Below are 114,760 nucleotides of genomic sequence, written 5' to 3'. Positions count from 1 at the left end.
GGACATAGTGGGACAATAACAGAAAGAGAGAGACACCTTTTAGTTTTTTCAGGGAGAAACATTATAGATGCTCAATCATTTATATTCTTAATTATCTGAGGCAAAACCATTAAGGGTTACGGAACCAAGGTGGGTAAATGGAGTCATGATATAGAGTGGACTGGCTCAAGGCGATGAAAAGCCTACTGCTGTTCCTGTGTTTCGATAACCTTCCTGTTATAGGGGTGTAGGATTCTCCCCACTTGGCTTTAGATAGCTCTGCAGCCGTTGTCGAATGAATAGTATAGAGCTAGCTGAGCCAGTGGTGGGAAACTTACCAATGCTGGGCACTGCACACCTTTAATTCGTTAAAGTGCTAGACTACCTTGGAGCATACTTGGGGTGACAATGTCTTGGCAATTGCCAATCTGCACCAAGTTTCTCTGGGTTTGTTTAATTTGTTTTTTTTTCCGAACAGGGAAAGATAATGTCCCCCATCACATAGAATCATACAGCACAGAAGGAGGCCATTCAGCCCATAATGCGTGTGCCAGACACTGAGCAAATAGAAACCTACATTTTTGGCAATTCACAAAGGTGCAAGTTGCAAAAGACACCCAGTACTTCATTTCCCCAGTAGCTTAGTTTGAAGCCTGGATCAGACACCTGGCTGCTCATTAACAAAAAACTTTCCTTTGTTCAAGTAACAAAATGGGAAGTGAAATCATTGTCAATAATAACGCTAAATGTTATTGAGGAAGATATCTTGCATTCTGAACTGCTGATGATGGGCAGCCTGAAGTGGATAGCATGGTGTTATGAAAACCCCACATGCCAAATGGGAAATATTAATTTCATTGATTGGAACTTTGCCTGAGACTTTTACTCGAAATTGTTACAAATAACCTTTTAAAAAGAACAGCCAGCTGCCAATATGGCCACAAACAATTGCATCTGAAACACCAAAGGATTAGACTAGAGACAAACCTGATTGACTCAGCCTAGCCAGAACAATGGGATGCTCTCTGATTCAATTACCCTATTAATATGGTCGTCAAGAGCCATCGACACCCATTGACTTTGAAAGAGCCAACTCACCCCACCAAGGATGTCTGGACAGCCTAAGAGGAGAGCCTTGAATTTCAGAGAAAATACCAGAAAATTCTCATTAAAACACAAACAGGTGGTCATTTCATGTGACTACTTTTGCAACACTGGGAGATTGTGAGTTGTGACTCAGAAAGCAGAAAGACAGAAACTGAAAGCCATCAAGGGAAGAGCTCTCTCTCTCCAGTAAAGATCCAGAGAAGCCTCAGCTGCACCTGGTATAGCCAAGTCTACAGACCCCTACAACTAACAACCAGGATACAAGCAAGTCTGCAACCATGCACGAGGCCCAATGAGGACTTCAGGACTACTATTTCAACTAAGATCTCTGGGACTACTGAACTGTACTCAAATTCCATTTATTACAAACTCTACTCCAACCACTCAGCTCTGTTTTTCCTTCTGTAATCTATTTGTGCGTGTGTTTGTGGCTTTTTTGTGAATGTGGGTGTGGATGCATCACGTATTTTAGTAATTATAACTTGTTTAGAGTGATAAGGTTAATAAACTTATATCTTTCTTGTTTAAACTCAAGAAAACCTATCTGGTTCATTTGCAATTATATTAGAGGAAAAGGAGCAAGCCCTCACTGAGGTGGTAAGTTCAATCACTATGTTAAACAAGGATAAGCCCTGTTGCAATCAGACCAGAGAAGGGGCGAAAGGGGAGCTTGAGACCCCTTCCTCACCTGGTCATAACAATGCCATCATAGTTGGGGAAGTGCTGGCCTTACTGCTAACTGTTCCCATTCATGGTTACCATAGTATGTTGAGGGAAGGGGTTAGGGAGGAGAAAGGAGAACAGTGTCACAATGTGGTTTTCCTTGATAGAGAACTGAAAAGGAAAGAAAGACTTACATTTCTACAGCGCCTTTCATGGCCTCAGCATGCCCCAGAGTGCTTTACAGTCAATGAAGTATTTTTGAAGTGTCGTCACTGTTGTAATGTAGGAAATGTCACAGACAATTTTCACACACCAACTCCCACACACAGCAATGTGATAAAGATCAGGTAATCTATTTCAATGGCGTTGATTGAGGGATAAATATTGGCCAGAACACCAGGGATAACTGCCCTACTGTTTTTCAAAGTCGTACTGTGGGATCTTTTACTTCCACCTAAGAGGGAAAGTCAGACAAGCCCGAAGAAAGACACGTCGATAAGGGAGGGTTGTGCTCCACGTTAATGAGCACAGAATCACCTAAAAAGCAAAGCACAACCGGCATGTGGATTGGAGGTGAGGTAGGACTTAATGGCGGGACTCATAGGGAGGTTGGTTAAATACAAATTACAGGCATAAAATCAATCGCAGTCACTTACAGCAGTGCGGTCTCCAGGTGTGATTGAAGGCAGAATTATCCAGTTATCTCCACCGTGGCCAGGAATAGTGTGTTGCTGTATGCTGTAACATAGACCGTTTACTGTGAGTCCTGCCCCACCTCCAGCTCATTGGGTAAGACAGTGGTGTCAATGGACCCTCTGAAGACTTAACAGACCTCATGTACCCAACTAATCCTTTGACGAGGATGAACTCTGAGACCATCTCTCGGCATCTGATTTATTGATCAAAGCACGTGGGTATGCCCTCCTCCCCTCCAGCACCAATATTCCATTTTCTAACCAACAGTATGATAGTAATAGTTATAGCAATCACATCACCCAATAACATAAGCTGAAGCAATTGAGAAATAACCCTATACACAACATTTTATAATTTACAGTTAGACAGAGCTTAGCTTCAACCACGAAGAGTTTTCGACTCTTAAACTTTCCCAAGGCAGGCAGTACTTTAAGGGGTTAATAAGGGGTGACGGAGACATAAGCAGACGTTGTGAATCTTTGGAATTCTCTACTCCAGCGGGTTGTGAATGCTCAGTCGTTGAGTATATCCAGGCCTGAAATTGTTGATTTTTGGACAGTAAGGATGTGAAAGCTTTGAAGAGGGAGCGGAAAAGATTTACGAGAATGGTTCCAGGGATGAGGGAATTCAGTTACAGGGATAGATAGGAGAAGCTGGGGTTGTTCTCCTTAGAGAAGGTTGAGAGAAGATTTAATAGAGATGCTCAAAATTATGAGGGGTCTAGACAGAGTAGATAGAGAGAAACTGTTTCCATTGGCAGAAGGGTCGAGAACCAGAGGACACCAATTTAAAGTGATCGACTAAAGAAAATCAAAGGTGACATGAGGAAACTTTTTTTTTACAAAGCCAGTGGTTGCGATCTGGAAAGCACTGCCAGAGAGTGTAGTGGAGGCAGATTCAACCATGGCTTTCAAAAGGGAATTGGATAAGCATCTGAATGGAAAAAAATTTCAGGGCCACAGGGAAAGGGTGGGCTGGTGGGACTAGCTGAATTTCTCTTGCAGAGAGCCGACATGGGCTCAGTGGGCCAAATGGCCTCCTTCTGTGCTGTAACCATTCTATGATTCTAAGGTATATGGGGATAGGGCGGGAAAGTGGAGTTGAGATAGATCAGCCATGATCTTAACGAAATGGCAGAGCAAGCTCAAGGGGTTGTATGGCCTACTGCAGCTCCTATTTCTTATGTCCTTATACATCGAAAGTATGAGGCACCAGATGTAGTTTATCTTTAGAATGAGAGACAGGGGCAAGTTAACATGAATGATTTATGGAACATTGTACTCTATATTCTCCCTTTTAAATACTTTATATACAGTTGTTGTTTTGAACACTAAAGACATTGGAGAACACAAAAAGGAGAATAACAATCTACATTTTTTTAAAGTTTCAATTCAATGGCTACATATGTTGGCAAGTAGGGGTATCATCCTCCTCACAGTAACAAATTAATTGGCATTTTATCCCAGAAGAAACATCAGGCATATGCAGTATAGATGGAGACAAGGCCACAAGGGGATCAGTATTAATTTTCGAGATTTTCTTGTGCCAGCCTTGGACCTCCCAGCTGTATCTGCTTCCCTTCCCAAAACTGCTGTTTATAAAATGCATTTCTATTTACAGTCACACAAATTTTGGAAAACTCAGCTATAAACCATGAATGTATTTGAGTATTGCTGAAAATAGAGACATGTTGTCGGAACTTTTTGTCTTGCACTCATCAGGACAATCTACAAGAATACCAATGTAAGGGAAAACGGCGACTTTATACTGTATGAGAAGAGAGTGCTGATTGGTTGGCAAGTGAACGCTGATTGATAGAGGCGTTGCCATGGAGAATGCACCAGTTTATGGTGACTGACAGTTAACTGCCAAGCTTTGTTTGAAATTTAAACCAGGCAGCTTGACTCTGATTGGTCAAGGCATTGCCCTGAGGAATCAACCATTGAATGGCTGTCACTTATTTTGTTTAGCTGGAATAGGTGCAATGTTTGTACATGTTCTTTCTGTCTGCAAAGAAAAGGGCCCTGCATATTAATATATGTAGCTTCCAGTACGTGAAAATGTGCCACACTGCAAGCCCTACTGACAATCTTAAATTGGTTGTCAGCGTAATTCTTAGCACACTGAGGATTATTTAGCAAATGTTGTCCAATTGCGGAATCACATCTAATGTTGGACACTGTGTTTTGAGTTTTGCAAGCACGGGCTGGTTGGGTACGGCCTGTACCTTGCCTGTTTTGAACAGCGGAAGAGACATGTTGTTTCCCTCTAGGCCCAGCCCTCGCAAACGTCTTTGTTGGGTTCCATGAGAAACGTGTCTTTGAGGGAATGACACCTAACCTCCTACCTCTTGCATATTTCCGACTTGTAGATGATATATTTGCTATATTTGAATCTGCAGCTGCATGCAGTAATTTCCTTACACGTCTTAATGGGCTCCATCCTGCGCTCAAATATATCTTTGAAATGGAGCAGTCAAATGAGCTCCCTTTCCTTGACATACTAGTTGACAAATCTGCTGAGGGGTTCTCTACCATGGTCTACCGCAAACCCACCTTCACTGGCCAATACAGTTCCACGCATTATAAGATTGGCCTTATTGGCAACTGCGTAAATAGGACCTGAGCCATTTGCTTACCATGTAAGATTGATGCTGAAATAGGGCAAATAAAGACATCCTGCATGACAATGGCTACTCTGATCAGATCATTTCTTGCTGTATATTGCACAAAATTGTGAACGGGCCTCAGGTCATCATTTTCGGCTCTGAAAAGTGCCCAGTCTACCTCAAAACTGCCTGGAAGGGTAATGTATCCCAAATATTTGAGCAACAGGTGAAGCTAGCTGTTTCACGCTGCTACTATGCAGTAGCAACACGTGTGGTGTTCGCCACTAACAGGATGCTGATGTTGAGCCAAAAAGACGTCCTACCTATCACACAAGTGAGTAATGTGATATATGAATTTCAATGCCAGTGTGATGCTAGTTGTATAGGCCATACGTCCCAAAGACTGGCAGATCGTATCAAACAACATGTCCCTCTGGCTGTTCGCAACGGGCAAGGTACAGGCCGTACCCAACCAGCCCGTGCTTGCAAAACTCAAAACACAAGTGTCCAACATTAGATGTGATTCAACGATTGGACAACATTTGCTACATAATCCTCAGTGTTCTAAAAATTACGCTGACAACCAATTTATGATTGTCAGTTGGGCTCGCAGTGTGGCGCATTTGCACGCACTGGAAGCTACATATATTAATACGCAGGGCTATGTTCTTTGGAGACAGAAAGAACATGTACAAACATTGGGCGGTGCAGTGGTTAGCACCGCAGCCTCACCGCTCCAGTGATCCAGGTTCGATTCTGGGTACTGCCTGTGCAGAGTTTGCAAGTTCTCCCTGTAACCACGTGGGTTTCCACTGGGTGCTCCAGTTACCTCCCACAGCCAATGACTTGTAGGTTGATAGGTAAATTGGCCATTTGTAAATTGCCCCGAGTGTAGGTAGGTGGTAGGAGGATTGAGGGAAGGTGGGGATGTGGTAGGGAACATGGGATTAATGTAGGATTAGTAGAAATGGGTGGTTGATGGTCGGCACAGACACGGTGGCCGAAGGGCCTGTTTCAGTGCTGTATCTCTTTATGACTCTATTGCACTGTTGCAGCTAAGCAAAATAAGTGACAGCCATTCATTGGTTGATTCCTCAGGGCAATGCCTTGACCAATCAGAGTCAAGCTGCCTGGTTTAAATTTCAAACAAAGCTTGGCAGTTAACTGTCAGTCACTGTAAACTGGTTCATTCTCCATGGCAACGCCTCTACCAATCAGCGTTCACTTGCCAACCAATCAGCACTCTCTTCTCATACAGTATAAAGTCGTTGTTTTCCCTGACATCAACCGCGGTGACTGCAACAACTACCGTGGAACCTCCCTGCTCAGCATAGTGGGGAAAGTCTTCACTCAAGTCATTTTAATCAGACTCCAGAAGCTGGCTGAGCGTGTCTACCCTGAGGCACAGTGTGGCTTTCGAGCAGAGAGATCCACCATTGACATGCTGTTCTCCCTTCGCCAGTTACAGGAGAAATGCCGCGAACAACAGATGCCCCTCTACGTTGCTTTCATAGATCATCCCAAAGCCTTTGACCTCGTCAGCAGACGTGGTCTCTTCAGACTACTAGCAAAGATCGGATGTCCACCAAAGCTACTAAGTATCATCACCTCATTCCATGACAATATGAAAGGCACAATTCAGCATAACGGTGCCTCATCAGACCCCTTTCCTATCCAGAGTGGCGTGAAACAGGGCTGTGTTCTCACACCTACACTGTTTGGGATCTTCTTCTCCCTGCTGCTGTCACATGCGTTCAAGTCTTCAGAAGAAGGAATTTTCCTCCACACAAGATCAGATGGCAGGTTGTTCAACCTTGCCCATCTAAGATCGAGGACCAAAGTACGGAAAGTCCTCATCAGGGAACTCCTCTTTGCTGACGATGCTGCATTAACATCTCACACAGAAGAGTGTCTGCAGAGACTCATCGACAGGATTGCGGCTGCCTGCAACGAATTTAGCCTAATCATCAGCCTCAAGAAAACGAACATCATGGGACAAGATATCAGAAATGCTCCATCGATCAATATCTGCGATCACACTCTGGAAGTGGTTCAAGAGTTCACCTACCTAGGCTCAACTATCACCAGTAACCTGTCTCTCGATGCAGAAATCAACAAGCGCATGGGAAAGGGGTCTGCTGCTATGGCCAAGAGAGTGTGGGAAAATGGCGCACTGACACAAAAGTCCAAGTGTATCAAGCCTATGTCCTCAGTACCTTGCTCTACGGCAGCGAGGCCTGGACAACGTATGTCAGCCAAGAACGACGTCTCAATTCATTCCATCTTCGCTGCCTCCAGAGAATCCTTGGCATCAGGTGGCAGGACCGTATCTCCAATGCAGAAGTCCACGAGGCGGCCAACATCCCCAGCATATACACCCTACTGAGCCAGCGGTGCTTGAGATGGCTTGGCCATGTGAGCCACATGGATGATGGCAGGATCCCCAAGTAAACATTGTACAGCGAGCTCGTCACTGGTATCAGACCCACCGGCCGCCCAAGATGTCTGCAGATGCAACATAAAGTCCTGTGACATTGACCACAAGTCGTGGGAGTCAGTTGCCAGTGATCGCCAGAGCTGGCGGACAGCCGTAAAGGCGGGGCTAAAGAGTTGAAGAGACTTGGCTGTTGGCAAGAAAAAAAGACAGAAGGGCAAGGAGAGAGCCAACTGTGTAACAGCCCCGACAACCAATTTTATCTGCAGCGCCCGTGGAAGAGTCTGTCACTCTAGAATTGGACTTTATCGCCACTCCAGGCGCTGCTTCACAAACCACTGACCACCTCTAGGTGCTTACCCATTGTCTCTCGAGACAAGGAGGCCAAAGAAGAAGAATGTATTCTTGTGGGTTGTCCTGATGAGTGCAAGACAAAAAGCTTCGACCAAATGTCTCTATTTTCAGCAATACTCAAGTTCTGTACTATCAAACGACTATTAATGTATTCTGATTTTCAGAGTATTGACTAAACTGTGATGATTAACCCTTAGATTAAAGGCCTGCTCAGGCCGCGAAAAAGAACCCGACTCGAACCCAACCAATCCACAGCGGACCCGAGCCTGAACCGGCCCGAGTTCCTCCAATTTCACTCTGAGCCCGACCCGACCCCACTCAACCTGCCCCGACCCGGCCATACCTTTGCTTACCTTCCGACTGGGAAGCTCCACGAAGCTGCAGCGCATGCGTGATGACATCATAGTGACGTCACTTGCTCACTGCACAGACTCAGTTTCGTCCTGGACTTCCAGCTTGGGTAAGTTTTTTTTTTTATTTTTCATACTTACCGGCAGAGCACTTACCCTGTAGGTCCGGCCCGACCCAGCCCAAAAGCCGGTCCCGGAAGAGGGGCCCAACCCGACACATGTCGTCGGGTCCCATCGGGTAGCAGGCCTTTACCTTAGATTGCTGACATTGTCTCACACGCATGCGCATATATGAGTCTACAGCACAGAAACAGGCCATTTGGCCCAACGGGTCTGTGTTGGTGTTAATGCTCCACACGAGCCTCCTCCCACCGGTACTTCATCTCGCCCTACCAGAATATCTTTCTGTTCCTTTCTCCCTCATGTACTTACCTAGCTTCCCCATAAATTCATTTGCTTTAACTACTCCCTATGGTAGTGAGTTCCACATTCTCGCCCCTCTTTGGATAAAGAAGTCTTTTGGATGAGATGTTAAACCTGTCTGCCCTCTCAGGTGGACGTAAGGGATCCCATGACGCTGTTTTGAAGAGCAGGGGAGTTCTCCCCAGTGTCCTGGGGCAATATTTACCCATTAACCAGCAACACGAAAACATCACTTACCTGGTCATTCTCACATTGCTGTTTGTGAGGCTGTGTACCGATAGGCTGCTGCGTTTCATAAATTACAACAGTGACTACACTTCAGAAAGGACTTAATTGACTGCCAAGCACGTTGAGATGCCTTGAGGTGGTGAAAGGTGCTGTGTAAATACAAGATTGTTTTTGTATATTTGAAAAGGAAAATTTGCAGGGCGACGTTTTAACAGCAGGAGAGAGAGGGGAGTAATTGAATTGCGCTTTCAAATAGCTGGAACATGCACGATGGGCCGAAAGGCTTCCTTCTGTGCTGTATGATTCAACGAGTCATTTAAAATATTCCTTTTCCGTTTCGTCGGCAATGTAGCTGTGCACTTTGGAGACAGTGCCAAAAGTTGAGACGGGGGAGGAAGGGCCCGTCCAGCAGGAAACTGCTCCTGGGCCGAGTCTATGTGGAAGGAGGCTGAAGTCAGGTGATTTGCTGACCCTGTGTACAAGTCCATAAAGCAGCCCGGGAGAGAGACAGACAGAGACATGATCTGCTTGAGGTGGAAGTAAGCTGCTAATCCCATTTTAGTTCCCCTGGAAAGCGTTGCGATTTGTAAGTAGCGATCAGCTTTATGCGGATTGTGTCACACAGAAATTGACACATTGTTTGATTGCTACAGTGTATCTTGTTGCATTGTATCCATTCTGACTGGGATCCCTTTTCAACATGCAGCTATCAAATTAAGTGGATCTTCTTATTTTGACCGTGATAGTTTTTTAAAATTGCATTCGTCTCCCTTTCAGCTCTGGGAGCCAAGTTTTATTTCAAAAGGATGTATCGACCTTTAGGTTGAGAGAGGGGATTTTGGCCTAGACACTAAATTGAAAGCAAAACAGAAACCGACGCATCAAATTCAGTGGCTCTCGGAGGAAGATAAATGTCAGATAACAGATGTACTTTTTGTATCACCATTTATGCATTTAGTCTTGATTAAAACGAAGGTGAATCAACCAAGGTGCGTAATGTGAACTGCAACCCAATGTTACTAATACTTTATGATCGTTAAAGAGTGATGTGTATTATAAGGCAGTGCGGTTTTCATAGGGTCAGTTAGGTTCAAAATCACATACTTCTGGTGTTCTGAGAACTGTTTTGTGCTTTTAAGTAATACACATATGTAAGTAAGATTTTCAGCTTGGTGGAGGTTTGAAAATTTGAAGTGTTAGTGTATGTATGTTTGTGAGTGTATATTTGTCTGTATCTGTCAGTCCATACAATTATTTATGTCAGTATATCTGTCTGCATATGTGTGTGTATATATATTTGAAACTACACGTGTAGACACAATAACTTGTATTTATATGGTGCTTTTAATATAGAAAAATGTCCTAGGCTACTTTACAGAGGCATAAATTAAAAATTGAACTCTGTGCCAAAGGAGGAGAAATTAGTAGGGGCAATCAAAAACTTCACCAACAAGGTGGGTTTTAAGGAGGGTTTTAAAGCGGCAGAGGGGGGGTGGAGGGATTTAGGGAGGGAATTCCCTTGTGCCTGGGTGCCTAAAGGCATGACCAGATATGGTAAGGCTGGTGTGGGAGTTGGAGGAACAGAATTTGGGGAGAACTGTCGTGCTGGGGATGGCGGGGTGGTTGGTGTGAGAGGTGTGTGGGTGGAGGCTGCGGAGGGTTTGAAAATTTTAGGTTTGAGGCATTGGGGATCTGGGAACCAATGTAACATCAGCGAGAACAGGGATGGCGGATGAGCGTGAATTGATGTGGGATTGGAAGCAAGGCTCATGGTTTTGGCTGAGATGAGGTTTGTGGAGAAAGGGAAGCCATCGCTCGGGAGCAATGGAATAGTCAAGTCTGGAGATGATCCAGCATATTTGAGGTATCAGAGGCAGGTCGGCTGTGGTTGGGCTGGAGGCACCCAAAGATATGGGAGTGGAAATGGCAGTATTTGTGATGGAAAAGATATGGGTGTTTGGCTCAATTCTGGAGTGTCTGTAATTGGTAGCAAAGGTGTGGAGGTGGTCGTGGGGGCCAAAGGTGTTGTCTTTGATATTCCCAGTCTTTGAAGGAAATTGTGGCTCATGTCGGACCGGATGTCAGGTAAGCAGTCTGGCAGTTCGGAGTGTCGCAGTGTACTGATTGAAGCTGACACCATGTCTCTGAATGATGTCATGGGGTGATAAGTAGATCAGGAAGGAGAACTCCAGAGGTAATAGCCTGGGGCAGGAAGAAAATCCATTGCAGCCTATTCCCCCCCCCCCCCCCCCCAGTGTGCTGGCCAATGGAGGAGAGATGTTGGAGAGGGATGGTGTGGTCAATCGCATCAACGGCTGTAGGGAAAGATAATGTGCCACATTCACAGAGGATGTTATTTGTGACATTGGTCGGGCTGTTTCAGTGCCTTTGCAGGCGTGAAATACTGATTGGAGAGATTCAAACACTGGGTTGCAGGAAAGATGGGTTTGGATTTAGGAGATGCAACATGTTTAAGGACTTGGAGGATGGATTGTTTGAGGGGGGAGTTTTGAAAGGGAGGGGACAATACCTGGGAGTAGGGAGCAATCTAATCATAGAATGGTTACAGCACAGAAGGAGGCCATTCAGCCCATAGTGTCTGTGCCAGCTCTCTGCAAGAGCAACTTGCTTAGTCCCACTCCCACTGGTGAGGGTGCCCAGAAGGGATGTTGGGTGGTTAGCAGGAATGGAGTCAAGAGAGCAAAGGTGGGTCTCATGGACAAGATTAGCTGAGAGAGGGGAGGTGGGAGAGAAACTAGGATTCAGGGCTCAGGCAGGAGTGAGCCGGTGGGGTGGTTTGGCTTGCTGGGAAAGGGAGAAGCATTAAAGGCAGCTGAAAGGATCGTCTCAGTCTTAATAACAAAGTAGTCCATGAGCTCCTCACGCTTGTTGATGAGGGTAGGTGGGCTGGGGAGAAGGGTTTAAGGAGACTGTTGGTAGTGGAAAACAAAATGTGGAGTTATCTTTGCTTTCCAGGATCTCTGTGGAATATTGGGCAATTTTGGCAGTGGACAGTGAGGTCCATTAGTCCCTCATCTAATTCAACCAGATCATGGTGATGGATAGTTAAGCCAGTTGAGTGCCAGTTTTGCTGAAGTCTGTGCTCCTTGGACTTGAGGACGCCAAGATGGGGGGGACAAACTGGGATGGGAGAGAGTAAAGGTTTTGCTGGGGACAAGGGCATCAAAGATAGAGGTGAGGGAATGATTGAGCAAATCACTAGCTGCAGAAGTATTGTGGTTAATGGAAAGCCAAAGGGTAGGCAGTTTGGAATTTGAAAGTACAGTTGTCAGTGACTTAGGGTAGAGTTGTTTTTCCAGGAGTGGATGCAGAAGGATGTGAGGTATGTAAGTGATGAAGATTACAAGGAAGTGATCTGGGATGTCCTTGTCAGCAATTGAGGCCACAGGGGATGGCAGTGAATATGACTCAGAGTTTATATGGAGGGATGGGGTCAGGGAGAGGGCAGTGGATTCATAGGAGAGAGGGTACAGAAAGCTGAGATGGAGATTGAAATCGCTGAGGATGGCCTGTTGCTCGATAAAGAGGATGTCTTGGAAAGAAGCTCTGGGTGAAGCTTGGGGATCAGGATTTTAAAGGAGAGGCGAGAGGGGTTGAACTTTGGTACATCCTCAAAGTAGGGGAAAACAATGTTGGAGAGATCAAGCAATGCCATGATAATGACCAGACCGCCACTGTGGTAGTCTGGGTGTGGCAGGTGGTGAAAGGCCCAGTCAGCCAGAGAAACTTTGGTAAGTGGCAGGGTATCGCCAAGTCGCTAATTGGATAGCTTTTTCAAAGAACCGGCATAATCGTGGTGGGCTGAATGGCCTGCTTCTGTGCTGTATGTTTCTCTGAAGTTTCAGTGTATGAGAAAGTGTTCCCACTGCCGATCACAATCTAATGACTTGTGCTGGCAAGCGAGAGTTGCAGACGCTGAATGTGGGCAGAATGGGGCATTGTTCACTAATCCTTGTTCGTGAATCCTTGTTCACTAAATTCCAATTATAAGGCAAAGAAACTAGCCAAACAGGTTTCATAGGTTTAAAGAAAAAAGGTTGAATTTTATTAAGCTTAAACTCTAATTCGGTTAATGCTTACGGATACGCGACGTGCCCACGCTAGCATGCATATGCGATACAGACTTGCAGATAGAGACAGAAAAGAGCAGAAGAAATAAAGTGGAAAAGTTTGAGGCAATATTTTTTTAATTTTTATTTTAGAGATACAGCACTGAAACAGGCCCTTTGGCCCACCGAGTCTGTGCTGACCATCAACCACCCATTTTTGTACTAATCCAACATTAATCCCATATTCCCTACCACATCCCCACAATTCTCCTACCACCTACCTACACTAGGGGCAATTTACAATGGCCAATTTACCTGTCAACCTGCAAGTCTTTGGCTGTGGGAGGAAACCGGAGCGCCTGGCGGAAACCCATGCGGTCACAGGGAGAAATTGCAAACTCCACACAGACAGTACCCAGAATCGAACTCAGGTCTCTGGAGCTGTGAGGCTGCGATGCTAGCCACTGCACCACTTTGCCGCCCAAAGTGGAAAAGTTTGAGGCAATATCTGAAGATGATTTTGGTTACTGTTCTTTGAGCTCACTGTAAAGTCCTTGATAGGTAGGTCTTGCTTTTCATTGGGACCCAGTATTCTTCTTAAACCTTATTCGATGTAGAAGACTTTTCTCTCTTGCAGTTAATGTGGCCTCAGTGGGTCCAGAGGCTTGTGAGAAAGAGAGGGGAGCAGACTGGAGACGTCTTCTCACTCCAGGAGCAGAACAGTCTTTTCTCAGTTCAAACTCTTTGTACAATTCAGAAAAACCCAGATTGCCAAGCAGATTAGTCATGTGACTAGCTGGTCTGACCACGACTGTTTATGGATTCTCTTGTCTTAGCCGACCCTGGAATGTCTCTTCTTACACACAATACCTGGTGCTCAAAGTCCATTGTGGGTTAAATTGGAGCAGGGAATAGCCCCTTTGTCCCTCCAAGCACTGTATGCTAGTATGCAAATGTTTTTTCCAGCCACGGCTGATCTGTTTAGCAAGTCATTTCCACGCTCCAGCAACAGTTTCAAATCAGTGTTCATATGACAAAATTAAGATGCCTCATTCTTGGCAGGTGGGGGGTCTGCATGACACGTGCAAATTACCCACTCCCAACTCAGGAAGCTAATAAAGAAAAATAACAATACAGGACTCTTTCAAGGCCTTGTAATTGGAACTGTAAATCCTTTAACGAGGACCTATTGGAAGGCAAGTTTGGTGACAGAAGCTGTGGTAATTTTAGCTCCAATAGCGTATGTTAAAGCTGAATTCATGGAAAGTTGTGTCACCACCACAATTTCACTTTCCTAATTCTATGCAGATGACTGTATGGTATCAGGGCGTCATCACAGATAGTACAGTTACTTGGTCTTGGGAATACAGTAACAGACCAGTAGCTGTGTTCAGGTTAATGGGGTGCGACTCTGTTCAGCGTTACAGCTTCACTGCCTTAGCCGGCTTCAGCTTTTAATTTTCTTGAGCATCTCTGTTTTTAATCCTCCACCATTGATGGTGTTGCTTTCAGTTGCCTAGGCTCTAAGCCCTGTAATTCTGTCCCTGCACTTCTCCGCCTCTAACCTCACCTTCCTCCTTTACGACAATCCTTAAAACCTACTTCTCTGACCAAGCTTTTGGTCACCTGAACTTAGCTCCTTATGTGGTTTGGTGTCAGATTTTGTTTTGAAATGCCTTGAGATGTTTATTACATGAAAGGTGCGAAATAATGTAAGTTGTAATGTAACATAACATAACTCACAGTTTACAGTATCACCATCTCGCAGCCACAGCTGGGTTCTGTTGATTTACATTTCTCAGTCAGTTCAACAATTGTGGGGAAGACCAAAACTGGGGATCATAATATAAGATAGTCACTAATAAATCTAATAGGGAATTCAAAAGACACATACTTACCCAGAGGGTGGTTAAAATGTGCAACTTGCCACTGCAAGGTATAGTCGAGGTGAATAGTACAGATGCATTTAAGTGGAAGCTGCATAAACACATGCGGGAGAAAGGAATCGAAGATTATGCTGATAGGATTAAAAAGAGGGATGGGAGAATGCTCGTGTGGAGCAAAACCACTGGCATGGACCAGTTGGGCTGAATAGCCTGTTTCTGTACAGTACGTTCTATGTAATATGGCATCACTGGCAAGGTCAGCATTTATTGTCCATCCTGAGTTGTCCTTGAGAGGATGGTGATGGGTCTCCTTCTTCAACTGCTACAAAGAATGGACTGTAGCAGTTTGATACGACCAAGTGACTTGCGAGGCCACTTCAAAGGGCAGTTAAGAGTCAAACACATTGGTGTGGGACTCAATTCGTATATATGCCTAGACTGGGTAAGGACAGGAAATTTCCTTCCTTTTTTAAAAACAAAAGAACGACTCCTATGACCTGACTTTTATTTGAATGCAAGTAGTAATAAATAAACAATCTGCTGTTCTCTGTGAAATAAATTGACCTGGAAGTTGGCAGTGCTGGAACAACGTAGATGGGCACTGTTTCTATTCCAGACTGCAGAAGGAACAGTTTATGCAAATCAGGAGTGTCCAAAAGTTATGGGTAAAGGGGTTATGTTTGTCCTCCCGTTTGAATTTTATGCCGCTAGAAGTTTGGAAAAAGCCACAAAATCAAAGTTGGTTTTTGGTGGATAAATCCTAAAAGAACAAACTTTCATTTATAAAGTGCCTTTCATGACCTCAGGGTGCACCAGAGTGCTCTACAGACAATGATGTACTTTTGAAGGATAGTCGCAGTTGGAATGTTGAAAAATATGGCAGCCAATCTGCACACAGCAAACTCCCTCAAACAGCGATGTGGTAATGACCAGATTTTTTTTTAATGTTTGTTAGTTGAGGGATAAATATTGGTGAAGACACTGGGGATAACTTGCCTGCTCCTCCTCTTCGAAATAGTGCCCTAAGATCTTCTACATCCATCTTTCGAGGGTAGACAGGGCCTCAGTTTAACATATCATTCAAAGGATTGATCTGTTCTAATATCGAGATCCGTTTGAGCCAGAATCCTGAGATGTATGACAACATTATTCCTACATTGCAACCATGACTAAAGTTCAATAGTACTTCATTGGCTATAAAGTCATTTGGGGCATCATGAGGTTATGAAAGGCGCTATATAAATGTAAGTTTTTTTTCTTTCTGCTATTGTGATTCCTAGTAAGATGGGGGCTTTGTAGAAAGTTATTCACTAATTCCATGGACAGTAAAACACTGACTGATGGCAATAGGATTGTTAACCGTGAATAACTGAGTGTTCTAAGACTACAACTTGTGTGGAGTGAGGCAATAGGAAGTTTGTTGCTGTTTGTTTTGTCAGTTTGTGATAGGCTGTTGAGGCAGTGCGGCAATAACTGTTGTGAAATGGCGCATCTGATCTACATTTAAGATCCAAATGACCCTCAAGACTAAAAACAATCCATTGATGTTTTCTGTATAAATGATGGCTTGGTTTTTTTTTAAACGCAAGCAAAGACTTGTTTTTTTAACCCAAGTAAAGGATTCATGCGACCTCCTGAAGCATGAGATTGTGTTGCAACTTTTATTGATGCTGGGCTCTCAGTGCAGTGTGACCGAAGATGCGTGAAACATTATCACTGTGCATACATCAGCCGCCAGTAAAAGAAGTACAATTACAGTTTTTTACCAAATTCGTGTCAAGGGTTGCCACCACCACCACTCACGGGCGTATGATCACTTACACTTTACTATAGCATCATGTTGCACAAGTTTCCATCTCTAGACGCAACCTTGGTCTTTATGAACTAAAACCAGCCAGCAGTACTATTCTAGATTTAACAGTTAGGTAAATACATATTGCACTTCTTTATATTTTGTCTATTCATGTTTTTGCGTGTCAACCTTTTCCAGTATAAATTGCCATGTCCATTTTTATAATGGAAATTGTTGATGTAAACTTGTTGCACTTTAATTATGTTCTCCGACCAGTGGTGCTGATGTAGCATCACAACTTTGTACTTTTGAGCTCCTCCAGACAAATGTTTGTAATTCTAATGAATTCTACTTTTTTGTTTCCCAAGATGCTGTAAGTTCTGGCAAAGTAAAATATAATTTTTTTAAAAAGGACATATTGTAGAGTTTTTAAAGTAGGGACTGAATTATGTCTGCATATCCTGAACCAATTATCCTCACCCTCTATCCAGCATTTCTTGTTTTTATTATCCTCAACCTCTTATCCCTCCACCTGAAGCCTACTCTTGATCTTCACTCAATGCCATGGGCAATTGACTAGTATGCAATTTAAAGGGCTGCATAGGGCATGCTCTTCCTGTTCACATACCTTAGCCTGCTGTTGTTTTGAATCAACATTGGTCATTGTAAATTGCTGTGTCAACATTTCCATGTTCAATTTTATTATGTCAACTGTCACAATCTAGTTAGGCTTTGGCAACTAGATGGCTCCGAAGGCTGTCTCCCATCTCTCGGCATCGTGTGTATTTAAATAAAACTTTATATCTCAGCTGACCATTGACAACACCACGTACAATGTACTTGTATGAAAATTTTACACCTGTTACTTACACGCTTCTGGGAGTTTAATGTTATCTGTTCTGTTGCATTAAAAATACAGGCTATTGTGAGCACATGCTCTTTTTGGACTTGGTAGTGGTTGACTCTGCCATGTGAATGGGCCACTGAAGTTTTACTGATGCAATGACCAACTTTGCATAGGCTACAGCTCAAACCTGGGACTGCCTCTCTGGCCTGCTACACTGCAGAGGATGATCCTTTAAGTTAATATCTCCCTGGCATTTTGTAACTCTTTCCTGGAAAATCTATTTGTCCTACTAGCTCTCTGTTTCCCTTTCATAACTTCTAATTTTTATTTTGTTAGTTCGTGGGATGTGGGTGTCGCTGGCTACGCCAGCATTTGTTGCCCATCCTTAATTGCCCTTGGGAAGGTGGTGAGCTACGTTCTTGAACTGCTGAACATTTTAATCAGTTTGGTACATTTCAGAGGACAGTTAAGAGTCAACCACATTGCTGTGGGGCTGGAGTCACATGTAGGTCAGACCAGGTAAGGATGACAGATTTCCTTCCCCGAAAGGACAATAGTGAACCAGATGGGTTCAGGAAGTAGACAATGGTTTCATGGTCACCATTAGACTAACTTTTTTTTTTCCCTTGAAATTCAAATTTCACCATCTGTTGTGGTGGGATTTGAACCCATGTCCCCAGAGCATTAGTCTGGGCTCTGGATTACTTGTCCAGTGACATTACCACCATGTCACCACCTCCCCTATGATCCTTTCATTTGGGCCATTTTTTCAGACATTCCCTGGCCTTAGCAAGTTCTGCAAAGCATCCTGCATTCCCTGACCCCAAGCATTACTAAGATAGGCTTCTGCATGAAAGGAATATTTATCATTTATACAGAGCCTCACCCTATCTCTTAAACACCTCCAAAGGGCTTCACTTGCCATGAATTGCAGCTGCGGCAAGATCCCACATGCTTTGTTTTGGTGGTGGTGTTTTGAGGGAGGAATGTAGATTAGATTATGATTAGATTAGATTAGAGATACAGCACTGAAACAGGCCCTTCGGCCCACCGAGTCCGCGCCGAACATCAACCACCCATTTATACTAATCCTACACTAATCCCATATTCCTACCAAACATCCCCACCTGTCCCTACACTTCCCTACCACCTACCTATACTAGTGACAATTTATAATGGCCAATTTACCTATCAACCTGCAAGTCTTTTGGCTCTGGACTCTGGAAGAATTCTCTGCTCTTCAGATTAAGTCATCAGATCTTCCGTGTCTGCCTGCATTATAGGTGCAAGCAGGCATGGGTCAAAGGCTGGTACTTTTGAAATAATGGTATCTTTTCATGGAGTGTACCCCTAATGTATGTGCTGAAGCCCTGGAGTGGGTCTTGGAACCTACAATCCACTGATTCAGAGGCAAGAGTGCAACCTGGTAGGGCCAGGGGTGCTTCTATAAATGCAAGCTGTTTTTGATTCAAAGTTGGACATGGCATTTTCCATAGGAATTGCTGGATGGAAAAAAAAAGGTCCATTTAGTCCACCTTCCACCATTCTGATAGTTGCATCATACAATGATAATAGAGTTTTTGACTGACCATAGTAATCAATCTGTTATTAATTGTTCAACAACAGACCCATTCACGAAATGAGAAAAAGTCCCCCATTGATGAAGAGCTTTGGGAACCATAGGTGCAAAGTCACCTGTACCGCCCAAGCAAGCTGTATTTACCATATGCTTATGTCTTGAGTTACTCATGTACTGTACTCCAAGATATTAGGTGGTGCTACATCACTCTTTTTAAGCTCTGTTGTGTTCATGTTGGATTCCATCTTCATTGCTGTTGGCATCTTGTGCCTACTATGTAACGTCAACTCCCTGTCACAATCAGCTGACTGGCACCTCTCGATTACTGTACTGTTCGTGTGTTGCGTGCTCACAAACCCTGGGAAACCATGGGTCACTAATGTGGAGGACACCTTTCATGCTTTTCAACTTAAAGTACTTGCTGAGGACATTGCCTGCAGCTGGATACAGTTCCCCAGGAGCCACCGGGCTTTGTCACCCCTCTGCTCCCATCACCCTAGGCCAGGGCTAAGTGTGCCAGTTATTGCTGCTGTAGATTTGGTAACTAATTTTCACACTGTGAATTGAACAGTGCAACCTTCTGATAGCATGGTTCACAACTACACTAAATGCCTTGATCCACAAGGCCAAACATTTGAGTTGAAGGAATGAATTCAGCAAAGGCCAGTGTGTGTGTTCCTGTTTTTGCTTTTGCAAGAGTCCTTGAACTATGTGTGAAAGGCAGATGGAATTTTATTTTGTTTTCATCCAAAAATTACATTGAAGGGGACTGTTGAACGGTCTTCGCTGTCAACAGCCAATCACTTGCTGTTTACCCCGCTGTTTGCCTACGTAAGCTACTGGAGGTCATGTCACCATGATTAGTTCAGGCCAGTGATTGCAGCACAAGATAGCACAACAGCGGTTATGGAGTGGATGCATGACGAGCCCTGAAATAAAAGTTTATTTATATTAAAAATGAAAAGGACTTGCATTTGTGCAGTGGTCCAAAGCATGTTATCATCTTTAGGATGTGGGTGTGACTGGCAAGGCCAGCATTTATTCCCATCCCTAGTTGCCCTTGAGAAGATGGAGGTGAGCTGCCTTAAATTGCTGCAGTGTATGTGTTGAAGATGCCCCCATACTTCGGAGCCAAAAAAATGATTTTCAATGTATAGTTAATCTTGTATCAGAAAACCTGGCAGCTAATTTGCAACAGCAAGATCCCACAAACAGCAAATGAATGATTAGTTAATCCGTTTTGTTGGTGTTGGTGGCGGGCTGAATGTTGGTTAAGACACTGGGAGAATTTTGAATCGTGCTATGGGGTCATCTTGCATCCACTTGAACAGCCAGAGCCTCGCTTTAATGTGACACTTCTGACAGTGGAACACACCCTTAGTACTGCACTGAAGTGTTAGCCTAGATTAAGTGATCAAGTCTCTGGAGTGAGGTTTAAACCAACTTTATTCAGTTTCAATTAAATCTGGCAAAAAAATAAACTATGACACTTGGCATGGAGACAATTTACAAATGCTATTTTTATCCTGTGATAGCGATGTGTTGGAAGGAATCCTAATGTGGTGCTCACTTGCCAATAGGAGTGGGTTGTAGACATTTAAAAAAAAAAAATGCTTTCCATAGAATGTGCAGCACAGGGACATTTGGCCAAGCTGGTCTTTTCTGGTGTTTATGCTGCACACGAGCCTGCTCCCAACCTCCTTTATCTCAGTCTATCACTATATCCTTCTATTTCTTTCTCCTTCATTTGTTTCTCTAGCTTCCCCTTAAATGCATCTATGTTATTCGCCCCAACTACTCCATGTGCTAGTGAATTCCACATTCTCACCGCTCTCTGGGTAAAGAAGTTTCTCCTGAAATCACTATTGGATTTATTGTTGACTGTCTTATACTTTTGGCCCCTAGTTCTGGTCTCTGCTACAAGTGGAAACATCATCTCGACGTTAACCCTATCAAACCCTTTTGTGATCTATTAAGAACGTACAGTCTTCTCTGTTTTTCTGTCTAAGCAAAACAAACATGACTAAAATTTTTGGCATTTTTATCTGCTGTATAATTCAGCACTTTCTCTTCCCACCCTGTCCACTGCTCTTTTAAGGAGGTTTTGTGGGGGAATGAAAGATAGAGAGTGAATTTATAGCCATCTGTAGCCATCCTCTCAGTTTCTCCATTCCTGCCTATTCGGCATTTGGTTTCCTGGCCCATCTCTTCCTGCAGCTGTCATGTGGGTCCAAATGTCTTGGCTAACTCCAGTCGTTTGTCTACCAGGAAGTGGTTCTCTTCATGTTTACAGGGGTTGGCTTCCTTCTTCATGGGTGCCAGCCATTGTGAAATCGGCCTTTGGGGCACAATTAATGTTGTTCTTTTCTCCTATGAATCGTGAGGTGGGACCATTGGAAAGTACACAGAAGTTCACTTCAGCAATTTCTACATGGAAAGAAAGGAAAACCTTGTCCTTTAAACAGCATATTCTTGTCTCTGAGACACCTCAAAGTGCTATTTGTACTTTAATAAGGTCAGTGACCTTTGTGCAGGCAAACACAGAAGTCATTCTGTGCACAGCAAGAGCCCAGAAATAGCAATGAGCTGAAGACCAGTTGGTGTGCTTTTGATGGTGGTGGTTCAGGGAAGAATGTTGGCCAAAGTCCTATGTGACCTTTGACATTCACTTGCATCTCTTGGAACAGGCAATCTGGGTTTTAACGTCTCACCCGAAGGCCGGCATCTCCCATAATGCTGCACTGTAGCATCAGCCCCCGATAACGTGCTCAAATCCTGGAGCATGACTTTAAATCACAGCCTTCTGACTCGTAGGTGACTGCGCTCACTGAGACAAACTGATGCCAGCTGGACTGAGGCCAACCTGTAGCATATTGGGATAGATTAGCATACCCTCTGTGCAAATGTAAACTCTTCAGTCTCTTTCAATTTCCAAATGATCCTTTTGAGCCTGACCTACTCCTTCCTGGTACCTTGTAACCTATATCAAACCATAGTCAAGGCGATGAGAAACAGGAGCGTAGAATTATACCGGGCCTTAGAGGGTTAAATTTTGGGGACAGGCTGCATAAGCTTGCCTCATATCCCATGGAGTATAGAAGATTGAACGTGATCTGATTGAGGTGTTTAAAAATGTTAAAAGAATTCAATAGGGTAGATATACAGAAATTATTTCCTCACGGGGAATCAAGAATTTAAAATCTGAGCTAGATCATGTGGAGTGAGATTAGGAAGCACTTTTCATCTCAAGGGTTGGGGAAATCTGGATCTCTCTCCATCAAAAGGCTGTGAATGCTCAGGGTGGGGTGGGGGGTGCAACTAAAATTTTCAAGACTGAGATAGATGGTGTTTAATCGGTAAGGCTATCGAGGGATATCCATCATGTGCAGCTAAATAGAGTTCAGATGCGGATCAGCATGATCTCATTGGATGGCTGTATAGGCAAAAGGGGTTGAATCATCTGCTCCCATTCATACGTGTGAAGTGCTTTGAAACTTCTCTATCTTGAATTTATTTTATCGAGTCTTACAATGCTAAAGGGTTAAAAGGCTACGTACTGTATTATTTTATATCTATTAGTTGGATTTAAATATCTGATCGGCACACCTGTCAATCCCAAACGGTCTTGATTTGCTTTGTGCTGCATTTGTTCTGTTTGATGAGTCGGCATTCTGCTGCCAGCGTTTTTCAGCATTCTGGCCTGTCACTTATTGCTGATGGCCAGTGGTGAACTGGCAATTGTTCAAGCACTTCATTCCGTAATTAATTGTGCCTTTGGCACTGGGCCTGGATTCTGGTGGGCGGAAAGTTTAACTCTAAGAGAGAGCCAGCTGCGCACGGAATTGTGCTTCTCTCTGCTTAATTCTGCTTGTATTGATTGAAACCAGTTCCTGATTTAGGCTGGACATGGAGGTTTTAGTGTGAGAGCTGTTTTGTCTGTGTCCCAATTTTTTTGATTTTTGCTTTGCAGTCTTTTTGTTTTTTTTCTTTCCGCATTTGTCTTCTCCTGAAGCTGCTAACTCCAAACTAGGAAACAATTTCACAGCAACAACAACAACTTGCATTTATGTCATGACTTGGACTTGTATAACATCCCGAGGCACTTCACAGGAGCGCTATCAGACAAAATTTGACGCAAAGCCGCATAAAGAGATATTTGACAGGTGACCAAAAGCTTGGTCAAAGAGGTAGGTTTTAAGGACCGTCTTAACGAAGAGGCGAGAGAGGCGGAGAGGTTTCTGAAGGAAATCCCAGAGCTTAGGGCCTGGACAATGAAAGGCAGGGCTGCAAATAGCGGAGTGAAGGAAATCGGGGATGCACAAGAGGCCAGAATTGAGAGAAACGCAGAAATCCCAGAGGATTGAGGGGTGAGGCCATGGAGGGATTTGAAAATAAAGATCAGCATTTTAGATTTGGTGCTTTGCTGGACTGGGAGCCAGTGGAGGTGAGGAAGCACAGAGTTTAGTTTTAGTTTAGAGATACAGCACTGAAACAGGCCCTTCAGCCCACCGAGTCTGTGCCGACCATCAACCACCCATTTATACTAATCCTACACTAATCTCATATTCCTACCACCTCCCCACCTGTCCCTATATTTCCCTACCACCGACCTATACTAGGGGCAATTTATAATGGCCAATTTACCTACCAACCTGCAAGTCTTTTGGCTTGTGGGAGGAAACCGGAGCACCCGGAGGAAACCCACGCAGACACAGGGAGAACTTGCAAACTCCACACAGGCAGTGCCCAGAATTGAACCCGGGTCGCTGGAGCTGTGAGGCAGCGGTGCTAACCACTGCGCCACTGGGATTATAGGAGTTAGGACATCCCTCTTCTCTCCTCTCATTAATTCTGTGTTAGCTTTGATAGTGATCATCGGCAGGCTATTTGACCGGTATGGGGGTTAATTGCAGACAATCTGATCCTGGTCTCCCTCAAAGACTAGACATGCGCATTGTCCAGCAGGGAATCCCTGGATAGTAATCAGAAATGAGAAGCTTGGCTCTTTTCTCCTTTTACTCCCCAAGCGGTGCTGAAAACATTTGTAGTTGTCTCGGTCCTTAGCCAACTCCGCATAGACCAGCACTGAAGGCAAGACTCTCCCAAGTTATAAAAACAAGAAATGCTGGAACCACTCAGCAGGTCTGGCAGCATCTGTGGAAAGAGAAGCAGAGTTAACGTTTCGGATCCGTGACCCTTCTTCAGAACCAAGTTACCAAGTCTCCCAAGTTACGTTGTCCAGTGTTCCACCACTTAGAATGATACAATAATACAGCAGAGAGCAGGTTATTTGGCCCATCAAGTCTGTGCTGTCTCTTTCAAAGAGCATTGCAGTTAGTCCCACTCCTCTGCTTCTTTCCCCCATATCCCTGCAACGTTTTTCCCCCTTCAAGTATTTATCCAATTCCCTTTTGAAGGCTACGATTGAACCTGTATCCAGCACCCTATCAGACAGTGCCTTCCAAATCCTAACCACTTGTGTAAAAATATTTTTTCCTCACGTCGCCTCTGGTTCTTTTGCCAATCATCTTAAATCTGTGCCCCCGGGTTATTGACTCTTCAGCCATTGGAAACAGGTTCTCTTTATTTACTCTATCCAAACCCTTCATGATTTTAAACACTTCTATCAAATTTCCTCTTAGCCTTCTCTGCTCTAAGGAGAGCAACCCCAGCTTCTCAGTTCTATCCATATAACTCTAATCCCTCATCCCTGGAACCATTCTAGTAAATCTCTTCTGTACCCTCTCTAAAGCCTTCACATTCTTCCTAAAGTTTGGTTCCCAGAATTGGACACAATACTCTAGCTGGGGCTGAACTCTTGTTTTATATAGGTTTAGCATAACTTCCTGGCATTTGTACTCTATATCTCTATTTATAAAGCCCAGGATCTCATGTTTTATTAACTGTTTTGTCCTGCCACCTTCAGAGATTTGCGCACCAAAATCCCGGGCCTTTCTGTCCTTGCACCCACTTTAAAATTGTACCATTTAGCTTGTATTCTCTCTCCCCAATTCTACCTATCTTTTCTGCATTGAATTTCATCTTCTGTGTGTCTGCCCATTCCACCACCTATCTCTTTCTTCTTGAAGTTTATTGCCATCTTCCTCACTGTTTACAACATTTCCAGGTTTTGCACCATTCTATGCACTTTGGTGAAAATAATCCTTTTTTCCAATAACTGACTTTGGTTAGGGTGACTGGTTAATTGTTCTTTTTAAAACCTGATTTCTTTGGACAGGATCGAGTCAAGATGAGGTTTGTTTCGTCTGTGGTGAGATTTGCGGATTACAGTAACTCGAGCACCACCGTGCATGAGAATTCGACCATGCCCACGGACACAAGCTCCACAGCCTCGGTGCCATGGTGGATCTCCGCGGGAACCACTGACACAGCAACCAACATTACCCAACCACACCAATGCCTCTTGGTACTATATGAAGACATTGGTGAATCACGGTAAAGTGTTTCTCCTTTTGTTACTGGTCTTCCATTTTTATACTGACTGGGCGATGACTTGGATGATAAAAGGCTATGAGGAAATGTCATGGGTCGGGGGCTGGAATTAATCAGGTAGCTGTTACAAAGAGCCACCACAAGCATGATGGGCCATATGGCCCATTCTGTGCTGTATTAAGGGATATGGGATAGGGTGGGAAAGTTAGTTTAGTTTAGAGATACAGCACTGAAACAGGCCCTTTGGCCCACTGAGTCTGTGCCCACCATCAACCACCCATTTATACTAATCCTACACTAATCCCATATTCCTACCACATCCCCACCTGTCCCTACATTTCCCTACCACCTACCTATACTAGCGGCAATTTATAATGGCCAATTTACCTACCAACCTGCAAGTCTTTTGGCTTGTGGGAGGAAACCGGAGCACCCGGGGAAAACCCACGCAGACACAGGGAGAACTTGCAAACTCCACACAGGCAGTACCCAGAATTGAACCTGGGTCGCTGGAGCTGTGAGGCTGCGGTGCTAACCACTGCGCCACTGTGCCGCCCTAATGTTCTTGAAGATCTTATTAAATGGCAGAGCAGGCTCGAGGGGCCATGTAGCCTACTTCTACTTCTGCTCCTAATTCTTATGTTCTTATTGTTCTTTTCGCTCTTGGACTAGCACATTAAGGCAATGGGGAAATCAGCCAGGGCTCCTGCTAATGAGTTCTATCTAGTGACTCTTGCAGAATACAGGCACGTGAACATCCACCATTTACAGGATTGGAATTGAGTCCAGCTGTGTAAGGATAAGCACATTTTGATGATTAAATAGAATAAGACACATTTTTTTAAAAAGGATTTTCATTTATCTAGCGCCTTTCTTGAGCTCAGGACTTCCAAAAAGTGCTTTACAGCCAATTAATTACTTTTAAAGAGTAGTCACTGTGTGATTTGGGAAATGTGGCAGCTAGTTCGCACAAAGCAAGCTCCAACGAACAGCAATGTGATCATGTGGATTAGATATTGGTTGGCACACTGAGGAGAACTCCCCTGCTCTTCTTCAAAATAGTGCCATGGGATATTTTATGTCCACCTGCGAAGGCAGGCAGGGCATTAGAAAGACAGTACAGCACTCCCTCAGCACTGCCTTGGAACATCCGCCTAGATTATAAAGAATTATATAAGTGGATGAGCTAGAGTACTGTTGGGTTAAATAAGGTTGAAAGACACTTCAGACGGACACACACATAGACTAGCCAGACTCTTCAGCACAGCAGTGGGAAGTGTAAGAATTTTTTTTATGTTCATTTGTGGGATGTGGCCTACGCTGGCAGACCAGTGTCTATTGCCTATCCCATGGGATGTGCATTTCTGAATGGACTTGAGGCTGGGTAGAGAATAAGTTCCTTTTGAGATGAGGGTTGGAAGAGATGAGGGGTTAAAGGTTACAGAGAATCAGAATTAGCACTCGTGCATGGGGGAACATTCAGAGTGTAATAAAGCTAAACAGACATTAATGGAGATGTGGACTAAATGATGGTGACTGGCTTAACCACTGGATAAGCTGACATATGGGCTGTATGTACACACAAATTCATGACTTATTGGAGCCAGTAATTAACCCTACAATTACAGGCTACACTGCTATACATCAGAAACTTTGTACAGTCTGACCCCGGACTATTGTGAGCAATGGAGAGAAGCCTGAATGTGTTTTTTATATGTTTTATTGATCAGACATCTCTATATTTCCTGGTCCTTGAACCTGCATTGGGATGATGGATAGTGAGTAACCTTAAAAACCTATTGAGTTGTGACGTCCTTCCTGGTGTTGGAGGTGGCATGCTCAGTGGTAGGTGGAGAGGAGAGTGTTACATTCACTCTTGGGGCTAAGAGACAACATGGTAGGGGAGAGGGGCACACAGATTGTTCACTGTACTAATTGCAGAACTTACACAAAGGAAAACATTAACCTCTAGAGGGCTTGACAGGGTAGGTCCTGAGAAGCTGTTTCCCCTGACTGGAGCGTCTTGAACTAGGGAGCATAGTCACAGGGTAAGGAGGCGACCATTTAGGACTGAATTGAGGAGAAATTACTTCACTGAGAATTGTGAATCCCAGGAGACCAGGGAATTCCCTACACCAGGGGGCTGTGGATGTTGGATGCTCCGTTCTTGAATATATTCAAGACTGAGAGCTATAGGTTTCTGGACACTATGGGAATCGAGGGATGTGGGGATAAGGCAGGTAAGTTGAGTTGATGTAGAAGTTCAGCCATGATCTTACTGAATGGCGGAGGGGTCAAATGGCCGCCTTCTGCTCCTATTTCTTGTCCCACCAATATAGTATCTCACTGAAAATTTGAACACAAGAAAATACATTGAAAGAACCTCATTTTAAGGTTCAACAACATCCTCAGTTGTTTACAAGACCCAATTGTAAGCAACTCCCAGGGGTATCACAGGATGTTGACCAGGGGCCAATTGCCTAGCGCGGGTTCATTTTGGGCCAATTATAGCACCTTTACTGCTACCTCCCCACACCCCCCACCCCTGCCAACGCCCCCGCACTGAGACCAGCTGACTCCGTACAGAACAAGTAACTCATCTGAGGCTCTTTTGGTCTTTGGTGCTCAGTACTGTGTCTTGGCTGCATTTCTCAGCTGAGCTATTCTGGGTGGTGGTAGGGACAAGGTGGGGGTGTGGTGATGCCAATGCATTCATCTTAGTGGGCAGCTGTTTAATAAAACCAGCCCGTGGGAAGCCTGGTGGGCTAATTGAATTGTACTGAACATGATTGTTTCTCCAAACTCAATTTCCTTTAATGGATATTAGAATTGATTTGTGTTGTAATAGCCCAGGAGACCAGGGAAAACCATGCTGAATTGCAATGCTCAAACGTTGCCTTTATGTTTTGCTTCTTAGAAACTGAATTTAGAAGCTTAACTATTATTAACACAGAAAAATCAGTTGTTTGCTGGTGAATGTACACTTGATCAGCAGACTTGATTTTAATTCTTCATCTGGTCTACATTGATTTACACAATCTCCCACCCGGCCGTCTCTCCTAAAGACTCTCATTTATGGTGTTGCGAGCAGCCCCTTCCCAATCGTCACACGGGAGTCCAAACAGTGAATTTTAGCTTGCTGTTCAACCACACAGGGCATCCGTATTCCTGTCCCCACCCCAACATACAAACTCTCTGACTGTGGGCGTGATGTATGCTGATAAGCAGTGAATCCAGAACTGATTGCTTTTCTTCTTCCCACTTGGGTCGGGAGGGAGCATAGAGATCCGCTAAGACGGACCAGAGAACAAATCTGTTACTGCTTGCGTGTGTGCGTGTTAGTTATACTACTGTATGGGGCCTAGCTCTACACTGTACGCTATTCCGTCTTCCCAACCAAAAGGTTCTGATGAGCAAACAAATTCAAGCTGACTGTTGGAGGAGTCGTCTTTTGGATGAGAAGTTAAACTGAGGCCCCGTCTTCCCCCTCCGGTAACCGTAAAAGATCCATGGACCAGATGAATTCTCCCCAGTGTCCTGGTATTTATCCCTCAACCAACATCATGAAAAATGCAGCTTTATTGCCCATTATCTTATTGCTGATTATGGGAGCTTGTGTGCAAATTGGCTGCTGCGTTTGCTACATTACATTGAATGACTACACTTAAAAGTATTTTATTGGCTGTAAAGCACCTTGGGACATTCTGAGGCTGTGAAAGACGCTATATAAATGCAAGATCATTCTTTCTTTAATATAGTGGATGCTGAGAAAATGCTATATCCACGTATCAATCCTAGAATGGTTACAGCGGAGAAGGAAGCCATATGGCCGTTTGTGTCTGTGCAAGAGCAACTTGGCGAGTTTCACTTCCCTGCCCTCTCTCTTTAGTCCTGCACATTTTTTCTCTTCACATAATTATCCAATTCCCTTTGAAAGCCACAATTGAATCCGCCTCCACCACACTCTCAGGCAGTGCATTCCAGATCCTAACCACTCAGTGTAAAAAAAAAAAAAAAAATGTCCTCATGTCACCTTTGGTTCTTTTGCCAATCACCTTAAATTGGTGTCCTCTGGTTCTCGACCCTTTCGCCACTGGGAACAGTTTCTCCCTGTCTGTGCGGACCCCTCGTGATTTTGAACACCTCTATCCCCTCAACCTTCTCTTCTCTAAGGAGAACAACCCCAGCTTCTCCAATCTATTCATGTATCTGAACTTCCTCATTCCTGGAACCATTCCCGTAAATCTTTTTTGCACCCTTTCCAGTGTCTTCACGTCCTTTCTAAAGTGTGGTGCCCAGACTTGGACACAATACTCCAGTTGAGGCTGAGCCAGTGTTTTATAAAGGATGATCATAACTTACTTGCTTTTGTACTCTACGCCTCCATTTGTAAAGTTCAGGATCCTGTATGCCTTTTTAACCAATTTCTCAACCTGCCCTTCCACCTTCAACGATTTGTGCACATATGCCCCCAGGTCCCGCTGCACCTGCAGCCCCTTTAGAAATGTATCCTTTATTTTATATTGCCTCTCATTCTTCCTACAAAAATGTTTCACTTCACATCTTTCTGCATTAAATTTCATCCATTGCACCAGACTGTCTATGTCCTCTTGTAGTCTATCACTATCCTCCTCACAGTTCACAATACTCACAAGTTTTGTATCATCAGCAAATTATGCACTGTACATCCAAGTCTAGGTCATTAATATATATCAAGAAAAGCAGTGGTCCCAGTACCAAACCCTGCGGAACCCCACTGTATGCCCTCCTCCAGTCTGAAAAACAACCGTTCACAACTGCTGTCTATTCCCTGTCATTCAGTCAATTTTGTATTCATGCTACCACTGTCCCTTTTATTCCATAGGCTTCAACTTTGCTGGCAAGCCTGTTTGTGGGACTTTCTCAAATGTCTTTTGGAAGTCCATGTGTATCGCATCAATCGCATTATCCTCATCAACCCTCTGTTATGCTCCCCTGAACGAATTTAAAAAAAAAGTCCACATTTTGGCAGGGGCTCAGTTAATGAGTGTAACTGGATGTTTCTTCACAGGAGTAGGCCATTCAGCCCCTCAAGCCTGTTCTGTCATTCAGTCAGATAATGGCTGTTAACAATGGTTTCATTTTACTAAAGTATGACTAAACTAGAATCATAGAAAGTTTACAGCACAGAAAGAGGCCACTTGGCTCATCGTGTCTGTGCCGGCTGAAAAACGCTCCACCCATTCTAATCCCACCTTCCAGCATTTGGTCTGTAGCCGTGCAGATTACGGCACTTGAGGTGCATATCCAGACTCCTTTTCAATGAGTTGAGTGTTTCTGCCTCAGTTATCCTTTCAGGCAGTGAATTCCAGACCCCCACCACCCTCTGGGTGAAAAAACATTTCCTCATCTCCCCTCTAATCTTTCTACCAACCGCTTTAAATCTATGCCCTCTAGTCACTGACCTCTCTGCTAATGTAAATAGGCCCTTCTCCTCAAAACGTTGTGCATTTCAATGAGATCTCCCCTCAGCCTTCTCTGTTCCAAGGAGATCAACTCCAGCTTATCCAATCTTTCCTCATAGCTGCATTTTTCCAGTCCTCGTAAATCTTCTCTGTACCCACTCTCGTGCAATTACGTCCTTTCTGTAATGAGGTGATCAGAACTGCACACAGTACTCAAGTTATGGCCTAACCAATGATTTATACAGTTAAAGAGGTTAGTTTTTTTTTCTCTTTCTGCTGTTCTCAAATCCTTCCCTATTTCTGTAACCTCCTCCAGCCCTGCAACACTGCAATATCTACACTCCTCCAATTTTGCCCCTTGTATATCCCCAGTTTCCTTTGCCCCACCATTGCCAGCTGTGCCTTCAGCTCCTTGGATTCCAAGTGCTGGAATTTCCTCCCGAAACCTCTGCACCTCTTCTACCTCGCTTTCCTCTTTTAAGACACTTCTTAAAATAGTCTTCTCGAACCAAGCTTTTGGTCACCTGCCCTAATATCTCATGTAGTTCGGTGTCAAATTTTATTTGCTAATGCTCCTATGCTGTGCCGTGGGACGTTTTACTACTTTAAAGATGCTATATAAATGCTAATTGTTGTAAAGTTATGTGCTTGCCAGGGTTTCACGTATTTCTAACGGACATTTTTTCCCCCCTCTCCTAACAGAGTTCGATTCTGGGACGTCTTCCTGCTCATCCCCAATGTGCTTTTCTTTGCATTTTTGCTCTGGAAGCTTCCATCAGCTAGAGCAAAGATTCGGGCCACATCTAGCCCCATCTTCACTACATTTTATATACTGGTAAGTCTTCTGCAGTGCATTAGAAAACTGGTGTGACATATGGGATAACTGCAAGATGTCCTGGCAATCGGAATCCAGTTAGAAACACTTAAGCTGCAGCACAGTGTCTCTCCCACATCTTCAGATCATCTCTCCTTTTCTACTTTCCACCCCTCTCCTCCCACTTACCTCCATCGCACTGAAGGCATTGACACTGCGTTCCTCCAATTCTGGCCTCTTGTGCTTCCCACACTTTCTTTCCCCTCAACCATTGGTGGCCATGCATTCAACTGTTTAGGCCCTAAGCTCTGGAGACCCACTTCGGTGACTTAAGCACATAATCTAGGTTGACGAGTGCGGCACTGAGGGAGTGCTGCAGTGTCATATTTGCAGTCTTTTGGATGGGGTGTTAAATGGAGGTCTGGTCTGTACACTCTAGTAGATGTAAAAGATTCCTTGGCATTATTTCAAAAAAGAACAGGGCAGTTCTCCTGGTGTCCTGGCCAACATTTATTCGTCAACCATCACCACTAAAAAAGATTATCTGGTCACATCTCATTGCTGTATGTGGGATCTTGTTGTGCTCAAATTGACAGTTACGTTTCCCATATTACAACAGTGACTATACTTGTAAAGTATTTTATTAGCTGTAAAGCACTTTGGCAATCTACTTGAGAGGGCAAACAGGGCCTCAGTTTAACATCCAAAAGGCGACAGACACTTCTGACTGCAGCACTCCCTCAGTACTGCACTGGGAGTATCAGCCGAGATTATGGGCTGAAGTCGCCAGAGTGGTGCTTAAAGCCATAGCCTTTTGCTACCCAGTGAGGCGTAGCTGACACCATTGAAGATTTGAACTGGCCTCTCTGAAACTCCCAAGTGGCCTGAGGCAGATGTCTCAGGTTGTTGACTGTAGGGTGAGAACATGACACAGGTCAAGAAAGAGAGAGGGAAGGGAAGGCTGGTTCCTCACACCCACTGTTACCTTACAAAAGTAAAGCACTGCAGATGCTGGAAATCTGAAATAAAAACTGAAAATACTCAGCAGGCCTGGCAGCATCTGTGGAGACAGAAACAGAGTTAACGTTTCGGGTCAATGACCTTTTATCAGAACTGGAAGAAATGAGAAATTTAACAGTTTATAAGCAAGTAGTGAGACCCATATAAATGGGGTGCTGCAGCTGCAGTACAGTATAAATATTTGAGCAGAATGGTCCTATAATCTTAGTGTTTAAAAGATAATGTATAATCTCATTGAAACATATGAGATTCTGAGAGGGCTTGACAGGGTAGATGCTGCAAGGCTGTTTCCCCCCTGGCTGTGGAGTCTAGAACTAGGCTCATAGTCTTTGGATAAGGGGTCGACCAATTAGGACTGAGATGAGAAATTTCTTCACTCAGAGGGTTGTGAATTTTTGGAATCCTCAGCCCAAGAGGGCTGTGGATTCTCTGTCAATGAGTATGTTTAAGGCTGTGATGGACAGATTTAAGGGCACTAAGGTAATCAAGGGATATGGGAATAGTGGCGGGAAAAAAGTAGAAGATCAGATCAGCTGTGATCTTCTAGAATAGTGGACCAGGCACGAGGGGCAGTATGGCCTACTCCTATTTCTTATGTTCCTATGGTGTTCAGTACAGATTACACATTCAAAACTGTAACTACTGTGCCAAGGGGTATTTTTGAATTTTGACTTTTTGTTAACTGTACCCGAATTTCAGCAAGGAAGCCATTTGACCCATCACGTCACCTGTGCACATTCCTGCTCCCCTACCTACTCTAATCCCACTTCCTGGCTCTCCTCTGCCCTTTAAGTATTTTATTCCCTGGTAGATGTTTATTTAATTCCCAGTTAAATGTCATGATTAGCTCTGCTTCTGAAACTATTTGTGTGTTAATATACAAGGACCAGGAGGTGGCCATTCTGCCCATCAAGCCTGCTCCACCATTCAGTGAGAGCATGGCTGATATCTATCCCAATTCCATTTGCCCTCCTGTGCTTCATATCACTTGATACCCTTACCCAACAAACATCTAACAATCTTAGTCTTGAAAGCCCCAGTTGTCCCCAGCATCTACAGACTCTTGGGGGAGAGAGTTCCATATTTCCATATTCAGATAACTCTTTGCAAGAAACAATTCTTCCTGACCTCCCCTTCTGTGCTTTTAGTGCTAATCTTAAGGTTATCCCTCTATTGACCAAGTCACCAACTAACAGAAGTAACCTTCACTATTTATTCACTCTTTGAAAACCTTTCTTGAATTTTTGAACCCTCACTTAGATTCCTTTGAACCTTCTCTGCTCCAGTGAATGCAGACCCAGTTTCAAGTCTCTGTTCAGGACTGTAATTCATGTAGTTAATTTCATACCAAACGGTGATTTAATGTAGAGACTGCACCTTAGTTACCTGAAATTAAAAATTAGGAAATGCGCAACAATTTAGTAGGCATCTGACTGAAAGATTTGTTGTTTTGTTTGTGACTGATCTGCAGCGATCACTGTTCTGCATTAACTTTAATTTTACATTATTTCTATCTATATTTTGCACTTTTTAATTTCATAATGGTATGAGCAAACTTTCTTTTCTGTAGTGCTTTTCACATCCTCGAGACAGTCTACACAGCCAGCAATGTACTTTGTGAAGTGCAGTAACTGTTGTAATGTAGGGAAACATGGCAGCCAAATTGAGTACAGCAAGATCCCACAAACAAGTAACATTTGATCCTTGTATTAGTTTTACTCCACATAATTCTTAAAACAAAACACGGTGCCTTTGGAACCAGTTTTTACCCAATGAGGAGTCAGGAGACTTAAGTTCCTGGCTATGCAACTGAATAAAATTGGATCGAATTTATAATATGTTTGGTATTTTGGGACAGATATTTGGAAGCTCAAAAGATCCCCAACTCCAAGGTGAGATAACTTGATGGAGCCTGAAGCAGAGTTACTGAATAGGCTGTGTCATGAGTTTAAAAAAAAATTAAGAGATCTGTGTGGCTTTAGGAAGGACTTTCTGTGGACTGACTATTGACTGAGTATTTGAAGTGCAGGCTGTAAAACTCGTATCCAAGCAACCAGAATGTTTTTATGACTATCTTGTTGTTGAAGGTTTTCTTAGTTCTGCAGTGTGAAACAGGCCAGAGAGAGAGAGCAGTGAGCTAGCTGGGAGCTGTGATTTGCTGATAGACCAGAGAGAAGACCTATTCTCTCTGAAAATAAGCTGTGCAATTCATGGAAAGAAGTGCTGCATTTAAGGTTTGGTTTTGACCTGCCTGAAGAGAGAAAAGGCTGAGGAAGAGGAGTTGCTACACTCTGGAGGAACACTGCTTTGGAGAAAGAAAGCCTTGTGTTCAGGTGTGGCAGGTTGCTGTTGCCTCCAGTCTCCGGAATCCCTGCCTCAAGAGTGAGTCCTGTTGCGTTTTGTGTTTTTTGAAGTTCCTGAAATCTCAAGAAAGTCTCTACTGTTAGACTGCTACTTTAAAATTTAAGTAGACCTGTTGCTACGCCTTAAGCTGAAAGATCTGTGTGACGCCTGTTGCAGACAAATTGCCTTAAACAGTCTGTGATAGGTAGGCGTTCATCAAACTCACCTGGAGAGACATAGAGTGGCATCCGACTATTCAACTCTGGGACACCTCACCAATCCGTAAATATCTTACCAGACTCTGACAAACAATTATTTTATTGTTCCTAAGAAATGGTTGCAACTCAAAACACCCTTTTTCCCCGGTTAACCGATTTTTGAATGTATGTGTGTGTGCATGAGGGTTCGGAAGAATAAGAAGTTATTAAATCTCGTCATACATATAAATTTATCCCATTACTATTTAAGATTTTAGTTTATTAATAAATAGTTAATGTTTGTTGTTGTTTAAAGAAACCTGGTCTGGTGTGCTTTATTCTGGGGGATAAACAAAGTGTTTAATTTGGCTAATTTCCGGTAGATGGGAAACTACTAATGTGCTGCGACCTGTGGAGTAGTGAGACTGAATTAACAGTGCATTACTCCTGCCTTGGTCATAACAGTTGCATGGTCAATGGTGCTCCGATGATTGCGAATAGTGAGTTTAGCATACACATCGGGTGATCAACAATTGGAATGTTTTGCCAAGAAGGACAGTTGATTCCAGAACATTTAAGAAATAGCTGGTAAGAGGGTCGGGTTAGTATTTTGGAAGGATGAGGTTAACTGGGTTGAAGCTGTGTGGCCACATGGCAACCTGAAAGTTCCTGTGCAGGTTGTGCACAGGTACCACGTGTGCATGGCCACACAAAAAAATTAAAAGGGCTGCACACTTATACAAATTGCCCTCCAAAAAAAAAATGAGGGAATGTTGCTGAAGGGCCTCCTCATCCAATTGTGTTTTCAGACTTATTTTTATCTTGCATTTCTATAGCACCTTTCATGGCCTCAGGATGTCACAAAGTGCTTTACAGTTAATAAAGTACTTTGTGAAGGGTAGTCACTGTCGTGATGTAGGAAACATGGCAGCCAATTTGTACACAGCAAGGTCCCTCATCCAGAAATGCGATAACGCGCACATAATTTGCATTTTATTGAATTTGGTTGAGTGTTAAGTATTGGCCAGGCCACTAGGGAGAAACTCCCAAAGTGCCAAGAGCTCCCCTGCTCCTCTTCAGCTGTGGCTCATTGGGTAGCATTGTTGCCTCCGAGTCAGGAGGTTGTGGGTTCAACACCCACTCCTGGGGAAACTCGAGCATGAAATTTAGTCTCATATTCCCAGTGCAGTACTGAGGAAGCGCTGAGATGGTTTTACCACCACTTGGCTCTTCATCATAACCCCCCCCCACCCCAAATCTACCGCCAAAGAAATTGGCAGACTGCTTTAAGAAGCCAGTTTGAGCATGCGAAAGTGTTAACTCAGCAGTCCGCGAGGTAATTCCATAGGGCGTAGCTGAAAGTTTCTATTTATTTGTCTTTGATCGAATTTCTAAGAAGTGAGATATTTCTCACCAGCAGGAAAATAAACAGCATCTGGAAGCGAAGCAGTTCACGAAGGAACATGAAGTGCTTGGCGCACCCTGTGAAAAAATTCCCCGGCATCAGAGACATCTGTGATGCTTGTTTTGAATGGGTGGCTTTTAAAGAAAAGGAACTTCTATCAATGGTCGTGGTGGCATTGTGCTGCATCGATAGGATGCAATGCAACAACTTGTCAGGACTTCTTCAGCAGCACCTCCCAAACTTACGACCTCCCCCACCTAGAAAGGCAAGCGTAATAAACGTACATCACCATTCCTTCACTGTTGCTGGGTCAAAATCCAGAACTTCCTACCTGACAGCAGTGTGGGTGTACCTTCACCATACAGACGACAGCGGTTCAAGAAGGCACATTCCCAACACCTTCTCGAGGGCAATTCAGAATGAGCAATAAAAACTGGCCTTGCCAGCAACACCCACATCCCAAGAATGATTTTTTAAAAATTCTTGCTTAACTTTGAAATATAGTCACTATTATTACATAGGTGAATGTGGCAGCCATTTTATGCAATATAAGACCCCACACTGAGCAATAAATTAAATGACCAGTAAATCTGTTTCTTGAGTGGTGGTGGGGAGAGGAATAAGGAACAAATTCCCTTTCTCCTCTTCAAATAGAACCATGGTATCTTTTAAGGTGCACCCAAGCAAAGAAACAGAGCCTCCGTTTAATGTCTTAATCAAAAGACGGCACCTCCAGCAATGCAGCACACCCTCGGTACTGTACTGGGAGTATCAGCTAAAATTATGGACTCAAGTCGTGGAGTGGCTAAAGGGAACTTTTGCATTGTCGCACTGGTTGCAGGCGAGTAGCAGTTCAGGTTTTCTCTTGCCGCTGTTTGCCATTGGGAACCAGCCAAGTATCAGGGCTGGGAAATGGGCAGCATTTCCCCAACTGGGACATCCACTGGCGCCAAAATAGATTTCATCAGCAGTTCGGTTACTCACGAATTTCCAATAGTAAGAGAGATGCGCGCTTTGTCATGTAAATGTCCCTGAAGTTTTCATGAAGGTGAAAGCTTCATGGAAACATCTTCTTGGGGATTCGCAGCTATCTGTGCATCTTTTTCATTCTTTGAATTCTTTTCCCCCAAGTTTTTCTGCTCTACTCTTCCACAGGTGTGGTCTCCATTGATGACTCAGTGATGGGGTACAGAGACATTGAAATGCAGAGGATGGTGGAGTCCAAATCTATACATGTTGTTCATGCTGGGGAGTTGTGGTGAAGTACAAATCCTTGGGTTGATGTTGACTCATGGTGAACTTTTTTTTATTTTGGGGTATTCCATATACCCCCTTGTACCCCCTTGGTTCCGTATCTTTTAAAATCCTTGCTGAACAAAAATCTCCGTTTTGAAATTTTCAATTGACCCCCAGCCCCAACAGCTTTTTGGGGGAGAGTTCCAGATTTCCGCTCCCCTTTGTGTGAAGAAGTGCTTCCTGACATCACCCCTGAAGGGCGTGGCTCTAATTTTAAGGTTATGACCCCTTGTTCTGGACTCACCCCACCAGAACAATGACAGCAACAACTTGTAATTATATAGCGCTTTTCACGTAATAAAGTGTCCCAAGGCGCTTAACAAGAGCATTATGAAACAAAATATGACACCGAGCCACATAAGGAGATATTGGGTCATTTGACCAAAATCTTGGGCAAGGAGGTTGGTTTTAAGGAGTGTCTTAAGGGGGGGAAAGCGAGGTAAAAGGCGGACAGGTATAGGGAGGGAATTCCAGAGCTTGGGGCACATAGAGTTGAAGGCATAGCCACCAATGGTGGAGTGATTAAAATCAGGGTGCACAAGAGGCCAAAATTAGAGGAGTACAGAGATCTCTGAGGGTAGTGGGGCTGGAGGAGATTACAAAGATAGAGAGGGGCGAGGTCATGGAGGGATTTGAAAACAAGGATGAGAATTTTAAAATCAAGACGTTGCTTGACCGGGAGCCAGTGTAGGTCAGTGAGCACAGGGGTGATGGGGAATGGGGCCGGAGGAAATAGTTTCTCTCCATCTACCCTATCAATACCTTTAATCATTTTAAACACCCCAATTAGATGCTCCCTTATTCTTCTGTACTCAAGGGAACTCTGGCGTAGTCTATAAAACCTGTCCATAAAGTTAACCCTTGTAGACCCAAATAGAGATTTTGTGAGCAATGGGGTTAATCGGGTAATTTTTCTTTTGCAGGTTTTTGTCGTGGCAACAGTGGGCATCGCACGTGCTATTGTTTCCATGACGGTCAGTGCGTCCACCGTAGCTATAGTAACGGACAAGGTAGGTGGGGAAAGTTTTTCTATTGCTTTCAGTTCCCTTGTTAGGCTTTAAAACATTTTTTAAATGTATAAATCTTTCAGGGGTGGATTGATGACTTGGGTACTACAATCCTGTTATGCTGCTCCCAACAAGGAATCCTATTCTCAGTTATTCCACCCTGGAGACATTGGTGTGAGGCGGTCAGGTACTTCCTTACACAACATCCAGGGAACATTTAGATCCGTTTAATCTATCGCAACATTGCCAGGCGATTTGGGGTTTACTCTTCAGTCTGGAGAAGAGACTACAAGAAGAGGAAACTGAGAGGGGAGGAGTTCTCTTTAATTAAATTTGATTTTATTTCAGTGAAGCATTGAAAATGTTTACTTCCATTTTTGAGAAAGTATTTCCCCCTCATTCCCTGAAGACAGTGGCATGCTCATTAGGGTACGTTCCCACAGGTGGCAATTGTTCTTGGCACCACCCCCAGGTGTCTTGTGTCAGCCGTGATGAGAAATGCTGGTAGGTTGGCCATGAAAGGCGTCACAATGAAGCTTGATTTTGTTCTTCACTCTCCATCCACATAGCTGCACTTGCCCGGAAGGCATCACTGGATGGCATCAGGAGCAGAAATCCTGGTTTAAAAAGTGACTTGGTGTGAGTTAGGATTTGGGCAGCAGAGTTTTGGATGAGTTCAAGTTTATGGAATGTGAAACATGGGAGGCTAGACCAGAATACTTTTGAAATAGTCAAGTCTAGAGATAACAAAGGTATGGACGAAGGTTTCAGCAGCAGGTGAGCTGAGGCAGAGACACTAATTGTTACAGAGGTGGAAGTAGGCAGTCTTGGTGATGGAGTGGGTATGGTGTCAGAAGCTTAGCTCTGGTTGTAGATGGTCTAGCACAACCTCAGACAGTGGCCAGGGAGAGGGATGGAGACGATGGCCAAGGAATGGATTTGTGGTGATTCTGGAAGTCCTACACTGACTCCAATTTATCTTGCGTTTGGCTAATCCACCAGACCTCAGATTTCTTCCAAGAAAAATCCTCTCTTTCTGGCCCTCCCACATCACCCCCCACCCCACCCACGCTCTCTTACCTTCCCCACGTTCTCTCACCCAACACCCAAACCCCCAGTTTCCTCCCCTACACCTGAGGCCCTGGGTTGTATATTCACTTGCTTTCCTCACCCAAGATCTTTGTGTGCAAGTCTCGAAAGATGAGTTCTGGAAACGGTGAAGGCTCCACAGTTCAGCTCACCATTGAAAATGAGGAGTAAATTATTTTGGCCAGTTTGTCTAGTGACTGCCATTAGTGATTGATGCATTTGCTATTTCTGTTTTAGATTCTTTGGGAGATCTCAAGGTTCTTTCTGTTGGCCACTGAGCTGAGTGTAATAATATTAGGCCTGGCTTTTGGTAAGTTGTGGTTTATCGATGTTTGATGCCATTGGCTCCCAGTTGAGCAATGCCTCAATTTTAACATTCCCATCCTTGTTTTTGAAACCCCTCATGGCCTCGGCCTTTCCCTATCTTTGTAACCTCCAGCTCAACAACTCTCCAAGATCTCTCTGCTCCTCTAATTCTGAACTCCTGTGCATTGCACCATTGGCAGCCATACCTTCAGCTGCCATGGCCCGAAGCTCTGGAATTCCCTCCCTCAACACCCCCGCCTCTATCTCTCTTTTCTCCTTTAAGACACTCCTTAAAACCTACCTCCTTGACCAAGCTTTTGGTCACCTCACCTAATATCACCTTAAGTAGGTCAGTGTCAAATTTTCCTTGGTAACACTCTTATGAAGGGCTTGGGACATTTTATGATTTTTAAATGATTTTTACGAGTTTTATTACGGTGGCATATTGGTAATGTGACTGGACCAGTAATCCAGAGGCCCAGGCTGATGTCCTGGGGACACAGGTTCAAATCCCACCCGGCAGCTGGTGGAATTTAAATTCAATTAATAAAAATCTGGAATTGAAAGCTAGTCTCAGTAATGGTGCGATGCAAATATCACGATTGTCCAAGAAACCTATCTGGTTCACTCATGTCCTTTAGGGAAGAAAATCCACTGTCTTTACCTGGTCCGCCCTACATGTGATTCCAGACCCACAACAATGTGGTTGACTCTCAATTGCTCTCTGAAATGGCCCAGCAAGCCATGCTGTTCAAGGGCAATTAGGGATGGGTAAAAATGCTGGCTGAGCCAGTGACACCCACATACCATGAAAGAATGAAAAAAATGAAACTTATTTATGCATTGATTTTTATGTAATAAATATATACTGTACACTGATATTAATGTACCTCTTTCTCTCATTCTTCCTGGGTTTAGGACACCTTGAAAGTAACTCGAGCATCAAGCGTGTGTTGACCATAACTACAGTACTTGCGCTGGGTTACTCGATAACACAGGTCTGTCTGAACGCTCTTGTTTTCAACTGCAATGCCTTGTTTTTACATCTTATCATCCCTTGGTAGCACTCGCCTCTGAGGAAAAAGATCATGGGTTCAAGCCCCACTCCAGAGACTTCAGTACATAATCCAGGCTGATGCTCCCAGTGGAGTACTGAGGGAGCGTTGCACTGTTGGAGTTGGCATCTTTTGGATGAGCCATGAAAAAAATAGAGGCCCTGTCTACCCTTCAAGTGGATTTAAAGGTTCCCATGGCTGTTCGAAGATGAGCTGTGAAGGTCTCTTGGCCAATACATATTGGCCAAATCAACATCATTTAAAACAAAAAAAACCAGACGATCTGCTCATTATCACATTGCTGTTTTTGGGACCTTGCTGCATGCGTGTTGGTTGTCAATTTCCCTACATTACAACAGTGATTACACTTTTTAAAATTCTTTCATGGGATATGAGTGTCGCTGGCAAGGCCTGCATTTGTTGCCCATCCATAATTGCCCTTGGGAAGGTGCCCCTGAACCGCTGCAGTCCATTTGGTGTAGATACACCCACAGTGCTGTTAAGAAGAGAGCTGCAGGTTTTTGACCCGGTGACAGTGAAGCAGCAGCAATACAAAACCCAAGTCAGGGTGATGTGTGTCACTGTCCAACATCAGTGACTATCCCCCCCTTCTGACCTTATGGAGGGAAGATCACTGATGAAGCAGCTGAAGATGGTTAGGCCTACCCTGAGGAACTTCTGCAACAATGTCCTGGGGTTTAGATGTTTGGCCTCCAGTAGCCACAACCATCTTCCTTTGCACTAAGCATGACTCCAACCAATGCAGAGTTTCCCCCCAATTCTTATTGATTTCAATTTGGCTAGGGCTCCTTGATGCCACACTCAGTCAAACGCTGCCTTGATGTTAAGGACAGTCGCTCACACCTCACCTCTGGAACTCAGCTCTTTTGTCCATGTTTAGACCAAGGCTGTAATGAGTTCTGGAGCTGAGTGCCCCCTGTGAGTAGGTGCACTTGATAGCACTGTTGATGACACCTGCCATCACTTTGCTGATAATCGAGAGTATACTGATGGGGTATTTTTTTGCTGGATTGGATTTGTCTTGCTTTTTGTGGACAAGACATACCTGGGCAATTTTCCACATTGTCTGGTAGATGCAAGTGTTGTAGTTATACTGGAACAGCTTGGCTAGGGGCGCAGCTAGTTCTGGAGCACAAATCTTCAGTAGTTCAAAAGTATTTAAATGGCTTTGGATGTCCTGAGGTTGTGAAAAACACAATATAAATGCTAGTTATTTTTGTGACTACAATGGGGATCTGCTTCTAGTGAAGCGGAAAAATAATTTAGTCCGTGGGAACGATTTACTCATTTAGGCTGAATCTGGTTTTCTTCATTGATCAGCTTTCAATAACTGTTTTGATAGGTGGGGATCTGTCCCATCCAATCATTAATGGATGCTGCCATGCCTGCACGATGTCTTTCATACTCTGTCTCACTGTCCACATCTTGCTCCTACATTGCAAAGCGACTACACTTCAAAAGTACTTCATTGGCTGTAAAGTGCTTTGTGGAACATACTCTATCAATGCTAGTCTTTCCAACGCTCTGGCTGTGGCTCACTCTCTCCTCTGTCTCTGTCTCGCTCTTTCCTCTCCTTTCTCCACGATTTGGAAGTTATTATTAAATTCTGGAGGGAAAGCTTTGAAATTGCAGTGTGCAAAATTAATAATCAGTGTATTAACACGCTCAGTTGAAAGGGTTAATTTTCTGAGTTTGTGTTGTTGTTGGGGGGTCTCATTGACCCTGATTTTTTTTGATGCAAGGCCAGTAACACACACTCAGCAAATCAGCCTTGGGGTGCCTTCTTTTTTTTTTAAAAAAAAAAGACAGAATTTCAGACAATTGTGCTGAAGTGATCGCCAACAATATTGCGCAACACAGTGTCAAGGTTTTGTGAATGGAGACAACCTGAGTTTAAAGAGAAACTGGCTAGAAATACTTGATGTGGATTTGGGATGTAGATTGTGAAACCTGTTTTCGTAACATCTTGAGGATCTGAGGCTGAGAGTCTGTTCCACTTTCAAAATCCTTTCGCTACCTCTCCACCTTTTAAGATGCTTTTTAAAAACCCAGATCTTTGACCAAGTTTTTGGTCACCTATCCTAACCTCCTTATTTGGCTCAGTGTCAAATTTTATTCAACAATTGTTCCTGTGAAGTGCCTTGGGACATTTTATTATATTAAAGGCGCTGTAAAATGCAAATTGCTGTTGTTGTTTGTAGCAGCGAGCTAACACTTGCCCTGCTGAATTCTTTTGTTGCCGGACCTAGGAGACCGGGGCAAATATTTCAGACTGGAATCATAGAATGGTTACAACACAGAAGGAGGCCATTTGGCCCATCATGTGCATGCTGGCTTTCTGAGAGCAACTCAGCTAGTCCCACTGCCCTGCCTTTCCCCTGTAGCCTTGCAAATCTTTTCTCCTCGTCAGGTAATTATCCAGTGCAGACTGCCGCACAAAAAGGTGCCCAGCTTTCAGTCTCGTTCAAGTAGGTTAGCAGAAAGAAAGACTTCTATTTATATAGCGCCTTATCACCACCTCAGGACAATCCGAAGCACTTTACAGTCATTCTGAAATGTAGTCACGGTTGTAATGTTGGAAACGCAGCAGCTAATCTGCACAAAGCAAACTCCCACAAACAGCAACATGATAATGACCAGATAATCTGTTTTTGTGATATTGGTTGAGGGATAAATGCCAGCCAGGACACTAGGGAAAACTCCCCCTACTGCTTGAAATAGTGCCATAGGATCTCTTGCATCCAGCTGAGAGGGCAGACAGGACCTCAATTTAATGTCCCGTCCGAAAGACGTGACCTTCCAAAGAGCAGCACTCCCTCAATACTGCACTGCAAGTGTTATCCAGATTTTGGGCTCAAGTGTCTGGACTGGGTCTCGAAACTACAACCTTCTTACTGCAGGCCAGGACAGGTACCACTGAGCCACAGCTGACACCTAGTGCCTATTTATATAACAACTTTCATGTCCTCAGGATGCCCCAAAGGGTTTCATATCCAGTGAAGTACTTCTGAAGTGTAGTCACCATTGTTGAGTAAGTAAATGGCTTGGCGGATATGCGCACAGCAAGATTCCACAAACAGCAATGAGATGAAAAGTCCTGAATGAGGGATAAATGTTGGCCAGGACAGCTGCAAGTATTACCTGCTGTCAGTCTCCACTAGCAGATGAACATATTTGCTGCAGACATTCCATTGGCTGTGCAGCAGTCCTGGAGTGAGCTTTGACGATACAGCTGTGAATCCCCCTGACTTTCCCCTCAGGCTGGCCGCTGCTCAGAGGTGTCTCGCATCGGGATGACGAGTGTGGAACTGACATTGTCTGGAGTCACGAGCACAATCAGTGCCCTGGTGTTCCAAGGCACATGAACCTCGGGCATGATTTTTAATGGTAATGCCTTTTCTACAGTTAATAAAATTCATTTTAAGGTTCTAAATGTAATGCATGGGCAAGGAGTGAGGGGGAGGCGATGAGGGAAATCTCCTCCTTTGGCTTGTCTGATCAGCATTTCTGATGTCTCTCTTTCCAGGGGACCTTGGAGATCTTGTACCCTGATGCACATCTATCTCCGGAGGACTTCAATGTTTATGGACACGGGGGCCGGCATTTCTGGCTTGCCAGCTCTTGTTTCTTCTTTCTGGTAAGAAATGCCAAAACTCCTTATTTTTATTATTTGTTTCAAGGGATCTCTACCCATTGAGTCCTCAGCGTCAACACTTTGACAAATTGTGTCACCTCTCGCTCCAACTTACCCACAAACATTCATCCTTTGGAATACCCTTCACTTCCTTCAGTCTTCCTCTTCCTCAAAACACATTACAAGTGGAATCGAGGGGGAGGGGAGCTCTTGAATTTTACTGGTCCAGTCGCCCGGGACAAATTAATTTTAAAACATTTGCACTTTATAACACCGGGTTCTGGTCCCCAAATCATTCTGAGACTGTGCGGAAGAATGATAACTTTGAAGGCAGCTTTTGCCGTGCACCCAACGAGGAGCCATTTGTTTGCAATGGCCAAACTTGGTGTTATCTAATCGCTTTCTGATTTGCTTCATCTTCCCTCTCGTTGCAAGGATACGATATGAACTCTATGAGTGGGAAGCTTCAATGGGGAGTCAAGGAGGCTTTGTCTTATTCAGTCCTCCAAACTGCTTCCCACGCTTCCTTCTTCATCCCACTCCTACTCCCTCCTCCCACCACCCATGCTGGTAGGTCATGAGGGTGTCACTAAAGTTTACTTGAACCCTGACCCCACCCCTGCTGCTCACACACCCCCGACACCCCCTCGAAATGGAACAGTGATTCACTGCAATGTGAAGAAAAGGAACGGAAGAAATATATTCTCCATGGAAAGAAGATAAGAGTTTGTCCCTTTTAGGGCACCTCGTTGCGAATATATTTTAATGCTTTATTTGACTTCCCTTTTAATACTTAATTGGCCCATTGTGTTTGTGCAAAGCCTAAGTTACCAATTCACTTGCTCAGAACTGCCAGAAATGGCAGTTTTTCAATGTCATACATCTTCCCAGCCTCCTGCCACTCATTTTCCTACCAACTCTCCTTCCTGCCCCTTGTAACTGTTGCCATCCTTTCCTGTTCCATGATTTGTGACAGCTTCCCTCTTTCTCTGTTTCTGCCCCCCCACCCCATCCCCTCACTACAAACACCCTCCTTCTGTCTGTTTTACCACTGCCTTGGACCTCCATCTGGTTTCTACGCCCCCAACCCCCCAGCATGGGTGGTGGGAGGAGGGAGTAGGAGTGGGATGAAGAAGGAAGCGTGGGAAGCAGTTTGGAGGACTGAATAAGACAAAGCCTCCTTGACTCCCCATTGAAGCTTCCCACTCATAGAGTTCATATCGTATCCTGGAACTCGCTACCCACGAGGGTGGTGGAAGCAGAGACAATCAATGATTTCAAAAGGAAATTGGGTGGGCAGTTGAGGGGATCAACTGGGGGAGTGGGACTCACTGGATTGCTCCACGGAGAGCTGGCAAGGACTCAATGGACCAAGTGGCCTCCTTCTATGCTGTAAGTGACTCCATGTTCCTCTCCCACCCTGGTGAGTTTGTTTTTGACTTTCCCATCCCATGTTTGCATTTAGTCCTCCTGCAAAGCTGAAACTTCCAATTGTTCCCTCCCTAGTGCTTAAAAATACATACTCAACCTTCCTCCATTCCCTTCCCCTCACCATCATGTGTGCCTGGTCGTCATCTTTGCCACTCATGCCTCATTCCTCCCCCTCAAACTTTCCACATTCACCGCCACAAATCTCTGTGGAGCCCCTACCTTTTCTGTCCCTTCCCAAACTTTTCACTACTTCCCACCACTCAGTCCTTCGCTGCCCGATTGCGTCCTCCTAACTCCCCATCACATATCCAACTTAATGCTTGGGTATCAAATTTCAAGTTGACTCAACTTCTTTTGAAAACAACATGCCAGTCACTTAACCACTGTTCCCCGACTTCCTGCCTTTGGCACACACATGTACAAGACTCACACAAAATAATCTTCCACCTAGCACGGAAACTCACATTTACATGTACACTTCTATGTTATTATATCTATATAGAAAGTATTGCATACAATTGAATCAAATACACATCATATAAACTATTCAAACTCAATAAATGGTGTAAAGATACTTTATTTCACGTTAATTTAATTCCCATTTCTTTTATTAAAAATAGTCGTTTGGTAGTACAGAACTTGAGTATTGCTGAAAACAGACATTTTGTCAAAGCTTTTCGTCTTGCACTCATCAGGACAATTCACGAGAATACCAATGTAAGGGAAAACAACAATTTTATACTGTATGAGAAGAGAGTGCTGATTGGTTGGCAAGTGAACTCTGGTAGAGGCATTGCCATGGAGAATGCACCAGTTTATGGTGACTGACGGTTAACTGCCAAGCTTTGTTTGAAATTTAAACCAGGCAGCTTGACTCTGGTCAAGGCATTACCCTGAGGAATGAACCAGCGAATGGCTGTCTGTTTGGCTGAAACAGACACAGTGTTTGTACATGTTCTTTCTGTCTGCAAAGAACAGGGCCCTGTGTAATAATATATGTAGTTTCCAGTACGCACAATTGTGCCACACAGCAAGCCCTACTGACGATCTTAAATTGGTTGTCAGCGTAGTTCTTAGCACGCTGAGCATTTTTAAAAAATTCATTTATTGGGATGTGAGCGTCGCTGGCCAGGCCAGCATTTATTACCCATCTCTAATTGCTCATGAGAAGGTGGTGGTGAGATACCTTCTTGAATTGCTGCAGTCCATGTGGGGTAGGTGGTAGAGGTCGCGGGTTTGGAAGACGCTGTCTATGGAGCCTTGATGCGTTGCAAATGTTGTCCAATCGTGGAATCACGCCTAATGTTGGACACTGTGTTTTGAGTTTTGCAAGCACGGGCTGGTTGGGTATGGCCTATACCTTACCCATTGCGAACAGTGGAAGGGACATGTTATTTGATACGATCTGCCAGTCTTTGGAACGTACGGCCTATATACCTGGCATCACACTGGCATTGAAATTCATATATCACATTACTCATTTGTGTGATCGACAGAACGTCTTTTTGGCTTGATGGCAGCCTTCTGTTAGCAGTGAATACCACATGTGTTGCCACTGCATAGCAGCAGCGTGAAACAGCTAGCTTCACCTGTTACTATATGTATTAGTTTGCAGACAGAAAGAACATGTACACACATTGCGCCTGTTTCAGCTAAACAGAATAAGTGACAGCCATTCACTGGTTCATTCCTCAGGGCAATGCCTTGACCAATCAGAGTCAAGCTGTCTTGTTTAACTCTCAAACAAAGCTTGGCAGTTAGCTGTCAGTCACCATAAACTGGTGCATTCTCCATGGCAACGCCTCTACCAATCAGAGTCCACTTGCCAACCAATCAGCACTCTCTTCTCATACAGTATAAATTTGTTGCTTCCCTTACATTGATATTCTTGCGAATTGTCCCGATGAGTGCAAGATGAAAAGCTTCGACAAAATGTCTCTGTTTTCAGCAATATTCAATTTCTTTTATTTTCAAACCTCTAAAATGATATAAACTTTCCAATATATAAATTTTGAATTACATTAATTTCAATTTCTATTAAATTCCTCACTGCTGTTCAAGCTATTTAACATAGTTTTTCAGTGACATCTCTTTTATTCTCCACAAGAACTAAAATACACCATCCTAGTGGTGCATTCTCCACAATGCACGAATCGAAAACCCTTCAAATTCCCATAACAGATCTCCAGTATATATGTCTGTAAATTTTATACCCATTTCATTGTCACTGAGCAACTCCACAGGAGATCTGCTAGCGTCTATTAAAGATATTTCATTTCTTTTTGTCCCTAATACTTGAAATTTAATCAGTGAACCAGATAACACAGTTTTAAGATATTTGGCAAAAAGGACCATAGAATCATAGACACAAACCCTTCTGAAGAAGGGTCACTGACCTGAAACATTAACTTTGCTTCTCTCTCCACAGATGCTGCTAGACCTGCTGAGTATTTCCAGCATTTCTTGTTTTAATTTCAGATTTCCAGCATCTGCAGTATTTTGCTTTTACCATAGAATCATAGAATGGTTACAGCATAGAAGGAGGCCATTTGGCCTTTTGAGCCCGTGCTGGCTCGCTGCAAGAGCATTTCAGCTAGTTCCACCCCTTGTGCCTTTCCCCACAACCCTGCAAATTGTTTCACTTTGGGTGCTTATCCAATTCCCTTTTCAAAGCCACAATTTGAATCTGCCTCTACCACTAACCACTCACTGCAGAAAAAACGTTTTTCCTTATGTTGGCATTGGTTCATTTGCCATTCACCTTAAATTTATGTCCTCTATTTCTCAACCCTTCTGCCAATGGGAACAGTTTCCCTCTTTACTCTGTTTAGACCTTCATGATTTTGAAAGACTACTTATGACTTTGAACCAAAGGGGAGATGAGACGTTTATTGCTATTCAGGGAGTTGTCATCTGGAGACACTAGAGAATCAGTGATTAAAAACAAAGTGCTGGAAATACTTAGCACGTCTGGCAGCATCTGTGGAGGGAGAAGCAGAGTTAACGTTTCATGACTGTTTCAAGCAATCAAGGGATAAGGCGAGCGGGCAGGAAAGTGGAGTTGAAGTCTAATATCAGCCAATAATCGTATTGAATGGCGGAGCAGGCTCCGATGGGCCATATGGTCTACTCCTGCTCCTATTTCTTGTGTTCTTGTGACCTTTCATCAGAATGTTCCTAGAGAATCTGGGGTTTTTTCATGAGAGCAAAGAGGATTATGGGGGGATTTCATAGAGGGGCTCAAAATCATGAGGCATTTTGATTCTGTAGATCAGGAGAAACAGTTTCCACAGGCAGGGGGATCTGTAATCCGAGGAAACTGATTTAATGTAAATGGCAAAAGAACCAGAGGATATCTTTATTTTTATCAAACAGCGAGTTGTAATGACCTAGAATGCTCTGTCTGAACGCGCAGTGGAAGCAGATTCAGTAATAACTTTCAAAAGGGAATTCTTCTATCAAAAACACTTAATGTTACCCACGTACTTCACTATGTCTCACGAGCCCCCACTGTACGCTCTGACTTGGCTTGAGTACTGCTTGAGCAGATCCCACAAGACTCCATAAGAATTTCATGAACATCTATGTGATATTAATTCTCCCTTCCCCTCCCCCATCTCATTTTCTGGTAGGTTGCAAAGAACAAATTGGCTTTAAGAAATGTTTTGACAAACAATTCATAAATTGCAAAGATCGTATAAAATTGATGGGCAGCTCTACTGTGCCTCTTTTTAATACATTCATTCTTGGGGTGTGGGCATCACTAGGAAGGCCAGCACTTATTGCCATCCGTAGTTGCCCTTGAGAAGGTAGTGGTGCGCCAGTTTCTTGAACTGTTACAGTCCGTGTGATGTAGACACTCCCCACAGTGCTGTTAGGGAGGGAGTTCCAGGATTTTGACCCAGTGACAGTGAAGGATCAGCCAATATAATTCCAAGTCAGGATGGTGTGTGGCTTGGAGGGGAACTTGCAGGTAGTGATGTTCCCATGCATCTTCTGCCCTTGTCCTCCTAGGTGGTAGAGGTCGTGGGTCTTGTCTGGCCCCACAGAAGAGGCAGTGCCCCTTTTAAAGCTTCCTGCTTTGTGCGTTGTCGCTAAAATCTTGACCAAGTGAATCGCGACTACTCCTGGCTATTTTATAAATTTGATTTGCCCTAGCGTAGTTTTTGAAGTATATGGTGAAATGACAACTGCTGTGACATACCTGTGCAGAAACCCATTGTGAGGCAAGCTGCCCTGTGGTCAGCAAGATTGTGACCTGCTCTGGCAAGCCACCATTCACCGTGAGCGGCATCCCCAGGGCTGCCATTCATTACAGTTCAAGAACTTTGCTGTGTTACGTGCACAAAGGAGAGGGAGCAGAAATTGTCAGATTTGCCATGCTCACCCCAATCAAACGCGATGCATCCGCAGGTATCATTGAGCCACTCTTTAGCCCACCCATCCTCTCAGAGGCAATTCAGGATAAACGTTTGGAAATTCTCTTGACTCCCTAAGGCAAGCGAACAAGGTTCCACGGCCTTTAATATGTCCTCATTCCTTCGTCGTGGGTCAAAATCCTGGAACTCCCTACCTTACCACACTGTGGGAGTACCTTCACCACGCTGTAGCGGTTCAAGAAGACGGCTCATCACCACCTTCACCAGGACAATTATGAACGGGCAATAAATGCTGGTCTTGCCAGCGACACTCACATCCTGAGAATTGCCTTTTTAAAGGATTCTAGTGTATCCATACCCACCACATGATTAGCTTAACTGCCCTGGAGTGTAAGGGTAAATTCAAGATTGTCTTCAATTTTATACACTTCAGAAAGTTTGTATCTTTTACTTTTGTTTTTTGTTTTCACACGGAGACCAGTCCTTTCCTTGGTTGTGATTCACATGAGTGCAGACTGGATAGTGTTTCTGATTCAGCAATCCTGTCTACTCTCCTGCTCCCTTTCTCACCCAGCTGATATCAGCACTCTTATAGAAAATAGGAGCAGGAATAGGCCATTCGGCCCTTTGAGCCTGCTCCGCCATTCAATACGATCACGGCTGATCATCCAAACTCAGTAACCTGTTTCCACTTTCTCTCCATATCCCTTTATCCCATTAGCCCCAAGAACTATATCTAACCCTTTCTTGAATATATTTAATGATTTGGCAGTAACTGCTTTCTGTGGTAGAGAATTTCACAGGTTCGCCACTCTCTGGGTGAAGAAATCTCTCCTCATCTCAGTCCTAAATGGTTTACCCCTTATCTTTAGACGATGACCCTTGGTCATGGACTCCCCCTTCATTGGGAACATCCTTCCTGCATCTAGTCTGTCCAGTCCTGTTAGAATTTTGTCCAAGTCCTATTCACCCATCACCCACTGTGCTCACTAACGTACATTGCCTCCCAGATCCCTCCATGGCTTTGCGCCTTCTCTATTTCGAACCTCCTCCAGCCCTACTACCCTCCAAGGTCTCTGCACTCCACCAATTCTAGCCTCTTGCACATCCCCAGTTTTAAATCATTCCATCATTGGCGGCCGTGCCTTCAGCTGCCCAGGCCATAAGCTCTGGAATTCCCTCCCTAAACCTCTCCGCCCCTCTGCCTCTCTCTCGTCCTTTTTAAGATGTGCCATTAAAACCTTTGATGAATCTTTTGGTTATCTGTCCTACTATCTCCTTCTGTGGCTCAGTGCAAATTTTGTTTGATAGCACTCCTTTGAAGCACCTTTTCTATGTTAAAAGCGCTGTATAATTGCAAGTTGTTGCAGAAGCATTATTCATTTGTGAGTCCAGACAGGAGTTTGGCTGGGTTTGGAGGGGTGTCACCAACAAACCCGATCCTGACTTCACCTGATATCCCCACATGTGCTCCAGCGAGGGTCACTTGATCGAGGTGCGGGTGGGAAGGGATGGCGTGGGAGGAAACATCAGCCAGGCTTTTTGCTCCATATTTCTGTTTGTTGACCCCGACTGTTAAGTGTATTGTGTGTGGATGTCGGGAGAGAACAGAACTAGTTGTGATGCCCTCGTGATTGAACAGCCCTGACATTCAGTACGGAGATCGATGGATTAACGATGACCAGACATACCAGAGAGTACCCATACAATGCCCGGGTGGGGGTGGTTCAGCATAAGGAAAAGGCATAAAATTTTGACCAGTTACATTTATACCGTATTCTCCATTAATTTGGTTTTGATTGAAGTATACTTTTTAAGGTTTTGTTTTTTCGTCTTTCCTCCAGGTATACTCAATGATTGTCATTCTCCCAAAAACGCCTTTGCGAGAAAGAATATCTCTGCCATGTGAGTCATTTCATGCTCTCTTCTGCTTTACCAACCAGTATTTATGGGCAGTTAAGGTGTCTCATTCCTACTGCCTCCAATTCACGCCCCCCCCACCGACATCCTGAAGGTGGGGCCCCCTTCTGATGGGTACAGTTCCAAGCGCAGCTGGCAACTGTCAACCCCCTCCTGTACATTGCCTGAAGGGCCATTCCCCACCTTGAGTGCCGAAAGCCAGTCACTCTGAGCGGAACCATATTAGCCAGGGCTAAACTCAGAGCATGTGGCTTATCTTTATTTTATTTATCTTTTATTCCCTAAGTGGGTGCCAGCCCGTCGATGATGTGTTAAAATTAGGCTTTTGTCAGTCCTCCTTCACTTGCATGGGAAATCCCCAGGGCAGTAAAGGGTGTCCCAGGGTCTCTGCCCATTTTCCTTTGTCTTTGTGCCTGGGGACTTAGCCTTTCCTGAATCTGTACTTCTAAAGGACTAATTATTTCTCTGCTGTGGCCCAGGCAATAGACAGAAGAAAAGAACTTGCATTTCTATGGCGCCGATCACAACGTCAGGATGTCCCAAAATGCCTAACAGCCATTAAAGAACTTTTGAAGTGCAGTCACTGTTGTAACGTAGGAAAATGTGGCAACTAATTTGCACACAGCAAGATCCCACAAACAGCCATGTGACGCAGCAACTACAGGGCAGTCAGTTCAACCTCAGTGGTGGGAACCCACATACCAAAGACTTGCAGGTTGATAGGTTAATTGGCCATTATAAATTGCCATAGTATAGGTAGGTGGTAGGGAAATATGGGGACAGGTGGGAATGTGGTAGGAATATGGGATTAGTGTAGGATTAGTATGGATGGGTGGTTGATGGTCGGCACAGACTCGGTGGGCCGAAGGGCCTGTTTCAGTGCTGTATCTCTAAACTTAACTAAATCTTTTAGTGTCTATAATCCAGGACAAAATGAATGGTCACTTGGACAAGTATTTAGGGAAAGCGTGCATGGATTTGTTAAAGGCAAATCGTGTTTAACTAACTTGATTGAGTTTTTTGATGAGATGATGGAAAGGGTTGATGAGGGGAATCTGGTTTATGTGGTGTATATGGACTTCCAAAAGGCTTCGTCAGCAAAGTTGAAGCTCATGTAATAAAAGGCAGAGTGACTGAGTGATAGGAAACAGTGTGAACGGTTGTTTTTCGGACTGGAGGAAGGTATATAGTGGGGTTCTCCGGGGGTCAGTGTTAGGACCCCTGCTTTTCTTGATGTATATTAATGATCTAGTCTTGCGTGTGCAGGGCACAATTTCAAAATTTGCAGGTGACACAAAACTTGGAAGTATTGTGAACTATGAGGAGGATAGTGACACACTTCAAGAGGACGTAGACAGGTTGGTGGAATGGGCGGACAATTGGCAGATGAAATTTAATGCAGAAAGTGTGAAGTGATACATTTTGGTAGGAAGAACGAGGAAAGAAATATAAAGTAAAGGGCAATGTTCTAAAATTGCAGGAAAGGGAGAGACCTGGGGTCATATGTGTGCAAATCATTGAAGATGGCAGGACAGATTGACAAAATGGTTAAAAAGGCATACGGGATCCTGGGCTTTGTAAATAGAGGCAGAGAGTACAAAAGCAAGGAAGTAAGTTTGAACCTTTATAAAACTCTGCTTAAACCTCAACTAGAGTATTGTGTCCAATTCGAGGCACTGTGCTTTAGGAAGGAGGTGAAGGCTTTAGAGAGGGTGCAGAAAAGATTTATGTGATTGGTTCCAGGGATGAGGGACTTGAGTTATGTGAATAGATTGGTGAAGCTGGGGCTGATCTTATCGAGAAGAGAAGGTTGAGAGGAGATTTGACAGAAGTGCTCAAAATCATGAGGGGTCTAGACAGAGTAGAGGGAGAGAAACGGTTCCCATTGGTGGAAGGGTCGAGAACCGGAGGACTCCGATTATAGGTGAATGGCAAAAGAACCAATGTTGACATGAGTAAAAAAAAAAAAATGTTTACACAGCGAGTGGTTAGGATCTGGAATGCAGTGCCTGAAAGTGTGGTGGCAAATTCAATTGTGGCTTTCAAAAGGAAATTTGTTAAGCACTTGAAGATAAAAAAAAATGTGTAGGGCTATGGGCAAAGTAGTGAGACTAGCTGAGTTGCTCTTGTAGAGAGCTGGCACAGACATGACGGGCTGAATGGCCGCCTTCTGTGCTGTAAACGTTCTATGGTTCTCTGAAATGACCAATCATCTGTTTTCATGAATGTTGGATATATGTTGGCCAAGACACGAACGGGGAAGGGGCGGAGGGAGAACTTGCCTCCTCTCCTTTGAATTAGTGCCATTAAGAAGCAGTTGGAGCTGATGTTACCAAAGGACTGGAATCGCATTTGTGCTCCACGTGTAGCATTTAACAGCTTTGGTTTTGATGCTAAACTTGTACAAATTAATAGGTCTGTGGATTTAAATTCTTGTCCGTGGCTTGAGGCTCTGTGGAGTGCACCAATGGGGCTGCTGGTGCAATAGAGCATTCAAAGTAAGAGTGAACTGACCAGGAATGAGTGAGGGAACCATAACTGACAAATCTGGTTGGGTTTGTGAGCTGCAAATCAGGCGCTGAGGTCCAAACAAATGAAACCGAGTGTGATTCACTCTTCCAGTGTCAGTTATGGGTTGCCAACCCTCCAGGATTGCCCTGGAGTCTCCAGGATTTGAAAATCAGTCTCCATCCAGGACAGTGCTGTGAGCAAAAAACCAATGAAAAAAATTAGAGGGAGCCACTTCAAAAATTGTGTGTATTTTTAATTTTTGTGATAATATTGCAGAAGGCTTTTTTTTTAAAAGCTGTTTAATTGGGTGGGGAAGGGTGAAGAAAGGTTGGAGAAAGAAGGTAATGTGATGTGACCTGTGATAATGCGTCCAACTTGAGTTGGTAACCCAAAGGTCAGATCATGAGTACAGACACGGACCACATTTACACTATAATTACTATGTTAGTGCCCAGTGAAAACTTCACCTTTTAGTTGTCTTTAACACTTTTGTCTGAAAGGAACCCAGCTTCCTCTTGACTTATTTATTTTCTTTTCCAAACCCCTGCAGCCAAGAAAAGCTTCTACATCTATGCTGCGATCTTATCATTTTTGAACCTGATCCAAGGGGTTGGCAGTGCATTGTTGTGCGCTAATGTTACAGCCGGACTGTGGTAGGTGTGAGTTAATGTTACACCTGTTTAATTGGGTGGGTAAGGATGGAGTGATGGTTGGAGAAAGAAGGTTGTGATGTGAGCTGCAATAATATGGTCAACGAGAGTTGGTAACCCGCTGGTCAGGTCAGATCCTGAGTAAAGACACAGACCACATTTACCCTATAATTTCTGTTACTGGGGTAGGTGTGGGTTAATGTTACAGTGGGACTGGGGTAGGTGTGGGTTAATGTTACAGTGGGACTGGGGTAGGTGTGGGTTAATGTTACAGTGGGACTGGGGTAGGTGTGGGTTAATGTTAGAGCGGGACTGGGGTAGGTGTGGGTTAATGTTACAGTGGGACTGGAGTAGGTGTGGGTTAATGTTAGAGCTGGACTGGGGTAGGTGTTGGTTAATGTTAGAGCGGGACTGGGGTAGGTGTTGGTTAATGTTAGAGCGGGACTGGGGTAGGTGTTGGTTAATGTTAGAGCGGGACTGGGGTAGGTGTTGGTTAATGTTAGAGCGGGACTGGGGTAGGTGTGGGTTAATGTTAGAGCGGGACTGGGGTAGGTGTGGGTTAATGTTAGAGCGGGACTGGGGTAGGTGTGGGTTAATGTTAGAGCTGGACTGGGGTAGGTGTTGGTTAATGTTAGAGCGGGACTGGGGTAGGTGTGGGTTAATGTTAGAGCTGGACTGGGGTAGGTGTGGGTTAATGTTAGAGCTGGACTGGGGTAGGTGTGGGTTAATGTTAGAGCTGGACTGGGGTAGGTGTGGGTTAATGTTAGAGCTGGACTGGGGTAGGTGTGGGTTAATGTTAGAGCTGGACTGGGGTAGGTGTGGGTTAATGTTAGAGCTGGACTGGGGTAGGTGTGGGTTAATGTTAGAGCTGGACTGGGGTAGGTGTGGGTTAATGTTAGAGCTGGACTGGGGTAGGTGTGGGTTAATGTTAGAGCGGGACTGGGGTAGGTGTGGGTTAATGTTAGAGCTGGACTGGGGTAGGTGTGGGTTAATGTTAGAGCGGGACTGGGGTAGGTGTGGGTTAATGTTAGAGCTGGACTGGGGTAGGTGTTGGTTAATGTTAGAGCTGGACTGGGGTAGGTGTGGGTTAATGTTAGAGCTGGACTGGGGTAGGTGTGGGTTAATGTTAGAGCGGGACTGGGGTAGGTGTGGGTTAATGTTAGAGCTGGACTGGGGTAGGTGTGGGTTAATGTTAGAGCTGGACTGGGGTAGGTGTGGGTTAATGTTAGAGCTGGACTGGGGTAGGTGTGGGTTAATGTTAGAGCTGGACTGGGGTAGGTGTGGGTTAATGTTAGAGCGGGACTGGGGTAGGTGTGGGTTAATGTTAGAGCGGGACTGGGGTAGGTGTTGGTTAACGTTAGTGGTACTGGGGTAGATGTGGGCTATGTATGCAAGCTATTAGAGATTGTTTTCCATGTATTCCAGGCTGTTTTCCCCTGGCTGAAAAGTCTAGAACTCGTGATCATAGTTTCAGTGTAAGGGCTCAGCCATTTAGGACTGGGATGAGAAATATCTTCTCAAGATTGTTGTGAATCTTTGGAATTCTCTTTCCCAGAGGGCTGTGGATGCTCAGTCATTGAGTATATTCAAGGCTGAGATAGATAAGAAATAAAAACAGAAAATGCTGGAAATGCTCAGCAGCTTTGGCAGTATTTGTAGAGAGAGCAGCAGTGACCTTTCATCAGAATGCTGACCTGAAACGTTAACTCTGCTGCTCTCTCCACAGATGCTGCCTGATCTGCTGAGTATTTCCAGCACTTTTTGCTTTTATTTCAGATTTCCAGCATTTGCAGTATTTTGCTTTTTTATTATAGAATTTTACAGCACAGAAACAGGCCATTTGGCCTAACTGGTCGATGCTGGTGTTGATGCTCCACATGAACCTCCTCCCAGCCGCCTTCATCTAACCCCATCAGTATATCCTTCTGTTCCTTTCCCCCTTGTACCTGTCAAGCTTCCCCGTAAATGCACCTATGCTATTTGCTGCAACTACTCCATGTGGTAGTGAGTTCCACATTCAAACCACTCTCTGGATAAAGAAGTTCATCCTGAATTCCCTGTTGGATTTATTAGTGACTATTTTATATTTTTGATCCCTAGCTCTGGTAACCTCCACATCTTCTCCACATCTACCCTATTCAATACCTTTATAAGTTTAAAGACCTAACAGGTCATCTCTCTGCCTTCACTTTTCTGGGGAAATGATCCTCAGCCTTTTGTCTTTCTGGATAGTTATAAGCTCTCAGTTCTGGTATCATCCTTGTAAATCATTTTTGTAGCCTCTGGAGTGCCTCTATATCCTTTTTGTAATATGACGACCACAACAGTGCACAGTACTCCAAGTTTTGATACAAGTTTAACAAAACCTCTCCACAACTATGCACCGTGCTTTGGGTTAATTTACTGTTGGTTGTAACCTGTGTAACAGTCTTCTCTTCTCTCCTGTTGTAGCTGTGTGGATGTCACCACCTTCCTCTATTTCAGTCTATTTGCTCCACTGATGTATGTAACATTCCTGAAGGGTTTCTTTGGGTAAGTTACCAGTATTTGTAACTCTATCTCAGTCGGTGCCGTTCAATTTCCAAAATAAAATTATCGTTTAATTTATGGTTTCTGTGCCATGAGCCAAATGATTGAAAGGAAAAAAGGGAAAGACTTGTATTTATACAGCACGTTTCACAACCTCAGGATGTCCTAAAGCGCTTTACAGCCAATTAAGTACTTTTTGAAGCATAGTCGCTGTGGCAATGTAAGAAATAGGACAACTGATTTTCTTCAGAGCAAGCTCCCACAAACAGCAATGTGGTGATGACCAGATCCATGGAGTTAGTGGAAGCATAAAGTTTTGGCCAGAACAATCTTCAAAATAGTGCCGTGGGATCTTTTATGTCCACTTGAGAAGGCAGCTGCGACAGTGCAGCTCTCCCTCGGTAGCATACTGAGGGCGTTGGTCTAGATATGGTGTTTGAGTAGCTGGAGTGGGGATTGAACCCATGACCTTCTGACTCGGGTGAAAAAGTTCTACCCACTGAGCCATGACTGAGGGAAGAGTTGAGGGAGCTTCCCGAAGTACATTAAAATAAAAGCAAATTACAGCTGGAAATCTGAAACTAAAACAGAAAGTGCTGGAAATACTCAGCAGGTCTGGCAGTATCTGCGGAGAGAGTTACAGAGTTAACATTTCAGGTCAATGATCTTTTCTCCTGAAAGGTCATCGACCTGAAACATTAACTCTGTTTCTCTCTTGTTACAACTGACGCGGGAGGAGTGCACTGTTAATTCGGTCCCACTTCTCCACAGGTCACAACATGTCAATAAATTTTCTCACTTAGTAAAACAGTCATTCAGATACTCTGTTTTTCCCCAGAATAAAACACACCAACCAGGTTTCTTTAATAAACAACAAAATTATCTGTTATTATAAAACAAGTCTTAACCAATAATAAAGTAAACATACACGTGAATTGAAATATTAAAGTCCATTATTTATCCTAGCCCTCATACACACACATACATAACCGGTTAAATGGGAACAAAAAGGAATTTTTGTTCAGCTGTTACAAAGAAATAGAAAGAATAAAAAAAACATTTGGGCTGAAAGGAAGGTGTGGAAGGAAGTCCTTTTGTTTTGGCGAGGTGTCCCAAAGGCAAATAGGCGGCTGTCAATGCGATCTTCCAAAAATAGTTCTTTCCAGGCAATGTTGATTTCCAAGAAATGCAGCACAGAAAGCTCCAGTCTGGCTTTACAGCTGGAAGCAGCAACAAGGATTTTCTTAGGTATTCTAGCAGCAGCGTAGTAGTAAAGGTTTCTTCAAATGCAGAAGGAAATAGTAAACACACTTGATGCAGGAATTCTTTTCAAGAGAGAAAGATATCAGCTGTCTTCGCCTGGCAGGCACACAGCAACTCTTTTTGTAACCGTTCAAAATGAAACCAAAAACTGTTCAGAAGTAAGTCGCATGATAGGCTGCAGAGCTGGGCTGAGAGATGGCAAATGGAGTTTAATGCGGAAAAGTGTGAAGTGATTCACTTTGGAAGGAGTAACAGGAATGCAGAGTACTGGGCTAATGGGAAGATTCTTGATAGTGTAGATGAGCAGAGAGATCTTGGTGTCCAGGTACATAAATCCCTGAAAGTTGCCACCCAGGTTAATAGGGCTGTTAAGAAGGCATATGGTGTGTTAGCTTTTATTAGTAGGGGGATCGAGTTTCGGAGCCACGAGGTCATGCTGCAGCTGTACAAAACTCTGGTGCGGCCGCACCTGGAGTATTGCGTGCAGTTCTGGTCACCGCATTATAGGAAGAATGTGGAAGCTTTGGAAAGAGTGCAGAGGAGATTTACTAGGATGTTGCCTGGTATGGAGGGAAGGTCTTACGAGGAAAGGCTGAGGGACTTGAGGTTGTTTTCATTAGAGAGGAGGAGAGGTGACTTAATAGAGACATATAAGATAATCAGAGGGTTAGATAGGGTGGATAGTGAGAGTCTTTTTCCTTGGATGGTGATGGCAAACACGAGGGGACATAGCTTTAAGTTGAGGGGTGATAGATATAGGACAGATGTCAGAGGTAGTTTCTTTACTCGGAGAGTAGTAGGGGCGTGGAACGCCCTGCCTGCAACAGTAGTAGACTCGCCAACTTTTAAGGGCATTTAAGTGGTCATTGGATAGACATATGGATGAAAATGGAATAGTGTAGGTCAGATGGTTTCACAGGTCGGCGCAATATCGAGGGCCGAAGGGCCTGTACTGCGCTGTAATGTTCTATGTTCTAAATCTTGGCCTGTCACTCCTTTGCAAAACTTTTTTTTTCCAAGTCAAAAACACAACCTCTGCTGGGTTATTTGGACACAAGTGCTTTTCAGTCTGTTTACATTTCACTCAGTCCCAAACCTTCTGTTGACTGTCCTTTTGTTTTGGAAAAAAAAACCCACAATGTTCAGCAATCTCCAGATGACTCAGTGACCATAATTCAACTCTAAGTTCTTTACTACTTTTTTTTTGTAAAATATGTTTTAGTCTCATAACATTCTCTCTACAGATGCTGCCAGACCTGGTGAGTATTTCCAGCACTTTCTGTTTTTATTCCTTAAGTACACTGTTAGTTGAGTCGCAAGTCTTGCTTCTCTAACCCAGGCTTTCTGCAAGCCTTGTTGTTTCACAGCCAATGGAGTATTATTTGAGGTTATAGTCACTGTTGTAAAGTAGAGAAAGGCAACAGTCTTTTCTTTTTGCGGATTTTGGCAATTATTGATGTCTGCTCATCCCGCAGGTCTGAGCCCAAGATCCTCTTCTCCTACAAGTCGCAGATTGACGAGCCGGATGACACGGACGTGCATCTGCCCCAGACCCACTCGGTCGCCAAGAAGGAGGTGCTGGAGCCTGGCCCATATTCCAACACGCAAATCGATGGCTCAGCCGCTTACCTGGACGATTTAACGGTCGGCAGCATCAACAGTGTCGACAGCGACCGGTGGAAAATTATGAACGCTTGAGAAGGGGTGGGGAGTGGGTATGTGGAGGGAGGGAGGGTGGGAGTTATGGAGAAAACCTGCCACGTCTCTCCTTGCGCCGTCTCATCTGACAACCTGGGATTTCAGTATTGGAATGCACCGATTATGGGATTTTATAAATCCTCCCATTTTGAAAACACTTGCCATTCTGCGGACTTCAGAGCTGTGCCCCCACACTCTCCGGTGGGTTTTTCTTCCTTCATGCCAGTACCCTCTCCTCCCTTACTGCACCCCCCCCCACCACCAGCTCCCCAAACTTTGGGGGAAAAAAACAATTTTGGAAGATTGAACGCAGCGCACTGAGCCCCAGTGGTGGGAAGTTGTGTTTCTTTGTGTTTGTGTCTTTTAAACGTTATTGTCGCTTCAGAAAGTTCCAAACTGGAGGCTGATTTTTTTTCCCACCATCTCTCTCCTTTTGAAGTTACTTTGAAACAAATTGAATTAGAAATTTAAAAAAAAACAAGGAAAGTTTGAAACTATGGCCACCTCTGTTCTGCCAGCGTTTGCTTACTCTCTATTACTCTACTGCCTTTTCCCCATTTAAGTTTTCTTATTGATTTCTTTTGGGGGAGAGAGAGAGGAGACAACTTCTACCTGCCACAGTATTAATTAAGATGGTTCTCTTCATTACAAGTGGCTGCTGCTTGGTGATGGTGTAATGGTTGGGGAATTTCCCAGCCTTTTGATGGCTGTGGCTCTGGTGGGCACTCTGACCTTTAGTCGTAGGTCAATACAGAGGACTCCACCATCCGGGTGCTGTTTATTGAAGGATTGAGGGCATTTAATTAAAAAAAATTTATTTTTAAACTTTTTTTTTGTCTTTGACTTTGTTGAAACGTAAATGCTTTCAATTTGAGAGCCATCGTAATTTTTAAAATAACGTTTAACTTCATTACTGCATGTTTTTAATTTTAAGGAGGGCCTCCCATACAGAGTGCAGACAAACCCTGGGCCATTTGGGCTGCTCGTGCATTCGGGACACTGTTTCCAAACCCGCTGTTACCAGCTGTCCCAACCCCACACCCCTGAACCTCACCCTGGGGTTCATCCTCCATTGAGAGGCAAGACAATGGGAGTTGATGGACTATTCGACTGCATGTGGCATTCAAGCCTGATCCTCATCCAAGTGTGATGTCCACTTGCATTCAGCGCACACTTTCCAACAGGTGATATTCATTCTAGCTCCTAATCTAGGGGCACCATTGCCTTTCCAAATCGTGCTCTAGCCATTTTTTTTAACCTGCATTCGATGCCCTTCCATGTCGGGCTTCATAAGGAGAAGCAGGTGTACTGTAAATTTGACCCTGATTTCTTGGTTGTCTTTCCTTTGTACTTGCACATGGACTCATTTCCCTTCTTCCCCCTTCATGCTTTCTCTCTCTCTCTGTTTCTCTGTAGCCAGACTCTTTTTTTTTTTTTGGGGGCGCACCATATACAGATTCAACGGAACATTCCTCTCTGGACAGGTGACCAAAAGTTTGGTTGAGGAGATAGGTTTTAAAGAGGGCCTTCAAAGAGGAGAGAGAGGTGCAGAGGTTTTGGGAGGAAATTCCAGACCATTTGGCCCAGGCAGCTGAAGGCAAGGCCGCCAGTGGTAGAGCAATTAAAATCGAGGATGCTCTCCAGGTCAGACCTGAAAGAATGCAGAGGTTCGAGAAGGTTGTAGAATTGGAGGAGGTTACAGAGATCAGGGGTGGGGAGGGTGTGCAAAGGATAAGAATTTAAAAATCAAGGTGTTGCCAGATTGTAGGTCAGTGAGCACAGGGGTGATGGGTGAATGATAGCATGTGGGCACCAGAGGTTTGGACGAACTCAAGTTTATGGAGGGTGAAATCTATGCCTGAATCGTTAACTCCGCTTTCATCTTTTTAGATGTTTATTTATCTGCTGTTTAGTATTTATTTCACTGTAGAGGTGCAGGAGTCTCTGATCCTTGACTGTGAAACCTGCAGTACCACCGAACTCCAGCTGAGTGCAGTGAGAAGTGTCTGTTCCTATGGATAAACTGCACCACCAGAAGGAATTATGTGGTACAGCAACCTTTCAAAGCGGTAGGGATTTAAAACAAACTACTATGGAAATAGCACAGTTCCTTGTCTGTTAGTTCTAGTGCAGAGATGGGTAATTTGGACTGTGTGCCAATCTCAGGAGCTATTTCAACAGCCACCTTTTGAACCAGTGAAATGAGCTAGCAATGAGAAAAGCCATCAGAATCTGTAAGATTCATGGACAGAATCCCACTTGTGAAAGCCTTACATCACAACAACAACTTGCATTTATATAATGCCTTTCACATGGCAAAATGTCGCAAGGCGCTTCACAGAAGTGTAATCAGACAAAATTTGAGACCGAGCCACATAATTAGGACAGGTGAGTAAAAGTTTTGTCAAAGATGTAGATTTTAAGAAGAACTTAAATGAAAGGACAGAGGTAGAGAGTCGGGGAGGTTTAGGGAGGGAATTCCAGAGTTGAGGGCTCAAGTGGTTGAAGGCATAGCTGCCAATGGAGCAAAGGGAATGGGTAATGTAGGAGAGGCAAGAATTTGAGGAAATTGGACTTCTCGGAAGGTTGTCGGAGTTTACAGAGATCGCGAGATAAGGATTTGAGCTTGAGAATGACTGGACTGGGAGACAATGTAGGTCAGCGAGCACAGGGGTGATGGGCGAATGGGACTTGATACGAGTTAAGAGACAACAGCAGAGTTTTGGATGAGCCCAAATTTATGGAGAATCTCCCCGCATACAAGACCTTATTTTCTGCTATTCCAGTAATAATTCTGTCTGGTTATATTTTTTTGCATCTACAAACCCATGTGTTAAAACATGTAAAATAAAAGTAAAATACTGCAGATGCTGGAAATCTGAAATTAAAAACAAGAAATGCTGGAAATACTCAGCAGGTCAGGCAGCATCTGTGGAGAGAGAAGCAGAGTAAGCGTTTCAGGTCTGTGACCCTTCTTCAGAACTGGCAAATATTAGAAATGTGAAAGGTTTTAAGGAATTAAAGTGGGGGCGGGGCAAGAGATAACAAAAGAGAAGGTGTAAATAGGACAAGGTCACAGAGAATAATCGATCAGAAGGGTTGATAAAACATGTAGATTGACTGACTGTAAATCTCAGTGCTGCATACGTAACAGTGGATCAAACACAAACTTCATGTGCTCAGCACCCTCAGCGCCGCTAAAGGCGGTGTTTGATGCTGATAATTTGCCCTTCAGGTTGGAAAATGTTTCCTTTCTTGTTTCATAGCCTGAGTGAGTGAATGAGAGAGCACTGTGATTTCTTAAAACTGTGTGGGAGAGGGAGAGGACGGGTCTCGGCTAGGGCTGCTCCTGATAGAAATTACAAAGTAAGACTTTGCATTTGTCTCACGTCTTTCGTGACTTCAGGACGTCCCGAAGCTCTTTATAGCCAATGAAGTACTTCTGAATTACAGTCTGTTTTAATGTGCGAAATGTGAAAGCCAATTTGTGCACCGCAAGGTCCCAAAAACAGAAATGAGATAATGGCAAGATAATTTGTTTTAGTGGTGTTGATTGAAAGATAAATATCAGCCCAGGAGAGGACCCCTTACCTGGTCGTCTTCGAAATAGTGCCATGGGATTCTTTACATATACTTGAGAGTGCAGACAGAGTCTTGGTTTAATGTCTCATCCAAAAGAAGCACCTCTGGCAGTGCAGCACTCCCTCAATACCAGCCTCGATTATTATGGGCACAAGTTTCTGGAGTGGAAATTGAACGCATAACCTTCTGACTTGGAGGTTAGGGCGCTACCAACTGAGCTACAATGAACACCACAGAGAAGACTATCTCAGAGCATCTTACAATCAGGGAAGAGAGAGGCACCAAACAAGGGACAGAAAGGATTAAGGGAGTGAGAGAAGGGAAATTTAAGGCACAGAAGTAATGGTGGATGATTTTGTAGACTAAAAAAGGATTCACTGCAACTTTGCTTGTGCTGATTTCAATTTTGGAGCCAGTTTAATGGCAGTGCCTTGATCAGAGTCCTACTGTAGCAGTAACGGCCATAGCGATTTTCATGGCAGCAGTATTATAGAAGCAATTTATCATTCCCAAATATCTCATACATACTAACCAGGAGCTAATTTTAGCTCTGTGCAATCCTGAGCACACAACAGGACACCAGTGATAGCAATGCCACCCTGGAAAAGTCAATGGGGCAGCTGTTAAATGTCACTTGCAATAAGAATTATGCAGAATAGCAGCACAGGTAGCGGGGTGGGTTTGTGAATTGAAAATGGAAAATGCTGGAATATACTTGGGAATTGGGCAGAATGTTGGGAGATGACATTCAATGTAGAGAAATGAAAACTGCTTCTACACACGGCATGAAAAATCCAGGGAGGGACTATTAAACGGAAAAATATCTGGGATCCTTCCTATTTGACAGTAAAGTGAAACTATTGCAACAGTGGTAGTGAGTAAAGCAAATCTGATGTTGGGGTGTATTTAAAAAGTCAATACTGAGCCAAAATATTCCTGCCATGTTATAATTCAGTGGTGTGGCTACATTTAGAATACTGCATACAGTTCTGATCGCTGGAGTACGAAAGGGATATTTCAGCTATTGACAGGATGCAGAAGAGAACCACCAGAATGATTGAGGGGGCAGAGTCATTGGAGTATGAAAACAAAAGAAAGACTTGCATTTCTATAGTGCCTGTCACAACCCCAGGATGTCCCAAAGTGCTTTACAGTCAAGGAAGTACTTTTGAAGTGTCGTCACTGTTGTAAAGTAGGAAACGTGGCAGCCAATTTGTGCACAGCAAGATCCCACAAACAGCAATGTGATAAATGACCAGATAATCTATTTTTGGTGAGACCAATGCCTTGGAGTATTGTGTACAGTTTTGGTCTCCTTATCTCAGGAAGGATATACTTGCCATAGAGGGACTGCCACGGAGGTTCACCCCTGGGATCGTGGGATTGTCTTATGAGGAGAGATTGCAGAAACTGGGCCTGTATTCTTTAGAGTTTCGAAGAATGAGAGGTGATCTCACTGAAACTTACAAAATTCTTACAGGGTGTGACAGGGTAGATGTGTATAGGATGTTTCCTCTGGCTGGAGAATCTAGAACCAGAGGGCACAGTCTCAGAATAAGGAGCAGGCCATTTGAGAAGGAATTTCTTTACTCAGAGGCTGGTGAATCTGTGGAATTCCCTCTCCCAGAGGTCTGTGGAAGCTCAATCATGGAGCATGTTCAGGATAGAAATTGATAGATTTCTGGATATTAATGACACTAAGGGATATGGGGATAGTGTGGAAAAATGGCGTAGAGGTAGATGGACAGCCATGATCTGTTTGGCTGAGCAGGCTCGACGGGCCGAATGGCCTACTCCTCCTATGATGCTATGTTTTGTGATGCTGATTGAGGGATAAATATTGGCTAGGACACCGGGGAAAACTCCCCTGCTCTTCTTCAAAATAGTGCCATGGAATCTTTTATGTCCACCTGAGAGGGCAGACGGGGCCTCGGTTTAACATCTGATCCAAAAGATGGCACCTCCTCCACTGCAGTACTGCGTTGGTGAGTAGTGATTATGAAAATTGGACATGTCCTCACAGGAAAAAAAAGGTTGGGTTGGGGGTGCGGCAGGCGCACGGGAGAGCTGAGAACGTTGCTGTTAAGATTCTAAAGGGCTAAAGGGACAGGGGCATAATCCAGGCTGACACTCCTGTACTGAGGGATTGTTGCACTGTTGCGGGTGCCATCTATCAGATGAGGCATTAAACTGAGGCCCGACTTCCCTCTCGGGGGAAATGATCCAATGCCACTGTTACAAAGAAGAGCAGGGGAATTCTCCCCAATACCCTTGGTCAATATTTATCCTTCAACCAACAAGACTGCAGCACATTACCTGATTGTTATCACAATGCTGTTTGTGGGAGCTTGCTGTGCGCAATTTGTCTGCTGCGTTTCCTGCATCACAACGGTGACTACACTTAAAAAGTATATTATTGGTTGTAAGGCGCCTTGGGGTGTCCTGAGATTGAAGGTGCTATTTAAATGCGTTTCTTTTCTTCAGTCAATTGCCGTAGTTTACAAGGAGTACACAGTGACTGTCTAAACAAAGGAGATCACAGTGTCTGGTTACTTTCCTCACTGTGCTGTGGCATCTACATTACTGCTATGTTTGTGTGGAGGGAGGGGACTGGTAGTTCAGATAGTTAAACATTTCCCTCAAGTATCTGGTTTCTTTGAAGAAGCAAAAAAGTATGATGCTGTATGTGTCACTCATGCTGATCCCTTTTTTTAAAGTAAGCGACGCGGTTCATCCTGAATTTCAGGCTTGTGCTGGGAACATTGGTTAATGAAGTGCATCCTGAGAACCTTACACCATCAGTCAGGCTCTGTTTACTCTGTTCACAGAATGTACAGCACAAAAACAGGCCATTCAGCCCAACAGCTCCATGCTGGTGCTGATGCCCCACACGAGCTTCCTCACGCCCTACTTCATCTAATCCAATCAACATATCCCATTCCTTTCTCCCTCATATGCTTATCTAACTTCCCTTGAATCCATCTGTACTATTTGCCTCAACTACTCCTTGTAGTAGCGAGTTCCACATTCTCACCACTCTAGGTAAAAAAAAGTTTCTTCTGAATTCCCTATTCGGTTCATTAGTGTCTACGTTAGATTTACAACCCCAAGTTTTGGACTCCCCAGTAATTGGAAACATCTCTGTCTATCTTATCAAACCCCTCAATAATCTGACCAAGACCTTTATCAGGACACCTCTTAGCCTTCTAGAGAAAGGAGCTGCAGCTGTTCAGACATAAGTATAACCTCTCAGTTCTGTAATCAGCCAAGTAAATCTTTGAGATAGCACCTTTCACAACCTCAGGCAGGATGTCCCAAAGCATTTCATAAATAGAATCGCCTAAAACTATCTCTCTCCGGGATATAGGTTTCCTCACTCTCTCATCATTCATCCCTTGGACTTAATGAAACAACACAGCCTTCTAGATAAAAGTGAAATACTGCAGATGCTGGAAATCTGAAACAAAAACAGGAAGTGCTGGAAATACTCAGCAGGTCAGGCAGCATCTGTGGAGAGAGAAGCAGCGTTAACGTTTCAGGTCAGTGACCTTTCATCAGAACCTTTCACTTTTCAGCAGTTCTGATGAAATATCACTGACCTGAATCGTTAATCTGTTTCTCTCTCCATAGATGCTGCCAGACCTGCTGAGTATTTCCAACGCTTTCTGTTTTTATTTCAGCCTTTTAGATGTAGTGCAGAATATTATTTATCCTTCTCTCCTGGGGTACTGGCATTGTGTTTCAAGAACAACAACTTGCATTTATATAGAGCCTTTTAATGTAGTAAAACTTTCCAAGACTCGAGCCATATTGTAGACATAGGAACAGGAGGAGGCCATTCAGCTCCTCGAGCCTACTCCATCAATCACTGAGACCATGGCTGATCTGTATCTTAACTCCATCCACATGCTTTGGCTTCATAGCCCCCAATGCTGCTGACTCGCAAAAGTCCATCAATCTCCAATTTAAAATAATTAATTAAGCTCACTTCTACTACTTTCGTGGGAGAGTTCCACACTTCTACCAGCTTTTGCATAAAGAAAATGCCGAGAGACTGTTTTCCCTGACTGCAGAGTCTAGAATGTTGGGGGGAAGGGGGTGTGTGTCACAGTCTCAGGATGAGGGGAGTACCATTTAGCACTGAGATGAGGATAAATTTCTGCACTGAGGGTTTTAAATGTTTGAAATTTTCTCCCCCAGAGAGCTGTGGATGTTCAGTCATTGAATATATTCAAGGCAGAGATTGATAGTTTTTAGACTTTAAGGGAATCAAGGGATATGGGATTGGGCAGGAAGGTGGAGTTGAGGTGGAGGGTCAACCATGATCTTAATAAATGGCGGAGCAGGGTTGAGGGGCCCATAAGGCCTAATCTTGCTCCTATTTTGTGTTTTCTATGTTTCCTAATTTCCTAAATCGCCTGGCTCTGATTTTAAGTTTATGTCCCTTTGTCCTCAACTTCCTCACCAGCAGAAAATGTTTCTGTCCTTCTACCTTATCATTTCCATTCAAAACCTCCAAAATCAAATCACCACTTAACCTTTTGTATTCCATATCTACTCTATCAACCCCTTTCATAATATCAAGAAACCTCTATCAGGTCACTCTCTTTTCTCGAGTAAAGAGCCTTAGCTTGTTCAGTCTTTCCTAATAGTTAGAACCTCTCAGTTCTGGTATACCTTCGCCAGCACAGGGTGCCCACCACTACCCATAGGACTCAGCTCCTACTCCATCATGGCGCAAAGCTCGGTGACTGCCTCGCTGGAGAGGTGTACTCTTTGGCAATACTGTTGCTCCGACATTTGCAGGAAGCAGAGGCTCTGATGGTAGACCCTCTCTGGTGGGTAGCATAGTTTGCACATGAGAAGCTGATTGCGTGCCCCTCTGTGCCCTTCCCGTCCGTGACCCCTTCTAACCCTATGATTCTTGCTCCTCCTCACTGGAAGTGTCAAACCCTGAGTGAATGAGACCCATTGCAAATTGCTGCACTCACTTCTCACCTTCCTTACTCTGTACATACAAGTGGCAAGTACAGAGGACACTCAACCAGAATGCCTCCGCTGGGCTTGCCAAGTTTGGCTGGCTTCCAGATTGTCATTGCTGCGATTTTCTCATGATCACTCACGCTACAATGTCATGCTACCTCTCGCAATGGCTGTCAACTGTAGCCAAGACTGACCGTCTGCTGAGGATCCGCCACCTCATAGCTGGTGTGGCTCGGAAGCTCTGTTGTTCTCATGCACCCCTCACAAAATTGTAAATAACTGGTTAAAATCACCATTAATTGCCTATTTAACAGGCTTAATTACCTTCCTGTCGCCTTCAAGCATAGTCTGCACCCACCAGCCTGGCCACCTCTGGGAATATCCTCTAGTGGCGGAAGCATGCCAGGCTTCCATCCCGCTACAATATATCCACTGGCATTTTTATGCCCCTCCCGCCTCCCAGTCCATCTCCACTGTGCTGACAAAATTCCACTCACAGAGTAATTATGCACAGACAGAGATCATTCACTCTGTGTGATATCAAGAAATGACTGAAGGCACCGGATACTGCAAAGGCTATGGGCCCTGGTAACATTCCGGCAATAGTACTACTAAGACCTGTGCTCCAGAACTGGCTGTGCCCCTAGCCAAGCTGAGTCTAACATCAGTGGTTGGGAAACTGTTGGAAAAGGTTCTGAGGGACAGGATTAACCTCGACTTGGAGAGGCAGGGATTAATCAAGGATAGTCAGCATAGCTTTGTCAGGGGGAGATTGTGTCTAACTAACTTGATTGAATTTTTCGAGGAGATGACTAGATATGTAGATGAGGGTAAAACAGTTTGATGTATTCAACATGGACTTCAGTAAGCCTTTTGATAAGATCCCACATGGGAGATTGGTTAAGAAGGTAAGAGCTCATGGGATCCAGGGCAATTTGGCAAATTGACTGGTAAGATGGGCAGAGCTGTGGCAAATGGAATTTAATCCTGAGAAGTGTGAGGTGATGCATTTTGGGAGGACTAACAATGCAAGGGAATATACAAGGGATGGTAGGACCCTAGGAAGTACAGAGGGTCAGAGGGACCTTGGTGTACTTGTCCATAGATCACTGAAGGCAGCAGCACCGGTAGATAAGGTGGCCAGGAAGGCATATGGGATACTTGCCTTTATTAGCCGAGGCATAGAATATAAGAGCAGGGAGGTTATGATGGAGCTGTACAAAACGCTAGTTAGGCTACAGCTGGAGAACTGAGTACTGTGTACAGTTCTGGTCGCCACACTAAAGGAAGGATGTGATTGCACTGGAGAGGGTGCAGGGGAGATTCACCAGGATGTTGCCTGGGCTGGAGCATTTCAGCTATGAAGAGAGACTGAAAAGGCTAGGGTTGTTTTCCTTAGAGCAGAGAAGGCTGAGTGGGGACATGATTGAGGTATACAAAATTATGAGGGGCATTGATAGGTCAGATAGGAAGAAACTTTTTCCCTTAGTGGAGGGGTCAGTAACCAGGGGGCATAAATTCAAGGCAGGAGGTTTAGAGGGGATTTGAGGAAAAGAATTTCACCCAGAGGGTGGTTGGAATCTGGAACGCACTGCCTGAAGTGGTGGTAGAGGCAGGAACCCTCACAACATTTAAGAAGTATTTAGATGAGCACTTGAAACGCCAAAGCATACAAGGCTACGGGCCAAGTGCTGGAGAATGGGATTAGAATAGTTAGGTGATTGATGGTCGGCACAGACACGATGGGCCAGAGGGCCTGTTTCTGTGCTGTGTAACTCTAAGACTCTATGACTCTAATACTTATCCCTGACCGTTTACAAACCCTTCAGGATGTAAAACTTCCATTAACTGCTACTTTTCGTGTGGCAGTTTTTGACAATTTACAGTTTAAGGAGGGTGGAGGCCAACAAGGAGAGGAGGAGAAGTTCAAACATTACTTATCTGAACTTACCAATTAACACAAACTGCCCCTCCTCCAGCATGTCCTGCAGTTTTGCCAAGTTCTGATGTTGAACTGATTAGGGCAACAGATTCAGTCCGCAAGAGAATTTCACGAGCTTATGGGATTTTCACTGAAAGATTGGCAGCAATTTATGGTTTGAGCAGATAGAAAGAATAAACTTGCATTAATATAGCACCTCATCACATCCTCAGCCCTAATTACAGAATTTAAAAGGGGGCTGCTCCTTAACTTTTGGTATCACTTCAGTCACCCACTCTCTAGATTTTTTGCCATGTGGTGCGAAATTCCTGCCTGTCTTCCGCTGTCATGTTCTCGCCAGGGTGGCTGTGTTGTGTCTGCCCATGTGAACCACAAGCATTGGAATGTCTGGTAAATATCCAGAACAGCACTGTTACTTAATTTGATAAATTTCCTTCATGTTTGAACTGAAGTTCTGTTGTTCGTTGAGACCCTTTATAAAAAAAAAAGGGACAAATTTATTTGATTTTTGATTAATGTTGCTGTGACAACCCAGTCCATCCTCAGTGGTTACATTTTTTTCATTCATTCATGGAATTTGGTCCTCGCTGCCTATCCCTTGAAATAAAATGGTTACAAAAGGCATCACACTCTCAGAATGCCCAAAAGTGTCTCACAAACAGCAATTGTTTTTGGACATGAAGGGAATTTAGAGATATGGGGAGTGGGCAGGAAAGTGGAGTTCAGGTTGAAGATCAGCCATGGTCCTAATAAATGGCGGAGCAGGTTCGTGCAGGCATATAGCCCTCGCCCGCGACAATTTTTTATGTTCTCATGAATTTGTTTTGAAGTGTTGTCAGCATTTGTGGGATTTACATAATTGAGTTACATGGAGTCTACAGTACTGCAACAGGCCATTCAGCTCAACTGGTCTATGCTGGTGTTTATGCTCTACTTGAGCCCCCTCCCACCTTCTTTATCCAACCCCATCAGCATAATCCTTTATTCCCTTCTCCCTCATATGTTTATCGAGCTTCCCCTCAAAGGCATTTATGCTATTAGCCTCAACACTCCTTGAGGTAGCAAGTTGTAAATTCTTACTGCTCTTTGAGTAAAGAATTTTCTCATGCATTCCCTATTGGATTGATCAGTCACGATCATATTTATGACACTAGGTTTTGGTCTCCCTCACATTTTCTCCACTTCTACCCGATCAATTGGGATATTGTGGTGCAAACCCTATTATTTCATATGGTATGATATTGGAACGAATATGCAGTCAGTTGATGGAAACACTCACTCATCCAAGTTGGAATGTTTCCAAACTGTTTAGATAATTGGCATCATCATGTTACAGCCCTTGTAATTCTTTCCCTAAACCTCTCCGTCCTGCTATATCTCTCACCCCACCTCCTCCTTCAAAAAGGCTTCAGAACTGCCCTTTTAGTGACTGCTTCCCAAACACTTTCTTGCTGTTGGGTTCTTCTTGTTAGTAACTCTGAATAGATATATATAATTCTTTTTTTTAATTATTTATTTTTTAACCATGTGCCAGTCTTAAACTTATTTTTCATTTTTTTGCTTTGGGACAGAGCTGTTCATTATTTTGCTATTAGCACTCTCTCTGCACTCATGCTTTGTCTTTCACTACAACTATTTTGCACTCCATTTTCATTCTGTTCCATGACATCGCTGTCATTTAATCACTCCCCCTTCTGTCTTATCATAGAGTCATAGAGTTATACAGCACAGAAACAGGCCCTTCGGCCCATCGTGTCCGTGCTAGCCCTCAAGCACCTAACTATTCTAATCCCATTTTCCAGCACTTGGCCCGTAGCCTTGTATGCTATGGCGTTTCAAATGCTCATCTAAATACTTCTTAAATGCTCTGAGGGTTCCTGCCTCTACCACCTCTTCAAGCAGTACGTTCCAGATTCCAACCACCCTCTGGGTGAAAAAAAATTTCTTCAAATCCCTTCTAAATCTCCTGCCCCTTACCTTAAATTTATGCACCCTGTTATTGACCCCTCCACCAAGGAAAAAAGTTTCTTCCTATCTAACCTATCAGTGCCCTTCATAATTTTGTTTACCTCAATCAGGTCCCCCTCAGTCTTCTCTGCTCAATGGAAAACAACCCTAGCCTTTTCAGTCTCTCTTTATATCTGAAATGCTCCAGCCCAGGCGAATCTCCTCTGCACCCTCTTTTTATTCTTCTCCTCCCCCCCCACCCGCCCTTTCACTTGCTCAAAGACTGTTACATTTCTAACTTTTGCCGGTTCTGATGAAGGGTCAAAGACATGAAACCTTAACTCTGTTTTTCTCTGCATAGATGCTGCCAGAACCTGCTGAGTATTTCTGGCACTTTCTGTTCTCATTTCAGAGTTCCAGCATCCGCAGTATTTTGCTCTTATTTAAGTTACTGTTGAACCTCCTTGTACTTTTTTGGTGCCAGTCCAATTCCCAAATTATGTTGTTACCAAGACATTGAACTGGTTGCAAACCAGAGACGATGGGTGATTTTGCTCTGCCGCACTACTGCGCCACCTGAAGCCCGACAGGGGAAGTACAGCAGCGACGGGCGGGGTAAACTACATCTCCCATCGGCCCCCGCAACGCGCATGCGTTGCTAACGGCCAACATCGGCCTCGCCCGCCCACACGGTTCAACGACGAATCGGATTGGTCGCTTCTTATCGCCGTGCACGGGCCCCGCCTCCCGGCTCAATCGCTTGGCAGGTTCCTGCGGTTGTCAAGGGGCGAAAATCTTCAAATAAAATTAATCGCTCAAATAATCTCGGATTGACCGGGAATGGGGGCGAGTGGCAGCACCCGGCGGGTGTCCTTCGGCAAGGACGAGCAGGAGCGAGTGACAGTGTTGCAGGGCCTGAGGGTGAGCAGGGGGAGGGGGGGCAAAGGGAGTGGGGAGGGATGGGGTCAGGGGAGTGTGGGGGGGGCAAGGGGAGTGGGGGGGATGAGATGGGGAGGGGAGTGGGAGTGGGAGGGAGGAGGACAGGGATGTGGGGGGATGGGGAGGAAGACGGAGGGGATGGGAAGGAGACGGAGGGGAAGAGTGGGGGTTGGAGTTGGGGAGGAGAATGGGTGGAGGGAAGAGTAATGGGAGATGGGGATGGGGAGGAGGGGATAGAAAATAGGAGCAGGAGTAGGCAATTCGGCCCTTCGAGCCTGCTCCGCCATTCATTATGATCATGGCTGATCATCCAACTCAGTAACCTGTTTCCGCTTTCGCCCCGTACCCTTTGATCCCTTTAGACCCAAGAGCTATATCTAACTCCTTCTTGAAAACATGCAATGTTTTGTCCTCAACTGCTTTCTGTGGTAGCGAATTCCACAGGCTCACCACTCGCTGGGTGAAGAAATTTCACCTCATCTCAGTCCTGAAAGGTTTACCCCGTATCCTTAGACTATGACCCCTGGTTCTGGACTCTCCCACCATCGGGAACATCTTTCCTGCATCTACCCTGTCAAGTCCTGTTAGAATTTTATGAGATTCCCCCCTCACTCTTCTGAACTCCTGCGAATATAATCCTAACCGACTCAATCTCTCCTCATACGTCAGTCCCACCATCCCAGGAATCAGTCTGGTAAACCTTCGCTGCACTCCCTTTATGGCAAGAACATCCTTCCTCAGATAAGGAGACCAAAACTGCGCACAATATTCCAGGTGTGGCCTCACCAAGGCCCTGTGTAATTGCAGAAAGGCATCCCTGCTTCTGTACTCGAATCCTCTCGCTATGACGGCCAACATACCATTTGCCTTTTTTATCGCCTATTGCACCTGCAAGCTTACCTTCAGCGACTGGTGTACGCGAACACCCAAGTCTCGTTGCACATTCCCCTCTCTCAGTTTATAGCCGTTCAGATAATCTGCCTTCCTGTTTTTGCTACCAAAGGGTATAACCTCACATTTATACTTACTGCATCTGCCATGCATTTGCCCACACACCCAACTTGTCCAAATCACCCTGAAGCCTCTCTGCATCTTCCTCACAACTCACCCTCCCGCTCAGTTTTGTGTCATCTGCGAATTTGGAGATCTTGCATTTAGTTCCCTCATCTAAATCATTAGTATTTATTGTGAATAGCTGGGGTCCCAGCACTGGGAGTACCCCACTAGTCGCTGCCTGCCATTCAGAAAAAGACCTGTTTATTCCTACTCTTTGTTTCCTGTCTGCCAACCAATTTTCTATCCATCGCAATACACTACCCCCAGTCCCTGCGCTTTAATTTTACATGCTAATCTCTTATGTGGCACTTTGTCGAAAGCCTTCTGAAAGTCCAAATAAACCACATCCACCAGCTCCCCCTCATTAACTCTACTAGTTACATCCTCGAAGAATTCTAGTAGATTTGTCAAGCATGATTTCGCTTTCATAAATCCATGCTGACTCTGTCTGATTCTACCACTGTTCTCTAAGTGCTCTGCTATAAAATCTTTGATAATGGGCTCTAGAATTTTCCCCGCTACCGACGTCAGGCTGAGTGGTCTATAATTCCCTGTTTTCTCTCTACCTCCCTTTTTAAATAGTGGGGTTACATTAGCTACCCTCCAATATGTAGGAACTGTTCCAGAGTCTATAGAATCTTGGAAGATGACCACCAATACATCCACTATTTCTCTGGCCACTTCCTTAGGTACTCTGGGATGCATACCATCAGGCCCTCGGGATTTATCGGATTCAATCCCATCAAATTCCCCAACACCATTTCTCTACTAATATTGATTTCCTTCAGTTCCCCTCTCTGACTAAGCTCCGTGTTCCCCAACATTTCTGGTATGATATTTGTGTTCTTCTTTGTGAAGACAGAACCAAAGTATGCATTTAGTTGGTCAGCCATTTCTTTGTTCCCCAGAATAGATTCCCCTGTTTCTGACTGTAAGGGACCTACATTTGTCTTCACCAATCTTTTTCTCTTCACATACCTATAGAAACTTTTACAGTCATTTTTTATGTTCCCTGCAAGCTTACCCTTGTACTCTATTTTCCCCTTCTTAATCAATCTCCTTTGCTGAATTCTAAACTGCTCCTAATCCTCAGGTCTGTTGTTTTTTCTGGCATATCTGTATGCGTCTTCCTTGGATCTAATGCTATCTCTAATTTCCCTTGTAAGCCATGGTTTGGTTACCTTTCCCGTTTTACTTTTGCGCCAGACAGGAATAAACAATTGTTGCAGTTCATCCATGCGCTCTTTAAATGTTTGCCGTTGCCTATCCACCGTCATCCCTTTAAGTAATATTTCCCAATCCATCTTAGCCAACTCGCGCCTCATACCTTCGTAGTTTCCTTCATTAAGGTTCAGGACCCTAGTCTCAGAATCAGCTACGTCACTCTCCATCTTGATGAAGAATTCTATCGTATTGTGGTCGCTCATCCCCAAGGGGTCTCGCACAACTATATTGTCAATTATTCCCCTCTCATTACACAATACCCAGTCTAGGATGGCCTGTTCTCTAGTTGGTTCCTCAACGTATTGGCCCGGAAAACCATCCCCTATACACTCCAGGAATTCCTCCTCTACGGTATTGTGACTAATTTGATCTGCCCAGTCTATATGCAGGTGAGAGTCACCCATAATTACAGATGTTCCTTTATCGCATGCATCTCTAATTTCCTGTTTAATGCCACTATCAACATGACCACTACAGTTTGGGGGTCTATTTCCAACCCCCACTAACGTTTTTTGCCCCTTCGTGTTTCTCAGCCCTACCCATACTGATTCCACATCGTCCTTCCTCACTATCGCGTTCATTTCCTCTTTAAATAGCGATGCAACTCCACTGCCTTTTACTTTTTGTCTGTCCTTCCTAAATACTGAATACCCTGGATGTTCGTTTCCCATCCCTGGTCACCCTGCAGCCATGTCTCCATAATCCCGACTATATCATACCCGTTTACATCTATTTGCACGATTAATTCATCCACTTTATTGCGAATGCTCCGCGCGTTAAGGCACAAAGCCTTAAGGCTTGTCTTTTTAATATTACTTGTCCCCTTCCCACTATTTTTCACTGTGGCCCTGTTTGATTCTGGCCCATGATTTCTCTGCCTATCACTTTTCTTATTCCCCTTATTGTCTTTTGTTCTTGTCTTTGATCCCCCCTCCTCTGACTCAAAGAACAAAGCACAGGAACAGGCCATTTGGCCCTCCAAACCTGCGCCGATCTTGATGCCTGCCTAAACTAAACCTTCTGCACTTCCGGGGACCGTATCCCTCTATTCCCATCCTATTCATGTATTTGTCAAGATGCCTCTTAAACATCGCTATCGTACCTGCTTCCACCACCTCCCCCGGCAGCAAGTTCCAGGCACTCACCATCCTCTGTGTAAAGAACTTGCCTCACACATCCCCTCTAAACTTTGCCCCTCGCACCTTAAACCTATGTCCCCCAGTAACTGACTCTTCCACCCTGGGAAAAAGCTTCTGACTATCCACTCTGTCCATGCCGCTCATAGCTTTGTAAACCTCTATCATGTTGCCCCTCCACCTCCGTCGTTCCAGTGAAAACAATCCGAGTTTATCCAACCTCTCCTCATAGCTAATGCCCTCCAGACCAGGCAACATCCTGGTAAACCTCTTTTGTACCTTCTCCAAAGCCTCCACGTCCTTCTGGTAGTGTGGCGACCAGAATTGCACGCAATATTCTAAGTGTGGCCTAACTAAAGTTCTGTACGGCGGCAGCATGACTTGCCAATTTTTATACTCTATGCCCCGACCGATGAAGGCAAGCATGCCGTATGCCTTCTTGACTACCTTATCCACCTGTGTTGCCACTTTCAGTGACCTGTGGACCTGTACGTCCAGATCTCTCTGCCTGTCAATACTCCTAAGGGTTCTGTCATTTACTGTATACTTCCCACCTGCATTAGACCTTCCAAAATACATTACCTCACATTTGACTGGATTAAACTCCATCAGCCATTTCTCCGCCCAAGTCTCCAACCGATCTATATCCTGCTGTATCCTCTGACAATCCTCAACACTATCCGCAACTCCACCAACCTTTGTGTCGTCCGCAAACTTACTAATCAGACCAGCTACATTTTCCTCCAGATCATTTATATATACTACAAACAGCAAAAGTCCCAACACTGATCCCTGCGGAACACCACTAGTCACATCCCTCCATTCAGAAAAGCACCCTTCCACTGCTACCCTCTGTCTTCTATGACTGAGCCAGTTCTGTATCCATCTTGCTAGCTCACCTCTGATCCCGTGTGACTTCACCTTTTGTACCAGTCTGCCATGAGGGACCTTGTCAAAGGCTTTACTGAAGTCCGTATAGATAACATCCACTGCCCTTCCTTCATCAATCATCTTCGTCACTTCCTCAAAAAACTCAATCAAATTAGTGAGACATGACCTCCACTTCACAAAACCATGCTGCCTCTCGCTAATAAGTTCGTTTGTTTCCAAATGGGAGTAAATCCTGTCCTGAAGAATCCTCTCTAATAATTTCCCTACCACTGATTCCTTGCAAAGGTTCCCATCCCCCTGCCATTTTATTTTAAACCCTCCCCAACCACTCTAGCAAATACTCCCCATAGGACATCAGTCCTGGTCCTGCCCAGGTGTAACCCGTCCAGTTTGTACTGGTCCCACTTCCCCCAGAACTGGTCCCAATGTCCCAGGAAGCTAAAAACCTCTCCCGGGGGTTGGGGAGGGGAGTGGGTGGTTGGAGTGGGGGGGGAAGGGGAGTGAGTGAGTGGGTGGTTGGTTGTGGGGGGAGGGGAGTGGGTGGTTGGTTGGTTGGGGGGGGGGAGGGGAGTGGGTGGGTGGTTGGTTGGTTGGGGGGGGGGAGGGGAGTGGGTGGGTGGTTGGTTGAGGGGGGTGGGTGGTTGATTGGGAGGGAGGGGAGTGGGTGGTTGAGGAGGAATGGAGTGGGGGATGGGGAGGAGGGGAAGGGAGGGGGAGAGGGGGCTTGGGGGAAGGTTTGAGGAGAGGTGGGGATTGGGGGCCAAGGGTGAGGGGAGGTGGGGAAGGGTGGTTGGGAGGATGGGGAGTGGGGGGTTGAGGATTGGGAGGGGTTGGAGCAGGTGATGAGGGTTGAGGAGTGGGAGGGGGCAGGGCAGAGAGGAGGGAGGGGGGAGAGTGGGATGGGGGGGGGAAGAGGAGGGAGGCCTGGGGAGCCTGAGGGCGAATTAGGCCTCGGGCCTTGCCGATGAGGGTCTGACCCCCTGGGCTGTGATCTGGGGATTAGGGTCTGACCCCCTTGGGCTGGGGTGTGGGGGTTAGGCTCTGACACATTCCAGGTTTGTGGTATTGCGTAAAAATAACTGAGAGGTAGTGCAAACTCATTTATCCAGTGCACAAGAAGACAAAAGAATTGTCGTTGGAAGTGCAGAGCAGGTCAATTGGTGGTTGAATGTGGGAGGTGAATTGAACTGGTATATTGCATTGGTCTTTGCTATAGAGGATACAAGTAACATCCCAGAAATAGCTGTAAATCAGGAAATGGTAGGGAGGGAGGAACTGAAGAAAATTACAATCACTAGGGAAGTGGTACTGAGCAAATTGTTGGAGCTGCGGCTGACAAGTCCAAGGGTCCTGATGGACTTCATCCTAGGGTGTTAAAAGAAGTGGCCAGTGAGATAGTTGATGCGTTGGTTTTAGTTTTCCAAAATTCCCTAGATTCAGGGAAGTTTCCATTAGATTGGAAAATAGCCAATGTAACTCCTTTATTCAAAACGGGAGGGAGACAGAAAGCAGGAAACTACAGGCCAGTTAGCTTAACATCTGTCATAGGGAAAATTTTAGCAGCTATTATTAAAGACGTTATAGCAGGACACTGAGAAAAATTCAAGTTAATCAGGCAGAGTCAACGTGGTTTTGTGAAAGGGAAATCATGTTTATCCAATTTATTTGAGTTCTTTGAAGAAGTAACATGTGCTGTGGATAAAGGGGAACCAGTGGATGTATTGTACTTAGATTTCCAGAAGGCATTTGATAATGTGCCACATCCAAGGTTATTGCGGAAAATAAAAGCTCATGGTGTAGGGGGTAACATTGGCATGGATAGAAGATTGACTAGCTAAGGAAACAGAAATGGGTCATTTCCTGGTTGGCAAGATGTAACGAGTGGTGTGCCACAGGGTTCAGTGCTGGGGCCTTAACTTTTTACAATTTATACAAATGATTTGGATGAAGGGACTAAAGGTATGGTTGCTAAATTTGCTGATGACATAAAACTAGGTAGGAAAGTAAGTTGTGATGAGGACATAAGGATGCTACAAAGGGATATAATTAGGTTAAGTGAGTGGGCAAAGATCTGGCAAATTGAGTATAATGTGGGGAAGTGTGAAATTATCTATTTTGTCAGGAAGAATAAAAAAGCATATTTTCTAAATAGTGAGAGATTGCAAAGCTCTGAGATGCAGAGGGATCTGGGTGTTCTAGTGCTTGAATCGCAAAACGTTAGTATGCAGGTACAGCACGTAATTAGGAAAACTGATAGAATGTTATTGTTTATTGCGAGGGGAATTGAATACAAATATAGGGAGGTTATGTTTCAGTTCCACAGCGCATTGGTGAGACCACATCTGGAGTACTGTGTACAGTGTTGGTCTCCTTATTTGAGGAAGGATGTAAATGCGTTGGAAGAAGTTCAGAGGTTTATTTGGCTAATACCTCTCATGAGCAGGTTGTCTTTTGAGGAAGGATTCGTTAGGCTAGGCTTGTATCTGCTGGAGCTTAGAAGTGTCGGGGGTGACTTGATTGAAACATATAAAATCCTGAGGGGTCTTGACAGGGTGGATGTGGAAAGGATGTTTCCTGTTGTGGAAGAATCTAGAACTAGAGGTCAATATTTAAAAATAAGGTGGTTACCCATTTAAGACAGATGAGGAGAAATTTTTTCTGAGGGTCATGAGTCTTTGGAACTCTCTTCCTCAAAAGGTGGTGGAAGCAGAGTCTTTGAATATTTTTAAGGCAGAGGTAGATATATACTTGATAAGCAAGGGGGTGAAAGGTTATCGGGGGTAGGTGGGAATGTGGAGTTACGGTTATAATCAGATCAGCAATGATCTTGTTGAATGGCGGAGCAGGCTCGAGATGCCGCGTGGCCTACTCCTGCTCCTAACTTGTATGTTCATGGGAAGTGCAACTTTCTGGCCACCCATCCGCAGCCCAGCACACAGCTGCAGAGGGTCAGGCATTGAGAATTTTAGAAGATTTTCCTCTTATTTGGTATGTTTGGAAATTTAACCTAACATATGCCTTGTGTGACAAAAACAAGAAATGCTGGAATCACTCAGCAGGTCTGGCAGCATCTGTGGAAAGAGAAGCAGAGTTAACGTTTCGGGTCAGTGACCCTTCTTCGGAACTGTGTGTATTGAGACCCCCTTTTCAAAATATTCCACCCCGAATATGATGACAAGGGTAAACACAGGGTTTTCATCCCTCATAATTCTTGCTCTGATAGTGGCCATATCTTTCTCTTCATACCTTCGTTCTCATTTCAAATAGATCTTTCCTCCTCACTAGTCCAATTTTCAATGCTGTGCTATTTAAACAGCAGCCAACCTCCCCTCAGCTTCCCCTGGCTGGGGAATCTAGAACACGGGGGCAGAGTCTCAGGATAAGTGGCCCATCATTGTAGGACTGAGCTTGGAGTAATTTCTTCACTGAGTTGTGAATCTTTTGGAATTGTCTACACCAGACGGTTGTGGATGCTCCATCATTGAATATACTTACGGCTGCGATAGACAGATTTTTGGGGTCTCAGGAAATAAAGGGATATGGGAAGTGGGTGCGAAAGTAGAGTTGAGACTGAAGATCAGCCATAATAGTATTGAATGACGCAACAGGCACGAGGGACCACATGGTCTACTCCTGCTGCTATTTCTTGCCTTGTTCATTTCTGGGTTCCTGGTGCTGATTTGGAATCTGATCCCATGTGGAGTTGAAAGAAAAGTTAGTTGCCTTTTGTTTCATTCCCGGGATGTGGCAAGGCCAACATTCATTGCCCATCCCTAATTGCTGTTGAGAAGGTGGTGGTGAGCGGTCTTCTTGAACCACTGCAGTCTGTGTGGTGTAAGTACTCCCACGATACTGTTAGGTAGGCAGTTCCAGGATTTTTACCCAGTGACAATGAAGGAATGGTGATATATTTCCAAGTTGGAATGGTGTGTGTGACTTGCAGGAGAGCTTTGAGGTGGTGGCGTCCCTGTACACCTGCAGTCCTTGTCCTAGGTGGAGGAGGTTGCGAGTTTGGGAGGTGCTTGTGAAGAAGTGGCCAAGTCGCTGTAGTGTACTTTGTAGATGGTACACACTGCAGCCACAGTGTGCTGGTGGTGAATGTTTAAGGTGGTGGAATGGGGTGCTGATTTAAATACTGTCTCTGCTGATAGCAATATCCTGGTAGATTGCTGCTGGGTCCACTTATTTGGAAAGATTTCTGTACCTAAGGGAGCATATGTTGTGAGTATAAAATATGACCCATGCTGCCTCTTTTTCAGTCCCAAACAGGTCATCAATTTCAGATTTTATGTGGTAATTTCACTCTCTAGCCCCATTAATCATGTTTCAGGCTGCTGATTCCTATCCAGTGGTGCTTATTTATGGCATGCCTGTTGTGGGAAGCTGTGATACCTGCCCCATTTCCCCCACCTCAAGCAAATCACTTGACACTCAGTCTCTCAGCTCAAGGTTGGGCATGACTATGCTACAGCACTGGTTGCCACCTGCTGGAGAGGAGGGAGGTGAACATGTTGAAGAAAAGAACTCTCAGGAGACATTTTCAAGTAGAATTGAATTAACTTTGTAGGTCGAAACAGCAAAGAGTTGTAAACCTGATGTGATGGTTTTTTGAATAGCAAATGAGATATTCAATTATACCATCCATCAGAAATGTAGAATGTAGACTGTTTTATTACTTTCACAATCACTCTGATCTGATCATCCGTTGTGAAGTTCATGTTATTTAAAACTTATGTTTTTTGACAGTTGACAGGGAAAATTTGCACTACACTGCTAGTAGTGAGAATTTAATTGAATTGGGTGTCGTGCAGAAACGTCCTTTTTAAAAACTCAAGGTGAAATCTTTGAAACTTACAGATATCTGAATAAATGCCTGCAAGTTGAGTTTGGTGTTGCTTTAAATTTTTCTTTCTCATCATCTTTTTCCCTTGGCCCATTCTCCCATGGACGTGTTGACTTTGTAGAGCTCTCTTTCCGTATTGCTTGCTTTCAGGTTCATTTGGGCATCTTTTGTGAGCTGGGGCACTGCTTCTGTCTCCTCTCAACTGAATCCTAGCCCTGGATACCAATTAGAAGGGAGAACACATTTTTTTTAAGCCTGGAAGAAATTGTAGCACCTGCGCTCTGCCAATAATTGTGGCTAATTCTTCCTCTCCCCCTTCCGCCCACCCCAACTCCCCTCATACCCATGGGCATTAAAGATGAAAAGAAAGAACTTTTAAAAAATCCATTTATGGGATGTGGGCGTCACTGGCTAGGCCAGCATTTATTGCCCATCCCTAATTGCCCTTGAGAAGGTGATGGCGAACTGCCTTCTTGAACCGCTGCAGTCCATGTGAGGTAGGTACGCCCACAGCACTGCTGGGAAGGGAGTTCCAGGATTTTGACAGTGACAGTGAAGGAACGGTGATATAGTTCCAAGTCAGGATGGTGTGTGACTTGGAGGGGAACTTGCAGGTGGTGGTGTTCCCATGCATTTGCTGCATTTGTCCTTCTAGTTGGTAGAGGTCGTGGGTTTGGAAGGTGATGTCGAAGGACCCTTGGTGCATTGCTGCAGTGCATCTTATAGATGGTACACACTGCTGCCACAGAGTGTCGGTGGTGGAGGGAGTCATTGGCAAACAGGATTAAGGAGAATCCCAAGGCTTTTTATACGTATATAAAGAGCAAGAGGGTAACCAGGGAAAGGGTTGGCCCACTCAAGGACAGAGATGGGAATCTATGTGTGGAGCCAGAGGAAATGGGCAAAGTACTAAATGAGTACTTTGCATCATTATTCACCAAAGAGAAGGACTTGGTGGATGATAAGTCTAGGGAAGGGAGTGTAGATAGTCTGGGCCATGTCGTTATCAAAAAGGAGGAGGTGTTGGGCGTCTTGCAAAGCATTAAGTTAGATAAGTCCCCAGGGCCTGATGGGATCTACCCCAGAATACTGAGGGAGGCAAGGGAAGAAATTACTGGGGCCTTGACAGAAATCTTTGTATCTTCATTGGTTACAGGTGAGGTCCCAGAGGACTGGAGAATAGCCAATGTTGTTCCTTTGTTTAAGAAGGGTCGCACGGATAATCCAGGAAATTATAGGCCGGTGAGCCTTACATCAGTGGTAGGGAAATTATTAGAGAGGATTCTTCGGGGCAGGATTTACTCCCATTTGGAAACAAATGAACTTATTAGCGAGAGGCAGCATGGTTTTGTGAAGGGGAGGTCGTGTCTCACCTAACATGATTGAGTTTTTTGAGGAAGTGACGAAGATGATTGATGAGGGAAGGGCAGTGGATGTAGTCTATATGGACTTCAGTAAAGCCTTTGACAAGGTCCCTCATGGCAGACTGGTACAAAAGGTGAAGTCACATGGTTTCAGAGGTGAGCTGGCAAGATGGATACAGAACTGGCTCGGTCATTGAAGACAGAGGGTAGCAGTGGAAGGGTGCTTTTCTGAATGGAGGGCTGTGACTAGTGGTGTTCCGCAGGGATCAGTGCTGGGACCTTTGCTGTTTGTAGTATATATAAATGATTTGGAGGAAAATGTAGCTGGTCTGGTTAGTAAGTTTGCAGACGACACAAAGGTTGGTGGAGTTGTGGATAGTGATGAGGATTGTCAGAGGATACAGCAGGATATAGATCGGTTGGAGACTTGGGCGGAGAAATGGCAGATGGAGTTTAATCCAGACAAATGTGAGGTAATCCATTTTGGAAGATCGAATACAGGTGGGAAGTATACAGTAAATGGCAGAACCCTTAGGAGTATTGACAGGCAGAGAGATCTGGGCGTTCAGGTCCACAGGTCACTGAAAGTGGCAACACAGGTGGATAAGGTAGTCAAGAAGGCATACGGCATGCTTACCTTCATCGGTCGGGGCATAGAGTATAAAACTGGCAAGTCATGTTGCAGCTGTACAGAACCTTAGTTCGGCCACACTTAGAATATTGCGTGCAATTCTGGTCGCCACACTACCAGAAGGACGTGGAGGCTTTGGAGAGGGTACAGAAGAGATTTACCAGAATGTTGCCTGGTCTGGAGGGCATTAGCTGTGAGGAGAGGTTGGATAAACTCTGATTGTTTTCACTGGAACGACGGAGGTGGAGGGGAGACATGATAGAGGTTTACAAAGGTATGAGTGGCATGGACAGAGTGGATAGTCAGAAGCTTTTTCCCAGGGTGGAAGAGTCAGTTACTGGGGGACATAGGTTTAAGGTGCGAGGGGCAAAGTTTAGAGGGGATGTGTGAGGCAAGTTCTTTACACAGAGGATGGTGAGTGCCTGGAACTTGCTGCCGGGGGAGGTGGTGGAAGCAGGTACGATAGTGACGTTTAAGAGACATCTTGACAAATACATGAATAGGATGGGAATAGAGGGATACGGTCCCCGGAAGTGCAGAAGGTTTTAGTTTAGACAGGCATCAAGATCGGCGCAGGCTTGGAGGGCCGAATGGCCTGTTCCTGTGCTGTACTGTTCTTTGTTCTTTGAATCAGCATTTGCACTCACGGTCCAGGTTGCCAGATAAAGAATGGATGCTTTGGTTAGATTCTGGAGGGCTGCTGGTGCCTTTCTGTTGCTGCTCCCTCCCCTCTGCTTTACATTAATGAAGGAGTGCTACATTGCCAGAGGTGCCACCTTACAGTTAAAGCGATAAACTGAGGGTTGTCCTGATTGTTCTGCTAGTTCTGGTCGTTGACACCATTTTGATATGAGCAGCGAGTTCTCCTGCCTGACATATGTCCCTCAGCTAACACCATCAAAGCAGATAACCTGGCCATTCAACTCATGGCTGTTTGTGAGATGTTGCTTTGTGTATATTGGCTGGTGCGTTTACCTATGTAACAACAGTAATCGCTCTGAAGTAATTCACTGTGAATTGCTTTGGGAAATTTCAAAGAAGCATGATGGGAAGCAATATAAATACAAGCTTGCTTCTTTCTTTAATCAATGATGATTGAAGACATTTTTAGTGTTCTTAGGGGGACCCTGGTTGAGGTGCATGATAACTTAACACAAGCCAGGGACTGAACTGGGGATCTTGTAGGTCTATAATGACATATATGCACATGTGCACGCATGCACACCACACCACACACACCCTGATTCACTGAGCTATGGGGAATTGGTACTGATTTTGTCAAGATGTTAATTTTAGACTCCAAATCAAAATGCCCTCTTTCCTTGTCCCAACCAAAGTAGCTAAGTTCATAGGGAAGGATTTACGCGAAGAATGTCACAGCTTTATTAAATTTGTTTCTTCGCAGCTCTCCGAAAGCCTTGTTTCGCGGATGAAGGATTTTCCCCAACCATTTTCAAAGACATCAGACTTCATCTCTGCAGGTACGTGAAAGGTTGGCACTAGGATTTCAGTGAAAGCTGATGGTTTCACATCCGTACCATCACATGATTTCTAAGAGTTAATTGGATTACTGCAGTTGCTTCAACAGAAAATTAAAGATCCTGTTGTACGATTTGAAAAAATTAAAAGTAGGAAGTTCTACTTGCTCTAGGCCAATATTCTTCCCACAATCAATGCCTAGCACCACCCCCGCAACCATGCTCCACTGATTGATTAGCTAGTCATTCATGTCATTTACGGGATTTTGCCGTGTACAAAATAGCTGCCATGTTTGCTTCAGGGTTTCAGAGTAATTCATTGTATAAAACGTGCTTTGCGATATGAGAGAAAAAGCTTGTATTTATATAATGCCTGTCATGACCTCAGGACACCTCAAAGTTCTTTGAAGCCACTGAACTACTTTTTGAAGTGTAGTTACTGTTGTAATGTAGGAAATTCTGCAGCCAATTTGTGCACAGTAAGATCCTAGAAACAGCAATGAGATTTTCGTGATTTTGGTTGAGGGATAAATATTGGCCAGGACACCAGGGGGAACACCCTTTCTCTTCGAATAGTGTCCACCTGAGAGGGCAGGTGGGGCCTCGGTTTATCTGAAAGACAGCACCCCTGATAGAGCAGCAGTCCCTCAGTACTGCACTGGAGTGTCAATCTAGGTTTTGTGCTCATGTCTCTGTAGTGGGACTTGAACCTTCAACCTTCTGACTTGGAGGTGCGAGAGTCATGGCTGACCCCTTGTGAAAAGGCACTATATGAATGTTAAGTCTTTATCACGTGAGGTGATAATGGTCGAATATTAGAAGTATTGAGGTCAGCAATTGTGGATCAGAAGATAGAGAAATCACAGGATAAAGCAGATGGGAAGCACAAACATGGCTTTCTAGCTGCACACATTACTATTCTGAATAGAACACTCTGGGTAAAGGAAAGAAGAGCTTTGTGTGAACAGGAAAGGAAATGAAATGTTTCTCAGTAGGCTTCGGAATTAGACCTACAATGTATTTAGATCCTACATTGAATAAACCCATCAGATAGCACACAATGCATTTTATGCAGTTTCAGCAATGTAGGGATACGAAGAAACATTTGTTTTACGCAGCAAATTGTGATATGGAATGCACTATCTGAAAGGGTAGTGGAAGCAGATTCAGTAGTAACATTCGGAAGAGAATTAGATAAATACTTGAAGGGGGAAAGCATTTATAGGGCTATTGGGACAGAGCTGGGTAATGGGATTAATTAGATAGGTCGACCAAAGAGCTGTCACAGGCATGATGGGCCGAATAGTTTCCTTCTGTGCTGTATCAGTCTATGACTTTGTCAGTCCTTCTATCACCCTGAGGATTAGGATATTGGTGTGACAAAACGTAGATTTCTGTAATTTATCTTTATATAGTTTAGAAATGGTTAAAGTTAAAATGGAAGCTTATGCAATTTAAAAATGGAGGCCTGCAGGCAAATTGTCTATGGGACCAGGCCAGATTTATTAATCAGGAGACGGAGCATTGTTCTAGGTACTAATTAAATTGTATTTGATCAAGCAGTATCTGGAACTTGGAAACCAGACAACTCGATCTGTTGCTCATCATTCTATGCAATAATTTGCACCATTGTGCCTTTTTAATCAGGAATTATTAACGGGTCTGAATTCAGGGCAGTTTGGACTGATTCAATACTGGGGAATTCTGAATAGACTTTACTTCTGGCAGGAAATCTGAACTTTGTGGATTGAACTGGGATTTGCCAAGGCCGCATACAATTTCTCATCTGGAAGGTTTGCCAAGAGGCAAACCTCATGCTTTTGTTGAAAAATCTTGTTGGAATTGGATGCTTTAAGAAATATGTTCCAAGCGTGATATCTTAACCCCATATGGCTTGATACCAATTTTATTGCCTTTCCATCCTGTGCTTACTCGGTAAATTGTAGGATTGGGAAGACAAGCCATCGTTTTTGTCCCTTGGCACAAACTATGCATCCTTGCCACTGATTCCATCCCCTCCACTACCCTCCCCTCTCTCCCCGGCCACTGTCTAAGGTTGAACTAGAAAAGTTTAGCAAGCTCGGCATGACCCTGAGATGAGCTCCCGACTCCATTTTCACTCCAGTACAAAGACTGCCTACTTCCACCTCTGTAACATCACCCATCTCTGCATCTGCCTCAGCCTATTTGCTGCCAAAACCTTCCTACGGACATTACTTCCTCCGGATTCCACTGTTTCCTGGCTGGGCAACCATCCTCCATAAGTTGTGTCTCATTTACCACCTACTATATCCCACTCACCTTGTGCTCGCTGACCTACATTGGCTCCTGATCTCCGAACAACTCATTTAAAATTCTCCTCCTCATGTTAAAATGCCTTGATGGCCTCATTCCTTCCTATCTCTGTAACCTCCTCCAGCTGAACAGCCTTCCAAAAAATCAGTGTTCCTTCAACTGTGTCCGCGTGCAACTCACATTCCAAATACGCTATTATGTCCTGCTGTCTAGGCCGTAAACTCTGGAATTCACTCCCTAAACCTCTCCACCTTGTTTTCCTTTTAAGACTTCTTAAAACCCGCCTCTTTCATCAAGCTTTTAATCACCTTCTCCAAATATTACCCTTTAGCTTGCTGTCAGTTATTGTCTGATTACACTTCTATGTGGGATGCTTTTCTACCTTAAAGATGTTAGGTAAATGCAAGATTTTGGGGAAGTCAGCTATAGCAGGGTCCGATCTTATGCTCTGTAAAGAGCTTAGCTTGAGGTGAGGGTTTGCCGGGGGATACACTCCTGCTCCTCCTGGCTCACAAGCTGTGCTCTAAGTTCACTTAGCTCCTGGATCTGGCCCTTCTTGCCTCTTTTTACCTGCTGGGATTCCGTGGGTTAAAAAATAAAATTCCCTACCCCTTTATCTCAGTCACACCAGTGAAAAGTGAGATTATTAGTAAAAGAACAGTGCATTAATATGTGGCTTCTTAAAAAGCCAAGTCCAGTAGTATAGTACCTGGAACCACTCAGCAGGTCTGGCAGCATCTGTGGAAAGAGGAGCAGAGTTAACGTTTCGGGTCAGTGACCCTTCTTCCGAAACGTTAACTCTGCTTCTCTTTCCACAGATGCTGCCAGACCTGCTGAGTGGTTCCAGCATTTCTTGTTTCTATTTCAGATTTCCAGCATCCGCAGTATTTTGGTTTTTTTAGTATAGTACCTGGAATGTGTGTTTTTCCACATGAAATTATGAAACTGTTTGTCTCAAGACAACAGCATTCTAGCAGGTTCCCAGGTACAAGATGGCTCCTGAGTTTTGTAGGATCAATGTTGTTATAGTTTGCAGAATAGGAAAGTCATTACTGAGATCGTTTATTGGTTTCCACATATATAGGACCTGATCAAGTGGGTGACACCGTGACACTGAAGTATTCCGGGACTGAAGAGGAGCTCTATAGGAGGTAAGGCATACTTGCTGAAATGATCTTTCCTTTGTGAAACACACCTCTGTTCCTTTAATTTGATAGAATTTTATGATGTCAGACAATTTATCTCTTGTTGTGTTGCTTGTGGAGAGTATGGCAGTGTTTCTAATCGTCTTGTAATTGTTGAAGATAATACGTCCAGACAGAAATGTTACTAATGAGGAACTCATTGATTTACAAAAGTTCCTCTTCATCTGCACTCTCAGGTTGGTGTAAAAGATCCCACGGCACTATTCGAAGAAGAGCTGTGGAGTTCTCTGACAAGCTGCCAAATGTTCTGACGCACTGATGACGTCGGCGATCACTTTGCATTGTCAGGAGACACTCCATTTAAAAAAACCCATCCCAGGGTAATTCATTGAGTGTAGGGAAAGAAATGGACACCAGGTGGAAAAAGGATTAGAAGGGGTGAGCAGAAAGGCAGTCACTTTGTTCAGGTAATATATTGGCATGGATTAAGGATTGGTTAACAGGCAGAAAACAAAGAGTAGGGATAAGTGGGTTATCCTCATGTTGGCAGGCTGTGACCAACGGGGTACCGCAAGGATCAGTACTTGTGCCCCAGCTGTTCACAATATATATCAATGATTTGGATGTGGGGACCAAATGTAATATTTCATAGTTCACAGATGACACAAAACTAGGTGGGAATGTGTGTTGTGAGGGAGATGCAAAGCGGCTTCAAGGGGATTTGGCAGACTTAGTGAGTGGGCAAGAATGTGGCAGATGGGATATAATGTGGAAAAATGTGAGGTTATTCATTTTGGGAGGAGGAATAGATGTGCAGAGTATTTCTTAAATGGTAAGAGATTAGAAAGTGTAGATTGTCACAAGAGCTGTCTTTTTACTGAAAGCTAAGAATTCTGTGTGCTTTTAAAAGACTGAGAAAAGGATTGAACGTTGAATGCTGAAACTTGGTATTTGAACTGAGTGCGGACTGCAAGGCACTTGTTTCCAAGCAACTCAACAGGGAAATGACCAGATGATTTATGACTGCCACGTGACTTGATTGTTAGAGTTTCAGGTTCAGTTTTACAGTGTGAAAAAGACCACGGAGCTGAAAGCAGCTGACAATGAGCTGGCTGGGACCTGTGTTTGCAGACCAGAGGAAGAAAGACCTACTCTCTAAAAAGATGATTTGCCTTTCTTGGAAAAAGAATTCCTACAGTTGTGGTGTGGCTGTGGTCTACCTGGAGAGAAGAAAAGACTCAGGAAAAGAAGAGTTGCTGCTCTCTGTGGAGGAAGGCTGCTTTGCAGAGAGGGAGTCCTGCATTTTAAAGGTAGCCGATTCCTATTGCCTCCAGTCTCTGAAAAATGTCTGCCTCAGGAGTGATTCTTGTTGCCTCTTATGTTCTGAGAGATCCTGAAAGCTCAAGAAAAGCTTCTATTGCTAGTCTGCTATTTCAAAACTCAGGCAGAACTGTTGCTACACCCTTTGCTGAAAGATCTGTGTGACGCCTGCTGCAGACAAAGTGCCGTGAACGCCTACCCGTCAGTCTGTTCATCAACCTCGCCTGGAGAGACTTCGAGTGGCATCTGACTATTCGACTCTGGGACATCTCACCGATCCAGAAATATCCTACCAGGACGTTACAACCCAGTTACTTTATTATTCCTAAGAAACAGTTGTCAAGCGAAAAGTCTTTTTCCCCGGTTAACCAGTTTTTGAAGTTATGTGTGTGTGCAGGAAGGTTAGGAAGAATAAGGAGTTATAACATCTTTTCATATGTAGATTTATCTCATTATTGTTTAAGATTTAGTTTATTAATGAATAGTTAATTTTCCTTTTGTTTAAAGAAACCTGGTTTGGTGTGCTTTATTCTGGGGGACAAATAGAGTGTTTAATTTGGCTATTTTCCAGTAGGTGGGAAACTTTATTTGATATGCTATCACCTGTGGAGTAGTGGGACTGAATTAACAGTGTATTACTCCCGCCTTGGTCATAACAAGATATATGAAGGGACCTGGTTGTCCTCGTGAATAAGTCACTGAAAGCTAACCAGCTGGTGCAGCAAGCAAGTGAGAAGTCTAATGGTATGTTAGCCTTTATCGCAAGAGGATTTGAGTACAGGAGTAGGGAAGTCTTGTTTCAATTGTATAGAACCTTGGTTAGACTGCACCTGTGTGCAGTTTTGGTCCCCTTACCTTAGGAAGGATATTATTGCCATGGAGGGAGTGCAACGAAGGTTCACCAGACTTATTCCTGGGATGGTGGGACTGTTCTATGAAAAGAGATTGAAGAAACTGGGCCTGTATTTTCTAGAGTTTTGAAGAATGAGAGGTGATCTCATTGAAACCTACAAAATACTTAAGGGATAGACAGGGTAGATAAAGGTAAGCTGTTTCCCCTGGTTGCGGAGTCTAGAACCAGGGGTCACAATTTCAAAATAAGGGGGAAACCACTTGGGACAGAGATGAGTAGAAATTTCTTTACTCAGAGAGTTGTGAATCTTTGGAATTCTCTACTCCAGAGGGCTGTGGAAGCTCAGTAATTGAGCATGTTTAAAGTAGAGATTGACAGATTTCTAAATACCAATGACAAAGGGATATGGGGATAGTGTGTGGAAAAAGGCATAGAAATGGATGATCAGCCATCATCATATTGAATGGCAGAGCAGGCTTGATGGGCTGAATGGCCTAGTCCCCTGTTCCTATGTCACCGCGAGAATTTATGTAATTGCTCAGGGTGCTACTGTTGGGCGCACACATGCAGCTAGGAGAAGCAGCACCAAAGGCTAGTGACTGAGAGGTTGCGCTAAATTGGCAGCTTCCCTTTGAGAGGTGGCGGGCTGTGGTAAAATGTCATACTGATTCAGTGGACAGTGCTCATCTGGGTTTAAGGCTGAGGTTTGAACTGTGTGTGTGGAGTTTTACACTGCATCTCAGTGCATTTTATCTGAACTGTTGGCGCTCATTGCTGATAAGTGGTGCTTGGAATAGAAACAGTTACATTAATATCCTCTAACCTTGAAAATTATGATGGGACAAAATCTGTCATTATTAGGATTTCTCAGCTAATGCAAAAGGTGAAGGAAGGTGCAATTTTGGTATTTGCAAAATGGTGGTCATATCAGGGCTGTTAACATTTTCATTGTATTTTACACTTCTTCTTCTTCTTTTGGGCCTCCTTATCTCGAGAGACAATGGATAAGCGCCTGGAGGTGGTCAGTGGTTTGTGAAGCAGCGCCTGGAGTGGCTATAAAGGCCAATTCTGGAGTGACAGGCTCTTCCACAGGTGCTGCAGAGAAATTTGTTTGTTGGGGCTGTTGCACAGTTGGCTCTCCCCTTGCGCCTCTGTCTTTTTTCCTGCCAACTACTAAGTCTCTTCGACTCGCCACAATTTAGCCCTGTCTTTATGGCTGCCCGCCAGCTCTGGCGAATGCTGGCAACTGACTCCCACGACTTGTGATCAATGTCACACGATTTCATGTCGCGTTTGCAGACGTCTTTATAACGGAGACATGGACACTATTGCAATGCAAAGATGGCTGAAGGATGATACAGCTGTTAGCTATGCTAACTCGCAGAGATTTCAGGCTTGCAAATAACCCGTTAGGTCAAAGTTTATTGCAAATGTGCAGCTATCGTAACATCTCTGATTTGATTGTTGGTCTGTGTTCAGTTTTTTTGGAGGTGCTACAATTCATCTCGACGCTTCTGGACTGGAGATGGGTGTCAGGAGCATCAGCAAAGGCTCCCAGTCCTGATTGCTATCACGGTGACCCCTGTTGGGAAGCACTTGAGTCCCCAGAGGATGTCATAGCTGTTGGATGAGGACAGGAACAGGCTTGCCCGGGCTGGTCCTCACGGTCAAATAGTTCACCAACACTCGCTGCCAAGTATTGTCTGAAGAATGGGTACCTGGCAAAAGAACACCAGGTCCCTCTGAAAGAAACTGAGAAAGGGGAAAGAGGCAGAATTCTATTTTTTTTTGTGTTTTTGTTTTGCTTTAGTGTCTAATAGTGAGATCTGCCAGTAACTGCCTGAGTTTAGTTGTGTGTAATTATTTAATTTCACTGCTGACTGCCCGTGACTTTGATTTTACAGCACTGCCTGTTTTGTTCCTGTTCTGTCTTTTCCCCTTGAGGGCTGCAGCAATTGCTCATTAGGAGAAACAAAGTAAAAATTCAGTTCCTGTGCGTGCTTTTGTTCTAATGTATTTGTTATTCCTTAATACGTACCTCATAGCAATTTAATTTCCAATTCTCCTTGTTATAATAATGTGCAATGAACAGCGGCTTTGCCAGAGAAGTAGGTTCCAAGCATTTTATCCCCTCCAAGGTAATCAAATTCTTTTCTTCTAATGCGCATTCTATTACTTTTCTAACCTCAAGAAACAAAGAGAAAATCTGCGAGTCGGGACATGTGAAATGAAATCACAAAAGGCTGGAAATACACAGCAGGTTTGTTAGCATCTGAAAGAGCGATTAATGTTTCAGATGAAGAGAATCTCTCAAATATCAGAACTAGGGTTCTGATGGAGGGCCTCATCATAAATCTCAATTTGACCCCTCTTTCACATGCTGACTTATTTCACTCTGTTTCAAGCTCTTATGTTTCTAACTGCTTGGGATGCAGGCCTGGCATTGTTAATAGTAAATTGGGTGATGTACTGTCTTGCAACAATTGGAATCTTCTTTCTTTGGCCTCCTTATCTCGCGAGACAATGGGTAAGCGCCTGGAGGTGGTCAGTGGTGAGTGGAGCAGCGCCTGGAGTGGCTATAAAGGCCAATTCTAGAGTGACAGGCTCTTCCACAGGTGCTGCAGAAAAATTTGATTGTCGGGGCTGTTACACAGTTGGCTCTTCCCTTGCGCCTCTGTCTTTTTTCCTGCCAACTGCTAAGTCTCTTCGACTCGCCACACTTTAGCCCCGCCTTTATGGCTGTCCGCCAGCTCTGGCGAACGCTGGCAACTGACTCCCGCGACTTGTGATCAATGTCACAGGACTTCATGTCGCGTTTGCAGACTTCTTTAAAGCGGAGACATGGACGGCCGATGGGTCTGATACCAGTGGTGAGCTCGCTGTACAATGTGTCTTTGGGGATCCTGCCATCTTCCATGCGGCTCACATGGCCAAGCCATCTCAAGCGTCGCTGACTCAGTAGGGTGTATAAGCTGGGGTTGTTGGCCGCCTCGAGGACTTCTGTGTTGGAGATACGGTCCTGCCACCTGATGCCAAGTATTCTCCGGAGGCAGCGAAGATGGAATGAATTGAGACGTCGCTCTTGGCTGACGTACGTTGTCCAGGCCTCACTGCCATAGAGCAAGGTACTGAGGACACAGGCTTGATACACTTGGACTATTGTGTTCCGTGTCAGTACGCCATTTTCACACACTCTCTTGGCCAGTCTGGACAATTGGAATATTATGCCGTGTAATACATGAAATGTAATCTGTTGCAACTGCGGAGCTGTGCTCTCTTTGGAGCTTAAGGTGACTGCTTACCAAGTTGAAATCATCTATCCACGTGAGCCAAATCTAACCTCTTTAAAGATCTCAGTTAAAACCCTGCAAAATCTATGCTTTACTAAATTAAAAAGCCCTGTTTTTTAAGCTTATGTTAGTTTAAGTGCCCTGTTATGACAGAGGTGGGAGGAGTGCACTTTTTTTTTCTAGTTCCAGTTTACCACAGGTCATAACCTATATTTTTAAATTAACCAATATGGTTAATAGTAAACTATTTTTATCCCAGAATAAAATGCAGCAAGCCGGTTTCTTTAATAAACAACAAAATTATCAGTTTATTATAAAACAAGAATTATCCAGTAACGAAGCAAAGCATTAACACACAGATTGAAATATGAAAGTTCCCTTTTACCTTAGCCCCTCACAGACACACACCAGTTAACTGAAAAATAGAGATTTTCTCTTTAGAACATAAGAATATAAGAAATAGGAGCAGGAGTAGGCCATTCAGCCCCTCAAGCCTGCCCCACCATTCAATAAGATCATGGTTGATCTGCCCAGACCTCAACTCCTCTTTCGTGTCAGCTCCTCATAGCCCTCAATTCACCAATATTTCAAAAATCTATCTACCTCCTCTTTAAATATTTTCAGTGATCTAGCCTCCACAATTCTCTGGGGTAGAGATTTCCAGACATTCACTACCCTCAGAGAGAACTTCCTTTTCATCTCAGTTTTAAATGCGTGTCCCCTTATTCTGTAACTATGTCCCCTAGTTCGAGATTCCCCCACTAGTGGAAACATTTTCTCAACATCTACCCTGTCAAGCCCCTTCAGAATTTTGTACGTTTCAATATGATCACTCCTAACAGGCCTAACCTGTTTAGCTGTTCTTGATAAGTACGAACATACGAATTAGGAGCAGGAGTAGGTCATTCGACACCTCGAGCCTGCTCCGCCATTCAATAAGTTCATGGCTGAACTGATTACTCCACATTCCCACCTACCCCCGATAACCTTCCACCCCCTTCGTTATCAAGAATCTATCTACCTCTGCCTTAAAAATATTCAAAGACTCTGCTTCCACTGCCTTTTGAGGAAGAGAATTCAAAGACTCATGATCCTCTGAGAAAAAATTTCTCCTCATCTCTGTCTTAAACAGTGACCCCTAGTTCTAGATTCTGCCACAAGGGGAAACATCCTTTCCACATCTACCCTGTCAAGACCCCTCAGGATCTTGTATGTTTCAATGAAGACGCCTCTTACTCTTCTAAATTCCAGCGGACACGTGCCTAGCCTGTCCAATCTTTCCTCATTAGACAGCCTGCCCATTCCAGGTATTAGTCTAATAAACCTTCTCTACTGCCTCCAAGCATTTACATCCTTCCTTAAATAAGGAGACTAGTACTGTACACAGTACTCCAGATGTGATCTCGCCAATGCCCTGTATAGCTGAAGCATAACCTCCCTACTTTTGTATTCAATTCCCCTCGCGATAAATGATAACATTCTATTAGCTTTCTTAATCAAGTGCTGTACCTGCATACTAACCTTTTGTGATTCATGCACTAGGACACCCAGATCCCTCTGCATCTCCGAGCTCTGCAATCTCTCACTATTTAGATAATATGCTTTTTTATTCTTCCTGCCAGAGTGGACAGTTTCTCCTTTTCCCACATTCTACTCCATTTGTCAGATCTTTGCCCACTCACTTAACCAATATATATATCACTTTGTAGCCTCCTTTTGTCCTCTTCACAAGTTACTTTCCTACCTATCTTTGCGTCATCAGCAAATTTAGCAACCATACCTTCAGTCCTTCTAAGTCATTTATATAAATTGTAAAAAGTTGAGGCCCCAGCACAGATCCCTGTGGCACACCACTCATTCCATCTTGCCATCCAGAAAATTACCCATTTATGCCTTCTGTGTTTCCTGTTAGCTAACCAATCTTCTATCCATGCCAATATGTTACCCCCTACACCATGAGCTTTTATTTTCTGCAATAACCTTTGATGTGGCACCTTATCAAATGCCTTCTGGACCCCTTCATCCCAGAAATCAGTCTAGTGAATCTCTTTTATACTGCCAGTATATCCTTTCTTAAGTACGGGGGCTAAAACTGTACACGTTACTCCAGGTGCAGCCTCACCAATACCCTGTACAGTTGTAACAAGACTTTCCTATTTTTAAACTCCAACCCCCAAGCAATAAAGGCCAAAATTCCATTTGCCTTCTTAATTATTTACTGTACCTTCATGCTAACTTTTTGTGCTTCATGTACAAGAACACCTAGATCCCTCTGTGCTGCAATTTTTTGGAGTCTCTCTCCATTTAAATAATAGTCTTCCTTTTCATTCTTTCTACCGAAGTGCATGACCTCACACTTTCCTACATTTCCATCTGCCAAGTTTTTGCCCACTCACTCAACCTATCTTTATCTGCTTTTGCAGATTCCTTATGTCCACATCACAACATGCCCTCCCACCTATTCTTGTACTGTCAGCAAATTTGGATATATTACACTCTGACCCCCCCCCCCCCCCCCCAAGTCATCAATATAGATAGTAAATAATTGAGGCCCTAGGACTGATCCTTGTGGCATGCCACTAGTTCCATCTTTCCAGCCTGAAAAAGACCCATTAATCCCAACTCTGTCTTCTGTGTGTTAACCAATCTTCAATCCATGCTAATACATTACCCCCAATACCATGAGCTCCTATCTTGTGCAATAGTCTTTTATGTGGCACCTTATCGAATGCTTTCTGGAAAACCAAATACACTGCATCTACCGGTTCCCCTTTATCAACTCTGCTTGTTATATCCTCAAAGAACTCTAGCAAATTTGTCAAACAAGATTTCCCTTTCACACAACCATGTTGACTCTGTTTGATTGAGTTAAGCTTTTCTAAATGTCCTGCTATTTCTTCCTTAATAATGGACTCTAGTATTTTCCCAACGACCGATGTTAGGCTGACTGGCCTATAATTTCCTGCTTTTTGTCTCCCTCCCTTCTTGAACAGGGGCGTCAAATTAGCGGTTTTCCAATCCGCTGGGACCCTCCCGGAATCCAGTGAGTTCTGGAATATTTCGACCAAGGCCTCCACTATCTCTGCAGCCACTTGCTTTAAAACCCTTGGAGGTAGGCCATCAGGTCCTGGTGACTTGCCTGCCTTTAGTCCCATTAGTTTGTCAAATACTTTGTCCCTCGTGATAGAGACTGTTACAAGATCTTTCCTCCCATTAACTTCTTGCTTATCTGATATCTGTGGGATGTTTATAGTGTCCTCCACCGTGAAGACCGATGCAAAATATTGGTTTAATTTTTCTGCCATTTCCCTGTTCACCATTATCAATTCTCCAGTCTCATCCTCCAAGGGTCCCACGCTCACTTCAGCTACTCTCTTTTTATATACCTGTAGAAGCTCTTGCTGTTTGTTTTTATATTTCTTGCCAATTCACTTTCATAATCAAATTTCTCTATTAGCTTTTTAGTCATCCGCTGCTGGTTCCTAAAAAAAAAATTCCCAATCCTCTGGCTTACCACTAGTTTTCCCTGCTTTGTATGCCTTAGTTTTTGATTGGCTGCCTTTGTTAACCATGGGTGGTTCATCCTCCTCATTGAGTCCTATTTGACCGGGATAAATTTTTGCTGAGCGCTATGAAATATCTGCTTAAATGTCTGCCACTCCTCATCCACTGACCTTCCCTTTAGTCTGTCTTTCCAGCCCACTTTAGACAACTCTTTCTTCGTACCTCTGTAATTGCCCTTGTTTAAATTGAGGACACTGGTTTGAGACCAGAGTTGCTCGTCCTCAAACTGAATTTAAAATTCTACCTTGTTGTGCTCGCTACCCCCTAGAGGATCCTTAACTATGATATCTCTTATTAATCCTACCTCATTACTAGATCTAAAATAGCCTGTTCCCAGTTAGGTTCTGCAACGTATTGCTCTAAGTAACAATCCCTGATGCACTCTACAATTTCGTCTTCCATGTTACCTCTGCCAATCTGATTTGTCCGGTCAATATGCAGATTAAAATCACCCATGACAATGGTAGCGCCTTCTTACACGCCTCCGTTATTTCCCGATTTATACTTTGTCCTACAGTGAGGCAACTCTTCGGGGGCCTATAGACGACTCCCACCTGTGACTTCTTCCCCTTGCTGTTCATTATTTACACCCAAACTGATTGCACATCACGATCTATTGCACCTATATCACTACTCCCTACCGCACTGATATCTTCCTTTATTAACAAAGCTACCCCACCTCCTTTTCCTTTTTGTCTGTTTTTCCAGAATGTCGAATACCCTTGAATGTTGAGTTCCTTGTCTTGGTCACCCTGCAACCACATCTCTGTAATAGCTATCAAGTCATATTCATTTATTTTTATTTGTGCCGTCAACTCATCTAGTTACAAATGCTGTGTGCATTCAGATAAAGAGCCTTAAGCTTTGACTTTTTACCATTATTACTCATTCTGGTTCTAATTTCTGCTGCAATCTTCTGCTTATATTTTCTGCCCCTTCCTGTCACACTTTGAATACTGTTCGCCTCTTCACTACCCTGCACCTTTGCTCTCTCGTTTCTTTTTGATTTTTTAAACTTCCCTTTAATTGAATCCTTCCCCCCCCACCCCACTAATTAGTTTAAAATCCTATCTGCAACCCTAGTTATATGATTCGCCAGGACACTGGTCCCAGCACGGTTCAAATGAAGCCCGTCCCGATGGAACAGCGCTCTCCTTCCCCAGTACTGGTGCCAGTGCCCCATGAATCGGAACTCATTTCTCCCACACCAGTCTTTGAGCCACGCGTTAACCTCTCTAATCTTATTTACCCTATGCCAATTTGCACGTGGTTCAGGTAGTAATCTGGAGATTATTATCTTTGTTGTTCTGCTTTTTAATTTAGCCCTGAGCTGCTCATAGTCCCTCAGCAGAACCTCTTTCCTAGTCCTATCTATGTCGTTGGTACCTACGTGGACCATGACAACTGGATCCTTCCCCTCCCACTCCAAGTTGCTCTCCAGCCCAGAAGAGATGTCCTTAACCTTGGCACCAGGTAGACAACCTTTGGGACTCCATGTCTTTGCTGCAGAGAACAGTATCTATTCCCCTAACTATGCTATCCCCTATTACGACTACATTTCTTTTTTTCTCCTCCACACTTGAATGGCTCTCTGAACCATGGTGCTGTGGTCAGTTCGCTCATCCTCCCTGCAGTCTGTGCCCTTGTCCACACCGGGAGCAAGAACATCGTATCTGTTGGATAAGGGCACTGGCTGAGGCTCCTCCAAAGCTAAATTCTGGATCCCCATACCTACTTCGCTTGCAGTTACACCCTCCTGTCCCTGACCACGGTCCAAATTTGATGTAATTAATCTATTGGGTGTGACTGTGTCTTGAAACAGCGTCCAGGTAACTCCTCCCCTCGCTGATGTGTCGCAATGTCCGCAGCTCGGACTCCAGCTCATCAACTCTGAGCCGGAGGTCCTCGAGCAGCCAACACTTGCTGCAGATATGGCCACTGTGGATCGCACTGGCGTCCACCAGCTCCCACATACTACAGCTGCAACACATCGGCTGCGCAGCCATCTCTATTCTATTTAATTAATTAATTTGGATGTTATGTATTTTAAAAGTGAGTGTCTTAACTAATCTTCAGCTGTAATAATATCTCTTGATATAAATCGCTTGGCCAAAAAGAGACACGGAAGACATACCCACCAATCACCTACCTGTTTTCCTGTGACGTCATACCTTGGCTCTGACAGGTAGAAACAGGTAGAAGGGGCTCTCTGCCGCCGGTTTTTATCTCCCGCTGCCCTTCTCAGCACATAGACTTAAATATTAGAGAAAGATAAAAATCAGCAGAAAAAAGAAAATCAGAAAGTGAGCTCTATTACAAAAAAAAGTAAAAGAATACTTTGGCCAAATACTCGCTAATTCTTGAAGAAAAAAGAGAAAATTTGGAAAGATGTCATATCTCTTTTTTTGGTTTGGCATCCCAGATATGCGTAGATGGCTGTCACTGGCATCTTTCTCTGGAGCAATTCATTCAGGCAGTGTCGAGGATTTATCCGGCACGTTTTTCGAGCATCTCGAGAGAAATGCCGCAACAGGGGATTCAAGCAGACCTTTTGGGCCGAATGTAGCATCAATTTCTCTAGTTCTTAAACTTGCTTCTAAGAGCTTCTCAAAGAGATGGGAAAACTGGCAGGCTTTTCAAAGAGATGGAACAGGCTGAGCTGGGGTTTTGTCCTTCAGGTTGATTTTCAAAACTCCAACTGACTGTCCAAGTGAAACCAAAAACAAGGGCACAAGAGTCAAGCCTCCTACCCTGTAAATCATGACCTGTCACTTCTCTGTAAACATAAGGGCGGCGCAGTGGCTAGCACCGCAGCCTCACAGCTCCAGGGACCCGGGTTCGATTCTGGGTACTGCCTGTGCGGAGTTTGCAAGTTCTCCCTGTGACTGCGTGGGTTTCCGCCGGGTGCTCCGGTTTCCTCCCACAGCCAAAGACTTGCAGGTTGATAGGTAAATTGGCCATTATAAATTGCCCCTAGTGTAGGTAGGTGATAGGGAATATGGGATTACTGTAGGGTTAGTATAAATGGGTGGTTGTTGGTCGGCACAGACTCGGTGGGCCGAAGGGCCTGTTTCAGTGCTGTATCTCTAAATAAAAAAAATAAATAAATAAATCTCCTCCAAGTCAAAAAAACTCCTGCTGGGTAATTATCTGAGGACAGCTGACTTCTAGTAAGGTCTGTTTACAAATCAAGTCCAAAAGACCTTCCGATTACCTCTTTTTTTTAAAAAACAAAAACAAAGTCCAGCATCTATGGACTCCTCTTTTCAGTTTTTAAAATACAAGTCCTCAAAATTTAACAAAACATGCAAGTAAGTACTTTTGTAATAGCCCTTAATCAAGTTCAATCAAGAGGCCTCTCTATATCCCCTCCCACATGAGGGAAGTAGAAGTGAACACAATATTCTAGGTCTGTATGGACCAAAACTTTGTCGAAAGAAAGGATTGTGCTTCTAGTATTTAATTGTCTTCGTGAGACCTTCTAACGCCCTATTCACCTCTGCAGCATTTTTGTGGCACTGGTTGTGGATCTCAGTAACTTACGGGCTACAACTCCCAGATCTTTCTCCTGCTCAGGCACCAGTTTTAAAGTTTAACAATATTTTCATTGGCTTAATTTAGTTCGTATGCACATGCCGACATGTGTTTTTGTGTTCTCTACCTCATTCTCCCTCACCTCATAGGACTGATCAAACTAAGATGCGTACAACACCGCTAATCTGCATTTGCAAAAGAGTAGTGCAGCTTGTATCCACCAGTTCTTTGCTCCCTGCCCTTCTTCCTCGTCCCCCCGACCCCCCCCGCCATAAAATATAAGACATTTCACTTACTTTTGACACTTTTTTTTACACCATTTTACAACTCTGTTTTAAATCCTGGGTCGTTGCAGCATCACACAAATCCTGTGCCTGACAGCCTTGGTGGGCATGATAGTTCTGAAGTTAGCACAGACCGTGGAACTGTTTGCATGAGCACGAGTCACTTAACCCCAAATGAGGCGAGTCTTGTTTAGAACGACAGTATTGTTCTTTGAATTGTACACGTAGGAGCATCGCTTGCCCAGGTAAAACCTTGTTTAATCACAGTCAGTGAACATACTCTGTCTTAAGCCAAAGCATAATGGGGGTATGAAACTTTCATGTTGTATCCACGTGAACTGAAACAGTCAGCAGTGCAGTTATAGATTTAGTCTTTACAAATTTGGGTTGTGTCTACAGCATTTGAGCTGCAGAGTATTATGGTGAAGCTTTTTTTAAAAAATTCGTGTGCGGATGTGGGCGTCGCTGGCTAAGCCCTTGAGAAGGTGGATGTGAGCTGCCTTCTTGAACCGTTGCAGTCCTTGGGGTGTAGGTATACCAACAGTGCTGCTGGGAAGGGAGTTCCATGATTTTGACCAAGCCACACTGAAGTAATAGTGATATAATTCCAAGTCAGGATGGTGTGTGGCTTGGAGGGGAACTTGCAGGTGGTGGTGTTCCCATGCATCTGCAGCCCTTGTCCATCTAGGTGGTAGAGGTCGTGGATTTGAAAGGTGTTGTTGAAGGAGCCTTGATGAGTTGCAGCTGTGCATCTTGTATTTAATGTACACTGCTGCCACTGTGCATTGGTGGTCAAGGGAGTGAATGTTGAAGATGGTGGATGGGGTGCCAATCAAGCGGGCTGCTTTGTCCCAGATGATGTCGATCTTCTTGAGTGTTGTATGGAGTTGCATCCATCCAGGCAAGTGGAGAGTATTCCATCACGCTCCTGACTTGTGCTTTGCAGATGGTGGACAGGCTTTGGGCAGTGAGGAGGTGAGTCACTTGCCACAGAAATCCCAGCCTCTGACTTGCTCTTATAGCCACAGCATTTATGTGGCTGCTACAGTTCAGTTTCTGGTCAATGGTAACCCCCAGGATGTTGATAGTGGAGGATTCAGCAATGGTAATGCCATTGAACATCAGGGTTTGAGGTGGTCATTGCCTGGCACTTGTGTGATGCAAATGTTACTTCCCACTTATCGGCCCAAGCCTGGATGTTGTCCAGGTTGTGCTGTATCTGGGCACTGGCTGCTTCAGTATCTGAGGAGTTGTGAATTGTGCTGAACATTGTGCAATCATCAACGATCATCCCCACTTCTGACCTTATGATGGAGCAGCTGAAGATGGTTGGGCCTAGGACACTACCCTGAGGAACTCCTGCAGTAATGTCCTATATATTTGGGCAGCGGCTGAACCCGAGACACTACACTTGTAGTGTCTCCCACCCGCCCTCCTCCTCTAACCAAATAAAAAGGACTCGGTGGTGTGTAGATAAGGTAAGGCTTTTTCTATTTCTTTTTTTTTCGTGTGATTGGTAAAAACTTTTCGTTCCTTTTTCATTTATCTAAGTTAAGACTAAGTTAAGCTGAAGATTAAAAATGGCAGGAGATCTCAGACCCGTGTTATGCTCCTCTTGCTCAATGTGGGAGCTCAGGGACACGCTTATGTCCCTGACTCCTTCACGTGCTGGAAGTGTGTCCAGCTGCAGCTCTTGTTAGACCGCATGACGGCTCTGGAGCTGTGGATGGACTCACTTTGGAGCATTTGCGATGCTGAGGAGGTCGTGGATAGCACGTTTAGCGAATTGGTCACACCGCAGATTAGGATTGCTGAGGGAGAAAGGAAATGGGTGACCAAAAGGCAGAGAAAGAGCAGGAAGGCAGCGCAGGTGTCCCCTGCGGTCATCTCCCTCCAAAACAGGTATACCGTTTTGGATACTGTTGAGGGAAATGGCTCACCAGGGGAAGGCAGCAGTAGCCAGGTTCATGGCACCGTGGCTGGCTCTGCTGTTCAGAAGGGCGGGAAAAAGAGTGGAAGGGCTATAGTCGTAGGGGATTCGATTGGAAGGGGAGTGGATAGGCGGTTCTGTGGTCGAAAACGAGACTCCCGAATGGTATGTTGCCTCCCAGGTGCACGGGTCAGGGATGTCTCCGATCGGCTGCAGAACATTCTGAAGGGGGAGGGTGAACAGCCAGTTGTCGTTGTGCACATAGGCACCAATGATATAGGTAAAAAACGGGATGAGGTCCGACAAGCAGAATTTAGTGAGTTAGGAGCCAAGTTAAAAAGTAGGACCTCAGAGGTACATAGAACATTACAGCGCAGTACAGGCCCTTCGGCCCTCGATGTTGCGCCGACCTGTGAAACCATCTGACCTACACTATTCCATTTTCATCCATATGTCTATCCAATGACCACTTAAATGCCCTTAAAGTTGGAGAGTCCACTACTGTTGCAGGCAGGGCGTTCCACGCCCCTACTACTCTCTGAGTAAAGAAACTACCTCTGACATCTGTCCTATATCTATCACCCCTCAACTTAAAGCTATGTCCCCTCGTGTTTGCCATCACCATCCGAGGAAAAAGACTCTCACTATCCACCCTATCTAACCCTCTGATTATCTTGTATGTCTCTATTAAGTCACCTCTCCTCCTCCTTCTCTCTAACGAAAACAACCTCAAGTCCCTCAGCCTTTCCTCGTAAGACCTTCTCTCCATACCAGGCAACATCCTAGTAAATCTCCTCTGCACCCTTTCCAAAGCTTCCACATCCTTCCTATAATGCGGTGACCAGAACTGCACGCAATACTCCAGGTGCGGCCGCACCAGAGTTTTGTACAGCTGCAGCATGACCTCGTGGCTCCGAAACTCGATCCCCCTACTAATAAAAGCTAACACACCATATGCCGCCTTAACAGCCCTATTAACCTGGGTGGCAACTTTCAGGGATTTATGTACCTGGACACCAAGATCTCTCTGCTCATCTACACTACCAAGAATCTTCCCATTAGCCCAGTACTCTGCATTCCTGTTACTCCTTCCAAAGTGAATCACCTCACACTTTTCCGCATTAAACTCCATTTGCCATCTCTCAGCCCAGCTCTGCAGCCCATCGATGTCCCTCTGTAACCTACAACATCCTTCGGCACTATCCACAACTCCACCGACCTTCGTGTCATCCGCAAATTTACTAACCCACCCTTCTACACCCTCATCCAGGTCATTTATACCAATGACAAACAGCAGTGGCCCCAAAACAGATCCTTGCGGTACACCACTAGTAACTAAACTCCAGGATGAACATTTGCCACCAGCCACCACCCTCTGTCTTCTTTCAGCTAGCCAATTTCTGATCCAAAGCACTAAATCACCTTCAATCCCATACTTCCGTATTTTCTGCAAGTAGTAATCTCAGGATTGCTACCAGTGCCACATGCTAGTCAGAGTAGAAATGAAAGAATAGTCAGGATGAATGCGTGGCTTGAGAGATGGTGCAGGAGGGAGGGGTTCAGATTTTTGGGACATTGGGACCAGTTCTGGGGGAGGTGGGACTATTAAAAATTGGACGGTCTACACCTGGGCCGGACTGGAACCAATGTCCTTGGGGGTGCTTTTGCTAACGCTGTTGGGGAGGGTTTAAACTAATGTGGCAGGGGGATGGGAACCAAATGAGGAGGTCAGTGGACAGTAAGGAGGTAGTAACTGAAGCCTGTAAAGAACTAGATAATGAAGTCAGCGTGATTAAGGGGAAGAGTAGGCAGGGAGCAGATGATGAACGCAAAGGGACTGGTGGTCTGAGGTGCATTTGTTTTAATGCAAGAAGTGTAGTAGGTAAGGCAGATGAACTTAGGGCTTGGATTCGTACCTGGGAGAATGATGTTATTGCTATTACTGAGACTTGGTTGAGGGAAGGGCACGATTGGCAACTAAATATCCCAGGATATCGATGCTTCAGGCGGGATAGAGAGGGAGGTAAAAGGGGTGGAGGAGTTGCATTACTGGTCAAAGAGGATATCACAGCTGTGCTGAAGGAGGGCACTATGGAGGACTCGAGCTGTGAGGCAATATGGGCAGAACTCAGAAATAGGAAGGGTGCGGTAACAATGTTGGGGCTGTACTACAGGCCTCCCAACAGCGAGCGTGAGATAGAGGTACAAATATGTAAACAGATTATGGAAAGATGTAGGAGCAACGGGGTGGTGGTGATGGGAGATTTAAATTTTCCCAATCTTGACTGGGATTCACTTAGTGTTAGAGGTCTAGATGGAGGAGAATTTGTAAGGAGCATCCAGGAGGGTTTTCTAGAGCAGTATGTAAATAGTCCAACTCGGGAAGGGGCCATACTGGACCTGGTGTTGGGGAATGAGCCCGGCTAGATGGTTGAAGTTTCAGTAGGGGACTACTTTGGGAATAGTGATCACAATTCCGTAAGTTTTAGAATACTCATGGACAAAGCCGAGAGTGGTCCGAAAGGAAGAGTGCTAAATTGGGGGACGGCCAACTATACCAAAATTCGGCAGGAGCTGGGGAATTTAGATTGGGAGCAGCTGTTTGAAGATAAATCCACATTTGATATGTGGGAGGCTTTTAAAGAGAGGTTGATTAGCGTGCAGGAGAGACATGTTCCTGTGAAAATGAGGGATAGAAATGGCAAGATTAGGGAACCATGGATGACAGGTGAAATTGTGAAACCAGCTAAGAGGAAAAAGGAAGCATACATAAGGTCTAGGCGGCTGAAGAAAGACGAAGCTTTGGAAGAATATCGGGAATGTAGGACCAATCTGAAACGAGGAATTAAGAGGGCTAAAAGGGGTCATGAAATATCTTTAGCAAACAGGGTTAAGGAAAATCCCAAAGCCTTTTATTCATATATAAGGAGCAAGAGGGTAACTAGAGAAAGGATTGGCCCACTCAAGGACAAAGGAGGAAAATTATGCGTGGAGTCAGAGAAAATGGGTGAGATTCTAAATGAGTACTTTGCATCGGTATTCACCGAGGAGAGGGACATGACGGATGTTGAGGTTAGGGACAGATGTTTGATTACTCTAGGTCAAGTCGGCATAAGGAGGGAGGAAGTGTTGGGTATTCTAAAAGGCATTAAGGTGGACAAGTCCCCAGGTCCGGATAGGATCTATCCCAGGTTACTGAGGGAAGCGAGAGAGGAAATAGCTGGGGCCTTAACAGATATCTTTGCAGCATCCTTAAACACGGGTGAGGTCCCAGAGGACTGGAGAATTGCTAATGTTGTCCCCTTGTTTAAGAAGGGTAGCAGGGATAATCCAGGTAATTATAGACCAGTGAGCCTGACGTCAGTGGTAGGGAAGCTGCTGGAGAAGATACTGAGGGATAGGATCTATTCCCATTTGGAAGAAAATGGGCTTATCAGTGATCGGCAACATGGTTTTGTGCAGGGAAGGTCATGTCTTACCAACTTAATAGAATTCTTTGAGGAAGTGACAAAGTTGATTGATGAGGGAAGGGCTGTAGATGTCATATACATGGACTTCAGTAAGGCATTTGATAAGATTTCACATGGTAGGTTGATGGAGAAAGTGAAGTCGCATGGGGTCCAGGGTGTACTAGCTAGATGGATAAAGAACTGGCTGGGCAACAGGAGACAGAGAGTAGCAGTGGAAGGGAGTTTCTCAAAATGGAGACGTGTGACCAGTAGTGTTCCACAGGGATCCGTGCTGGGACCACTGTTGTTTGTGATGTACATAAATGATTTGGAGGAAAGTATAGGTGGTCTGATTAGCAAGTTTGCAGACGACACTAAGATTGGTGGAGTAGCAGATAGTGAAGAGGACTGTCAGAGAATACAGCAGAATATAGATGGATTGGAGAGTTGGGCAGAGAAATGGCAGATGGAGTTCAATCCGGGCAAATGCGAGGTGATGCATTTTGGAAGATCCAATTCAAGAGTGAACTATACAGTAAATGGAAAAGTCCTGGGGAAAATTGATGTACAGAGAGATTTGGGTGTTCAGGTCCATTGTTCCCTGAAGGTGGCAACGCAGGTCAATAGAGTGGTCAAGAAGGCATACGGCATCGTACGGGGTATTGAGTACAAGAGTTGGCAGGTCATGTTACAGTTGTATAAGACTTTGGTTTGGCCACATTTGGAATACTGCGTGCATTTCTGGTCGCCACATTACCAAAAGGATGTAGATGCTTTGGAGAGGGTGCAGAGGAGGTTCACCAGGATGTTGCCTGGTATGGAGGGCGCTAGCTATGAAGAGAGGTTGAGTAGATTAGGATTATTTTCATTAGAAAGACGGAGGTTGAGGGGGGACCTGATTGAGGTGTACAAAATCATGAGAGGTATAGACAGGGTGGATAGCAAGAAGCTTTTTCCCAGAGTGGGAGATTCAATTACTAGGGGACATGAGTTCAAAGTGAGAGGGGAAAAGTTTAGGGGGGATATGCGTGGAAGGTTCTTTACGCAGAGGGTGGTGGGTGCCTGGAACGCGTTGCCAGCGGGGGTGGTAGACGCGGGCACGATAGCGTCTTTTAAGATGTATCTAGACAGATACATGAATGGGCAGGAAACAAAGAGATACAGACCGTTAGAAAATAGGCGACAGGTTTAGATAGAGGATCTGGATCGGCGCAGGCTTGGAGGGCCGAAGGGCCTGTTCCTGTGCTGTAGTTTTCTTTGTTCTTTGAGCTGAGATGATTGACCTCCAACAACCACAACCATCTTCCTTTGTGCTGGGTATGACTCCAACCATTGGAGAGTTTTCCTCCTGGTTTTCATTGACTCCAATTTGCTAGGGCTCCTTGATGCCATACTCAGTCAAATGCTGCCTTGATGTTAAGAGCAGTCACTCTCACCTCACCTCTTGCATTCAGCTCTTTTGTCCATGTTTGAACCAAGGCTGCAATGAGGTCAGGAACTGTGTGGCCCTGGTGGAACCCAAACTGAGCGTCAGTGAACAGGTTATTGCTGAGCAAGTCCTGCTTGATGGCGCTGTTAATGACATCTTCCATCACTTTGATGATCGAGAGTAGACTGATAGGGTGGTAATTGGCTGGGTTGGATTTGTACTGCTTTTTGTGGACAGGGCATACCTAGGCAATTGTCCGCATTACCGGGTAGATGCCAGTGTTGTCGCCATACTGGAATAGCTTGGCTAGGGGCATGGCTAGTTCTGGAGCACAAGTCTTCAGTACTATTGCCGGAATGTTGTCAGGGCCCATAGCCTTTGCAGTCTCCATTGCCTTCAGCAGTTTCTTGATATCACATGGAGTAAATCAGATTGGCTGAAGACTGGCAAATGCTGGGGACCTCAGGAGGAGGGAGATGGATCATCCACTCGGCACTTCTAGCTGAAGATGGATGCAAGTGCTTCAGCCTTGTTTTTTGCACTGATGTACCGGGCTCCCCCATCGTTGAGGATGTGGATATTTGTGAAGCCTCCTCCTCCTGTCAGTTATTTAATTGTTCACCGCCATTCACGACTGGATGTGGCAGGACTGCAGAGCTTCGATCTGATCTGTCAGTTATGGGATCGCTTAGCCCTGTCTATTGCATGCTGCTTCCACTGTTTGGCATGCAAGTACTCCTGTGTTGTAGCTTCACCAGCCTGACCCCTCATTTTGAGGTCTGCCTGGTGCTGCTCCTTGCATTTCCTCCTGCACTCTTCATTGAACCTGGGTTGATCCCCTGGCTTGATGGTAATGGTAGAGTGGGGGATATGACTGGCCATGAGATTACAGATTGTGGCAGAAAACAATTCTGCTGCTGCTGATGGCCCACAGCACCTCATGGATGCCCAGTTTTGAGTTGCTCGATCTGTTTGAAATCTATCCCATTTAGCACGATGGTTGTGCCACACAACAAAATGGTGGATTGTCAGCTATCCCTAGATTCGAGGATGACATCTACTCAAGGTCACTGCCCCCCCCCCCCCCCCAAGGAGCAGGATAGGGGTTGGGGGGGAGTTGGTGTAAAATGGAGCGGGAGGCCCTGGGGGCTCTTCCTGACCTGCTCCCACTTCCACCGCCACGTTACATAGGGTGGCGGCGGCCAGAAATGGCCTGCCCGCCCCAGTCCAATCAAGACCCTTAAGTGACCACTTAAGGGCCTTTTCCCGCCTCCACGCCGAATTTACGCGTGGGAAGCGGGCGTCCTAGACCCGAGAGAAGCCACCTGACAATCAGCTGGCTCTCTGGTGGTCTAGGGGAGGGAGTCCTCATGATCGGCACCCTGTGCCCGACAGAGGGCCGCCGCCGATATCCCAATCACCCTCAACACGTCCCCTGTTCCTCCCCCCCCCCCCCTTTCGACCACCGGGGCCCGACTGATCACCCTGGCAAGGCAACAAAATTTTACCTGCGTTACGGGCTCCCCGACATCTTCAGGTGGCTGGGCTGCAGTCCCAGTAGTGGCCACCGCTCCTGGTGGCGCTGCTGGGACTGAGAGCTGCCAGCTTGTTGATTGGCCAGCAGCTTTATTAAGCGGGACATGCTGCCTCAAGCGGGTGGAAGTCCCGCTTCAGAGCAATTACAGGACTGAGACCCGCAAAACCCCGGAACCCCGGGCCAGGTGGAAGCGGGTTCACCACCGACTTTTCAGCCAGTGGACGGCTCCCATTTGCTTCGGGTAAAATCCCAGCCCACGAGTTTCTGCCGTGGCTCTTCAGGTGACCAAACAGGCCGATTCTCGACCTGCAGATCTTTGGGCAAATGGGGCAGGATGTCCTACGAGGTAGTGGGATCTGGAGTGCAGGATTTGCTTCCTTTTCTTTCCTTCTCTGCCGCCGCTCTACCGCATCATTAAGGCGTTTGGACTCAAAGTCTGATGCAGCTTGATGGACAAGTTGTGGCCATTTTGAATGATTGGTAACAAGCTCCTCTCAGTCATCAATGTCAATGCTGCCGTGCTTCAAACAGAGTTTGAGTGTCTTTGAAGCATTTTCTTTGTCTTCCCCTGGAACACTGACCGTTTGAGAGTTGAGAAAACAGGCCCTGGTGGGGGAGACGGTTTTCAGTCATCTGGACACAGTGTCCAGTCCATCGAAGTTGGTTTTGCAGGAGTTTTGTCTGAATGCTTCTGGAGCTGGCTTCACGAAGGACACTGGTGTTTGCTTAACCTCTGACATGGCCTTTGTTGCCCGATAAATCCAGGAAAAATGTCGAAAACAACACCAGGAACTCTTCTTTGCATTCATCGACCTGACCAAAGCATTTGACTCAGTAAATCATGAATCTCTGTGAATTGTGCTCCAAAGATTTGGATGTCCAAGAAACTTCTTCACAAGCCTGCAATTGCTCCGTGATGGTATGACTGCAACTGTCTTGAGTGGGTGATCTGAAACAGATGCCTTAAAAATCCAGACTGGGGTAAAGCAAGGCTGTGTGATAACCCTCATACAGTGGCTATTCATCCCGTAAAATATCAGCTACCCTCTGGTGTGAGTATTAAATACAGCCTAGATGGAAAACTCTTTAACCTCCGTCGCCTCCATGCCCAAACTAAACTGATCACCAAAGACATACATGATCTACAGTTTCTGGATGACTGCAGTGTTGTTGCTCACTCTGCACTAGATATACAAGCCACTCTCAATGTCTTCAATTCTGCATACAAGAGACTCAGGCTGTTCTTGAATCTTGCCAAAACAAAACTCATATATCAACCCACACCTGCTCAGCCAAATATTCCACCTCCCATATATGTTGCAGGAGAGATTTTGGAATATGTTGAGCACTTCCCGTACCTTGGTAGCCACCTCTCTCAAAAGACCACCATTGACGAGGAGATCCAATACCGGATCAGCTGTGCCGGCTCCGCTTTCTACAAAGTATGGCAGAGAGTGTTTGACAACAAAGACCCCCCATAAGTCAACAAAAGTCCTAGTGTACAGAGCGGTTGTTGTCACCACACTGCTGTACTGCAGTGAGACCTGGACTCTGTAGCAGCAACGCATAAGAGCGCTGGAGAAATTCCATTGGGCAAAGCCTCCACCACATCATCTGGATTCAATGGGAGAATGATGAGTATCCTCGATGTGAGTACTGGCAGTTATTAGTGGAGAAAGCAATTTGGAGGTACAAGATATAATATCGAGTCGCTCTGAACAGGCTCCAGAAGCTGGCCGAGCGCGTCTACCCTGAGGCACAGTGTGGCTTTCGTGCAGAGCGATTGACCATTGACATGCTGTTCTCCCTTCGTCAGATACAGGAGAAATGCCGTGAACAACAAATGCCCCTCTACATTGCTTTCATTGATCTCACCAAAGCCTTTGACCTCGTCAGCAGACGTGGTCTCTTCAGACTACTAGAAAAGATCGGATGTCCACCAAAGCTACTAAGTATCATCACCTCATTCCATGACAATATGAAAGGCACAATTCAACATGGTGGCTCCTCATCAGAGCCCTTTCCTATCCTGAGTGGTGTGAAACAGGGCTGTGTTCTCGCACCCACACTTTTTGGGATTTTCTTCTCCCTGCTGCTTTCACATGCGTTCAAATCCTCTGAAGAAGGAATTTTCCTCCACACAAGATCAGGGGGCAGGTTGTTCAACCTTGCCCGTCTAAGAGCGAAGTCCAAAGTACGGAAAGTCCTCATCAGAGAACTCCTCTTTGCTGACGATGCTGCTTTAACATCTCACACTGAAGAATGCCTGCAGAGTCTCATCGACAGGTTTGCGTCTGCCTGCAATGAATTTGGCCTAACCATCAGCCTCAAGAAAACGAACATCATGGGGCAGGATGTCAGAAATGCTCCATCCATCAATATTGGCGACCACGCTCTGGAAGTGGTTCAAGAGTTCACCTACCTAGGCTCAACTATCACCAGTAACCTGTCTCTAGATGCAGAAATCAACAAGCGCATGGGTAAGGCTTCCACTGCTATGTCCAGACTGGCCAAGAGAGTGTGGGAAAATGGCGCACTGACACGGAACACAAAAGTCCGAGTGTATCAGGCCTGTGTCCTCAGTACCTTGCTCTACGGCAGCGAGGCCTGGACAACGTATGCCAGCCAAGAGC

At 44.6% G+C, this 114,760-nt stretch overlaps 2 protein-coding genes across 4 annotated transcripts in view; both read left to right on the top strand.

The window, feature by feature from the left end:
* The first annotated feature begins 9,209 nt into the window (after positions 1 to 9,209).
* Positions 9,210 to 62,306, top strand: tpra1 (transmembrane protein, adipocyte asscociated 1). Of its 3 annotated transcripts, none has more exons than XM_068052143.1 (11): positions 9,210 to 9,381; positions 25,255 to 25,472; positions 31,616 to 31,748; positions 38,912 to 38,998; positions 40,322 to 40,394; positions 41,309 to 41,388; positions 44,993 to 45,103; positions 52,755 to 52,815; positions 55,892 to 55,994; positions 58,443 to 58,523; positions 61,259 to 62,306. In XM_068052143.1, the coding sequence occupies exons 2-11, from the start codon at positions 25,267 to 25,269 to the stop codon at positions 61,479 to 61,481; spliced, it is 1,158 nt and encodes a 385-aa protein (XP_067908244.1). In that variant the 5' UTR covers positions 9,210 to 9,381; positions 25,255 to 25,266; the 3' UTR covers positions 61,482 to 62,306. The 3 variants fall into 3 exon arrangements, with proteins under 3 accessions (XP_067908244.1, XP_067908245.1, XP_067908246.1); XM_068052144.1 differs by having other exon boundaries at positions 9,210 to 9,428; XM_068052145.1 differs by having other exon boundaries at positions 9,238 to 9,300.
* A 12,343-nt stretch (positions 62,307 to 74,649) lies between these two features.
* Positions 74,650 to 114,760, top strand: part of chchd6a (coiled-coil-helix-coiled-coil-helix domain containing 6a) — a 388,249-nt gene continuing 348,138 nt past the window's right edge. Inside the window, exons 1-3 of the mRNA XM_068052356.1 lie at positions 74,650 to 74,856; positions 87,425 to 87,500; positions 90,877 to 90,943. Coding sequence (XP_067908457.1) covers positions 74,776 to 74,856; positions 87,425 to 87,500; positions 90,877 to 90,943 — 224 coding nt within the window. The 5' untranslated portion in view covers positions 74,650 to 74,775. The remainder of the gene's footprint in view (positions 74,857 to 87,424; positions 87,501 to 90,876; positions 90,944 to 114,760) is intronic.

Source organism: Heterodontus francisci, chromosome 19 (assembly GCF_036365525.1).
Source record: "Heterodontus francisci isolate sHetFra1 chromosome 19, sHetFra1.hap1, whole genome shotgun sequence".
Lineage (NCBI taxonomy): Eukaryota > Metazoa > Chordata > Chondrichthyes > Heterodontiformes > Heterodontidae > Heterodontus > Heterodontus francisci.
The sequence above is the reverse complement of the archived record's forward strand: the minus strand, read 5'-3'. Positions and strand labels throughout refer to the sequence as shown.

What these genes read in the sequence shown, in the direction of transcription:
- tpra1 (XM_068052143.1), top strand. Translation starts at nt 25,267, where the DNA reads ATGAGGTTTGTTTCGTCTGTGGTGAGATTTGCGGATTACAGTAACTCG. An exon ending in TAGCTATAGTAACGGACAAG is followed by an intron (nt 38,999 to 40,321) that starts GTAGGTGGGGAA and finishes TTTCTGTTTTAG; the next exon opens with ATTCTTTGGGAGATCTCAAG. An exon ending in TGGGTTACTCGATAACACAG is followed by an intron (nt 41,389 to 44,992) that starts GTCTGTCTGAAC and finishes CTCTCTTTCCAG; the next exon opens with GGGACCTTGGAGATCTTGTA.